General features: G+C 47.1%; 1 protein-coding gene and 1 long non-coding RNA gene across 3 annotated transcripts; both read left to right on the plus strand.

The window, feature by feature from the left end:
• The first annotated feature begins 41,778 nt into the window (after positions 1 to 41,778).
• On the plus strand, positions 41,779 to 104,316 carry LOC134504307 (rho GTPase-activating protein 20-like). 2 transcript variants are annotated; one of them, XM_063313453.1, is made up of 15 exons: positions 41,779 to 42,042; positions 77,856 to 77,938; positions 84,138 to 84,311; positions 84,747 to 84,896; positions 87,029 to 87,070; positions 87,570 to 87,654; positions 89,656 to 89,733; positions 90,826 to 90,892; positions 96,110 to 96,298; positions 97,583 to 97,758; positions 98,327 to 98,488; positions 99,822 to 99,931; positions 100,696 to 100,885; positions 101,528 to 101,642; positions 102,615 to 104,316. In XM_063313453.1, exons 2-15 carry the CDS (start codon positions 77,859 to 77,861, stop codon positions 104,294 to 104,296), a joined length of 3,300 nt encoding a protein of 1,099 aa, XP_063169523.1. In that variant the 5' UTR covers positions 41,779 to 42,042; positions 77,856 to 77,858; the 3' UTR covers positions 104,297 to 104,316. The 2 variants fall into 2 exon arrangements, with proteins under 2 accessions (XP_063169523.1, XP_063169524.1); XM_063313454.1 differs by having other exon boundaries at positions 84,141 to 84,311.
• A 1,560-nt stretch (positions 104,317 to 105,876) lies between these two features.
• LOC134504528 (uncharacterized) lies at positions 105,877 to 113,581 on the plus strand. The gene is made up of 2 exons (XR_010068652.1): positions 105,877 to 106,898; positions 113,454 to 113,581. It is a non-coding gene; the product is annotated as an uncharacterized LOC134504528 (long non-coding RNA).
• Positions 113,582 to 121,896: the final 8,315 nt, after the last annotated feature.

Below are 121,896 nucleotides of genomic sequence, written 5' to 3' on the forward strand. Positions count from 1 at the left end.
ACAGGACACGTGAAGCCGCCCCAGGATGGTGCCTTGAGGCTTCCTGGAGTCATGTGCATGGTCTCAAAGAGGTTTATCAGCCCTCCCCCCACCCACCCCCCGCCCCAAAGGTCCCGGATTATCTGTTGCAGGCAGAATCCAAGCCCTGGGCCTGGGGAAGCCTCTTCTTTTGGGACAGATGGCAGCTGTGCTGCTTATCAGCCACCCATCTTGCACCAACCCGGGCCCTCTTTCAACACTGCCGCCTCCCAGTGCAGAGTCATTGCCAGAAGGAAGCGACTGACCGCTGGGCGTTCAGCCCCGATTAGTGGACTCCCTTGCTCAAAACCGGCAGTTGAGGGTTTGCATCAGCCCTTATCCGCTGTGGCAAGGGACGTCTTCCGCAATAGCCAGCAGCATCTTTGAACAGCTGCAGAAAGGGAGGCACAGCACCACGGAGGAAGGCAGGGAAGGCCCACGGGCCCAGGGAGGCCACAAGCAGCCCACACTTGGAGGTCTGGCGTCCTCTGGACCTGCTAAGGCAGGGTTTCTCAACCTCAGCCACTTTAAGATGTGTGGACTTCAACTCCCAGAATTCCCCAGCCAGCATGGTCTAGACTCTAGGCCACGCTGGCTGGGGAATTCTGGGAGTTGAAGTCCACACATCTTAAAGTGGCTGAGGTTGAGAAACCCTGCGCTAAAGATTCCCACCTGGCTCAGCCAGGGCGATGGGGTTACAGAGCCATCTCTGAAGCTCTTTGGGTGTTTCTTATTCAGCAAGTTGTTTTGGAAACGATCTTTGCTTCGAGTGCCAAGTGTCCCTAAAGAGGGGTTCCATTACACCCTGCAGAGCAGAACCCCATCTTCCTTCCCCCCCCCTTCACCCACTTTCAAAGTATTAGGCTTAGCATGGGTGCAGAAGCCCAAAACCAGTGCAGCAGCAAGAAACGGAATCCAGTCTGAAGTCCAGATTAAATCCGCTCCCTCCTCCACTGGCTCAGATGAGCGAGTGGTCAGACGGCCCACCGCTGACGCCCGGCTCATCCTGTGCAAAGGAACCCTAAGATTGCAGTGCAGCGGCCCCAGGAAGGGCCACGCCTTGTCCCTTCTTACCAGCTGCCCTTGGGCTTGCTTCCAATATATAATGTAACTCGAGATGCCTGCTTGGGAAACCTGCAACCTGCAAGAGAGATGTTAGTTGCACCCCCATCCCCCAAGGCTCTTCCAATTTCATCTGCAATAAAGGTAAAGAGTTCAAGTCACGCTTAGCCCTTGCTGCTCGCATGGGCCACACGTATGAGACCTTCCAAGATGCAAGAAGCATCTCGAACGCTGAATTCCAGGCAGCTCCCACAGCCGTTTGGATTCTGTGCCGGAAGTTATGCTTGGCTGCTTTGGATCTGAGTAAATGCAAAGGAATCAACAAATCAGTCCGGGCAAGGGAGGTCTGATATTGTGGAGATCTCTGAGAGGGATATTAAGAGAATAAGTGGAATCTGCCTCCAGGCAAGCCACATCTGGGTTGTTTTCTTAGCAACAGTCCAGAACTGGCTTGGAGTTCCCTTTCTCAGGGATGGCTTTTGTCTCCCCAGTTTAGCCTCCAGTAAGGAGCAGGGGAGGGAGGGCGGCCATCACAGCATGGCTGAAGGCCTGTTGGGGCTCCAGCTGTGAGGCTGCGGCCACCATCTGGACTGTTCCCTCTCCCCTGCCTCCGATGACTCCGCTACAGCCCTGGGATTTCTTGGTAGTCTCCCGTCAACATGTCAACCAGGTCTAGCTTCCGGGCTCAAGCAAGGCTGGCCAGGGGCCACCTGCAGGAGTTCTCCAGGGTTTCAGATGCAGGATGACAGGCAGACGTTTGGGAGGTAAAGCTAAGCCACCCAGTCAAACAGCAGAGGGAGCAGCTGCATTAGGAACAGAGGCAACGACTTGCATCTTGGCACAATCGTTGCCTCCCGGCCTTTTTCATGCACGCAGAAAGGGGAACGCCCTGCCTGTCCGCTGGCTGTTTTGCGATGAAGGCTCGGGTCTCGTGGGAAAACCGAACCAAAGCGGAGCCCGCAGCTGATCCTGGGCTGGCAGTCAAAGCGGACCTGCCAGCCGGAGTTTGCAGTGACCCACACTTTGCTTCCTCTCCTGGAAGAGTTTGCGTCCAGCAGCAGGACAGCTACGGCCGCTCTACTTTTCCATAATTGGCAGTGAGGGCCGCGCAGCCTGGGAACATTCTTTGCTGCTGCGCGGTTCCCAGGGAAAAATGCTCCTGCGCCGAAATTAAAACAAGAGCTTTTCAGTTGTATCTTTAATAGTGCTGCAAAGCTGAAGCCAAAAGCACAATTCACAGACATTCACCTGTGAAGGTCTAATCCAAACTTAACAATGCTGGCAAGTTGGAGAGGAGATGTCCCAGAGCTGCTTTTCCAAAGCTGGGAGCGTTCCCATGTCACATTTCGGGCAGGTAATGGGAAAAGGATGCAAATTATAGGGTGTCGTTGTTTTTCCTAAGCCATGAGCCTCAGCCAAAGCATTTCTCTTGTTCTCTGGCAAATCTGCCAATTTGTGGCCAAGGGTATATTCCAATTCACAAAGTATATATTGCATATTGGGGGGCGGGGGGGGGGAAGGGAGAGAGTCACTCAGATTGCTGCATCAAGATTCTAGGCCACTGAAACCCCGACAGTATCTCTTTCTCCATTTTGTTTTTGTTCTGGATTGCTAACAGCCACAATCCTTTGGATAGTACGCATATAATAAACCAATTCTTACTGACTTCTGCTGTGCTTATTAGCTTTATATCTCACCTTTATTTTGTACAGCTGAAGGTGGCAAAAATGGTGTTACCTCCTTCTATTTGCCCCACAACAACAACCCTGTGAGGTGGGTTGGGAGAGAGAGGGACTGACCCAAGGTCACCCAGCCAGCATCCAGGTCTAAGGCAGGACTAGAACGCATGGTCTCTTGGTTTTTAGACCAGCACCGGAGCATGGTAAAACAATCAGCAAAATAACATGATTTCTAAAATGATTTCTAAGATTCGGGGGCATGGGGGCAGGGGAAGGACCAGAGTCTTAGGTTCTAGATCAGGGGGTCTGCAGGGAGGGAATTGAAAAGGTCAAGAGGGTGACCACAACCATGCTATCAAAGCCCCTCCCCTTTTTTACATTTGTCCAATTTGTCACAATCCTTTGTGAGTTACGATGCCCAGAATTGGATGCAATACCCCAAACGGAGCTTGGACACATAGAGTGGAACAATGACTTCTTGAGATGTGGACTCTCCCCTCCTGTTAACACACCCTATGATATCATGTGCCTGTTTAGAAAGCTCCTTCACCCGGCTGGCTCATATTTAACATGTGGTTTACAAGGACACCCAGATCTTTGTTCCATGTACTGCTGACAAGCCAGGTCTTCTCATTCCTTTCCTTTCCTTTTCCAACCCAATCCTCTCGTTCTCCTTTAAAGTATTAGCCTCTGTTCCCGGTTTATTATTTGTTAAGGGTCCCCTCAACTCCCTCATCCAACTCTTTGATAAAATGTTGAACACCACAGGGCTCAGAACAGAGCCATGTGACACTCCACTCAATACTTCCTCCAGGCTGAAGCAGAGCCATTAATAAGCACTCTTCTGGTGTGGTGATTTGGCCAATTGCAATCCACTGAACAGTAGGGTCATCTAGTCTGAAGCCAAGTTAGTGGCCTGCTAGAACCACTGAAATGGAGCAGAGCTTATAACACAGCTGAGAAGCTGGCACAGAAAAAGAATATTATCTAAAATAGCTTCAATGAGCATGCCAGAGAAACACCGGTTATTGCTCTTACACATTCAGCCCTCCCAGGCATAAAGAATCACACGCTTAGACAGATTAGGTTAAGATAAGTAAAAGAATTCTTACTGACTTTATTGTTGCTTCTGTAACATCTATCTTGGTGGAAAAGACGAAGTTCCTTTGTTCTTCTTTTCTTTCTAAATACTTAGTTTGCCCTAAACTCTCAGCCCTACAGCTGCCAAGAGTTGCATGGAAGAAAGGGGCAGAATCCTTCATCAAGGCCCGAGCACGTGGCCTTGATGAAGAGAGCAGCATCCATGCTGCCTGCTTGCTTCTCCCTGGGTGGAAGAAGGGGAAAGAGAGAAAGAGGAAGTGGGAGTGGCAACAAACCGCTTCCTCAGAGTTGCATTGTGGGACAACTGAATTTACATGCTAATTCACATGCAAATGTGGCATGCTGGAATTGCCAAGACTTCCAACATAGTCCATCTTGTACCATTTGATGAAGGAGAATATTGTGGGAGATGTCACTAAAATCTTTCCTCAGGTCCAGGCACACTGTGTCTACAGCATCCCTTTGACCAACTCTATCGAAGGAGATAAGGCTGGTTGGTATGTTTTGCCTTCACCAGTTCTTCTGAAGCTGGAGTGCTCAAAGATTATTGAGAATAGCTTGGTGATTTTCTCTGCTAGCTCCCTCAATACCCTTGGGCAGGGTTTCTCAACCTTGGCAACTCTAAGATGTGTGAACTTCAACTCCCAGAATTTCCCAGCCAGCTGCTGGCTGGGGAATTCTGGGAGTTGAACTCCACACATCTTAGAGTGGCTGAGGTTGAGAAACCCTGCCCTAGGATGTAGTCCATCTGCCTCTGTAGACTTGGATTTGTTTAAGCTGGCTAAATTCTCTCTGACTCTCTCCGTATCCATCTTAAGATCAGGTTCCCTCTTCCTCACAGTGGCATGATGATGACAATCAGGGCTCCATTTCCCTTCTGAGGGAAGGTGGATGCCAAAGGGGAGTTCAGAAGTTTTGCCATCTCACCATTGCCCATTTCTGATTCCCCATCTTCTCCTCACGATGGTCCTACACCCTCCTTAGCTTTCCTTTGGTTTCTAATATACCCAAAGAGCCCTTTTTTGTTAGCTTTGGTATCCCTCACGGGCTTCAGCTGACCCTAAGCTTTCTGACATAGTTCCTACAGTTTCTGCCGACTACTTTGTATTCTTCTGTGGTTATGTGCCCCTGCTTCCATTTCCTGAATATATCCTTCTTCCTTTTCAGCATTTTAGAGAGCTCTCCAATTTTTCCTTGGGGGGGATGGTTGTGATTGAGTCTTCATTACTGTAGAATTTGTAGAATTTCCAATCTTTCCTGGACATTGTTCTCCTTCAGAATTTTACTCCATGTATCCAACCTGCCTTTCCTCAGAGTTCATCGCAATTCTGCTGTAGTATGTACTGTAGGCTGACTCTTCTCAGAGCCTCCTTTGGTAGATCTCTCAGATTCAAGGATGACGGGATCACTTTCCCTCAAGGTGCCAATCACCATCACTTCATTCCTGTTGGTGAGGATTAGGTCCAGGATAGCAGACCCCCAGCTCTTTCTTCTACCTTTTGAAAAATGAATTTGACAGCAAGAGAGGACAAGAATTGGCCAGACCTCTGACTCTTGGCAGAGTTAGACTCCCAGCAGATGTCAAGATGATCTAAATCTCCCATTATCATTATTACAAACCTCTTTGAAACTTGGCCTTCTGACGCAGAGAGCCTCACTTGTATCTTCTGGCTACCCAGGCGGTCTGTAATAAACTCCCACAACAGTATTACTTTTGCTTCTTCTATTCTTGCCTAGACACTTTCAGCAGTAGCTCCATGATCCAATTCCTGAATTTTTGTGCCAGTATATATTTTTCTTTACATCCAGTGCAACACCCCAACTTTTCTGTTGGGTCAATTTTTCTGAGTAAGTTATAGCTTCTCAGTGCTATGTTCCAATCATGGGCAACACCCAGCCAGACTTCAAGGGATGACTATGATATTTTTCTCCCTGAGTGCCTTTAGTTGCTCAAGGGCAATGCAGCCACTGTTGAAGAGCCTGGGCTGAGAAAGAGACATTGCTGGGGAGGTTGAGGTGGGATATGTAAACAGCCCTAAGAACATAACAAGCTGAGAAAGTGAAAAGGTAGGACTTCCCTGGTGGCATTGGCTGCTGGGAAGGGAACTCCCACAAAACAGACCTCAGAGGTACAAGGCCCAAGCCCTTTCAACTACACTTTCAATTACATGCATTAAGTCAGGTGCAGTATGAGCTAGTCCAGTGTTTCTCAACCTTGGCAACTTTAAGATGTGTGGACTTCAACTCCCGGAATTTCCCAGCCAGCATGGGAATTGAGGAATTCTGAGCTGAAGTCCACATATCTGAAGTCCACACATCTTAAAAGTTGCCAAGGTTGAAAAACACTGAGCTAGTCCGTTTCAGGGCTTTGCATTTTCTAGGTCAACCAGTTGATCAGTGGCATCCATTTGACACTCCCCACCACACCACGGATGCCTCTGCAGTTGAGTGGATTTCTGTCTGTGTGCTACACCTCAGAGACAAAGAGCTGGAGGGGAGAGAGAAACCAGATTCTTTTTGACAACCCCCCCCCCGCCCCAAATAGTTGCCCAATGATTGAAGATACAGTCTTCCCCCATGGGTGTCTTTGCAAGTAGACTTTTACATTTTGTAAAAGGAACTCCAAAGTCTAATGCAAGACACGTGCTGAATCTCTCTGCATTAGAGGCATAAAATGAGGAGGTTCCTACTCTTCCGTTGCCACATGCATAACACACTGTAGCTCATGAACGTTGCAATAAATAAGATATCATAAGCTATACAGAAGAGTCATCAACATGGAGCATTTGAAGAAAACCTGCAAGGTTAAAAGCATGAAGGAGCCATTCTGATAGCCAGATAACATCATGTACTAAAAACACCACAAAAAAAGCTTTTTAATTAGCATGTGAATGCTAACAGGAGAGCCCAGCAGATCCCTGTGGGAAGGGAATTCCACATTGAAATATTGTCCTTCTGAGATACTGTCCTCCTCCTCTCAGATCCATGCATCCCTGGAATGCAAGCTCAGCTCAGGCCTTCTCCCAGCAACAGCCCCAGAACCCCTTGGGAAAGGCTGCTGGGAGGTTGCCCCCCACCCCCCCGCCAAGTGGCCGCCACTGGTTCGTCTCACCCTGCTTGACCCCACTCTGCAGGGACCCTGCCCCATTCTTGCCAGCTTCTCCGGGGCGGCACATTCTTGCTTTGTGCCCACTTCAGGGTTCGTGCTGCATTCAGGGTCTTGCTGTACCCTCACCCATCACAACATGGGACTTCTGGTGGTTAATGCTAAATTCTGCAGCACCCTAATGCCAAGCTGCCTTGGTGGCAATGAAAGGCTGCAAAAGGTGGTGCTCTCTTCAGGGGAGGACTTATCAACTTCAGGGTAAGAAGAAGAGTGAAAGAGAACCCAAATGCTCATTCAGACGGATGCTTCAGTGCGCTTTTCTCTAGTCCATGAAGTGACACAAAAAGAATGCCACATAAACAGCCGGTCTCTCTTCTGCTTTGCTGGCAAGGTGGGCAAGCGGTGCGAATTACGGGGAGCTTTACAGTTCTTCCTGCCACCTGGGCTAGAAGGGAAAACAGGGCAGAACCTGGGTCAATTTCACCCATTTTTTAAAAAAGGCAGCATAAACAAACTACCTAACCCTACTTTAGCCTAGTCTTCTGAGAGAATTGTATAGGTGGTGATAAATGCCCAAGTTTAACCTGTTGAGGGAATCTGTCTTTCTTTCTTTCTCTCTCTCTGTGGCAAATTTTATAAATAACTAGACAACCCGGTGACCCACTGGGTCGCCGTCTCAGAGATATTCCTTACCAGATTCCTCGATGCCTTCAACGGTGGCAGGGCTGCTAAAGTCCTGGAAAAGTTCTAAAACATTCAGGGAGACATTCAGACATGCATCTGCCTTGAAAGTAGCCAATGCTGAACTGTATAGCCCAGCCAAGCGTCAGGGGTTGACCACAGATGTTTTATGACATTTTGCATTATGTCATAAAATGTTTTAGGATGATTTTTATGTCATAACATGTTTTATAAAATTTGCCAAATTTCAATTTCATGGGAGTCACGGGTCCCGGCTTTTGGACGCATTTGGTAAGTTAGCCCACTTAAGGTACCTTGGTTCAAAAATTGTTGCCCTACAATGCACCATTTTGCCCAGTTAAAGGTTACAGACACGAGAGTTTTAGTAGTATATAGATGGATAGTGAAATCACCCAAAACTTAATCTGCCCTTTGCAAAACGAATGACAGTGGATGTAGGCAAAACAAGTCCTTTCTCTCTCCATGTAGCTGGATAATATCTGAAATGAAATATATGTATTTTGTCCTTGGAACTGAGGAATGTACTTCTCCCTTTTGTCAACGTTCATATGTCCTTTTGGTGATGATCCAAAACTGTAAGCAAGAGGGAAAAAACCCCACACACATTCTAGTGGATATATCTATCTCCCCCTGGGCCCAATGTTTTGATTTCCCTTGGATACCAAGCTTGGCTCTCTACAGAGCAATGTGGTTTTCTGGCATCTGGCATCTTTGTCCCTGACGAATGCATTCACCAAAGGCCGAGGAGTCCCTTAGAAATAGGAAAACAGAAACAGAACTGCATTTCAGAGAGAGATCTCCAGTAGGAATTACTTTTGCAGTGCGTTTTACTGCATTTGTGAATAGCCCAACTTGCAACCTAGGATGGCATCATTTACACTCCAGAGCTGTGCTATTTTTTAGGACTGAGAGGAATGTACTCATTATTGAAAATACCACATAAAATGTGGGTCAACCAAAATTGGTCTCTTGGAAGTTGTACTCACGATGGAAGTTTTAAAAGTAAATTAACTGAAAGTCACCCCAGGTTCAAGTTAATCCATGTATCGCAAGGATAATCGACACATATTTAGGGGCAATAGTACTTAACAATAGTAATAGTAATAGTGCTTGGTAGTTTCTTCTCCATCACATTTTCCCAGAATAGCAGTTCTGCTTTAGTAGCACATTCAAATCCTGCCTCTGATGGTAATTTGAAATAAGTCAGAAAGCAGAAACAGCATCAGGCTGATTCTACACAATTTTTTGCTCTTTCCTTTGGGCTGGTTCCACCTTGGCTCACTGCCAGCCAGCAAGCTAGCCATTTCCCTCTTTCTCCTTCTCCTCCTTGCAGATCATAATCCCTCAAATGGTCCAGTGGAACTTAGATCCGAGATGTCTTATGAATTATGCCACTGCTTTGCAGACCCCTGCTCTTTCTCCACACTGCTTTAAGATGGACAAGGGTGAGGGGCAAGAAATGGGAGCCTCTTGAATTCTTCTGAGTCCCATTTCTTATGAACATTTCTGTGAGGTTTTGCTCTGAAGATTTATACCGTGTTGAAATAGCTGAATTTATTTACAAATGGAGAAAAACGAAGAATATGCAAACTGAGGAAAAAGTGTCCCCAGTTGGAAAAATTAACCTGGTTTTCAGGAAAAAAAAACAAAAACAGAATTCTGGAAGGTTTGGACTTAGGTTGTGATCCAAGGAGACCCGGCCTCCTCAAACGCCAGATGGATGGGGGCTCAGTTACCAAGCAGCCCTGGCTGCTTCACCATGGAGACGGCCTGGGCTGCAGGCAAGAGAGACCTCCTTATGTCGCAGTGACGTCACAATCAGGACAAGCTCCAAGGGCTGGCAAAGAGCAAGGTGGTCCACAGTCAGCTGAAGCTCATCCATCTTAAGGTGGGGCTCCTGAGAAGTGAAGCAAATTAGTGGACAGCTAGGACCACTGAATTGGAGCAGAGCTTAACACAGCAGAGGAGCTGTGTTTTGGAGTTTGCACAGCATGTGCAGAGTGCTGGAAAGTGTTTGGCACGAGAGATCAGAAAGAAGACACCAGGCATTTCAGCAAAAAGGTTATATTCAAAGAAAAACAGAGAACATAAACAGTTTCTCATCCAGATCCCTGGATGGGGTTCAAAAGCTTTTTAAATACAAAAGAGCAAATTTACAAGTATACGCACATACGCAAGCATGCTGAGCAGAAAAGTTGAAAAGAAGCTGCAAACAGGAGAAGCAAGGGGCTAGCTCTGGCAGAGCTGGCTTATTTAAATGCAAATCAAGCAAGAAACTGGAGGACAGGTTTCAGTTTCCCATATAAGGTCATTGGACACTTAAACCTTGTTGACCAAATGAGGTCTGACCTTTTGACTCTGCCAAACACTTAAGAAAATGATTTGTTACCATGGATACCAGGTTACCTGGCATCTCGGTGACTTGCTCCTGGTAGCACAACAATGAAATACCAACACTGTGCACAGAAAAAGAATATTATCTTAAATGGCTTTAATGAGCACAGAGAAACACAGGTTATGGATCTTACACACTCAGCCCTCCCAAGCATAAAGAATCACACACTTAGACAAAGTAGGTTCAAAGTAAAGTAAAAAGAGTTTTACTGACCTTTATTCTTGGTTCAGTTACACCCATTTTTGGTGGATAAATGGTGTTCCTTGTTTCTTCTGTTCTTTCCTTATACTTAGTGATCTCAGCTCTATAGCTGCTAAGAGCTGCATGGAAGAAAGTGGCAGCCACATGGCTTTAGGCCCAAGGTGGAGACAGAAGCAACACATGCTTCTTCTCCAATGGTGAAGGAGGAAGAGAGGAAAGAGGAAGTGGGAGTGGGAGTGGCAACAAACAGCTTCCTCAGAAGCATGAAGAGTTTGCATCCTAGAGCAACCATCCATATGCTAATGAGGCATGCTGGATTTGCCAGGATCTCCAACATAGAAGCAGCACATCTGTTTGGGTCTTACGAAAGCAAAACAGGCAGGATTGGCAGGAGAGGTTCTTGCTATGGCCCTTTTCCATAGATGTCTTGTGAAGAGAATTTCCCACTTTGCGGGGTTTTATTTGGTAAAGATATCTGCTTGGTCAAATGAAACATAAGAAGCCGCACCTTAAAAACCACTGCTTTCTGAAAGAAAGTGAGGTTCATGAGTGGATGAAATGTATAAATCGAAAAAAGAAGCTTGACTGAGACATGTAACTCTACAACAGAAAGCGAACATTCTCAAGCAGTGAAATAATGCACTTTTGTGGTGCGCTGCTGTCAGCAGTGCTGCTGATTTTAATGATTTGATTTCTCTCCCAGCTTTCCTTCAGGAGCTGAAGGCAGGATACAGGGATATAAAGCGCTCCCTCCTCTTATTTTCTTCACTACAGGTAGTCCTTGACCTATGACCCTTCATTCAGTGACTGTTCAAATTTATGATGGTGCTGAACGAAGGGACTTACAACCCGTGCCCAAAGTTATGGCTGTTGCCGCACCACTGCAGCCACGGGATTGCGATCTGGGCCCTTGGCAATTGGTTTGCACTTACGACCAGTTGCCAGGCACCTTGCAATCATGTGATCGCCGTTTGCAATCTTCCCCACTGGCTTCCCTGGAAGGTCACAAGCTTTTGCCACCTGCCAAGAAGACTCCCTTTTGACTCTGGGGCTGCCTGGAAAAGCTCCATGCTGAAATCCAAGCAGGATTCTCAGCCCCAGGGTCGAGAGGCTTCAGAAGCCTCTCGGCTCTGGGGCTGAAAATCCAGGCAGTTCTGAGGCCCTCGCACCCCCAAACCGCACCTCGCACCCCCAAACCCTCGCTCCCTCACCCACCTGGCAGTTCCTGGGGCCACCAGCTTCCCTACTGGCTTGATTGTGGGAAGCCGGCAGGAAGTTGCCTTTCCTAATGACGGGGGCATTCACTTAACAACGGCAACTGGGACTGCCGGTGATGTTTCACCTAATGACCACATTGCTTAGCAATGGAAGTTCCGGTCCCAATTGTGGTCGTACGTCGAGGACTACCTGTACAATACCCCTGTGAGGTGCTTTGGACTGAGAGAGTGACTGGCCCAAAGTCACCCAGCGAGCTGCTGTGACTCAGGGTAGACCGGAGCCTGGGTTTACCCGGGACAGCCTAGCACTCAACCACTACACTATGCTGGCTCTCTATTTCTAGTGAACCAAGGTTTCCAAAGCAGCTTCAAGAACCACCTAGGGTCAGTTTCGAGTTGGGCAGTGTCTAGATTAGATAGATAGATAGATAGATAGATAGATAGATAGATAGATAGATAGATAGATAGGTAGGTAGGTAGGTAGGTAGGTAGGTAGGTAGGTAGATAGATAGATAGATAGATAGATAGATAGATAGATAGACAGACAGACAGACAGACAGACAGACAGACAGACAGACAGACAGACAGACAGACATCAGCAAAGGATCATTACCTTGTTGTGGTGCTGGAGCTTGAGCACCTCAGTGATGTCATGAGCTAAACCGTGAAGGGTCACCCAAGACGAGAAGGTCATGACAGAGAGGTCAGACTAAATGCGATCCCTGGGGAAGGTAATGGCAACCCACCCCAGTATTCTTGCCGTGAAAACTAAATGGATCAGTACAACCAGAGATATGTCGGTATACCATCGGAAGATGAGACCCCCAGTTCGGAAGATGGTCAAAATGCTACTGGGGAGGAACAGAGGATGAGTTCAACTAGCCCCAGATGTGATGACGCAGCTAGCTCAAAGCCGAAAGGACGGCTAGCAGCCGATGGTACTGGTGGTGAATGGCGAAGCCAATGTTCTAAGGATCAACACACCATTGGAACCTGGAATGTAAGTTCTATGAGCCAGGGCAAATTGGATGTGGTTATTGGTGAGATGTCAAGATTAAAGATAGACATTTTGGGCGTCAGTGGACTGAAATGGACTGGAATGGGCCACTTCACATCAGATGACCACCAGATCTACTACTGTGGACAAGAGGACCACAGAAGAAATGGAGTAGCCTTCATAATTAATAGTAAAGTGGCTAAAGCAGTGCTTGGATACAATTCAAAAAATGATAGAATGATCTCAATTTGAATTCAGGCCAAGCCATCTAACATCACAGTGATCCAAATATACGCCCCAACCACAAATGCTGAAGAAGCTGAAGTAGAGCAGTTCTATGAGGATCTGCAGCACCTACTGGACAACACACCTAAAAGAGATGTTATTTTCATCACAGGAGACTGGAATGCTAAGGTGGGCAGTCAAATGACACCTGGAATTACAGGTAAGTATGGCCTGGGAGAACAAAACGAAGCAGGACATAGGCTGATAGAATTTTGCCAAGACAGCTCAATGTGCATAACAAACACTCTCTTCCAACAACCTAAGAGACGGCTTTATACATGGACTTCACCAGATGGACAACACCGAAATCAGATTGACTACATCCTTTGCAGCCAAAGGTGGCGGACATCTGTACAGTCAGTAAAAACAAGGCCTGGAGCTGACTGTAGTTCAGATCACGAACTTCTTCTTGCACAATTTAGGATCAGACTAAAGAGATTAGGGAAGACCCACAGATCAGCTAGATATGAGCTCACTAATATTCCTAAGGAATATGCAGTGGAGGTGAAGAATAGATTTAAGGGACTGGACTTAGTAGATAGGGTCCCGGAAGAACTCTGGACAGAAGTTGGCAGCATTGTTCAGGAGGCGGCAACAAAATACATCCCAAAGAAAGAGAAAACCAAGAAGGCAAAATGGCTGTCTGCTGAGACACTAGAAGTAGCCCAAGAAAGAAGGAAAGCAAAAGGCAACAGTGATAGGGGGAGATATGCCCAATTAAATGCAAAATTCCAGAGGTTAGCCAGAAGAGATAAGGAATTATTTTTAAACAAGCAATGTGCAGAAGTGGAAGAAGACAATAGAATAGGAAGGACAAGAGACCTCTTCCAGAAAATTAGAAACATTGGAGGTAAATTCCAGGCAAAAATGGGTATGATCAAAAACAAAGATGGCAAGGACCTAACAGAAGAAGAAGAGATCAAGAAAAGGTGGCAAGAATATACAGAAGACCTGTATAGGAAGGATAACAATATCGGGAATAGCTTTGACGGTGTGGTCAGGGAGCTAGAGCCAGACATCCTGAAGAGTGAGGTTGAATGGGCCTTAAGAAGCATTGCTAATAACAAGGCAGCAGGAGACAACAGCATCCCAGCTGAACTGTTCAAAATCTTGCAAGATGATGCTGTCAAGGTAATGCATGCTATATGCCAGCAAATTCAGAAAACACAAGAATGGCCATCAGATTGGAAAAAATCAACTTATATCCCCATACCAAAAAAGGGAAACGCTAAAGAATGTTCAAACTATCGAACAGTGGCACTCATTTCACATGCCAGTAAGGTAATGCTCAAGATCCTGCAAGGTAGACTTCAGCAATTCATGGAGCGAGAATTGGCAGATGTACAAGCTGGGTTTAGAAAAGGCAGAGGAACTTGGGACCAAATTGCCAATATCCGCTGGATAATGGAAAAAGCCAGGGAGTTTCAGAAAAAACATCTATTTCTATTTTATTGACTATTCTAAAGCCTTTGACTAAGTTGGGCTTGAGGAATCCAAGGCTGGAGTTAAAATCGCTGGAAGAAACATTAACCATCTCAGATATGCAGATGATACCACTTTAATGGCTGAAAGCGAAGAGGAATTGAGGAGCCTTATGATGAAGGTGAAAGAAGAAAGTGCAAAAGCTGGCTTGCAGCTAAACCTCAAAAAAAACCAAGATTATGGCAACCAGCTTGATTGATAACTGGCAAATAGAGGGAGAAATGTAGAAGCAGTGAAAGACTTTGTATTTCTAGGTGCGAAGATTACTGCAGATGCTGACTGCAGTCAGGAAATCAGAAGACGCTTAATCCTTGGGAGAAGAGCAATGACAAATCTCGATAAAATAGTTAAGAGCAGAGACATCACACTGACAACAAAGGTCCGCATAGTTAAAGCAATGGTGTTCCCCGTAGTAACATATGGCTGCAAGAGCTGGACCATAAGGAAGGCTGAGAGAAGGAAGATCGATGCTTTGGAACTGTGGTGTTGGAGGAAAATTCTGAGAGTGCCTTGGACTGCAAGAAGATCAAACCAGTCCATCCTCCAGGAAATAAAGCCAGACTGCTCACTTGAGGGAATGATATTAAAGGCAAAATTGAAATACTTTGGCCACATAATGAGAAGACAGGACACCCTGGAGAAGATGATGATGCTAGGGAAAGTAGAAGGCAAAAGGAAGAGGGGCCGACCAAGGGCAAGATGGATGGATGACATTCTAGAGGTGATGGACTTGTCCCTGGGGGAGCTGGGGGTGTTGATAACCAACAGGAAGCTCTGGCGTGGGCTGGTCCGTGAAGTCACAAAGAGTCAGAAGCGACTGAACGAATAAACAACAACAAAACCCAAAAGCAGTGCAGATGTTCAAGGCTTTAATGTATGAAAATATGAGGGCATTGTTATCAATATCCCAGGGTTTCCAGCTTTAGCAGTTTTAAGATGTGTGGACTTCAGCTCCCAGAATTCCCCAGCCAGCAATTCTGGAAGTTGAAGCCCACACATCTTAAAATTGCTAAGGCTGAGAAACACTGCGATATTCAGTGAGACAAGAGACATCTAAGGGAGTGATCAGCAGGCACTGGGAGAAGAAAATGGAATTGCCGATGGCAGATGTTGTGAGAACATGTGTTCCCTTGGAGGAAAGAGTCAGATACCACCACCTCCAACACGCTGTCTTCTCAGACATCCTGAGGGATCAACTGAAAGCCATGGCTGGGCTCCAAGGGATTTTGTCGTGCTTTGCAAGATTATACTGTTGCTTGCACATTTCCAATCCTGTATGATTCTTCTGCTTTACAAACTGATTACTGCCTGGCCATTATGATTGTATTGGTTTCTACCATTTGATGCTGAATTTGGAGCACCTGATCAGCCAACTTCTCTGTGGAGGAAGCCACCATCAGAAAGCTGAATGGGAGAGAAGAAAGAATAAGGTTACCTGGGGGACCACCTCATCCCCCTAACATCAACCCATTCCACCCGGTCATGTGGACGGGATGCTACGAACTCCGCTGGTAAGGGAATTCCACCTGGCGTCCAGGAGGCGGGCCTTCTCGGCAGTGGCCCCCGCCCTCTGGAACGTTCTGCCCCTGGAGGTGAGGCAGGCGCCTTTGCTCCCGGCCTTCTGGAGGAATTTGAAGACCTGGTTCTGCTGCCTTGCCTGGGGTGGGAGGGGCACCAGTTCTTCTTGGGGGTGGCTGGCACCGTAGAGCTCTCCCCAACAAATAGATCTTCGCCCCTTCAATTTTGTATCTATTGTATTCTTATTTATTGGCTTGTTTATACTGTAATTTATATTTCTATGGTTTTAATTGTTGATTTTACTGTAAACCGCCCAGAGTCCCCCTTTTTGGGGGAGATGGGCAGTAATAGAAATTTGAAAAATAAATAAATAAATAAGGTGAGCTTTGCTCATAAAGTACACCCTTTCACTTGGGAGCCAGCCCTCCCAAGGGCTCTCCTGGCACTGAGGGTGAACTGTTTTCTCCAGAGAGACATTAATACCCTTATTATCCAAGCAGCGGCTTCTCCTTGGCTCTGTTCCTGTGCCCATCAACATGATAACAGACCGTTCCTTCTCTTTCCTGGAAAGAAATGGAAATGGACAGGGAATTTTTATAGCAATGGGTCATCGAGTCAGAGCAGCAGGGAGCAAAGAAGCTGCACACAATGTCGATGTGTGTGTGTGTTTGTGCGCACACACACATCCAGAGGGGTTTTCTTAGGAAAACAGTGCCTATGTGAGTCTGGAAGGCAGGAGCCACCAGGATAAGACCCGAGGAGAAAGAGAGTGCTGAATTTTGATCAGCTGCCTGCTTGGACAGTGCTTTGAAAGATCATCCCTTGGAAGGATGCACACCTCCCTAATGTGCATAGAACAAAGCTGTGTTGCTGCACTTTGCAACAGGTGGGTTTTCCTCCCCGCCACCCCAAGTACTTCCAGCTTTGAGACAGAAGGAAAGTACACCACTTCGAAGACTGCTGCCCCCTCAGCCTTCTTGGGGGTCTCCAAAACAAGGCCAGCAAGGTTGTGGCCTCAGATGGAGGACTGTGGTGGAGGAAGCGTGGAGGAAGGGCAGGCACAGTGACGGAGTGGGCAGGGGGACCTCTGCCTCCCTGAGTTTTCCTCCTTTCCAGAAACCTTCTGGACAGATCTTCTTTGGTTGCCAGGGAGGTTTATAAATGTTATTTATCTATAAATCCAGTTTCTCCGGCTGCTCGCTCATACATTCTCTGGGTGGTTGACAAAGGTTAAAACAACAGAATAACAATTTAAAAGAATATAAAAGTGGCCATGCTGGGGCATGGGGGCTGGGGAGAAGACACAACCTTCAATAACAATTTTGAGCCAATTCAGAAGAGGGCTCCTGTGACATCCTGGCCCAGGGCCTGAGGAGAGGGCCAGTTTTTCGAGGATGGAAAGGGTGGGCTCTTCTGCGCTGCTCAGCAGCCAAAGGAGAAATGGCCCTGGGGGTGCAGAGCCCCATGGCTGGATAAGAGGGGGTGTCCCACAGCTGGCCAGTTGGAGTCCTGCAGGTCACCGACCCCCCTCTATCTCTGCACGTGACACGGAACGTTGGCATGGAGGAGGCGCCTTCCCTTTTCTTCTGAGCTCCTGTCCCTCCTGCAGGATCACCCTGATCTGTCTTGCCTGAGCCTGCCTCAGCAGCAGACTGGCCCAGACAGGCAGCCCGATGTGAGGACATGCCCTCAGCACAGTTGTCTGGGCACCGGGTTAGGGAGGGTGGGTGGATGCACCCTCGCTGTGTCCTCCAGCACAGGGTTTCTCAACCGTGGCAACTTTAAGATGCTAGCCGGGGAATTCTGGAAAGTTGGTCCACGCATCTTAAAGTTGCCAAGGCTGAGAAACGTAGCTCTGGCATGTTAGTAGCAAAAGAGGCTCCTGTCACTGTGCTACACAGACAGATGTGTTTCTTCCAGCAAACGAGGGAAGTGGTTTGATGCTCCTCAGGGAAACAACTGGTGCCGTTCCTTTAGGGTCCCACTTCTCCAACACAATGGTGTCTCATCGCACAGGCCTCCCAAGGCTCGGAGCATGGTTCTACCGTATGGCAATGGCTACAACTGCCATTTGGACAGGACAGAAAAGGTTCTGAGGATCAGGACAAGCCTCACCCCCCAAACTGACCAGCGGGGGCCTTCCTACGGCAGGAGGAGGAGTAACACTTTGGTCTGGGCTGGAACTTGGCCAAGGCAGGAAAGGTCTTCCCATCTTCCGTTTGTTTCCTGGCTCAGTTCCTTCAGATGCTGCTCTGTTGATGCAAATGTTTCTCCTTTGACAGCTGCTTGTGGATCAGGTAGGCAGTAAGGAAGCAGGGAAGAACGCTGGGTCCAAAGCCATCTGGGAAGGGTAAGGGGGAGAAGAATTCTCCCGCGCGTTCCAGGTGCCCCTTCAGTTTGGCAAAAGCTGCTGGAATTGCATGTGCGGGAGAAGCAGATTTCAGTCACATTCTCATTCATGATGCCCTTAGTTATAAGGTAATGAGGGTGTGTGTGAATGTCTTGCCTTTCATTGCGCAATCCTCCTTCTAGTAGTTGCCCTCTTCTGGCATCCCATGTTCCATGGAATTCCAAGGGAAGACTAAGCCTCTCTTCTCTTCTTGGAACATTTGCACGAAATTAAAAAAAAACACGACTAATGCTAGATAGGAACAAACAGGTAAAAACAGAGGTCCTTCTCACGGGTGCAAATTTCCACCCAGTGTTTGTTTGTTGGTTGTTTGTTTAGATTTATAGGCCATGCCTCTCACCGCAGTGACTCTGGGCGGCAAACCATTGTAAACAGAAGCCACAATATAAAACCATTAAAACGTGCAATTCACCACAAACAATTGAAAAAATAATTGGCAGCCAAGAGTAAAAAGTAGGATATTAATCCCCCAGCCTCACTAATGTCCTAACTCCCGGGCCGGGGCAAACGGCCAGGTCTTCAGTGCTCTCCAGAAGACCAGCAGGGTTGGGGCCAATCTGATCTCAGGTGGTGAGGTGTTCCCGAGACCAGACACCATGAACGAAAAGGCATTCTCCTGGTGGGAGGAGATGGGCGGTGACACATGTGATAGATAGATAGATAGATAGATAGATAGATAGATAGATAGATAGATAGATAGATAGATAGATAGATAGATAGATAAATAAAATTCTTTAATTGACAAAACCCAAAGTTTGCCCCCCTACCCGATCTAATAAGGTAGGTAGAGACAACTGGAGATATGGACCTTCAAGTGTCATGTCCCCATGCCATGCAGGGCTTTAAAGGTAACGACCAGCACCTTGAATTGTACCTGGAAGCCTATTCCCATCCTGCTCCTGCTACAGGTCATCCACAAGTGTGATCAATGCCTTTTCAGTCCCATCCCAGGCCTGAAACCTGACTAAAAGGGGACCAGATAATTCGTTTCTTCCAGGGATGCCTGCAGCTGTAGCGCAACCACCTTCTCAACAACCTTCAATAAAAGAAGGTTAGAGATTAGATGAACGTTATCCAGAACTAGTCCAGAGGTTTAACAATGGCTTCTTGAGGAGGGGCAGACCACTCCCTGCTTGTCAGCAGACTACCTTCTCTCTCAAGGATGCATTTACCAGCACCAGAACCCATCCACATGTCATCTGTTGGGAGGAGTTAGTCTATCGGGAGAGACGGATCTAATACGCCGGTGGCTGAACTCACAGCTCCAAGCATCTTATGCATGTTCCAGTTATTTGGTGGCAAAAGCATCAGGGTGGGCTGGGAGGCTGTAAAAAGCCTTTTTGGTGGGCATCTTGCTCCTCCTTGTTATACTATTCTGTGCTATACCAGTGGTCTTTTAAGAAAAGAAGGGGAGACGTCCCCGCTCCCCAGAGTGGTCAATTGATTAAGAATGCAGCAGCAGGTAGAGTCCTGTTTGGCTCTGTTACATGAGCTGTAAGACTCGTGCATAAAAATGAAATGATCCCAAACATGATATCTTCCTCCCTCACATTCCACACATTCAACCTTGTTATAAACACAGATAATTTATTTCCACCCCAAGATCTGAATAAAGAGGGAGCCTGTTTAATATTCCCAGAGACCATCTGCTCATTTGTTTAGCTGAGCTTATTTTTTATTAGATGCTGCCTCCAAAAGCTTGCAGGGTGGAATTTGTTTCAGGCAGTTACAAGTCCATAAACACTTTCATAAATCCCTTATAATTAAGCTTGTTTTAATATCTGTTTAATGAACTTCTATAACAGGAGCTTGTAAATACTGAGGATTAATGCCCTCTTCTTGGAATATCTACAGCTTCATACGCAGACAGTGTTTCTTTATGCATGGGTTGCTCTGAGATTTCATCAGGTGGAGTCCATACAGTACCTCTACTGGAGAAGAGAAATGGCCAGGTGGAACCCTCCAATGTGGAGTGACATATTCTGGCACATGGTTTGTTCCGAGGTGGTCAAGGGGCCTTTGTGAATATCCTGCCTTTCATCATGCAAGCTTGTCTCCAGCAGCCTCCCAATTTCCCAGGCTTCCATTGAGTTCCAGAGGAGACCTTACTGGGGCCATTTTCATTATTATCCTTCCACGTTGGGTAGATAAATTTATGCCCCCAGTTACTCTGGATTGAAGGCCTGACCTTACTTGTGATTTATAATGAGTCACTTGTTGACATAGATTGTGGATGGATGATTCCAATGAAATATGGTCATGGTTTATTGAAACTGATGTGTAAAAATGTTACATGCATGTATAAGAAAACTCTCTCTCTGTGTGTGTTTTGTCTTTGCTGCTGTTTTACTTTATTGTTTCTCATTCTTTTTTTTTCTTTCACTATTTTCTTCTTTGTTCTATTAAATAAATAAAGGGGAAAAATTACAGAGGGAGGTGTCCCATGTGGCCTTTTTTCCACTTAGGAGGAATCTGGCCCTTGGGTCATTGTTGGAAAATGTCTCCTTCTACTTAATACATCTGTAAAAACCATCTTCCCCATTTCTATACCCACACATCTGATGAAAAAGTCCAGAAGCTCCTTTGCTCAGTTCTCTTCCCAGCATTACCTGAGAAGAAGGGTACTTGGTTGGACAGCCTTCCTCATGTTGGTCTCCAGCTGAACTGAGATTCCAGGCCACCTGGACCCAGGAGCAAAGGGATCAGGGCACGGATTCCCTGCATGCAGTTGGAGTATCTGGGGAGCCAGATCAGGCGCCTCACAGCAAATCTCTGCTGAGCTCCTTTGCTTTCGAACTGCACATGGAAAGGGAGCAGCCAAAACTAATTGGTGATGGGTGATGTTGCCTGGGCAAAAGGATGGCTTTCTTTGGGATTCAGCTTGTGTGCATTTGAAGATGAGGGACTGTTGTACACTTCCTATATGAGGTGAGACGGCTTAGTTTCCTTCAAGAACGTGGGAATTCATGGAAAGGGATGGACATTCATTTGGCATGTGCTTCGTCCCACAACTGGGCTCTGACAGCTGAAAGGACCGAAAAGGCAATTCGTAAGCCTGAGGCTACCAGACTCAGGAACAGCAGTCTACATCCTTCATCTTCCATCACAGTAGGTCCTTGTGGACACTGGGAGGTGGCTGCCCCTGCCTTCCCCATCTCATTTCCCGCAGATATTCTCTGCACCCGCTGGGCTCTGCCTCCCCCTTCCTTTTCTTTTTCAGATTCAGATTTCCTTCTATTGTTCATCTTAGACTTCAGGGATTGTAAACCCAACAGAGCAGCTCCAGGTGCCCCTAGAGCCGAGAGAAGCAATGGGACAGGTCCTTTCTGCCTGCCCTGCCCTCCCCAGTCAAGGGAAGCCAATTTCCTTCTATTCTCACACAAAGGCTGAAAATCTCAGAAGGGTTGTGGGAGTTTTTCATAGGCACGTGCATGTGGAAGAGCCCCCACATAACAGATCTGCAAACAAGAGTTTCTTCTATGTCCTAGGTGAGAGTGTCCTGCTTAGCAAGAAACTTGAACGGTTCTTAATCTCAGAGCTTCTTACTGAAGCCAAGTTAGTGGCCTCCCAGAACCACTGAAATGGAGCAGAGCTCGTAACACAGAGGAGAAGCTGCACAGAAAAAGAGTATTATCTTTAAAATAGCTTCAGTGAGCATGCCAGAGAAATACAGGTTATGGATCTTACACACTCAGCCCTCCCAAACATAAAGAATCACACGCTTAGACACATTAGGTTCAGATAAGTAAAAAGAATCTTACTGACTTTATTCTTTGCTGTTCTGTTACATCCACCTTGGTGGAATAGATGAAGTTCCTTTGTTCTTCTTTTCTTTCTAAATACTTAGTTTTGCCCTAAACCCTCAGCCCTATTCTGCTGCCAAGGGCTGTGTGGAAGAAAGGGGCAGAATCCTTCATCAAGGCCCGAGCACATGGCCCTGATGAATGGAGAGCAGAGCAGCATGCTTGCTTCTCCCTGGGTGGAAGAAGGAGGAAGAGAGAGGGAGGGAGTGGCAACAAACAGCTTCCTCAGAGTTGCATTGTGGGGCAACTCAATTTACATGCTAATTCACATGCTAATGAGGCATGCTGGATTTGCCAGGACTTCCAGCACTTATAAAATGTATTAATTATGGGTTTTTTCTTGTTTGTAGTGAGCTCCTTTTGAAAACCCTGCAGTTGAGCATGTAGTACAGAGATACAGTGATTATCTAAAGGAAAAACTATTGCAATGTAAAAGGAGGAAGTACAGTGAGCAAGCATCTGAAAGGTGGTAGTCAAGGAGCAGCAGCACTGGCCAAAAGGGCCTCATATTCAAGTCCACCCTCAACCAGGGATGCTTTGGGCCAGCCATTCTTTCAGCTGAACCAACAGGGTGGTTGTGGTGGGGATAAAATGAAAGGAGATGCTCACAGAAGCCTCCTTCAGTGTCTATAGAAAAGGCAGCATATAATCTATCAAACAAATACGTATTTGTGGAGGCCTTGATACAGGAAAGATTTTATTGTGCATTTAGTTCCACTGTCCAAGTCCAGATATTTTAGTCACCCACTGGTAATCTTCGAATCCGTGTGACGGGCTGAGCTCCCGTTGCTAGTCCCAGCTCCTGCCAACCTAGCAGTTCGAAAACATGCAAATGTGAGTCGATTAATAGGCACTGCTTCGGCGGGCGGGTAACGGCATTCCGTGTAGTCATGCCAGCCACATGACCACGGAGGAAGTGTCTACGGACAAATGCCGGCTCTTCGGCTTTGAGACAGAGATGAGCACCGCCCCCTAGAGTCGGACATGGCTGGACTTAATGTCAAGGGAAACCTTTACCTTTACCTAGGACAGTTTGAGCCTGGTCATTTGTGCCTCAGGTGAGAACTCTGAGTTGGTTTGTTCAATGATACATTGGTTTGTTTTCTTGGCTGTCCATGATATTCTCAGAAGTCTTCTCCAACACCAGAGTTCAAAAGCATTGATACTCTTCCTAGCCTGTTTCTTTAAAGTCCAACTTTCGCTTCTGTAGAGTGTCACAGAGAATACCATGACTTGCACAATTCTGATCTTTGTAGGTATAGAGGCATCACATCATGGGATGGACTGGAAATGACTCTGCATCACAAGGTTGAGGGAAGTAGAAAGACATTTGTCCAGAAAACCCAACATATTTGCACCTAACTAATTTGCACAATGTTGAGGCTTCAGAGACACCTGCAATAAATACTAATAAAAAATAAAAGAGCTGCCAGCAGTGACCCACCCATACTCCAAATATGTTATGATTCCACAAAAGCCCCCATGCCATTCTAAAAGTCTCAGGCCAATCTGAGGTTTCCAGACTATTACAAATAAGCATTTCAGCACGCGCGCGCACACACACACACACATACCTTTATGATGTGAGCATTCCTCAGAAACTGCGCTCTGCAAATGCCCCACTTATCTTCTCCCTCTCTCTGTCCTCCCCAATTCTAGAGCTCTAATTTTTTCAAAATCTGTTCAGCAGTGGTCCTAGCAATTCTCCTAGTTCTTTCTGTTCCAGCCTCCCCCATGTCAGGGGCAAAATGTGTGTCCCAGAGACTGCATGAAGCCCTCAGCATCCCTTTTATGCACCCCCCACCCCCGGATGGGGAGGCCAAGAATGAGAGCCTTTTCTTTGCATCTTTAGGATTTGGAAGCAGCTTCAGGGGCGAAACGGGCCTCTTAGGTCTTTCCGTTGCTTACTTCCCGGATGTGCTAGACCAAGGCGCCCATTATCTCAATTCGACAGGCAAAATGTTAGATGGGAGTTATAGTCCGGCTTGTCTGAGGATCTGTAGGTTAGAGAAGGTTGTTAGATTCCATGGCAGAAATAACTGCATTGTGGAGAGGAAGATGTCCACGTTCATCAAGCATCCTTCTGGAAGATGTTTGATAACCATCAACATGTCATCTAAGGAAGCTGCTGTTGTTTTGTATGAAACAGTTGCTCTCTCTGTCGTACAGCAAAGCAAGGAAAGGGCCTCTGAGCTGCTTTGGCTTCTCCGCCAGCCACCTCAAGCTTCTCCAGAGTCTGGGCTGAGAGAGGCCGAGATGTGTCAGCTAAACCTTGGGAGATCAGACCCTGCCCAGAGTTACATGAAGGCTTTAATTCTTTCCCAGATGGACGAAGCAGTCGAGCAGGAGTTAACATGGGAGTGTTTTGGAATTCCAGGGCTGCTAAGTAATTATTGGCAGTAGATCATAAAAATAACATTTTCCATCTGTGCAAAAATTCAAACATGAGTTCTACATATTAGTATTACCTGTTAAGGCTATTTGAATGGAGTATTTTTCTTTTCCTTTTACTAAAAAGATAAATATTTGAAAGTGGTTTCAAAAGCTCAACACTCAGCCCTGCCCTGCCCGGCCCTGCTCTTCCAGTTAGAGAGTAGTGGGCTCTTTTCACTGGACGTGTTCAAGCACATCTATCTGTCTGGAATACTTTAATTGGGATTCTTAAATGGCTAATTGCATTCCTAGCCAGCATGGCGCTGCCCTCCTTCAAGCATGGCTTCCATGTGGGAACAGGTGGCATCACAGGCATCATGACATCATTGTGCAAATAACACGGATAGCCATTTGCATCAGTCAGCTAATGCAAGTCACATCATTTACATCATCTGTGTGGTGCTGTCTTAAGGTTAAACCAATCCAGATTAGCTCCAGTCACCTGTCCTCCTTGGTGCCTTTCTCTGGATCTATCTCCAAGGGTGCTGCCCAGAACTGGACACAGTTCTTGAAGTAGAGGGTGCAGAACTTCTGTTTTGTCAAGGCCCAAATTCAGTTTTCTGCCTGCCGCAGCCATGCCATCCTGTAGAGTTATACCACGGATGACAATTCCAAGATTCTTTTCATACAGACTTTTGCCAAGCTAGAATGTCTCCATCCAATTTTTTCCTGTCTTTGTCAGACGCTGAAGGGAATATACAGGGGAAATGGTTCATTTAACCCATGGCTTTCTCTATCCTTTGGGAGAAGGAAGTCCATTTCCTTCAGGGTTCTAAGGGCGCCTTTAGAATTTATGCAAAGGTGAACGTGCTAACTTGGAAGGTTGGAAGGACGATCCATGCAATTGTTCAAAATGCTGGTGTTCTTCCAGCAGACCTACTGGGTCTTCATATTCTGCAAGGCACGTTGCTGATGTTCCTGATTCACCTGCTGAGATTCAGAGGAGGGCGTGATCTGTTGTGCCTTCTGTCTGCACTGGTCTCCTTGCCAGGTTTAGGTAAGTGTTCAGCTTGGAATGCTCCTCTCCACTTCTAGAAATGTATTTCTTTGCTTGGGCATTCCAGTGGCCACATTGTTGCTGATGTTAGGCGAAGAAATCCTCCTGCATTTTTGCATTTGGTGAAAGGATTTCTTTTGGGAATTACTTTCCAAAGGTATGATATTTGGGGAAAAATTATCTTGACCGAGGTGTGATGTCCCTGCCATTAGTTTGGGGTTTTTTAATAGTTGTTTTTTCTGTTCAGCCGTGTCCAATTCTCAGAGGCTGCCTGGACAAGTCCCTGCAGTTTTCTTGGCAAGGTTTTTCAGAAGTGGGTTGCCATTGCCTCCTTCCTAGGGCTGAGCGAAAGTGACTGGCCCAAGGCCACCAAACTGGCTTTGTGCCCAAGTCAGGACTAGAACTCACAGCCTCCCGGTTTCTAGCCCGAGGCTTTAACCACTGCACCAAACTGGCTCTCTTTTTTATAGTAATTTTATTAAAAATTACAAATAAACAGGTAAAAACTAATACAAACTAAAAAAATAAAAAAGAAGAAAAGAAGAAAAAGAAGAAATAGAAAGGAAAATGGAAAAGAAAGAAAAAATAATATAGTAAAGAAAAAGAAAAGAAATATATAAAGAAATGACTTCCCCCTTCATCACAACGTATAAACAATTTTAGTAACTTATCACCTTCTCTTAAAATACAGCAAATTATCCCTTCTTCCTATATCCCATCTCTTATCTATAAACAAATCCTTAAAGCCTTGTCATTTCAGTCCTGATCAGCAAAAGTTCATTAAGGGTTACCAGAAATAACAATACATCTATTTTAACCTTGATCAAATAAACCAACTTTATATTCCTTCCTTTTACTTTTAACAATCTTGATCTTTATTCTCTTCAAATAATGTCTTAAATTTTGATTTCCTTTCATTTTTTCTTTCTCACTTCTCACAAAATTCTTCAAAGCTTTAACAGGGCTCTTTTGTAAATCCAATATAGGAAAATTATCCAGGTCACTCTCTTGGTTTGTTGTTTGTATATTTTACTTATTTATTTATTTATCAAATTTGTCACCACCCATCTCCTCTGACCGGAGGGACTCTGGGCGGTTTACAACACAGAATAAATATACAATAAAACTCAGATAAAAACACAGTAAAATTCCAATAAAATCCTATTAAAAACCAAAACAATTTCTTAACTACCCCAGCTCATAAAATCCAGATGGCTATGATCTCTTCAACCATCATGTAGGAGGGGCACTTCAAGGCACCAGCCAACCCCAAGTATGTCAATTCTCCTCCCTGCCCCAAGCCTGGTGGCAGACCCAGGTCTTCAACTTCCTCCGGAAGGCTAAAGGCGATGGGGCTAATCCTACCTCCAGGGGCAAGATGTTCCAAAGGGCGGGCCGAGAAGGCCCGCCTCCTGGACCCCGCCAGATGGAATTCTCTTATTGACGGGGTCCGCAGCATGCTCTCTCTGCATGAGTGGGTGGGATGGGCTGATGATACAGGGAAGAGGCGGTCCCTCAGGTAACCCAGTCCCATGCCATGTAGGGCTTTAAAGGTGATAACCAACACCTTGAATTGGACCCGGAAGCAAACTGGTATCCAATGAAGCTCGCGTAGCAAAGGTGTTATGTGCGCCCTTCTAGGGGCACCAAAAATAGCTCGCGCCGCCACATTCTGGACCAGCTGAAGCTTCCGGATACTCTTCAAAGGTAGCCCCATGTAGAGTGCATTGCAGTAGTCTATATGGGAGATAACAAGGGCATGAGTGACCGTCCGAAGGGCTTCCCAGTCCAGGAAAGGGCACAACTGGTGCACAACACGAAGCTGTGCAAAGGCCCTTCCGGCCACGGCTGCCACCTGGTCTTCCAGCAGGAGCCGTGAGTCCATGAGGACCCCCAAGTTATGCACCGGGTCTATCTGGGGCAGTGCAACCCCATCCAGAACTAAAGATGACAAAGTCCTGGATACGGAGGAACCCTTAACCCACGGCCACTCTGTCTTAGCAGGGTCCAACCGAAGCCTGTTGTTCCCCATCCAGACCCCTACAGGCCCCAGGCACCAAGAGAGGGCAGTCACAGCATCACTTACCTCACCCGGGATGGAGATGTACAATTGAGTATCATCGGCATACTGATGATACCTCATCCCGTGGTGACGGATGATCTCGCCCAGCAGTTTCATGTAGATGTTAAATAGGAGAGGAGAGAGGACCGAGCCCTGCGGCACCCCACAAAGGAGAGGTCGAGGGTCGGATCTCTCCCCCACTATCACCACCGACTGGGACCGGCCCTGGAGGAAGGAGGTGGACCAGCGCAAAACTATGCCACCCACCCCCAACTCCCTGAGCTGACCCAAAAGGATACCATGGTCAATGGTATTGAAAGCCGCTGAGAGGTCAAGAAGAGCCAGGATGGATGCACTACACCCATCCCGCTCCCACCAGAGATCATCCATAACTGTGACCAATGCCATTTCTGTCCCATATCCTGGCCTGAAACCTGACTGAAAGGGGTCTAGATAATCCGTTTCCTCCAGAATCTTCTGGAGTTGTAATGCCACCACTTTCTCAACCACTTTCCCCAAAAAGGGGAGGTGGGAGACTGGACGAAAATTATCCAGTACAGTAGGGTCCAACGATGGTTTCTTGAGGAGGGGTTGTACCAGTGCTTCCTTAAAGGCAGCTGGAAACACCCCCTCCCTCAAGGATGTATTAACCATTGCCTGGACCCAACCACATGTCGCCTCCTGAGCTGCTTTCACCAGCCAGGAGGGACATGGATCTAATTGGCAAGTGGTGGCATTTACTGTCTGGAGGATCCTGTCCACTTCCTCGGGTCCAACAGGATCAAACTGTTCCCAGATAACATGGTAAGTACGATCCCTTGGTATCTCCACAGACCCTGCCTCACGCTTGGAGTCTAGCGTAGAGCAGATCCGAGCGATTTTGTCTTGCAGATGCTCCGAGAACTCCTCTGCATCGCCCTGCAGGTGGGTCACTGCACCTACCTTCCCCAAAAGGGATTGAGTGATTTTAAATAGGGCCATTGGGCGGCATTCTGCAGACGCAATAAGAGCGGAGAAGTATTGATGCTTCGCCGCTTTTATCGCCACCAGGTAGGCCTTAATAGCAGCTCTAGCCAGTGTTTGGTCGGATTCGGTCTTTGTCTTCCTCCAGTGGCACTCTAGTTGTCTCTTAGTCCTCTTCAAAACCCTCAGCTCCTCCGTAAACCACGGGGAGCATCAAGTGTGATGAGGCAAGAGAGATCACACAGGTGCGATCCTGTCCAAGGCCCCAGCCACCTCCCTATTCCAGGTGGTGGCCAGGGCCTCCGCTGGACCGTGCAGCAGATCCCCGGGTATAACCCCCAGCTCCCTCTGAAACCCTACTGGGTCCATCAGTCACTGGGGGCGGACCAATCGAATGTGTCCTGCCTCCCTGTGGAGAGGGGTAGCATAAGAGAATCTCAGGGCCACCAGGGTATGGTCTGACCATGACAAAGGGGACAGCTGTAACTCTCCCTTCAGATCACATTGCCACTGCTCCGACAAGAAAACTAAATCCGGGGTGAGGCCACTGTCTCGAGTTGGGTCGCAAATAATCTGAGTCAGGCCCATGGCTGCCATGGTAGACATGAATTCCCGAGCTGCCTCAGAGGCCTGCCCCAGGGAAGGCAGGTTGAAGTCCCCCAGAACCATGAGCCTGGGGAACTCCACTGCCAACCCTGAGATGGCCTCCAGCCTCCAGGTATGGCACCAGCCTCCTGCCCTGGAGTCTCGGCTGGTGCCATACCGTAAACCCGGCTGGGCACATTTCCGAAAGGGGCACCCCCCCTTCAGGGCCCAGCCAGGTCTCGGTAATACATGCCAGGTCTGCCCCCTCCTCAGTGATCAAGTCACTTATGAGGGGGGCTTTGTTGTTAACAGACCTGGAGTTAAGTAGCAACAGCCGAAGACCAGGGCCCCTTTTAATTATTAAGACATCAGCTGACTTCTTTTGTATATATGTTTTTCCATATCATTCTTGTAGCCTGTCATTTTTAAATCCATTTTCAGATCAGTCTCAATCTTGTCAGATATAACTTGTTCCTCTTTCATAACATCTTTTAAACCCAATAGAGACAGACACTCTTAAAATTAACTTCTGAGTCCATTGTTTAAAAATATCCTTCAATATGTCCAATGTTAAAATATTTTGCTTCATTCTGTATTAGTAAGTCAAATTGAAGTGTTCTTCTCCTTTAATTGTAATCTTTGGTTCCTTCTAGTTCCCCCCAGTGTCCAACCTTCAAAGTCTCATCCTATTATGTTTTTTTAAAAGAGAATTCAAAACAAAAGCATTTTCCCATGAGAAGGATTCTTACGACTAATTCCAAAATTTTATTTCAAATCCATCTGGACCCTTAGTCCATTTGTGGACTCTTAAAAATACATTCAATATGGTGAACATGACATATTTGCATAGGTAAGGTATTGAGAATAACAAAACTTGATGTGTTTGCAGAAGAAAGAGACCTGCATAAACAAATTTGCTCATCTGTACCGTAGACTTCCTGGGGGCTGCAGGAGCTGTGCTTTGGGATAGAAAGACTCCCAAGCAGGTAGCTGGGGGTGCGGGGTGGGTGGGGGCCATCCCCACTTGGGGCCTTTCACTCATCTTCAGGTGGCGAAAGTTGCAGGCACCAAGAGGAATTAGCTCCAGTCTTCCCCCTCTCCCCTTTTTGGTTGAAGAAGTGGTGTTGGCTAAGCAACAGGTTGCTCAGTTCCAAAAAGTTCAGGAAGCCTTCCCCATTTCCGGGGGGGTGGATGGGGGGGTGTCATCCCACTGCATACTTTTAGTGGAAAGACATTTCCTGAACCCACCTCAGCACTGCAGGCACGGGCTGTTTCCGCCTCTGGGCTTATACATGAAAAAGCCTGAGCATGGTGAAAGGAGAAGTGATTGTGGAGACCCACTGCTGTTTTGTAAGTCCTGCACACACTTTGACCTACTCTGGAGGAGAAGTAAAGCTCCTGCTTTCCGGGGATTAAGTTCTTTCCAAGGGCGAGGAAAGCTGCACTTCCTGCCCCGGGCTCTGGCATCACTTTGTCACATCTTTACACAGTGAGACTGGGAAGGATTCAGTAGGAGAACTGCAGAGCGTCTGAAGACTAGCTCTTCTCTAAAGCTTGGTGGCAGGACTTGCCAAAATGAAACTGGAACCAAAATGGGAGAAAGATGCATTTTCTGAATTTGCACACATTAAACAAGCTACTCACTATGCAAAAGTAACACCGACCCACAGGATGGACATCAGAAAATGTGATATTTACCTTTCAGGGGTGGGGGGAGACACTGCAGAACCTTCTGTCCCAAGCCATTCCAGAACAAAGGTATTTCAAAGGAAGGAGCGCACTTCAGGGCAGTTCTTCCAGGGCTGAAGGGCTGTCACCTGCAACTTGGCTAAGCACTTCCAGTGGTAGCTGTGGCGCATGGAGAGCACAACGTGGCCTGGATTTTTGTAGCCCAGGTCTGGTCACTCCAAGGTGATCTACATATATAGACATATATACCCTTCTAGCTATTCTCTTTGGGGGAATGCGATGTTATACAAAGAACACAGAGGGGATAAGAAAAAAATAAGAAGTATTAAGCCAGGAACTGAAAGGCCTGGTAAGAGAGTCCTGCTGGAGGGAAGCAGTATATAAACCCCAGTAAGTAAGAATGTAAATAAGAAAAGGAAGAGAAACACGGATAAACCAGTCGATACCCGTGAGACTCCTGTACACGCAGCCACGTTCGCCTTTTCTGTTTGCTTTTTGGCAAACATCCTTTCTTCATAACAGAACACATGCTATTCCTTTCCTACTGGCGCATGCATGTCTTAATATTTTTCCAACTGTTTTCCTATCTTAAGTAAACATGGTATTACATTCATCTACTTTCTCTAAGATTTTTCTCCATGTATAGTTTGAAGTAATTCAGTCCTTTTCCCCTGTTAACGCCTGCTAGTTTGGTCTTCAATACATTAACTTTCAGATCCGTGCAATTTATGTAAGAGTCCCTGCAAATCTTTTGGGTTCTCAGCCAACGTGGCATCAGCTGCATACAAAAGTACCGGCAACCTGCACATTCGCAGCCAACTCACTCCTGGTTTCCCCACAAGCCTTCTTTATGCGTTTACCCATAAACACACTGAACAGCTAATTTTACTCCCTGCCCAGTTTTGAATCATTTGCTAAGCATTTTACTTATTCCTGCACACAGTTTAACTCCATCATGTGCCGTTCTTATCTCAATCAGAAACTATAATTCAACTACATATTCTCATAAAATGTTCTGTAATTCAAGCTTATTCACTTTATCACACCCCTCCTCTAAATCAGTATAGGAAGTATAGGAGGAGGGTGGCATTAATCTATGGTGGCCAAAAAATCAGGAGGAGTCTACAAGCCCCTTTCCTGTTTAACAGATTTTATTAAAGGCAGATACTTTCATCAGATGCCTGCTGTAAATATTGTTCAGTTTGCACTCAAGTTTCAGCACAACCCAACATTAATAACCAACATGTTTAAGACTGCAGTCCCATACAAACTGTTACAGGAATAAGGTCCACTCAACTTGAAAGCATTAGAATATTACAGAGGAGCTGAAGACAGCTGCTGCTCACAAAACCTCCTTTTTTCTTTTTCTTCTCTCTTCTTCTCTTTTTTGTATTGTAAGATATTATTGTTTGTATGTAATTTTATGTTTATTTAAATAAATTAATAAAGATTCAGTCACAAAACCTCCTGTCTTTGTATAAAATCTGTTACAGGTAGTCCTCGCTTAAAGACCACAATTGGGCCTGGAATTTTGGTCACTAAGCAGAGCGGTCATTAAGCAAATCCTACCTGATTTTACAACCTTTTTTGCAGCAGGCGTTAAGCAAATCCCTGTGGGCATTAAGCAAATCACACAGTTCCCCACTGATTTTGCTTGCCAGAAGCCAGCTGGGAAGGTAGAAAATGGTGACCACATGACCACGGGACATGGTGATGGTCATAAATGTGAACTGGTTGCCAAGTGCCCAAATCATGATGATGTGACCATGGGGACACTGCAACGGTCATAAGTATGAGGACCGGTTGTAAGTCGTTTTTTCCGGCACCATTGTAAGTCTGAACCATCATTAAATGAATGGTTGTTAAGAGAGGACTACCTGTAGTTAGAAAAAGGGCTCCCAGACTCCTCCTGATTTTGCCAAGAAACGAACAAAGAAACATACAGTCAACTTTCTTTCTCACTTCCGTACCTTTCTCCGTAATCTTCTGAAGAGCAAAGCTTTGGCCTGCGCAGCTCTTCCCTGGCATGCAGCCGTACTGTTCGTTGCCTTCACCCTCCCAGATGCCTTCCCTGTCATGTTTGCTTTCACTCTTGGCACCTTTCCCTCTGCAAAGGGGCAGCAGGATGGTCAGCTCTCAGGCACAGATGCCAACTTTACACGCGTTAAACAAGCCACAGCATCTCCCATCAGCAAAGCAAATGGGCACCGTGGCATTTTTCTTGTCACACCACATGCACTTGCAACGTTATCCTATTTTCAATACTCCCGTAGCAATTTATGACTTCCTTTTCAGCAAGGCTTTCTTGGACACAAATATTACTCATTTCAATTCCACTCTTTGATGTATTACTATGGAAATACTTCTTCCAGCAATCCTTCACTTCAATTTCATCCCAAATCATTTCATCACTTTTATTTTTACTTCCCTTTAAAAGGGTCGTCGTTTAGCCCTCTTTGCTCAGTTCCAAAATATTTTTTTTTATGTCTATCAAAATCACTCTGCAGTTTCTCTGATCTTTTAGTCTTAACCATTCATTGATCTCTTTGATTACATTCTTTGTGGGTACCTTTTTTTTTGCTCTCAGTACACATTATACAATGCATTTTTTCATCATTTCGGCAGCATATAAATATTTATATTTATATTTCACAGTATCTTTCACTTCGATGTTCCATTAAGTATGCTCTTTCAGACCACCCATCAGCCTGACTTCACACATTTCTGTGGCACTTTGTGCGATAATTCTTTTCACTGTTTTCCAAGAAAATTCTGCATCATCATTCCTTACATCCACTTTCCGTTAATTCTGTTGTGAGAGTAATCTAACTCTTAACACTTTTTATACCAGACTTTTGCTTTCTCTTTCTACTTTCACATTCATTTCTTTTACTTCCCTCTTTTCCTTCTGTGTCCAATTTTTCCAAGACCTACTCTTTAATACCACTGAGAAATGTCTGGTGCGCATTAATCTTTACCTTTACATTTTTGCCAGGTAAAACCAGACTTTTTCTTAAGCAGATACTTACCAAGCATCTTATCACAGCACAATCATCACTTTTACTTTGGGGCATTTGGTTTCTGCTGGACGTCGCTGTAAACTGTCCCCCTCCATAACCATCAGGGCCAGAATATGGTCCGTGAGAGTTTATGCCGCAGTACCTCAGTCACCCTCATTCATCTTTTTCAAGGGGATTTTGTTGTTCAGATAGCTCTCGGTGCCATAGCTTCAGCTTGTCTCCCACCCAACCCATCGCAACCCTGGGTACCAAGTTTCAGATGTGAAAACTTTTTCACATCTGAAACTTCCAGAAGGAGAGACATTTCCCATGCAGTGGCATTCCTGGTTTCTCTTCAGATCGCATAAATCTTATTCATTTATAGAACACTTTACTGAAAGAAATTCAGACTGATTGACTAAGTATTATATATGTAAGTGAGCGATTAGGGTTCTAGCCAGACAGACTGAGGGGAAAAATCACAAAGGAAATTATTATGGTCTAGTACGGTGGGCTGAGAGGTTGGCTGGGGAATTCTGGGAGTTGAAGTCCACCCATCTTCAAGCTGCCAAGGTTGAGAAACACTGCTCTAGTGGCTAAGGCTCCAGGTTAGAAACCAGGAGGTCATGAGTTCTAGTCCAGCCTTAGGCAAGAGAGCCGGCTGGGTGATCTCGGGCCGGTCCCTCTCTCTCAGCCCAACCCACCTCACGGGGCTGTTGCTGTGGAGAAAATAGGAGGAGGAAGGAGTATTAGGGAAGTTTGCTGCCTTGAGTCATTTATGAAAATAATAAAGGCAGGATAAAAATACTCTTTAAAAACCACAAACAAACTGCAAATGAACATGGCAGGATAAGGGGTGCAGAGAATGAAAGAGAGATTCCTAGACTCAGCCTAAGTTCCCAGATTTCCCAGTTGCATCTGAGCAAAAGCTGAACTTTTTCCAGATGCTTTTGTAGCAAACAAAGAACAAAAAGAGAGAAACGTTGGGTGGTGACTCAATGGACAATAACCGGAAATGCCTTGTGCTGTGCATATGTTGTAGAGGCTGAGAGAAAGCGGTGGGGAGGGGGAGGATGTATGTGCAAATCTGTGCAGGGGAGGGGCCATGCAGAAGATGATGGGGAGTGTGAATGGAGAGGCAGCTTCAGGTGTGGTGGGTGCAAATCCCCCTGCACCAGGGAGCTCCAGAGAGGAGGGGGAGGAGGGGGAGGCACAAGACGCAAAGGTGTCTTGTCTGTGAATGAGATCAGTGCTCAGCTTTCCACAACCTCCTCTTACAAATTTTGAACTCATACTTTTTTTTCCTGCTATTTATAACTGAATTGGAGTTATCTGGAGGGGAGACAAAGGTTAATCAGAACTGCATTTCACCTCGGTTGGATGAATGCCCCGTCTCTTCCAATCTTCTCAGAGGACAGATGGGCTAGAAGCCTCCAGGTCACTAAAATTTCCAACGTATTTAGAAGGAGATGGAGTGTTTTCTTCTGCAATCAGCGTGTTTCTCCAAAGATGTGCCCTCCATTCACACATCTTTCCTTGGCAAAGCAAAAGGGAAACCACAACCGGTTTCCTAAATCCTCAAAGCCAGTCTCTGCCTTTTGTTTATAACCAATTCCATTTCTAGCTGGGGAGTTTTCTTTTACCTGTGCCTCTTGTAAGGACCACAGAGACATTCTGTGCTACTTGGGTTGAGACCTTATTGGTGGGCACCCAGGCTAGGAGGGCTCTGCCCCATGAAAATAACGCATCCTTCCTTAGAAATGCACTCCAGCCAATTCATTCCACTTCAGTGCCAGGATGAGAGTTGATTAATGTCTTTATTTATTTAAGGTGTTTTTAAATTTCCTCCAATAATACAGTGATTAAAAAGTAACCACAAAAGACAGATCGTATTAGGGAAAAATAACTTGCAGAAAGTTTGCACACTGCACAAAGCACAAAACTGCTTTTCATCCTGTGCACAAAACTGCATGTATTTGGGGGCTGCATATCTTTTGTTTCTTTACAAATTTGCAGATGGGTCTAAATTTATAGTCAGAAAATGAGGAGACGTGACTGAACCTGAAATGTGATGCATCCTTACCCTGGAAAGGGTGAACCATGCATCGTTAACTTGGTTCACACAAGACATTTAGCTACAGTTTGGTTAAACTGCAATGGCCAAGTTCATGCAACATGTGAAGGTAAAATCAACCAACCAAATCACATCTCAGCTTAATGAACAAAGCAACATGGTGAATTGCTTTCCCACTAGAGAAAGAATTCCACTTAGAGCCACCCAACTAACATATAGAGGCCTGCCTAATTGTTAAGAAAGACAAAGTCTCTTTCTAGCTGAGCAAAACTCCCGGTGATTTCATGGAACTAAGTTGTAGTCTTCTGGGAACACAAAAATGGTCCCCCAGTTCCTTAGCCTTTCCTCATAGTCTCCCATCCAACTACTAACCAGACCATGCCCTGCTTAGCTTTGGACCCAGACACAGTTGTTAGTGCTGCCTACTGCTGGGCAGTCATTGGTGTGGCAAAATAAATATATTGAGGTGACATGTGATTCATTGGAGCATCCTGACATGGCACATTTCCCATCACAGGAACCACAATATATCCCATACGAGAAGAGTTTCTTTTGTCACTCCTAAAACCTTTGTTTCCTTCTTTTCCTTGGTCAAATTTCTGCGAACAATCACCAAACCAGAAGGAAATGCTCCTTGCTCACAAAACAGCCTCTGTCGCCAAGTGAGTTTGCCAATTCCACTGGGCTGGGTCAGCCCTGCTATATATTAAAGCCTACATTCTTCCCCCAAAATTGATTTATGTTAGCATATCAAACTCGATAGCATTCCCAGGGGAGAGTCAGTATAACCCAGGAGTTATTGTCAGTCCTGCTATTTTCGGTTTGTTCCATTCCATGTATAATTTTCCTTTGAGAAAGGAAACTAGACTGTGCTGCTGGAGTCTGAGCTACAGGTTGTGTCTATAAATGGGGATGCTATTTCCCTGTTCTCTGTATCTGGCATCCTGTGGCTCGGTGTGATTCTGATATGTCCCTTTACTCCAAAGCATTGTTTGAAACCTGAGCTTGACCCTGGAGGAAGAAGTTTAGCCTGCATTTTTTTAAACCAAAACATAAGGTGAAATGTGAAATTATTTGAAATTTGTGACTCTCTGAATTTTGCAATGCAGTTTGCCAATTTAATGAAAAGCTACATTAAGGAAATGTCTGGACAAAAATTGTATGATCATGAATATAATATGCAACATTGTCTTATAATACAGATATTGCCTTCCAAGGTCTGTATGTTAGGCAAAACTGCAAATGAATATGTATATGTTCGAGAAGTATGCACCAAAATATGTACATATTTGCTGTTTGCTAGGACAACATACCAGGCAAGCAATTGGCAACTAGGCTGACCGGATATTCGTGCCACTTTCTTCCCTAAGGGCATCTGCAAGGGGCTGTCAAAAAAATCAAGATAGTGGCCACAACTGCACAATTGAAGATTATAGGGTGGGTCTTAGACCATGTAATCACAGGTGCCATCTTGACTTTTTTGAACACCCTCCCTTCCCCCCGTGGACCCCCTTCTCTGCTGACACCCCATGGGCCCTTGCCGGCTGCTCTGGCACTGCTACGCTTGCAGGACCATCAGCCGAATCCTTAGCTATTAGTGGACATGTGGTTGAGAAGGCAATTGCAGGCACAAAGGGGAAAGAGAGGGGGATAATTTGGAGAGGGAAGCAAGAAGCAAGAGAGTGGACCAGAGAATATTTATTCCTCACCTGTCAGCCAGGCAGGCCCCAGAAAGCATGAAGCAGTGAAGTATCGCACGTAAGGTGAGAGATGAGGACCTGGAGTTGGGGGTCCACAGGCAGGGCAAAGAGGGGTCCGAGTGAGGCAGTGTCATGATGGAAGCCCTGCCTGTCATGAGTACTGATGGTGAGCAGGAGGGGACCCCTATCCCAGGGCAAAAACGCATGCGTAATAGAGAGAATTTGAGCAGCCATTCAAAGAGACACAGAACAGACCCGCCTTGACTTTTGGGGTTTATCTGTCTGGGTTTTCCCACTCTTCTTCAGTTTGGCAGGATTTTCTGTCTACTATAGCAATAATAAAGCACTAGAGACTTCTTCCTTGTCTCGGTGTGGTTCTTGCTTAGTCAGGACACTGCACTTTTCTATGAGCATGGCCACATCGCATGCATGCCAAAAGGGGGAGAGTGGCAGGATATCATTGCTGCTGTCATTCCATCCAGATTCAAGGGAAATGTGAGTCAAGCTCTGGACATCTAGACCAGGGTTTCTCCACCTTGGCAATTTTAAGACGTGTGGACTTCAACTCCCGGAATTCCCCAGACAGTTGGAAACCCTGGTCTAGATGTTCAAGGAATACTTTCAGCTCTCAGAATGGTCCCATGGCCGGCCCTTTAGCATCCAAAGGGTATCCTATGGGCTGGAAGTGAGCTTTGCCTCACACAAGGGCTGTTCCTTGGTGGTCTGGCTACTGCATGGGTGAAGTTGGTTGAGAAATGTGTGGATGTTATATTTTTTCCTTCTTGATGGGGGCTGGGGAAAAGAGTGGAGAACCCCCTTTCTCTAGAAGTCCTTGGAGGACCAGTTAGCAGTTGCCTCCTAGAGGCTGCCATTTTTGTAGGTCTTTATCTACCATATTTTTAATCTGCTTAGTAAGAAGGGATCACAACCCTGTATGGAGAGAAAGGGAGGAGGAAGGGAGGAAGGGAGGGGAGAGAGAGGAAGGAGGAAAAAGAGGAAGGGGAAGGGGAGGGAGGAAATGGGAAGGGAAGGGAAGAAGGAAGGAGGAAGGGAGGAAGGGAGGGGAGAGAGACAGGAAGGAAGAAAAGGAGGAAGGGAAAGGAAGGGAGGGGAGAGAGAGGAAGGAGGAAAAGGAGGAAAGGGAAAGGAGGAAGGGAGGAAGGGAGGGGAGAGAGAGGAAGGAGGAAAAGGAGGAAGGGGAAAGGAGGAAGGGAGGAAGGGAGGGGAGAGAGAGGAAGGAGGAAAAGGAGGAAGGGGAAAGGAGGAAGGGAGGAAGGGAGGGGAGAGAGAAGAAGGAGGAAAAGGAGGAAGGGGAATGGGTGAGGAAGGGGGGGAGGGAGGAAATGGGAAGGGAAGGGAAAGGAAGGAGGAAGGGAGGAAGGGAGGAAGGGAGGGGAGAGAGAGGAAGGAGGAAAAAGAGGAAGGGGAAGGGGAGGGAGGAAATGGGAAGGGAAGGGAAGGGAAGAAGGAAGGAGGAAGGGAGGAAGGGAGGGGAGAGAGACAGGAAGGAAGAAAAGGAGGAAGGGAAAGGAAGGGAGGGGAGAGAGAGGAAGGAGGAAAAGGAGGAAAGGGAAAGGAGGAAGGGAGGAAGGGAGGGGAGAGAGAGGAAGGAGGAAAAGGAGGAAGGGGAAAGGAGGAAGGGAGGAAGGGAGGGGAGAGAGAGGAAGGAGGAAAAGGAGGAAGGGGAAAGGAGGAAGGGAGGAAGGGAGGGGAGAGAGAAGAAGGAGGAAAAGGAGGAAGGGGAATGGGGGAGGAAGGGGGGGAGGGAGGAAATGGGAAGGGAAGGGAAAGGAAGGAGGAAGGGAGGAAGGAAGGAAGGAGGATGGAGGAAGGAAGAAGGAGGAAGGAGGAAGAAGGAAGGGAGGATTATCAAAACAAATGTGAAAATAAAGAATGAGTAATGAAAGATGAGGACAATATTAACAAACAGGATTGCAGAGCAGGTCTTGCAATTGTAGTAACACAAAATAAAAGAACTACGATTGTAGAATACAGCCACCCAATCTTCCTGCATGTCTTTCATTCCTGTAGCAGAGGAGTGTTGTTTGGCCCGGCAACCATCCGTTCCAGTTTGGCTGGGGCCCCCTTTGGCCCTCATGGCGCAAGCAGCCACTTTGCTTCTCCTGCTTCGGTTGGACGCTCCTTGGTTTGCAGAACGAGACCATCTCCTTGGCTTTATTGGTGGAGCGACGCTGGTCCCCTCTCCCACTTTATCTTCACATCTTGAGTTTATCTGGCGAGAACCGGAGTGGGAGCCGCTTGGCTGCCTTTGTGGGGGAAGTGCCGTCTCCTATGGAGGACCAGGCTCTTTCCTCGCTATCCGACTGTGGCAGGGAAGGGCAGGGGCTGGGGGGAGCCAGCCCAGGCCATTTGGCAAGCCTCTTCAGCCCTGGGGACTGGGAAGGCCTTTTCTGCCTCCCCTCATTTCACTGGGAAACTTGTCCACTAAGAAGTTGAAGCAAAAGATTCAGAGTTGGGGCTCTAGAGGTCCCCTCATTCTGGGCAACCCAGTAGCCCAAATAAATTAAGTGCAGCCCCCATCCGTGCTTTAAACCTTGATCCAGTGGATGGCCCACACTGTTTTGCCTGTGGGAAAGAGGATTCGCGTTGATGCAAACGAACTTTCAAAACTGTCACAACACCTAGCTGACCTTGAAGAAACTAGGCAGGGCCATACCTGGTTAGCAGGTGGGTGGAAGACCACCTCCAGCTGAATGAGTTTGCCACCGATTGGTTTATCCCCAGCAGTCATTTATCTTTTGTTATGTGCTTTGGCTATTGCATTTTGTTGTTGCATTGGTGTCTGGATTGGCACCGTGCACTCAATTTTTTAAATCCCCATTGCAAACTTCCTCCCCTGCAAGAGACAGAATTTTTGTTATGCCTGCTCGGATGCCACTGCCTCAGCAGTATGCCAGGAGGAGGAGGAGGAGAAAAAAGTGGCCTATAGCCAAAAAAGACTGCATACGCTCAGCCTGTCCTGAACACGCTGAAGGGTGGTGTGAAGCCAAGTGCAGTGACATCTCTGTTCCACACTTTAGAAGTGGCCAAACTTCCACGGAGTGCTGATGCTCAAGGGACACCCCCATCGGTGGCTTTGCTCAGCCCTGGTCAACGTGGCTGTTGTATCCCGTCTGAGTCCTTCGCTGAACACTTGACATTTGCCCCAGTCCGACCTCCTCGTGGTATTTCCCCTCAATCCCTGAAATGGCTTTGGGGACAGCTTTTTCACCCGTCACAGTCTCTATCCAGCTGAGTCCAACCTGCTTCCAATACATTTTCAGCTTCAGGTGAGGGACCGGAGGGTGAGGGAAGGGTGCGCCTTCATTATCTGAGCAGGGACAGCCTTATACCGACACTGAGAAACTGACTAAGATTGCCCCCATGATATCATGGCTAGGATGTTGGACAAGAGCTGGAGGAGGTCAGGTCCACCTTCAGCTGCCACAGAACTTCCCTCGGTGACTTTGGGTCAGTGACTGCCTGTTAGCCTGGCCTACCTCATAGGATTATTGTGAAGAAAAATGGGAGGAAGACAACCAGGGACACCATGTCCAACTTTTGGGAGAAGTAACGCATCATTACAAATATCCTGCTGATAAAATTGGGTTGTGACTCTAATCTCTGCATCTCAATCAAAGTACTGGTAGTCAAGTGAAGACCTTTTCCTCTTTTTTTTTTTACAAAAACGACAGCAAATGCACAGGAACTAAAGAACTGTGGTTCAAACCTCTTTCTTGGAAACAGCAATTGTGCTGTTAAAAACCCACCAATGTCCACTGCTGCCACTAAAACCTCCAACTGTAGTTCAGTTTGTTCCCTAATTCTGTGGCTTTTCTAGTTGCTCCAGCTTCTCACGCAGTTGCAAGACCTGGGCCTGGTTGGTGCTCAAGGTCTGAACATATACATGGCCTCCGTGGTACCTTTCCTACAGGAAGGCCCCGTCCCTCTCCAGCTCCTGAGGCTGGACACAATTTCCTGGCTCCATGCTCCTCTTCTCTTCTCTTCTCTTCTCTTCTCTTCTCCATGCAAACATTTTGCTGCAGCTTCCCCATTTCCAGGATTCAGACACTCACTCACTTCGTACCAGGAAGCTGTTTTCATTCTTAGCAGTCAGTGGGGCTTCCAGAATAAAGTCCCGGACAGCTTGCTAGGAGTAAAACTCCTTATTTAGGCAACGTGGGGAGGAGCTGCTCAGCTGGTACACCCACCCCTCCTTCCTCTCCTGGCTAACAGGGAGGAAAAATAGGCAGGCTATGAGCAGTTCCTCCAGTCAGTCCATTCTCAGGCTCGGGGCCTGGAGTCCAGCTGACAGTCTGCCCACATTCCTGTCCAAGGAGCCGCAGGGTCATCCAGACAGCTGGGGCCGGAGAAGCTTTCTCCAGGGCCCGTCTCCTCTTTCCTTGGGGTAGGGGAACGTGCCCGGAGGCTGTGGATAACATGCTTGCACGAGAAGCCCCAAGCACCAGCCCACAGGATGGCTTCCCTGCAGAGAGCTAACCTGCCCCAGGGGCAGCGCAAGGAGGGTTCGAGAGGCTGGCTTCTCCCCTAGGAGTGGAGCAAGGTAAGGACCCGGCCAAGGTGGGAAGGGAAGTTGGCCACGCTGCTCTCCCTCCTGGAGGCAGAGGCTGGTCCTCCTGTCTGTCTGGAGCGGCAAACCCGTCCCGTCTGGAGTGCCGTGTTGCATTCCTTCCTCTGTGCTTCATTTTTTTTCCAGCTAGTTTTGCTTCTGTTTATTACTGGTGTGCTTGTTCTCAGCCAATTCCTCCTGAGGATCTGTTAATTTTCTAGAGCTGCCCGTACTTCCAATTTTCTGAGTTTGCAGCCACTTCCTACAACCTACTTGGGGTCCCTGTTTTCCCACCCCCTCCTCCTGCTTGAATGTTCCCTGCTAGCCGGGTAGAGAATGCACAGCAGGCTCGTCTCTGGAGAGGCTCCATCTGCACACAGAAGATATGTGCAAATACAGCAGTTCTCAGTCCTGTGCTGCATCTTTTGCCTAGGAGGCTCGAGCAAATAACTGGCTGGTCTTCATACCGTATAAGCATCTGCTGGATGTGAGCATTAGCACAGTCTTCCCTGGTTGCTCTAGGGCAGTGTTTCTCAACCTTAGCCATTTGAAGATGGGTGGACTTCAACTCCCAGAATTCCCCAGCCAGCAGAATCCTGGGAGTTGAAGTCCACCCATCTTCAAGTGGCCAAGGTTGAGAAACACTGCTCTAGGCAGCACTAGCTGGGGGACATGGGGACCGGTTGGACATTAAGGGAAAACATTAGAGGATGTCATCTGACATATTGCCATTGGGCTGCCAACTACGGTGAATAAAAAGATATGTCAGAAGCTATCGGGCCAAAGAGCAATGTCAGGGAAGGCCCAGGAGGCTGATCAAGGCAGGAGGAGCAGTCACATTTCTCTAGCGTGGGCCTTCTGGCCGTGCTGGCCGGGCATTTCTAAGAACTGCAGGCGGGGCAGTCTCTGGCCTTAGGGAACTCCGAGCTGTTCAGTGTGAAATGGTCCAATGATCCATTCAGCTCTGCCTGTTGCTCCTGGAGGTCGTGTGCAGGTACAGGCAGGGACATAGATAAAGCTCTAGGAAAAACGAGTCAGTGTTATCTGGTTGGTTTTCAGCCAGCGGCAAAACCCTTCGTAAGCTGAAAGGGCGGCTCTCTTCTAGCAGTGGTGCTGCAGACTCCTCCCACCCCTCTGGCCGTCTTGTTCACGGGCCCGGCAGGGAGATGCTTCAGGGGAAAACTCATTCATCTTCTGCGCTCCCCTTTTCTCAGGAGACAACCTGTTGGTGGCTGCTGTTTATTTCTCCCCTAGCACGGCCTAGGAAAGGTGCTGTGGTCTGCCCCCAGGGCAGTTCTGACCAGTGGCCACGGCAGGAGTCAGCATGACTGTAGGAGTGCTGGGGGAAATGGGGGTCCCCAGTCGGTGGCTCCTAGGAGGGGAGACTCACCACCTCTATTGCCAGCAGTGGCAAAACCCACCGCCGACAGCAGGACGCTGTGCCACATTGCGCTGCCACCTTCTGTAAGCATTTTGTGCTTCCTTCATTCTGGCCCCTCACTTGAGGTCCTGCTTCCACACCCGTGTGAAAATGCTTAGATGTCAGGTTGAAAGCATGCAGCCACAGCTTCAGATGAGCAACCCGCTAGTGATGCAAGCAGAGGACCAATGCTGTCACTTGGGGGTGTGATGCTCTCTGGGGTGGTCGACTTGTGTCTGGACTCTCCCACCTGCAGCGGAAGGGGTGGGAACTCACTGGGTGATTTAAATGTTCTCTGGTTACGAGGGAAGAGGTGTCCAGAGAAGGACTGAGCTGTTCTTTCTCCCTAAGAGGCTGCTTTGCTACTGGCAGGAAAGTGAACTGGACAGGAAGGGGCCCACAGATGAAATATTGGGTTTATCCCTCCACTTGACTTGTTAACTGCCATGGCTTTTCACGGCTTCCTTGCATGTTTTTTAGAATATTTTGAACTCACCATTCTGAGTACTCAGTACCTGGCTGATGGCTTATTCCTGATAAATTGAAGGAATATTTCCTTTGTCTGAAAGATGAATCCCAACCCCAATCGTGCCCAAGCTGAAAGTACATCCTTCGCAGTCTCCTGGATCTGATGCCCTGGGCATTTAGGCTACCATCTAGGTCACCTTTGTGCAGCTCTGCAGACCTTATGGGAAGAAGGTCTGACTTACCAGGAATAAGCAAGCAATATTTCAAACAGTTCATGACATCCATGCTCAGGGAAAGCTGCACCAAGTTCAGTTCTGCCTGTTTGATAGTTGTTCACCCCATACCCATGTTTTGAAGAGAAGCTTGGCCTTCAGGCCTTTATAGCAGATCACCATCCTATCCTGTGAAACCCTTCACCTGCTGTTCTTGGAGATCCAGCTGCAGGGGAAGACAAAAACTGTCCAAGATTTTTTTTCACCAGAAAAGTTTGCAACCATGCCAACTCCTGACTCAGTCTCAATTATAGTTTAATCAACCAGCCATTGCTTTTCTCAATAGGCCAATCCAGTCACTATGTCATCTCTGCTTAAAAGATGCCGCAGATGCTGAGCGGCCTTGGGTCCAATCAGCAGTAGAACTTGCATCCTCCCACGTGCCCAGGCTGTCTTGATGAAGTGCTGGGTTCCACGGTTTTCTTCCCAGAAAGTTCATCATTTCCAGATATCACTCTGCCTTCTTGTTTCCAACATATCTATCGCATCCTAATATTGTAGATGTTCCATTATTCTTGACGCCTAACATAAGGCTGTCAGATTTTCAGCCTGCATCTTCTCATTCCTGTGTTTTTTTAGATAAAACCTTTTAAATGCAAAAGTTAGCAGATGATGTGCAACCTTTGATGCCAAGTCATTTCCCCTGCTTGTTTGGGAATTTAAAAATCATTGTGGGTTGGTGTCCTTTTATCCAAGGATTTGAGCAGGTTGGCCAATGGCAAAATGGGACAGGAATACATTTGTTGAAATTGCTTATTAAGAAAACCATGGTATGGTAAAATGATAAAATGCTCCACTTTTTTCCTATAGTTTTGGTGCTTTCTAAACTACTACAGGTGAAGGAAGGAAGGCAGGCAGGCAGGCAGGCAGGCAGGCGTCAACTAGGAGGGGGCAAGTGGGGTATGTGCCCTGGGCGCCACGCTGGGGGGCCACCAGAATGACAAAATAGTATTTGTATACTGAATGTTTCCTGGCACTTACAATAATTCCCACAATAAAATTTGCTAACACCTCCCTCACCAACCCAGGGGGGGGGGCAGATACGAAATCCATGTTTGCCCCGGGTGACACAGACCCTAGCTGCGGGCCTGGAAGGAGGGAGGGAGGGAATGGCAGCAGAAGAACAGGATGAGATTTGGCCTTTCTCATTGGTGTGCAATTCTGGTTAGATTACTCTCAAGGAAACCTGCCCACCCCCAAAGCCAAGTGCTATTCATACCTCATTTAAGATCTCCAGCATACAGTGAATCCACCAACCACAGCAGATTCCCTGAAAAAGACATGGCAACCCCAAAGGTGCCTTCAATTTTCCATTAACTTCCTCACTTCCTGTTCTAGATTGCAGTTTCTTCAACTCACAGTCCTCAAACCAACCTCCCCCACCACTGCCCCATCCTCAGACCTCTTTCTCATCAGCACAGCTGGTGGAGGCATGAATCACCTTCTCATGGGTCTGAGGGTTCTCCCCATGCAAAGCATTCCAAAGAAATCTCAGGGTCCAGAGACCCTCTTTTCCCAGTTGTTCCCACCAAGAGACACTGACCAAGCAGGAAGAGGGTCACCCTGCCGCCCACATTCTTTGCCAGATAAAAGTCAGCATCCATAGCTGAGAGCTTCATAAGAGTGCACTTGAGCTGAGGGAGAGTGAGTGTCTCTGCAGGCACCAGTAACATCCTTGGGCAGAGACAAGCCAGGGAATTCAAAATCCTGGAAGCGGAGGAATATTGCATGGGCTCTTACAGCAAAATTGGCCTAACTCAAGGGTCTCCAACCTCATGGGCCAGGGGCATATTTGGAATTTTGACAACATATTTTTGAGGGCACTTTCCCAAAAAAGATTGTCATGGTGAGGATGGTCAGCTGTAATATATCCATTTATCAGAAGTCAAAATGGTGAAGTTGTGTAACAGTATCTCTTTTACTGCCACCAGAATGTTCTTCTGACCACCAACAAATTATGGCTATTTTTTTTTCTGGGTCAGTATATACATTTTCAAGCAGAGTTCTGGATTTCAGCCTCTCCTCTTTTCTAAGAATGCCCTTGGGGTTTCTGCAGGGCTCAGAAGCATTTGGGGGCATAAAGATGATGCTTGCGGTTGGCACTTTGCACTTCACCGCAGACAAGCTTCCTCATGATTTCTAATTAATAGACTTCCCACCTCCAATAAAATGAGATGGGCTATGAAGGCTGGCAGGAGCCAGGGGCATACTGATGCCCACAGACACGATGTTGGGGAACTGGGTCTTACCTGAATTTAGGAAAAGGTGGTTCAGCAGGAATCAGCAAGGCAGGCATGGCATTGCATGGGCAAAGAAAGTCTCCCCTGGTCAAAGGCTACCTGCTGAGTCCATCAAAGGCAAAGATGCCCTCCAGTTGAGCTCAGCTCTTGGTGACTTAATTGGCACAACCCTGTAGTTGGCTCAGCAACAGACCAGGAGTGCTTTGCCATTTCTTCTTCTAGAACGCTGTTTCAACTTCCCAGATATATCCACCAACCCTGGATGCCCAAAGTCTCCATTCAACTTGCAACCAGACCAGCTGTGCTTATCTTCTGAGCCTGACGGGTCAGCCAGGCCCTGCACCTACTCAGGCAATAAATCCACTGGAGGAGCCAGACTGAAACTGCCAGGCCAGCAGAACTCTGCCTAACTAGGAGGCAAGAGAGCCCATTCCCCGTTTGGCTGCCCCTCTCCATATCGAGAAGAGATTTCTCAGAGATCTTTTTCTTCTTCTTCTCTGACCTGTCCTGGAAAGGTCTTCACAGCTCAATTAGGCTCTTTTTCTACTGCTCTGTTTGTAAGGCTTCCTCGAGACTCTGGCATCACACTTGTGCAATGAACAATGCATAATATTGTGTAGGCAACAAAGCACATTTGTGCATTACTTTGGTGCCACTGAGGCATTGTGGTGGTGCAACCTATGCCATTTCTGAGAGGGAAAATGTGACAGTGTGTGTGTAAGTGTGTGTTGTGCCAAGAGTCAGACAGGCTGAGACTAAGGGCTTGTCGTTCTTACCAACAGATCCAGAAAACTTTGTTTCCCGTGTGGCAGTTGTGGATTCCAGCCAAGCCTGAGAAGGGGCTGGAGACAGCTCTTGGCGAAGTGATACCGACCCCCTTGGCAATCACTGGGACCAAACTGTGAGGTCCTGGGAAAGGTGCTAGGATGAGATCAAGGAGGTGCAGGTTCGCGTCCACCCTCAGCGACAGAAGCTCGCAGGGGCTCAGGGCCAGTCCTTTCCTCTCAGCCCAACCTACCTCACAAGGTCGTTGTTGTAAGAATAACATTGTCTTTAGTTTTCAAAAGGAAAGATGGGATTGAAAAGAAAAGAACACATAAAGAAACCCACCATAGGAATTGCACTACATTTTGAAAATTCCCTTCCAGGAAGGCTTAATTAACCCTTTCCCCCTTTCCGGCAGTTCAAGGGGGAGCCCTGATTAATCTTGCCATTTGGGGCCTGTGCCGCAATCGGCTGGGCGTGGGGTGGTCCCTTTGCTGGGGCTCCAGGTGGCAGTCACGGGGGGGGGGCTCCTGCAGAGAGGCCCCGTCTGACTCTGGGGGCCAAGGGTCCTGGGAGAGGAACAAGGGCAGTCGGGCTGGGAGGGCTTTGAACAATCAAAAAGTGCTGAAGGCATTTTAGAGGTGAATGAAATTTTATGAAGCAAAGTGCAGAGAGGACTGGAATAAACATTTTTTTAATTTAAAAGAATGTTCTATAAAAATTAAAGCCTGGCATTTTTTTACATGGAATGGCAACAACCACTACAAAAGCTGGTCAGAAATGTGTATTTTAATCATAGGCTGCATTTGCATATCATGCTTAACTTGGTTACTGAATGTAGCCCTTTTCTGAGTTCATGCGATACACTAAACCGTAACCCAACCAAACAAGCTGGATTCACACCACAAGCTGAGCTGCAGAAGCCAAGGTGGAGTTGAAAGAGCTTCAGACCTGGGGCAAATGAACCTGGAGACTCTGGGATGGGCGGACTGAGCATCTTGTGTGAGCCTGGCCAGCGGTGCTGAAATCTGCTCCCTACTTTCCTGACAAAAAAGGCACCTGTTTTTCTACTGTGTTCCCATACTGCTTGGGAATTTCTTTTAGATTTCTCTTGATGGTGTGTTTGAGCCACACTCGACTGTGGGATGGGAGGAGGGGGTGCTCCGGCTGGTCCTCCAAGTCCCTCCGCATCATCTCTGCAACTTTTCCAGAAAACCGGGGGGGGGGGGGGGAGAGAGATTCCTGCAATCAGGTTGAAGCCTGGGAAGCCAAGGGGCTGCAGCCAGCTGGGTAGAGTGAAAACAGGGCACCCCTGCCCAAATCATGCCCCCTGCAATTCCGGTGGACATACCGGCCTTCATCTCTTTCCATGAGACTTCCACTGAAATGTTCTTCCCCTCTGGAGAAAAACAGAGAGAAGCAAATGTGTGATCCTTTAGCATCACACAGAATGATTCTTTAAAGCTGGGACAAATTTCATCTCAGCCCAGTGCAAATTAATCCAACTGAAACTTGGTCCAAACGGAAAATCTAAACAGCTCTTCTAAGGGTCAAGGTGCATGAATGCTAAGTGGCTTCTTAAATTTCATAACTGGGATTCTTCTCCACCACTGCAACACATTAAAAGGCCATTCTAAGTGAAACCCGAGATGGTCCTTTCATTTTCTGATTTATAAGTTGTTCAGCGTGAAGGCTCACTGTTGAATTCGCAGTGTTTGTAACTTCCCAGTGAAACTTGCAGCAGAATCTCATGAGGCTCGGCTCTGTGATTCTACAGAAATGACACTTGTTCATCTTCCTTTCACCACTCAACAAATAGAATTTGCAGCCATCGCAAATCCGTTTAGCAACCTGCTTGATCAGAAGCACCAGCAGCAGAAACAGAGACACGGCACAGCCATCGCTGGCGGCTTCCAGCATGTTAAAAACCACCGTCTGTCTCCAGCTTTAAGAGAATGAATGCAACATATTTTAAATAAGGCTTCTTCCTGCAAACTGTATGCTAACAAACTTAGACATTCTCTACATGAGGCCTTCTGCGGGGAAGCAATGCCATCATCTGCCAGTGGCTTGGCTGAGTGGGGTGGGATGGTATACTTATGTAAAAACTGTGTGTCTTTATGGGAAAGAGCAGGCAGAGCTGAGAAGAGATACATTCTGGCTTCCTGGCAAGAGACCTCGGAGTTTTTACACCTAAGGGCACATTGCCTGAAGTGCAGCGTCTTGGTGCAACCACATATTTGATGGCGTTTTAAAGGTTAATAAAAGAACTCCAAGCAGCTAACAGCAATCTTGCAGAGCAGAAGCGTGAACCAAAAAAGAGAACTTGCACATTAAGCTTAATTACGTTCAGAAATAAATTCAGTCTTCACACAGTAGTTAGATGAAGAAAAAAGAGAGAGAGCTTACTTTTATTCAGTAGATCTGGATACAAGTAGATTCATAGTAGAAAGTACTTAATCATCACTAGTTCTTTGTAGACATTCTTATGGGAATAGAAATGTCTGCGTGCAAGCGAGATGAAAGGGCGAGAGCTGCGTACTGCAGCACCTCCTGCTTGCAGGTGTGCTCAAGAGGTAATGGAGATCGTTAATCCCCAAATCCAGGAAGAAGAAGGAAGTGGAAATCAGGTGACCCATGTGACACCCCACAAGCACAACAGAGATGCATTTGCTAGAAACACCCCCTTATGCTTTTGAGACAATGCTGAGTTGACCCCTGAATTCCAACAGCATTTACCCCAGGGACATATCATGGCAGATCTGGGCAAATTCCTACAAGTTTGGGGACAGGAAGGGAAGCCTCGCAGGATGCTTCTTCCATTAGCATTCCCACGGCATGTGTGACCAGGGAGTTCTGAAGTATCTCTGGGCAATCATGCAGACCAAGAGGGGATTCCTAATGCGTTATGACCAGAATCAGCAGTCTCGAAGGCAGGCAAAGGAGCAGACGTGACTTCTTAAGCAGAAACAGGGCATCAAGGAGAAATCCAGATCCCAATCCCCAATCCAATCAGAGACCTACAAGCACAAGAGACTCACAATTAATTTGGGGCTGCAAGAAGCCTTGGAGTCTCTCTGAAGTTCTCTTCCTCTGGGACACAGACTTGTTTTCTTCCTTTCTTCTCAGGGTCGTGCTGGATTTTTTTTTTTTAACTTTCTCTTGCTGATGGTGCTGCTCACACTTTCTTGGAGGTAGTGGAGACAATGGGGAGGGGGGGGAGACAGAGAGGGCAGACTGGGCAAGAAACCAGCGATGCTGGTGCAGGAGGCTGGATCAGTTAATGGGGGTGGGTGGGTGGCTAACTCAGAGGGAGACCAGGTAAAAACGGGGCCGGCACAGGAGCGTCCTCAGGGAGAGTCTAAAAAGTCAAGATGGTCCTGCAACCACATCATCAAAGCTCTGCCCCATTTTTACATGCGTTGCAATGGCCTGATGGCATGGTTGCAGGTGACATCTTGACTTTTTTGACTCCCTCTGTGGATGCTCCTGTGCCAGCCCCATTTTTACCTGGTCTAGTATCTGAGTTTGCCACCCGTGGATGCCCCCAGGCTGGTAATCTCTGACTCTCTGCCTTGTTCTCTAGCCGTGGCTTTACCATCTTGTGCGAAGGAGGCCACTGCATTCAGGTCAACTCTGATCTGTTTCTTTGGCCACAGATGAACCCAGCTATTGTGCTTGGCAAACCTGTGGCTTTGGTGTGTTGGCTAAACGCAGCCTCTCTCCCTTCCATCATCCGTGCAGCCAAGCCTCCCCTCACCACAGCAATATCTGTCTGATGCTCCAAACTGCCCATTTGGGAGCCTTGTAATGGGAAGGAGACCCACCAACGAACAGCATCCAACGTGCATCCCCTTTTTTTCTCACTCTCTTCAAGAGCAGTAATTGTAGTTTGACCTCCTTACGCAAAGAAGACCTTCCAGTCCAGCTAAGGCATGAGCCCTTTGCAAACCTTTGTAGGAAATAAATAGTTCAAAAGTGCTGACAAATGTCTGGGAAACTTTCTGAGCTCAAAATAATCTGATCTTCCAAAAACAGGCAGGGTGGGGTTAAGTTTGCATCCAGCATCAAGAGACCAAGAAAACAGGATGTTTTTTCCCTTATGATATAACTTATTTGTTCTGTTCCCCACTGAAATGTCGGGGGGGGGGGTGTTCTGCTTTAGCGGCTGCCAGAAAATTCTCAGAAAAAGGAGGGAGCGAAGAGATCAAGAAACACAAGAAAAACATGGAGGAGGCAGGACAAGCGAGGAAGGAGGAACCTTTGACTTCTTTTGACTGAGGGTACGTGTGGCTCTTCTGGCCTCTTGGATATAGTGGACTTCAACTCCCATAATCCCCAGCTAGCATGGCCAGGCCAGGTTTTCTGGCAGATTATGGGCATTCAAATCATCAGACTGGAGAAGACTATTTTTGACAATAATTACAGGGGACTTCAGATGCATTTGAAATTATGAGGTTTTTTATCCGTACGAGAGAGCAATAATCCTGGAATGGGAGAATGGAAACCCCACTAAATAACCAGGAGAAACAAATAGACCATTAACTGAGCCCAGCCGGAAGTGTCGCTGACAGTCCCAGGACAGAAGCGATGACAACGTGTTGTTTGCAGTTCTGTCTTGATGCCCGTCTGTCAAAGGTGCTGCGGCTGGAGAGAAATCATCAGCCGGGAAGGTCTCATTGAACGCCTACAGCTGGTCCTCCATGAAGACAAAGCTCACCCATCAGTTGTGCCTCGGGAACCCAAGAAACAAGCGGCAGCTTTCCATGATCTGCTTCTGGCAGGACATCACAGATGGCTTTGCAGAGCTGCTTTCTATGTGAGTGCGACTCTATGTGCGTTTGACTACTTGGAAACATTCAACCCACTTTTGAGTGTAAGGTAGACTCGGTCTGGGATGTTCTGGTTGTTACATAAGCAGCTAGAGCAGTGTTTCTCAGCCTTGGCCACTTAAAGATGTATGGCTGGGGAATTCTGGGAGTTGAAGTCCACACATCTTCAAGTGGCCAAGGTTGAGAAACACTGCTCTAGACAATGACTCTAAAAATGGCAAGAAAGGAAGAAAAACAATCTGCATCAGAGCTAAGCAGCATTTTCCAGGAGGTTTTCCACTACCTACTATCCCTTGGTTGGGAGGGATCACTATACAGGAAGAGGCCACCCTACCCTGTGGTGGAACTGTCACTAGGACTGGCCAGTCAATGGACGCTCTTCCCTCCAGGCTTCTTTTGGCTTTCATGAAGCTTCTGTTGAGCCAGAAAGCAAATTCACTGGGGCTGCAAATAGGTGCCTTTATTTTATGTTGACTCTCTGCTCTGCTCTCTGATTCAGTTGCAGGTAGGTTTGCTTATGTCCAGTGACATACCTAACATTAGGCTCTTCAAGCAGGTTGCTGTATGTGTTTGTAAAATCACATGGAAACTCAGCATTGAATTAAAAACTTCCTACTTCTCCTACTTTGAACCAAGGAAGGAGGGGAAAATGTCTTCTTCAGCCATGCTACTAAGCCATCGTTTGAAACGGAATCAGCTTCATCTACACAGCATGATAAACCAGGCACTGTGGTTTTCAAACCACAGCGAAGGTGTTCAGACTTTGGGCAGGCTGGCACACCTCTTGTTCTCTGCTCAGTCAACCTCACGGGGTTGTCTTGCGGTGGAATATTGGTGGCAAGTGCTGTCGACCCCCCTTGGGCTCCAGAAGGAAAGACAAGTAGCAGCAATAGTAGTCGTAGCTACGAAGACACAACATGAAAATTGAAAGAGGGCAGGAGAGACAGTTTATAGCCTCTTCCCTGTTTGGCTGCTCCTTCTTGGCTGAAGGTGTTGGAACCTGGAAGGACATGAGAGTCTCCGTTTTGGCTAGCAGGTGATGCAACTGAAGTGGCCTTTTGTGGCAATAGGACTGCAAGTGGTCCGATAGCCTGTTTCCCCGCTCCACCACCACTTCTTTGAAGGCTACGTAGCAAATTGGCAGCGGGCAGATGTACGATGCTTATAAAGCATAAAGGAATTAATGTTCTGCTCTAATGGAAACCAGATGCAGAATCCTGCCTGGCCAAAAGTGCTTTTCTCCTGCCAAACTGCAGATGAAATGATTCAATCAGCATGAAAACGTTGCCAAAACTGTAACACTGACCACACTGCCTCTTGGGATGAGATGCATGAGTTCCAGGAGATCACTGGAGATGGGGGGCGTGTGGGGGGAGACAGGGAAGCACTATCAGGAAACGAACAGGGTCTCCAGCAGGGCCTTGGGATAGGTTTGGCAAAGCCGAAGGGAACGGAGGGCACTATTAAGCTCCTGCCCATTTCTGTCTTTTTGTGCAAGAAGGAATTTTAGCAGGTGCAGCAGGGCCACATGATGGGTGGGGAGAGGGAGAGGGAGCGGGTGCACAGTGGGTGTCTTCTACAACTGTCTGATCCTCCATAGCACCTCGTGGACCTTGTAAGATAAACTAAACAACTAAACTAAACTAACCCATCGTCTTGTTCAATTAGGGCTGCACAACTGGAAGTCCAAGGGCACCCCCAACCCCCCCCCTTCCAAATGTTTCCACTGGGTTCTAAATTCTTAATATGTCAAAAGGCAATTTTATTTTTATTATATTTGATGCATTGCCACAGTCTTATCTGTGTTTTGGGCAATGCCCCTAGCCATTCATTCAAAAAGTTGTCCATCCCTGATATACATGAATCAATAGATTTACTTCCTTTAAGCGTGGTGGGGTTCATACAGCATCCTAAACCATGGCTGCATTTGATGACATGCTAAGCCATAAGCTGCCTTGGCAAGCCCCGTTGGCTGGCTTCACATATCTTGTCAAGCGATTTAGTGTTTTTCACTGAATCTTAGTGTGTAGTGTGAAGCCAGCTGATGGAAAACGGTTCCTTCTCCCCCTTCCCAGAAGGTGAATTATTGTGGCGTGGGGGGTAAGCAGTAGATACCCCATTTTGCATTCACAAGTTCAACCCTTGTTATCTCTGGGTTAGGCTGGAAAAGAGCCCCTTGCCCAGAGTAAGGAAGGCAGAATTCCTCTGGGTCACGACTGGTTTTTGCTTCCTGGTTCACTTCTCCTGCCACAGAGGTGCCCTTCCTAAGGCTCAAGAGATGGACAGGACCCCTGAAATCCTTTGGGGCTCTTCCAAAGGTTGCCACCAAAATGTCATTTACTATGATGATGATGAGCCTTCAAGACAGTGTTGACTCCTGGTGGCTGCCTGGACAGGTCCTTGCAGTGTTTTTGGCAAAATTTCAGAAGTGGTTTGCCACTGCCTCCTTCCTAGGGCTGAGAGAGAATGACTGGCCCAAGGTCCCCCAGCCGGCTTCGTGGCCAAGGTGGGAGTAGAACTCACAGTTTCCCAGTTCCTAGCTTGCTGCCTTAACCCCTACACCAAACTGGCTTACTTAGATGACGGGAGGGTAAATTAGGAGATACCAGGATACTGAGATTACTCCTGTTAACTCCCTTAACTGAACTGAATTTTAGTTTGAATTTAAATTTAAACTGAATAAATGAGAACAGAGTCTTCTTCCTGGCCACAGTGACTTTCCCAGGAGAGAGGCCCACCATGGGATTTGCTGCTACAGGTGCCAAGACCCTGGAAGCAACTGTGCAGCTATGTGGGGCTGAGCCCTGCAGGCTTCCTGGCAAGTGCCATAGAAAGGGGACTGTGGCAGGCAGGCCCAACATCAGCTCCTGGGCCACACAGACATGCTGGAACCCATTGAAGCTGGCCCCATCCACACCCTTTATTGCTTCCTTGTTATATTCAGGGACCAGACAGGCAGGCGTTGAGCCAAGAAATGCTTGCTTTATTAGGATGATTTCTCTTTATAAAAATAGTATATTATCCTGTCTACTGTAGAATAGTGCTGAATCCCTAGAAAACAGTTATTCCTAGAAAACACAAACTCCATTTTATTCTTCTAGTCATGAAGGTGCCATAGCTGAAACTAATTTAAAAGGCAAAAGTGCACTTGCTCACGATAGTTTTAACCTGAGTCGGAAAACAAGGTTTTGCTCATTTGTTCTCCAAGTCATCAGAAAACAGCAGAAATAGCTGTAAAGCACGGAATGTTGGGTGACAGTGCTTGAAGAATAATGTGGTTTTTGTGTACTTTGCATTTAAGTAAGTACAACTGAACACTGTAGGTGTTTTTGCTGCACAAATCTTTAGAAACTGTTTGGGATAATGCTTCACTTCTGCTAACTTGAGATGCTGAGAAGAACATCCTCACGGCACTAGCTGTTTATTTATCATTGGACCCCTCTTCTCCCTTCCTGCAAGAGTTCAAGCCAATAGACAGTTCACTTGCTCCTTCAACCCTCTCCCAGGGCAGCATCCTGGTTAGGGAAACTGGTCTGAGCAACCAGGACTAAGCCAAATCACCCAGTGAACTTCCATGGCTGAACGTGGACTTGAAGCTGGATTTCCTTGGTTCTAATACAACCCCCTTCATCGGCTCTTTGGATTCTGTCCACATCCCAAGCAGATGTGCTCAAGTGCTATTCCTAAGAACCTTGAGGTTCCTCAGCAGCTCTTCAGAGCTTCTGGATGAAATCATCAGTAAAGCTGGCTTCCCTAGTAGAACCTTCCTCTTGTAATGGTTGCCTACTCCAATATACTCAGTCTCACAAGCCCGAGCTTTAAGATAGCTGATTTATTAAGGAATAGTATGCAGATACAGACAAAGCTGAGAATAAACCAAAAGCGTGCGAAATACAAATCAAATACTGTTGCTTCAGCCCAACTCCGCCCCGTGCCTCCTCGTAGCAACCACCCCACCCCAGATGCCATCCATCGTCATACACCGGCCTGGGAAAGTAACCTTGAATAGACTCACCAACCCAAACATGCATTCCAGAGATTACAGCCACGCAGGGCTGGAAATTTCCAACAGGGAAACACGGATTAGAAGAGTGGCATGTGAAACATTACAATGTCTACAGGACATTGAAATGGAGAACATGACATACTGCCCCCTTAAAAAGAATTACGGAGCGGGTTTGGCGGGATAGACAGCATGAAATCTAGCGACGAGGTTCGGGGAACGCACATCGGGAGCGGCAACCCACTCCGGGTGTGAGAAATGCTTCCATCGGATGAGATATTGTAAAGTAGAGCGTTTGCGACGAGAATCAAGAATGTCCTTAACTTCAAAGTGTTGCTGAGCGTCAATCATAATGGGTGGAGGGGGTGCTTGTTGAGGATGCCAGCGATCCGACAGAACGAGCGGCTTGAGTAAGCTGCAATGAAAAACAGGGTGCAAACGTTTAAGGTTGTGTGGCAAATCCAATTTAAAGGTTACAGGATTGATTTGGGCAACAATAGGAAATGGACCGATGAACTTAGGGCCAAGCTTTTTGGAGTGTTGCGGGGATTTGATAAATTTCATGGAAAGATAGACCTTGTCCCCGACTTTAAATGAGGGTGGGGTGGAACGCCTCACGTCGGCATGTTTTTTGTAAGAAGCTTGCGAGTGGTGTAATGGCTGTTGAATCTTCGGCCAAGAGTCAGCTAAGGTTTGAGCCCAATCGGTGAGAGAGGAAGGGAGCAATTGCGGATTGGGGAGTTCCGGAATCGGGATGAAATCACAGCCGAATACAGTTTTGAAAGGGACTTGGCCAGTACTTTGGTGGACGGTGTTGTTATAAGCTACTTCAGCAAAGGGAAGGAGGTCGACCCAATTGTCTTGTTGATAATTGACAAAGGCCCGGAGGTATTGTTCCAAGGTGGAGTTGACCGCTTCAGTAGATCCATCCGTTTCCGGATGCCATGCCGTAGAAAGGGCTTGTTTGGTGCCAATTAGTTTTAAAAAAGCCCGCCAAAACTGTGACGTAAATTGTGAACCCCTGTCACTCACCAAACGGGAGGGGCTCCCATGTAGGCGGTACACATGTACGAGAAACAGACGGGCCAGCTGCTGCGCAGTGGGAATGGATGCACAGGGGATGAAGTGGGCTTGTTTGGAAAAAAAATCTTTGACAACCCAAATTACTGTTTTACGTTGACTGGGGGGTAAGTCCACTATAAAATCCATGGAGATCTCCTGCCAAGGGCAGGTTGGGTTGGCCACCGGTTGTAGTAAGCTGTGGGGCTTTCCAACGTTGCGCTTAGTTGCTGCGCAAACAGGGCAGGCAGCGACATAGTCTTTGATGTCTCTGAGGAGCGCTGGCCACCAAAATTGACGTCGGGTGAGATGGAGGGTTTTAAGGTAGCCAAAGTGTCCCGCTAGCTTATCATCGTGGCAGCGCAGGAGGATCGTCTTTCGCAAAGCCGACGGGACATAAAGGCGATCATTCTTCCATGCAAAACCCTCATGAAAAGTAACAGAGTCTAAGTTGGTCTGCAACCATGTATCAGATTTCAGGTGAAGAAGAAACTGTTGTTGCAAGTCTGAGGAAATTGGTAACTGCTTCGGAGCGGGAGAGGGAGGAGTGGCTGGCTGCTGAGTTAGACGGGCGCGTGTCTGACTGCGCGTCACGGCTGCCAATCCTAATTGCTTTTCAGTCCATACTGTGCCTTGGACAGTTGGAGCAGGACCCGAATATTGGGGCCGGCGGGACAGGGCGTCGGCCAAAAAGTTTTTTCTCCCCGGAATGAACTTGAGGGAGAAATCAAAACGGCTGAAAAATTCGGCCCAGCGAAGTTGCTTAGGGCTGAGTTTGCGACTGGTGGTTAAGGCTTCGAGATTCTTGCGGTCAGTCCAAACTTCGAAAGGGTGCGAAGCCCCCTCCAATAAGTGTCGCCAAGTGTCCAAGGCTGCTTTTACAGCAAAAGCCTCTTTCTCCCAGACATGCCATCGCCTCTCTGTCTCAGTAAACTTGCGAGACAAATATGCACAGGGTTTCAAAGTGCCTGACTGGTCACCTTGGAGCAAGAGGGCTCCGATAGAGAAGTCGGAGGCATCGACCTGTACCACGAATGGTTTAGTTGGGTCGGGATGTTTGAGAACGGGTTCAGTTGTGAACAATTGTTTCAGCGTGTCAAAAGCCTGCTGGCAGGCTGGAGTCCATTTAAGGAGCGCGCCTGGATTTTTTGATCGTCGAGTATCCCCCTGAGCTTTGGTTTTTAATAAGTCAGTGAGGGGGAGGGCGATTTCCGCAAAATTTTGGGCAAATGCCCGATAGAAATTGGCGAAGCCAAGGAAACTTTGTAATTGGCGTCACGTGCGTGGGGGTTCCCAGGCGACAATGGCTTCCACTTTTGCTGGGTCCATTTCAATCCCCCCTGCCGAAATTCGATAGCCGAGATAATCAATTTGGGACTGATGAAAAGCACATTTGGATAATTTAGCATACAACTCAGCTTTTTGGAGTTTAGCAAGCACTTGACGCACCAGGTAAACATGTTCTGCCATAGTTTCAGTATAAATCAATACATCATCCAAATATACCAACACCCCCTTAAACAGGTGGTCATGCAAGACCTCATTGATGAGCTGCATAAATACCCCAGGTGCCCCTGCCAACCCAAAAGGTAACACTTTGTATTGGAAAGCCCCCAGAGGACAGTTGAAAGCTGTTTTCCACTCGTCCCCTTCCCTTATGCGAATGCGAAAATAGGCCTCCCTCAGATCCAGTTTTGAGAAAATCTTGCCTCTGGCCAGATGTGCTAACATGTCCTTGAGGAGGGGCAAAGGATATTTATTTAATATTGACACTGCATTTAGCCCCCAGAAATCTGTACATAGCCACAAAGAACCATCCTTTTTAGGTCTAAATAGGACAGGTGCCCCCACCGGAGAGTTGGCTGACTCAATAAAACCCCTGGCCAGATTCTTGTCAATGAACTCTCGCAATGTGGCCAACTCTTTCGGGGACATGGCATAGATTTTTGGGTTAGGCAACTTTACATTGGGTAACAATTCAATAACACAATCAGTCTTTTGGTGAGGGGGCAGGCGATCTGCCTCCTTTTCGCCAAACACATCTGCGAAGTCCTGATATTGGGCCGGCAGTCCCTCTAGTGGCTCCAGCGTTTGAACTGTGGTGGTGGCTGCCCGCCCCCCTTCATTGTCCGCCAACAAATCCTTTTCTGGCACCTTATAAAATCCATCAGCGAACGTCACAGTTCTATGCAGCCAGTTGATAGCCGGATTTTGCTTGACAAACCAGGGCATCCCCAGGATGACCAATGGGCCCCCCACCGGTGCTATTACAAAGGGTAATTTCTCCCAATGAGTTCCCATTTGCAACGCCACCAGTCCGGTGGAGTGGGTTACTGGTTTTCCCCCCGCCATAGTCCCGTCCAGTTGGGTAAAAATCATTGGTCGCTGCAACGGGAACCTGGGAAGCTCTAATGCGGCTACCAGATCAGGGATCGTGAGCAGCCCAAATCCAGCATTGCCCACACTTCCACAGTTCGGGTACTGGAGCCCAATTTTACCTTGACCGTCAGGGTAGGAAAATTCCCACTCACCGAATCGTGGTCGCGCCCCTCTCCTTCCACCTGCCCTAGGGCGCCGTTCAGAGCAGGTGGCTGGCTTTTCCCGCCGGTTGTTCGAAGTCCAGCTGTTCCTCCTCTCCCCCTAATTGGTGATCGTCAGGGTCATCCTCCGCGCGGGCAGCTCTCACCTTCCTTGGTACTGAAGGGGACCTGCCGGACGCCTTCCCAGGTTGCTCCTCGGATCTCTTTCTTGGGCACGCCGCTGCACGATGCCCTTCCTTCCCACATCGCAAGCACTGTCCTTTCGCAAAATGGTGTTCTTTCTCCTCCTCCCAACTTTTCGACTTAGGGCGGCTTGGGAATCCTGGGGTGCGGACACTTTTGCTGAACTTTCCCTGTTTCAATTCTTTATTATGGGCGAACGTCTCTAGGGCGTCTTCAGCACTACCGGCCAGCTGAATCCACCCGTACAATCCCAACGCCCATTGGAGGACCTCCGTCTCCAGTCCCTGTTTGAGCATTTCTACTAGGGTCGACTGGGACCAGTCCTCCACCTTTCCAGCCAGGGCTTTAAACTCCAAGGCGTAGTCCGCGATGGAGAGGGATCCCTGGGAGAGCTTCCTCAACGCCCGCTTCGCCCGTTCCTGGGCCAAGGGGTCTTCGAAGTGTTGTTTTAGTGCCCACAGGAACTCCTCAAACTCCTCTAGTTCTGTGGCTTCGGCTTGGCATAATTGCACATACCAATCTGCTGCCCTCCCCTTTAGCTTATTGGCGATGGCATTGATTTTGCCCGACTCGGAGTGAAAGCTTCGCCCCCAGTCAGCTATATAATTTCTAGCGTTGGTAAGGAAGAAGGACAGCTTGGTAGGGTCACCGTCGAACTTCACCACGAAAGGGGGGGGGGCTCTTGCTGCCTCTCTCGGCTCAGCTGGCTCCGCAAAGGCCAACGAACGCCTGCCCGCCACCTGTGACCCTTCCCTGGTCACTCCCGACTCTCTACCCCTCGCTTGCCGGAACACCCCAGTCCTACTTCTCCCCCTCAGTGGGGATGGGGACCTCGCTCCCGGGTTGGGCCGTCGAGGTGGAACCTCCTCCGGACTCTCCTGCCTGGATTCCGACCCCCTGGGGTGGTCCTTTAACAGGGCAACAATAATGTCCATTTTTTCCTCCAGTGCCTTCATACGCACAGGGGTGACCGGGGCTTCCAATGGACCCATAGTCACTACCACCGTAGGCGACAGCGGGATCTCTGGTTCCCAGGATGCTTGGGGTGATTCGACCTCGGAGTCTCCCTCCTCCCCGGTTCGGTAGTCATCCCCTGTAGCGCCGCTCACTTCAGACGGTAAACCCCGGTCCTCCGTCAGGGCACCCCGCTTATCCCGTCGGGCTGCCCTCTGAGCTCGGGAGCTCAGGACCACAAGCGCTCTTGTGGTGTCTGGTTCTCCTTCACCCTCCTCGCACACTTGCAGTCCGGGTTCTGACATCGCTAGCGTCCCTTTTCACCAAATACTTGGATGGGGCTAGCGGAAAGGTTAAAGAAGGATGATTCTCAGCTTTATGTAATGGTTGCCTACTCCAATATACTCAGTCTCACAAGCCCGAGCTTTAAGATAACTGATTTATTAAGGAATAGTATGCAGATACAGACAAAGCTGAGAATAAACCAAAAGCGCGCGAAATACAAATCAAATACTCTTGCTTCAGGCCAACTCCGCCCCGTGCCTCCTCGTAGCAACCACCCCATCCCAGATGCCATCCATCGTCATACACCGGCCTGGGAAAGTAACCTTGAATAGAGTCACCAACCCAAACATGCATTCCAGAGATTACAGCCACGCAGGGCTGGAAATTTCCAACAGGGAAACACGGATTAGAAGAGTGACATGTGAAACGTTACGATGTCTGCAGGACATTGAAATGGAGAACATGACACCCCTTCTCCAACAGTTGTGTGCTTACAGTATTGTAGGCCATTATGGTCCTTTCTGGATATATTGGACTACCACTCCCATCATCCCCAGCCAACATAGCCAACATGGCCAAAGAGCACCCACACAGGAAACCTACCTTCTGACTCTGGAAGCTTCCTAGAGTAGCAACCTGTCTTTGGGTTATGTTTTCACAAAGCTTTGAGTACATGAGTCATGCTACACACACCACAGTCCCTGAACTTATTTGACTGACAGCATTAAAAGGAAATCCTTCACTAATCTATGGAATCCATTGCACTAGATCTTAGCAATGGATTTAAAGGAAAAAAGGAAAGACCCATTTACAGAAGAGGTGTGGCCAGCAACAGTCAGTAGCCAGGATGTCTATGCCTGAAGATTTGTGCTCAGAGGAAGAAAGAAGTGTTGTTTTAAAGGCGCCAAGGGATGTGCTAAGCTCTTCAAAACTTCAGATTGGCTGCTACATGGAAAACGTTCATTTTGCAAATCTCAGTCTGAGGAAATACTTGCTTTTGTTTGTTTTAAACAATTTCCTTGAATTGGATTTTGGCAAAATCACTTCACAACTGACCTTGGTCTGAAGATGAAGTTTTATACACAAATATCCAGCTCCTTCCCTTCCTAAACTTATGTAGTCTCAGGGGCATCCCAGGAAGGGCCAAAAGAGTCAAGATGGTCACTGTAACTGAAGCCCAACCCTTATAACCACCTTGACTTTTCTGATTCCCCTGTGGACATCCCTGCACGGTCTCTTCTTGCCCCTGCTCGCTGCACACCTGGCCTTACAACAGTCCCTTGTTCCGCTCAGTGGCCTTTTATAGGTTACTAAATGGAAGTGTTGCTCCTCCTCTGAGAGCAGAACAGCCCATGCTCTGGGAACGAAGCAACCTCCATGAACGTGGACCAAGCGCACATCGCACCCTTCAGAAAACTTCACTAGGAACGTTCCTCTCAATATTTTGATGTGAAATATTTTCCAGACTTGAATTAGACACAGAAAAGCCTGTGAAGCACTCTGATCCTTGGATTTCCTTCATCTTGGAGGACAGACATGGAGCAACTCATAGCTCGGTTTTCAGCATGCTGAGGGCAAGGACACGATCCCAGCAAAGGTCGAAGAAGAGCTCTCTGCCTGGGACCTTAGAGACGCCTGCCCGCACTGTAGACACTGCTGGGCTCCTGGAACAGCCCCTAGCTGTATGACAACACTGCAAGGCGGTCATCGCTACTGGTGCAGTAGCTGAGATTGCAAATTGGTGGAGGAGGCATATGGGCGATGTAGTCAAGTCTATGCGGAGCTCTGTCAAACAGACCACCTTTGCCATGGCTCTTCTTGCTACCGCTGGCCAGGTGGCCGCATGGGGCTGAGTTACTCCATGGGGCTGCCATTCTTTGCTGCTGCCTCTCCGGGAATTGCCCCATCCCTGCCATTATGTTAAAAAGGCCGCAGAGCGCTCGACCATGAAGAGTCTCTTGTACACCGCCCAGACTTTGACTTTGACTTTGACTTACATGACTGGAAAAAAAAAATAAGGCCAAATTCCCCCTCACATCCCACTCAATCCTGGAAGCTATACAGAGATGAAACGGTTCACCAGTCTTCAAGGATGTTTTCCTGACTTCCCAGTCTAGCCTCTAGGCAAGGTTCCACTCTGCTTAGCTTTTGTCGAGATCAACCGTAACTGCTTAGGTGCTACTTAGAGTAAAATCTCTTCCGGGCTAAGTTTGGCCATACTGATTTCATCCGTCTAGTTCCTTGGCAGTAACAGAGGAGCGGTTTGCCATTGCTTTCTTCCAGTGTGTTTTGACTTCCCAGTCCACCACTGGGATTCCTGGTTGTCTCCCATCAAAATGCTAACTACTTCAGACACTGTTCCTCTTAAGTCAGACAAGGTTGGCTAGATGTGCCACCTGAGCTGGACATACTGCACTGGAGTGGGACCCTAAACTAATCCTGAGGCACATCTCTGTTTCCCTCTTTCAAAAAGGAGGTTGCTTCACTCGGAGGAGACATTATATCTTATCCTGACTTTCCCAAACAACATGGTTGGTTTCTACACAGTCTGTAATTCCCAGCAAGATCAAACAATAGAGTTACAGGAACTGTCAAATAAAGTCACATGATATATAAACACAACCTTGTATTGAGCATTCAAAGGAGCTGAGGGTCAGGAGAATTCTACTAGTGGAGGGATTCCGGCAGCAGACCCAACGACAACTTAACTAATTTCACTTTGGCTTAGTGCATTTTGCATACCCAGCTATGTCATTCGGGTCTCTGTTACTGCTCTCAACCAGAACACCGGGTCAGTCATCTGAACAACAGTCCAGTTACCTATTGCTTAGCATGCTGTGCACACACAGTCAGTGTGTCACCAAACAGTGTTTCTGGAACAACCAAAGCCCTGAGAATCTGCTCTGTGCTTCATTGGAATCTGGCTTTCCCCCCTACTTCAGTGCTACAGAAACTGCAGGGTGACTTAGCTCAGTGGCTTGTAACTGTTTTACTAAAATGAACATTGCCAGTAGTTTATATTGTTGAATGGATTCAGATGCAGGAAAGGGAGCAGAGAGATTGCCTGGCACTGTGTATCTTGGAATTATATATTTCTATTGTCCCAGTCATTAGTGCTGACATAAACCAGCTTAAGTTAATGAAAAGCTATGAATGAATGAATGAATGAATGAATGAATGAATGGATGGATGGATGGATGGATGGTGTATGTAAAAATGCTTTCTTGTAGTCAATGTTTCTTAGAAGTGTTAGATGTGAACATGCCAACTAATTAAAGTGGGAAAACAATTTGCTTCAACAGCACAACTCTGAATTTGCATAGCTTCCTCAATTTAAGTGCTGCTTTGTGGTGTAGAAGGAAGAAAGGGAGGGAGGGAAAACGTCTGCCTCAATACTTTGACTCTGACCCAGTTACCAAAAACAGTGAAACAAATCAAGCTAGAAGAAATGCCTGTGGAATCAGCCAGCTTTTCCAGAGAGGTCTGCTTTTCCGATAGCCTAGAGCCAACTAAGTTTGTGCATCGACCCTGCAGTTGGCAGCCATGTTTCTCACTCTGTCAGGGGCTTCTGAAACCACTTGTGAAAAACATTTCCAACCCATAATCCATTGATCCAAGGTCATACTCTACTCTAAAATGGCTCATCACTGGAGGTTCTCTTGAAGCCCAGATGTTGCCTGGTTCCATAGCAATGGTGCCTTGAGAATGGCTATTGGAGTAGGCAGGCAGGTTGCAGAAAGCATACCGGCAGAAGCAAGGATCCTTTTGTACATTATGCACTTTTTTTTTGTACTGGCAACTGCCTGGAAAAGTCACTGCAGTTTTCTTGGCAACATTTTCAGAAGTGTCTTGCCCTGGCCTTCTCCTTCCTGGGGCTGAGAGGACTGGCCCAATGTGCCCCAGCTGGCCTCATGCCTAAGGCAGGACTAGAACTCAGGGTCTCCTGGCATTAACTGTCTAGCACCTTTAACCACTAGACCAAATTGGCTCTGTACATTTTTTTTTAATCTGTTCAATCGTGTCCAATTCTTGCAAACCGCCTGAACAAGTTCCTGCAGTTCTCTTGACAAGATTTTCAGAAGTGGTTTGCCACTGCCTCCTTCCCAGAGCTGAGGGAGAGTGACTGGCCTGAGGTCACCCAGCTGGCTTCGTGCCCAAGGCAGGACAAGAATTCACTGTCTCCTGGTTTCTAGCCTGGTGCCTTAACCATGACACCAAACTGGTTCTCTGTACATTAATAGTGGCACAGTAATTAATGTTATCACTTTATTTCTCTTATTAATATATCCACAGGGGTAAGAAGTAAATCTGTCTGCAACTTTCTTCAGATGACCTTTTTTCAATGCCTGTGAGAGCAGAGCGAATACCATTCATGGATTTTAGCTGACCTATCTTTTTCTGTGGAAAGTGAATGCAAATTCGCTTTTCTTGAATGCAAATTTGCCTTTCTTTGAGATATTTTATTTTTTAAAAGCTTGATAATTGCCAATGATTACTTCACTGACACTCTCAAAATTATTTAGTAAATGGCTCAAATTCTTCTTGGCAATCCCTGCTTTTTAGGTTTTGCTAGGCCTTCTTAGTTTTCTTCTTGTGTCCAAGTCATGAACGACTGGGGTGGAAAGAGAGGCCAGATCTAAGCCAGCTAAGATCTGCAGTGCGGATGAACCCCTCCCAACCTGTTGTTCTGGGATAGAGAACGAGTGAATATATTTCCTTTAAAATTGCAGAGGTCTATAAATAATTAATTTAAGCCATGCTGCCACAGTAATGTGCTGCTTGAAACTTTGCTGCCCAGGTTCAGTGAGGTGGATGGTGGAAAGAAAGGAGAAGGGGAAATAAGTGGTGGGGGGGGATGAGGAGGGCACCTGCTACCCCTTGCTTACTCTTTGGACAAAGCTCTGTAAGCAGACCAAGTCCACCATCTGGGACAGGGGAGTGATGGCAGTGGCATGAAAATCAGAGAATCCCGTCATGACTCAGAATGGGGTTAGGGCTGGAAAATGCCACTTGGATCAGAAGACCGCCCACGTAATTTAATTTTATTTATTTTGAAATTAAGTGACTTTGAAGTCCTTTCTGGAACAAAAGGTGAAATAGAAATCCAGACCCATAAATCAACATGAAACAACAACAACTTAGATTTGCATGCTGTGCCACCCAGTCTTTGCAGACAAAGCATCTGATTGCATATCTGCTGGTTCTGGGAAACGTTTGCCAGACATTTTTGTTTTGTACTTTTGGGATGGCTTGGAAATCTGTTACTGTCTCTTTTGCGCCACTTCTGCTAAACAAAAATGCTGGGATCTTAAACGATCTGGAATCAGTATCTTATTCTGGATAGGGGCGGCACCAGGGTTGTGGAATCAAGCTTGTTTTGCACCAGAAGCCCAAGGGCTGCCATTTGGAGCCAGATGTAAAATGCTGGTGAACGTGGCCTCTCCACTGCAAGGATAACATCTCCCTCCTAGAGCAAAGTTAGCTGGAAAGGCCTTTCCCATAAATTCAGTTTTGCTACCCTTCCCAGCAAGGCATATTCTCAGCTCCTCAGTTGTAAGAGAGAAGGAAGATCAAGCAGCTGCTGTCAGAGGGACTCGGTTTTGACAGCATCCTGTGGCTGGCTGAGCACCCTTCTTCTCTTCTTTGGCCCTGGAACCCGGTCTTTGTTTCTCTTCAGCAGTCATGAAATCCATCTCTTATGGTCCTTATCTGAGGATTCTCCTTGCAGAAATCCTAGGAATGATGTTGGTATCCGAAGCAAAGGAGTAAGGCAGGTGCTACCTATCATCTTAGCTCCCAGAAATAGGTCTTGTGGCCTTTTGAAGCCCCAGACATTGACTATGGTGTGGGCATTCATGGAATACACCTCATTCATTTAGATGCAGGGTGAGGGTCCGTATATCTTTTTAATGGGGGCGGGGGGGGGGGGGGCGGGGAGAGAGTCAACAGGAAAAGAAATACAAGCTCAGCACTTACTGCATTTGGTGAACTACAAGCCACAAAACCTTATCCTATAATTAAGAATTAAGATCCTTTTTGTGTGTTTGTTTTCACTGCAGTGGACTAACATGGCCAACCCTTGGAAACAGGAAAACAAAACAAATTAAATCAAGCAACGAATAGCTGAGTTGTTGGCAGACAAGTTCCTGGTCCTCTTTTTTGAGAACGTTTAAAATAAACTGAAAACCTGCCTTTCCTTGGAAGGAAAAAAGAAAGCTTGTTCCAACAAAGAACGTCCTTCAGATGTCATTTAGTGCTTTCAGATCCTGTATATTTTCAGAAATATTTGGGTTGAGATGGAATTGTGGTATCATCAGAAAAACAAAAAAGTTTTAAAATGCCCAGTGAATACAAATCACAAATATTTATCAGCCCTATAGTATAGCTCTGATAAATATCTGTGCACTCATCTTTTTTTTTTTCATTTGAAACTGGATTTCTACCACCAGATGCTACCGCCTCCATTGTCTTCTGATACCCATAAGTCCTTTTGATGTATCTAATGGTCCGAGGGGAAGCCAAGGGCTAAATGCTCCTTGGAAAATATAATAATGAACATGCCTGCTTTTCAAAGGGTCCCTTGGACCAGAGAAGAAGCCTGAAGAGAACCCTGGAGAGGTCTAGTTTTGTGGTGATGGGACTTCTAATAGTCAGCACTGAGCTTCCTCATGCATGAAATCAGCCTGGAGGTAGGCAGATGTGGGAAAGAAAAAATAATTAGGGGTGTAATTTTCCAATACATTTCTCTGCTTCCAAAACAAGGAAGACAGAGGAAACAAATGGATCATGAAATATTTCCTAACATTTTCTTTTTAAATGATCCACAGGTTGGTTAAGAAAAGTGTTTTTATATTGCTACCCAGTCTTGCCTCCCCAAGGTAATTTCTAAAAGCTAATGAGTGTGGACTTTTATGCAAAACTTTTTTTTATAACACTGGATTGTTTCAATCAATTCACTGACTTCTAAAGCACAAGTATCGTGAGAAGAAGCTACCTCTTAAAAGCTGTGCAAAAAAGAAAAATAAAAGACCAACAGGAAACCTGCTGAGTAATAATTTCATCCCCTCTTGGTTTTTTGTTTTTGTTTTGTTTTGTTTTTTGAGGTTCATTCATTGTTTTGGATTTGACCTTAAGTTATTTTAGCTCCCTGAGCTGGCAGCCTCGGGTGTTTGCAGTCAGGACCTGTTCTGAGAAGTAATTTTCTGAGAGTACAGACCCTCTTGATGGAGATCCAATGGATCTCTCTAGAGCAGTGTTTCTCAACCTTGGCAACTTTAAGAGGTATGGACTTCAACTCTCAGAATTCCTCAGCCAGCCATGCTGGCTGGGGAATTCTGGGAGTTGTGGTCCAGACCTCTTAAAGTTGCCAAGGTTGAGAAACACTGCTCTAGACTATGCCTAGATGCCATGTTCTCATGTGCTTCCAATAATTCCTTTGGGATTCACTGATGTTGTGTTGTCCAAAGTGTCACAGAAAACTGAAGTGAACCCTCAAGGCAACCATTGGTGGCTGTATGGGGGCTTTTAAAAAGCTTCGGCCCTACCTGCAGTGGGGAAGAGGTGCCAGTTGAGCTCCACATCAACATACAAAGCATCGAAAATGAAGCAAACTCTAAGGATCCATGGAGAGCCTTTAAATTGACAAAACCTGTCTTGAGAGTGCTCAGTTTCCAGAAAAAGAGTTATTCTTGGGGCACTTGAGAATTTCTTCCAGTGTCTTTGGCTGGTTATTTTGAGATTCGCTTAGTCTTGGGGATGGTGGTGGTAGAGGGTGCAGCCGGTCACATGTTTTTCTATCATTCTGAAGTCTCTCTGGTTTCTTCCACTTCCCAATCTGATAAAGTCCAGCAGGAAGAATTCCATTATAATATATTTCCTTGGGATTCAGAGGAAATGTGGAAGCTAGAGAGACTTTCTCTCTCTCTCACCTCCCCCCCCCCCGAGACTCCTTACCTCATCACTAAATAAGTGCAAGAACACTCCATTCCACCTCCAAAAATTTCACCAACATTCTCTTCTCCTTTGATGGAAATTTCAAAAGCAAATTATTTCATCTAATTGAGTGGACTGGGAGAAAAAAATGCAGAGGATTTTTCAGCAGAGCACAATCTGCAGCTGAGTGGGCCAGATACCAAATCTCTTCTTCAAGCACAAAATAGATCCTCCTCCTAGGAAATCTTGCAAAGGATCCACCAAATGAGTCAAAGATGTGGAAGACCACTTTGGAAAAAAAAAAAAAGTCTTGATCTGCATGCAAGGTCTAATCCTGGCTAGGTGCTCTTAAAAATGTTGAAGAACACCTAGCCAGGATTAAACCTTGTGGCACCCCATTCCTACATAATTGTATGACAATATCCAAAGTACTGATCTGTCTCTTCATCTGAAATTAACCGTGGATTGGGCTTCCACAGAAATCACCTTTTGAGTGTCTTTTGAATGAATATGACCCCTGCCTGCAGGGAAGATGTGGAAAAGCAATAGTATCTCAAGCAGTATAGGTCTCCATTTCTGGTAGCAAAAAGAACAGATAATCTTGTGGCATCTTAAAGTCTAACAAATGTATTATCACATCGGCTTCTGCATCCAAAGCATGCCAAGGGGCTGCCACAACATTTCTCACAGAACTGCACCTTCTGAATGTCCACCTCACTGCCGGTATTCCTTGTGCAGAGCTGATGGCATGACTGACAAACACTACGAATGCCATCTCACCATGCCAGTCCAGGCATCCTCTGGCTTTTGGGATTTTCCTTTGCTTTGTATTCACAATCTCCACAACCCAGAGTCTCTACCTTGGGTGCCTAATGTGCTGCTTGACACAGTGATGAACGTTTTGCTTTGTGGATCCCTTAGTTTCCCCAGTCTTGCTCCTTTGTGTTACTAATGAGTACCCCTGCAGCCCTCTTGAGGGGAAGAAATGTCCGTGACTGGAAGAGGTTTCAGTACATGCATAGCATGAACTAATCTCAGTTAGAATCATAGAATCATAATTCTCTGCGAGCTCATGGACAAAGTAACAAAAAGCAGGTTTGCACTTGACGTCTGTTTTATCCCATCATGTCAGAAAGAAACCGTTCCTGATGCAGAGAGGGGCAGGTGCGTTGGGCTGTTTTGTGCTCTGTCTTCAGTTAATGGTCTGGATAATAACACTGGAGCCCCTGCCAAGCTCGTGGCCAAACAGGAATCCTGGCCCCCTTCACTGGGCCACGCTGATAGTGTCAGGCCATACATGGGTTTGAAACGAAGCTCTTGGGCTCTCAGGTTTCGCCATGCCAAGAAACACAACGCTGGAACTGGCAGCTTGCAGATGACTAACGCACAAACACGGTGCAGAGTGTTGCAAGTTCTCAAGCACTTTCTGAGTGTGTTTGAGTAAACGTGGATCTGTCACCAAGGCAACAGGACATGGCAAGAGGGAGGGTGACCTGCAAATTCCGCCCCCCAGCACCCGTGAGAAGATCTGGGTATGTGAACAGAGAGAACATCCGCAGAACAGCAATTCCAGTCCTGATTCGGTGGTGGGAATTATGAAACGAGAGGAACAGACTGATGGAGGCACCTTACCCAGCCTGTAGGTTCCCTTCCTGGTCATTGGCCAAAAAACCAGGACATCATTAACAAACAAGCATGTTCCAGATGGGCAGCAAATATTTCTAAGCAATGTTCTGCACTAGAATTTGGGCAGCACTTTAGGCTTCATTTATCATGCTCCTGATGGTATAGTATTTACTAGGGCAGATCCTCCCCTGCCAACAAGGAGCCCAAACAGATGGCCTTTACGAACATATCCCAAATAGGCAAAGACTGGGCAGGGGCCTGTTCCTGTCTAGCTGCACCCACGAAATGTCACTTACAGCTCAGCCCTCCCACTAAGGTAGTGCTGAAAATAAAGTAGGCTGATAACTGAAGTCTTGGCACATTGTAAGAATGTTTGATCTGCATGTTTGAGCTTATGGGCCTTTAGTGCTTACTCTAATCAGCTCTGTTCTCTTTTAAAGCTTCCAGAGAAAAATTCTGAGGACTCGAAATTAAGCAGGAATTGCTCCTGCAATGGACATCAAGTTCTAAAGCTTTCAGATACTGTTTGGATTGGGTGAGAAAGTCACATTTGATTGAGTTCATTTGGAAATATTTGGAAGAATCTGAACTGAAGTGGGTTGCTTCCAAAATAGACCACTTCAAACATTACCTGTCTTGGATGCTTTGCTGGTGATGGAGGGACCCGGACGGTCAGGTGCCTCTTAGAACTGATGGATTCCTCCCTAACACCTTCTTTCCTGAAGGCGAGGAAAGGGAAGAGAGGGATGTTAACTGCCCGTATTAGGTTCTAATGGCAATGATTAGAACGATTTCAGCAGGGCTTGGGACTCTTGGATATCCGTGAGAATACCACGAACAGCCAAGAAAACAAGCCAGTGGATAAAACAAACAAATCAACTGAGTTTTCACTTGAGGCACAAAGGACCAGACTCAAATTATCCCACTTCGGACACATTATCCAAAGGCCCAGCTCTCTGGAAAAGGCTCTGATACTGGGAAAGGTAGAAGGAAAGAGAAGAAGAGGAGGACCAGCAGCAAAGGTGATGGGCTCAGTTACAGTGGCAAATAGGTACACCATGGTTAAAATTGAAGGACCAGGTTAGGGACTGATCATCACAGAGAAAGTCTAACTATGTGGTCACTAAAAGGCAACACCAACTTGATAGCAGATAATCAATCAATCAATCAGGACTCCTGGTTAGTATTAGGCATTATGGTGTAGTAATTAAGATCTTGAAATGGCACTGGGGAGACTTGGGTTTGCCTCCAGCCTCAAATGCAGAAACTCCCTGCGGATTTGGGGCCAGTCACTCTCTCAGCCTAATTTGCCTCACGGGGTTGTTGTTGTGGGGAGAAGTTGGAGGAGGGAAAGTTGTCTAGGCTGCCTTGAGCTCCTGGGGGAAAGGAGGGGCACACAAATCAGTGACAGGAACTGTAGAAAATTTCGATTGAGTCAGTGGGACCAAGGGCAGATAAGATTGGATGTTTGTTTAGAAAATGCTGGACTTTCAAATCTTCTGCCATCTCTTGTTCCACATCCATCAGCCTTTTGTGCCTTTTGCTCATTTGAACCATTTTTAATGTCATCCTTAAAAACAACTAAATTTTACAATCTTAGACTTATCTGCATTCAAACACATGCTGGACCTCTTTGCCAGATACTTGGCAGGCTTCATCTTGCTATCCTGGGTATTATGATTGCATATCTTACCTAATTTGTTAAAAACACACACACAGTATTTGGTAAGATTGCTTTCTGATCTGTATGGATCATCGCTGGGAGAGAGGAGACTTTAGTTGTCTGAATGCAGATGTGGCCCACGAGTCAAACTGGGCCGCTTCTGAATTAGTGTGCACTAGATGAAGCTGTCTCCCAAACCATCACATTAGGATCTGAACCTAAATGTAGAAGCCCTTCCTTCTCATCTCCCCTTGTGATCTGCAACACTTCTTGGTAATAAATGGGGGGCTCTCCTGAAAGATTTGGAATGTATTCCTTGAAGACAGACCACTTGAAATTTACTAGCTGCAGCTAGAGTTGATGTAGAGAGGAAACAAAAGGCTATACGTATTTTCTCTAAACTGGCTTCACCTCTGGGAGGCATCTGCCACAGTGGAACCAGTTGTCCAGACTGTGGACTTGTTCTCTGTTGCCCCAGAGGACAGGATTAGAGCCAATGAGTTGAAACTTCTGGGAAATAGGTTTGAATTACTGTAGATATTAGAAGAAACTCCCTGAAGGTGGAAGCTGCCTCATGACTGGTCTGCTCTAGAGATTAAGGAAAATGACCTTGGTGGAGACCAAAGCAAGGTTACCAAAGCAATGAGGGGGAGAGCATATCTGAAGTCCACAGCATGCAGATTGCCTTTGGAAACGGTACAGACACCTCCCTAATTCACAGGAGTATAAGAGGGGGAGGAGCTACAGCACAATAAAAGTAGTTTTAGCCTTAGTATGGAGTTGATTTCTTGGCCTGGTCTACCTAGTGGGACTGACATCTGCTATCCTACCCATCTGCTGAAAGTCTTTAAACAGAGGTTGGGTAGCTATCTGTTCAAAATGTTTTTAGCAGATCCTATACAGAGCAGGCAGTTGGACTAGATGGTATCTGAGGTTGAAAGCAATTTAAGGCATAAATCATATAACCATTATTATTTAATGGCCTGGCAAGAGTTGCATGTTACCTGTTGTTCTAAAATTGAGCAAAAGGGAACCAAATGCAGCTCCTAGGGAGCTTATTTCATGCCTTGAGAGCAAGTTGAGAAAAGGCCCTCCCTGGCATGCCAGTCAGACAGGCCTCAGACAGAAGGGCATCTCCTGCAGGCCTGAATGACTACCCAGACTCATAATAAATCTTCCCAGGAGCCTTGTTTTGCCTAGCAAATGATTTCATACAATAGCTGTTCTCACTCAGCATTAGTCTTCTTGGAAAGGGTAAAGTCAGTTTCCAGCTAGTGAGCAGAGTAAACTAAGTAAGCAAGCCAGAGCAGGGCAGCAAAGTATGTGAAGCTTCACTGGAGATTCCCCTTTGCCTTTCCACAGAGGTTCAGTGCAGATGTCTTTTATGGTGGGTAGGAACAGGCCTATTGCCTCTGTCACCAACTTCATCCTTCACCACACCCAGCCTTCCAGGTTTTAGAGGCCAATGACTTGGATCCAGACCAAGTCATGCTGACTGGAATCACTACAGTGAAGCTTCAGTTTGTGGTGGCTTGTCCCACTGATCCCAGCATGACTAACCCGGGGTCCAACCCTACAGTCTATGGATTTAGAAAAATTAGGATTCATGTCAGCCTACACATACTGGGGTTCATATGTACTAGCTTCTGTACAGATGGGACCTCAGACACATACACAACCACAAATGTCTACAGTGGGGGTTGCTTAGTGAAGGGGCACAGCGGGTCAGATCCTGACCTCTCCATCCAAGCATGAGGAATACATAGGCCAGGCTCAAGTCTCATCCCAACTAAAGGAAATAAAACATATCCTCCCTTCCATGAATAAACACATCAGAATTGCCTGACTTAATTTCCCTTTGGCAATACTTTAACGTACTTGCTCTTCTCTTCCTGATCTTCAGTTATTCCTCTCCCCCAATGTTTTTTTTTAAGTGGTAAGAGGTCAGAGGAGCTGTTAAGAGAAGTAACTTAGTCCCATTGGCAAGAGTGTCTGCACAGGAAATCAAAACCTCATTGGGTAGGCAGAAATTGTGTCTCCAGTGCATACCCCAGATAATTCCTGGCATGAAAGCAGTGTGCATCTACTTGGGTTTGTAAGTGGCAGAACTCAGGCAAAGACACTGTAAACACACACTGCAGGGCAGGCAAACATCTGCTAAAACTATCAGGAGAACTGATAAGTTTGACATTATTGTACCAAACTGTGCTAAGAGGTCAGCTCAAGGGTGATAGTGAAAGCTATTCCAGATCTAACATTTTATGCACAAGTGTATCCTGCCCAATCAAAGCCACATTCAAAATGTAAGCATGGACCAGACCTACCTATTTATTATTGGAAGAGTTTTTCATAATGGCTGCTTCCCCAGGGGTACCAGTCCTTGCTCTTCTGCTCTGTGTGAATGCCAATTGACCATCAACCTTAAGAGCTAACTAGCATTTTTTTTGCTATATTCCATGACATGATTTTCTTCTTCAGTGAGTGATGCACCAATCTGCTTTTCATGATTGTTTTAGGGCACCCTTTCTTGTCTCTCTCTGGGTCTCTGTGCTTGCAGTTTTTAAAACAGCACAGCTGCAAACACTGAAATATAATCTGCTATTTAAAAAGAGGTGTTTGCAACACAAAGAGCAACAGGATTTTAGCTGAGGTTACCTTTAAGCAGGCATAGTCACCATCTGTGCTATGTATTCCTTTGATTTCTTCCAATAATTCCCATTGTAGGGCAGTTGCAGATGTTTATTTCAATCTGCTCACAGAGAAGACTGAATCCCATGGGGTTTTTAAAATAATTTTTATTGAAGAAATTTTTAACAAAGTAAAAACCATAAGAGAAAATAAAGATAATAAAGAAAAGTAAATAGTGAAAAAAGAAAGATTGTAAAGAAGCAGCTTCCAATCTTAACAGTGGTTATAGATACATTTATATTTTACCCTCTCCCTCTAAGATTACATCATAGTTTCCTTCTTTCCATAAGCTACCCTTTCTACTCTTCAAACCCATAAACCACAAGTTCATTTTTTTCTTTTTTCAGCAAAAAGTCCATAAGGGGTTTTCAGTCACTGATAAATGTACAGTAGTTGTTGAGCTTTCTCTAATCAAACTAGTTAATTTTGCCATCTCTTCTAGTTTTGTCATCTTCACAAACCATTCCTCCATTGTGGGTATTTCAGCGTCTTTCCATTTTTGCACATATAATAGTCTTGCAGTAGTAATCATATATAAGAATAATCTTCCATGGCTCTTTTCCAATTGACTGTCCATTAATCCCAGCAAGAAAGGTTCTGGTTCCAGTTGAATGTTGATCTTTAAAATTCTTTGTATCATTACATAAATTTCTGGCTTTTTAATGAGTCCACCAGGCATGATAAAATGACCTTTCATGTTGTCCACATTTCCAACATAAATTTGAAGTATCTTTATACATTCTAGACAATATCTTCTGGAACCATATACCAATGGTACATCATTTTATAAAAATTCTCTTTTAAGTTATAATGTAAATTCCTATCCTTTTAACCACATACAGTATTTCCCACTGTTCCATCAATATGTTATATCCAAAGTTCTTAGCCCATTTTATCATACAATCTTTCACGTGTTCTTCTTCTGTTTCAAATTTCAATAAAAGTTTATACATTTTAGCAATTACATCTTCATCATTTGTACATAGTTCAACTTCAACTTCTGTCTTCTGCTGCTCAGTTCCAAATGTCCTATTATCTACCTTAAACCTTTCTCTTAACTGTGCATGTGAGAACCACTGAAAACTAAATCCCGCTGCAGGCAGTTGCTCTCTTGATTTCACCTTTCACCTTTCACCTTTCATCCATGATCCTGTTCTAACACCTCTTGATAAATTCATCATCTCTCTTTACCTGTTGTTTCTTTCCTGTAAAAAGCTTCTTGTGCTGAGACCCATAAAGGCATTTTTGGGCACAGTGTGGATTTATATCTATTCCATAGGATTTTTTTTCAACATGTTGGATGTGTTTTATTCCCATAGTACAATTTGAAAATAAAGAGAGAAAAATAAGGTTGTTTTCTTTTAAGTGCCTTCAGTGCAGAAGCAAAGGATTATAGTCTAACAAAATTTGTATCTTTCTGTCTGGATATGTAAACATTGCCATTTTCAGTGTGGTCCACTAATTAAGTAACTGAATGAGGTAGTTGAGGAACCAGCTTTCCAGAAAGCAATTAAGAAGAGCTGAGAACTTGTAAATTAGGGGAAAGCATCGGTGATGCCAGCTGAGAAATGACTCTGCAAATAGAAATGTCAAGAAAGAAAGAAAAAAGGAAAGTGTGGTCAGTTGCCCTCCACGCTTCACAACATGCCTCCCCGTCCATGCCTGCAACACCTTTGCACAGCTGTCCTGCTCTTTCCCCTTCCGCTTATGACCCCCATTGAAATGGGTGCAGAAGAGACATGGCAATTGCACATGAGAATGGATATTTTTACAGTGAGCTGAATGAAGGGCCTTGGCCCGAGGAATGGGCTTGATTGATGGTGGGGAGTCATGAGCCACTCAGCCTTCTACGTGCAGCCTCTCACACAGAGGGTTGCATGGGATGACTTGTCCATGAGCCAAAGATTCTCTTCATTCCACTGGATCTTCCTCACACCCAAGTTCTTGCTATCACCAGACAAAATAATCACAGGTCCTGAGTGTTGCAGCCTAAGTTTACGTTGTATCTCTCCTTGGCACCTCCTAGAGCCATACTGGATTTTTCAGGATTCGGGCCTAGCTCTTCATGGAAACATGGTTCCCAGCTCCCTGTCCCATTTTCCCAAAGGCAGCCTTCTTGCTCCATCTGGGTCCTTTCCAAATGCTTTTGCACATGAGCATCCATGTTTCCAGATTCCCCATGGATGGATTTTCTGCTGAAATTTCTGCAAAAATTTTCTTTGGGTTTTCTGCCGAAACTTCTTTCTGCCTCTGTTTTTGTAAGATGCCGGTTAAACCAGGATGCCCTCTTTCTGGGCTGGGCATCAGTACATTAGCTGTGCCAGCTAGAGACGGGGGGCCTGAAGTTCAGCCAGAGGGCACCAGTTCAGGGAAGATAGATGCCAATTTGTGGCTCGCTGCTGAAATTGTGCTTTGCTGTTCTGAATGAGACATACTTGGATCTCCTTTACGGGCTTGCTCCCGGGGAGCAGGGAGTTCTGGTTCCCACCAAGCCAGATCTGCCACCTAACCCGTTTCCTCTCCTCCTGCTTTCCTCGCATGCTACCTACTGTCTCTTCTCCTGTTTATCTGTAGCCCTTCCGCCACCCTCCCATTGTGGGAATACAAGGGATGGTTCTCTGGCCTGAATGCCTTCCCCAACAGGAACAAACTCCCTGCACGTAGGCAAGTAGCACGGCAAGGAGCGGCTGGATCTGGGCCTTCTCTGTAGCAATGTAGCATTCCCGGCACTGAGCTTTTGAACTGGGCCACGTCCTCTTCACTCAGTCTTGGAACAGCTCCCTGCCACATCCTTTTCCTGTGAGCGTAGCCCATCCTGTGCCACGAAATGAGGAGGGGCCAACGGATGCTCACCCCTGCTGTCCTTTTCTCTCACAGAAAATGAAACCCATCGTTCAAAGGAGGCGCTCAACTTCGGCTGCCATCAGCAAAGCATTTGGTAAATCCAAGTATCATTCCAGGTAAGCAGCATGGATGAGAAGCCTTTCCTGGAACGTGGCATTATTGCCCCACAACATCGGGGGGGGGAGGGGAACAAGGGAAAAGGTGGATAGGGGTCTGTCATATGTAGGGCTGGGGTTCCGCTCTTTCTCTGGCAATTGGGGGGGGGAAGTTTGGAGGGGAGTGTTTTATTTGTGAACCATTCATGAATGTCCTAACTGAAATTGCAGAGAACCCTGCTGCCACTTTTGGGGAATAGAAGTCAGGGGAAACCCTAAGGAACCCTTGGGGTCAGCACATGCACTCCTGAGGTCCCAATGCTAGGCCTAGAGAGGGCGGGCATCATAGATAGCCCATCATTAGTAACCCATTTGGGTCCCATGGTGGCTGTGTGACGTCAAGTGATGGCTGTTCTCCCGCGGTCTCCCGTTTTTCTGTTTTCTCTTTCATTTGTGTTTGAGTGTTTTATGGTTCTTGTGGTTCTCATGTTTTGTACACTGCCCAGAGTCACAGTTCATGAGATGGGCAGCTGTATGAACAAATAAACAAATAATTTTCCTCTCCAAACTGGTGGTGTTGACAATTCAACATCCGTATTTTCAGAACTGAAAGGGGGAAATCACTGAGGAGAGGTAATTCCTTCCTGCTATAGCTCTAAGCCCATTATGGGTCCATCTGTGTGCGTCCATACCCAGTTGGGTCATGTTACCTGCACGATCACTCAATGTTCTTTCAAGATCCACACAGTATCTACAACATGTAGCTGAACTTGACAGGTATCAAGAAACACTCAGCAAGTTCAGATTGAGTTAATATTTGGATGGGACGCCACCAGGAAACCCTGCACTGCAGTCTAGGCTGGGAAGTAAAAAAAAAAAAAGCCCACTCCAGAGAAAAGCCATAGCAAACCACTTCTGTGAGGTTGCCAAGAAAAAGACACGGTGTTGTCCCTGTAGACAGCAAGGACTGAGCTTGACTTTCCTAACATCAGCTTGCCCTGAACTGGGACCTTGCAGATATGCTGGGAGATGGAAGCTCCCAGAATCCTCAGCCCACGTGCCTGAAGGACCTCAGCTCCCAGAACGCTGGGGATATGGAGAGCTGTACGCTCGGCACATTGAAACATCTCCCAGATGGAAAAAGCTCTACAGACAAAGTTAGATGAGAAAGTGGAAGGAAGAAGTAACCCATACCCCCTTCCCCTTCTTTCCAGTCTCTTGCCTGGGATCTGAGGAGCCCACTGGCATTAGCCCACAAAAGCACCCGTCTTTGAGCAAAATGTGTCCATTTGAAAAGGGCTAGCAGACTCCTCCTTAATATTCTTGTGGAATGCAAGACTCTTAATGGAAAATCTATGTACCTCATGACGCTCTGATGAAGTGAGCTGCAGCTCACAAAAATTTGTGCCTCACGATAAAATTTGTTAGTTGGAAAATCCTTCTGATTTTGGGCCACCATAGGCTAAGACCACTCTCCTCCTTCCCTGAATAACACTGAGGGTGACCTGTATTTTATGGATATCTCTTGGTACTTGGAACATTCATCCTCATGTATCACACATTTTACATCAAGGAGAATCAGATCACCTCATTAAAACTATGACGACTATTTGCCCCCGTGAGATCAGTTTAGAAGACGGCCTGTTACCAGCAGGAGAGGACTAAAAAAGGTCATTGCTAGCTTCAATCTCCCAGAATAGTGGCAGTATTTTAGAAAAGGCTATCTTTTAAAGTGGAGCTACTGAACAAAGTACAGGTCAGATTTTTCTATTACTTCCAGTTCTCATTAAAAAAAAAAAATACTGTAGCTGGATTTCAGGGCCTGAGAAGAATTAATTGGATTGATTTAGGCAGGCAGATTGAACTGTAGGTTAAGTGCCTTGTTCCCTTTGCACTGGTGGGTGGGGATGGAAGCAAGCATGCGTCTGGATCCATGGAGGGCCATTGAATGGGCCGCAGTGACCTTTCCTCCACCAACCGCTCAGATTCCTAGTAAAATCCAGGTCATCTTCCAAGTCGTGTTGAAAATAGAATACGTTTTGACAAAAGGAGCCAATGGGAAGATACAGTGCATAGAATACACACACACAGAGAGGAAATAGAAGTGAGCTACCCTTCCTCTTGCAGAGTCAGGTCTACGCCGACTTAGAAAAAAAGAGACACGGGCATTTCCTCCCTGGGTCAAAATGTGCATTGATCCTATTCAAACGACTCCTAGAAGTATGAATCACTTCCTCTTCCTCTCCCGTTGTTTCTGTTGACATCTAGAGCGGCCCCCAAAATTGCAATCCGCAACATATTCATTACTGTACAATTCTACGAAGGTCACTAGAACAGCTCAGAAGGAAGAGGCATACCCCACTGTTTTGGGTGTGCTTCTTCCTCTGAAATTCTTTAGATACTTTCAGGATGGGTGAGATTTGGTGGAACGTCAATGTCTGACTATTGTTCTAATATGAACGTGCCTCAGTCAATTCCATTTTGACATGTGCATTAAAAAGTGGTGGAAACAAGACTGGCCCAATGCTTCATGTGTGAAAATATCCTCCTTTATTTATTTATTTATTTTTCAAAATGTGACAGGAAATAGATGATGGGACCATCCCTGTTTAACTTGTTCCCTCACCAGTAACAGGAGAACAAAGATCAATGCAAAAAATCAGGGAGGAAAGAATATCGTATGTCATCCAACTGTTGATCTCTGTGTTGGCTAGATCTTAGCCTAAATAACAAATAAAGATGTGTAGGCATGGGAAATTATCCCTAAAACTTGGATTCCTTTAGGTCTTAGCTAAGTCTTTGACCCTAAAACAACTCTCAGTAAAATCTTTTTCCAGGCAGCTTAAGTTTGTTGCAGCAGAATGCTGTTTCTGGAGTCCATATAGGATATATGGAATATGAAATAAAATTATAATTTTGCTGAATGAAAATATAACCACCCCATTCTGTGGGTTAGACATTCAGCAAGAGTCCTTGGTCTGGACAGCACCTTAATGGATGGGGATGTCCACAGTTCCCTGGCTGTGCCTGCTTGAAGAGGAGCCAGAAGTTTCGTCAATAAGCCATAATTTGGCTTTGCGAGTTAAATGAACGGCTCTCTTCTTTATAAAATCCCTGGGTTTGCCAATTGCGGTATGGGTGTGTTAGCTGGAATTTCCCCCAGGTTGCCAAAACCTGTTGGGTGAGGGGAGGAATTCTGTTAGTAAAGCCAGAGCAAATGTTCGTGCATTGATCTCAGTTGTCTATACACACACCCCAACTGCCAGCCTGAAAGCACGCTGGGCCCCTCTGATCCTACACTGCAATGTGTTCCCAGTTCAGCTCCTGTTGTTCCCATGGGCAGGCTGTTCAATAGTGAGTGTCAAGAGAGCTCCCTTTCCCACTGAGGGGAACACTTGCCTCACTCTGCTTCCCAATAATTGAGCTTAAGGCAACTGTTATTTTCTCCACCCACACCCCACTCCCCCAGCCCCAAGCTCAGCTTGAAACAGATACCCAGGGAACCTCTTAGCATTTCAAGGTCTGTAGCAGCGAAGACAATCCTGTCTTGCTTTCAAACTGCATGTGAAGGACTGGGGAGGGCAAACAGTGAAGGAGGGTCGTGTCCACAACTACTACATGGGGCTCATACTTTACGTCCCTGCAATCTCGCAGTCCCATCAAGACAGCAACCAGCTTGCGCTGTCAGAATATGCAGTGTCTTTCAGAAGTGAAACCAGCACTGAGTTGTTATGGGGAACCAATCCAAAGTTAAGATGCCCCAGTAGCGTAAAAGTCATCGTAGGATTGCGCCTTAATGTTGATTATGCCGCTGTAATTACTGTAGTGTCTAGCAGGGCTGGCCCTAGTCAGGGAATGCGGGACAGCATTAAAAACCAGCACATTCAGCAAAGAGAAAAGCTGAAATCCTGCAACTATGTGCCTGGTGGTATGTTCATGCTTACCTTGTAGACAGTGATATTTCTTTGCTGGTTTAATATTGGATTTGTACTGATCCATGGAGGCTTCCTCGGCTTCTCTGAATGTGGCACAAAGACAACTCCAGTCACTGCTGTCTTTTGAATTTTCCTGTAGAATACTACACGCCCAACTCATTTTCTCTTCCAACGAGGAATAACCATCACATCATTCGGAGATTTCCCTTCCAGCCCACAAAAAGATGATGGATAAACAAAGATCATGCACTTATAGTGGCTGTTTCCCAAAATGCCCTCATAAATAATCTTTCTTGACAGTATTTTACTGAAATAAATATTGCTTTAAGCCCAAGATAAAAACTTTGATGATTTACACTTAGAACCAAACAATCTTTTAGGAGCATTTTTCATTTAGGGCTACGCTTAGCATCCCTGGTTTGGGGGGGATGATTTGCACAGGTTCCAGGGGTCTTAAAGAAATTCTTGAATTACCAACTGTAAAAAAAAAAAGTATTTTGTTTCCACAACTTGCCCCCGATTTCTCAAGCAGGAGAAATAAATCCTTGGCTTTATTTGGATGCTTCTCAATGGCTCAGGGAGGGAAAAGGTGACTCATGGAGTCTCATGATTGGTTGGTTGGTTTAGTTGGCTTCTCTTCAGCCCTGTGAGGTAGGCCAGGCCAAGAAACAGCAGGGATTCCAGCAATGCTCTTTCTTGCTGTGGGGTTTTGTGGCAGAATCCTGAAAGCCCATCCAAGTTTCTCTCTGCCCCATCTGATGTTAAACGAAATCAAGGTGGGGTTACTTGGAGTTTCTTTCTCACACTTTCCTCTTTCTGAGTCATCTTTCCTCAAAGTCCCTCTTGCTCATTCCTTCCCTATCCCCAGGTCAGTTCTATATTCCTTCAGTCCTTCCAGTAGTTCCCCCCCACAAAAAAAGCCCAGGGGAAATCAGTGACTCTAGCCGCTCGTCCCAGCCCTCACCTTCAACTCGCATGGTTCCCCAACCAAGCTGTGCTGTCTGGGGAACTGTCAAGGTTGATACTCAGTGTAACCGAGGGCCCATATTGGAGAAAGCTGAATTGCAACATTGAATATATTTGGCCTCCAAACTTCAACACCAAAGCAAAGAACCATGATTGTGGTGGTGGTGGTGATGGTGGTGGTGGTGGTGGTGGTGATGGTGAACTTCCCTTCCAACATTGCATTTTGGCTTCATTTCCTCTGTTCTGGCGATGTCCATTTGGCTTCATGTGGTTAAACAGAGACAGATGTTAGCTTTGGAACTTCGTGGGGATTTCAAAGAGAGGAAAGGGAGAGACAAGAAAGGGTCAGGAAGAACCAAGCGGATTCAGGCTGCTTTATTCAAACCAATTATGTATTATGCTACAACTTCCGTAATTCCCCACCAGCAAGATTCTTGGAAGGCTCCAGATTGGGCCAATCTAAAGATCCCCTGGGAACAGTTGTGATTTCTGGAAAGGATTGGGGGACAGAGGGGGGAAAAGAAGAAAGGAAAATTATGGGCGTCCCACCTGCAATGATTATGCCACCAATATCTGGTAGCAAAATGTCAACTAGTGGTGCATTTTTCTAGAAACTGAGGGCAAAAGAAGCAACAGCTGTATTAAATGTCCCATAATATGAACACAGTGTATTTTGGGTTTTTTAAAAAAAATCTCCCCAAATTGTTACAAGCACTGAGCTCTTTGTGCTGGAAAAAAGATGTGATTGCCGGTGTCATAAGGATTACGCACTGTGCCTGTATTCCAGAAGGAGGGAGCGGGTTTTGCTTTTAACCTGTACACCGCCCCCCCCCCATGTCACTGTGAGTTGGACAGCCTTATGAATCTAAATTATAAGTAGAAATAAATAAATAAAGCATAGTGGACAACATGGCATACATATCCAGAAGAAGCCATGAGGTTGTCATGCATATCTTGACACACATGATGCCACTTGCCACTTTATAGCCCCCCATAACTCCCCATGCAACAAGAGGAGAAAGGGGCAAATGAATTTAGGGGAGCTGAAAGTGAAGGGCAGGTGTGTAGAAAGAATGGAAACGTCTACTGGGTTCAGTGAGGCTTAATGAGGCAGTTGTAGTCAGGGGAAAGATCTTAATATTTACCTGAAAAGAATGGTATTCCCCAAAGAGAAAAGTAAGCTTACTATAAATATAATACACTTCTGGCCTTTGCACAGAGCACAATGAATAAAATGTGCTTTCTTGGAAGGCAACACTAGTTAGCTAAGTGCAAAAGTAATAACATAATCACAATTCCTTTCCTGCTCTCTTTTACAGCAGGGAAGTTATTTTGCCATCCTCCCACCAAGATAATGGATTACCAGCTGGAGCTTTTAGTAACCCAGATTCCGTCTTCATCTTGGATGAGCGTGTACAGCTTACTCTGGGCTTACAAACCCAAGAGAGGCATTTGTTCCTCTTCAGCAACATGCTAATCGTGGCCAAGTCCAAGTAAGTGGGAGCGCACGTTTGATCCATGAGCCAATTCTCTTTGCTATTAGCAAATGTTGGGTTCACACCACCTTGGAAGACCAAAGCAAACGCATCACATTATGCCTTGGTGTGAACCCTGCCTTCTAATTTGCAGCCATAGCTTAAGGCAACTGTGTTGCAGGAATCTAGCCAATTATGGTTTATTCCAGAAAGAAAATGATGGCACAGAGCTCTGAACCCAACCTCTGAGTGTGAGCTGCTGAATGAACGTGTCCCTTTCTGTGAGTGAGTGTGTCAGTGACTCAGTCAAAGCATGCTTGGCTGTGATGCAGAAGGAGACAGATCAGGGGTGCTAGCCATAATTTCTGAGTGGTACAGCACCTTCTCCCTGCGAAGAAGGGAATATGCTTAAGCGAATACGCTTAACAGAAACCTCTCCGGCTTGGCATGCAGGTCCTCTTCTAGCTTGAAACTGAAGAAAAAGATCCACTTGAGTGAAGTATGGACAGGATCCTGCCTTAGTGAAGTGTCAGAGAAGAAAATGAGCCCAGGGACATCTTTTGTGATTGGCTGGCCAACTATAAATTATGTCGTCACTTTCAGGTAATGAAACAAACGGATTGTGCCTTTCCTGATTATGACAAAGGCAGAGTTGCAACAGAGGCAGGGGCGGGGGGGGAAGATGGGGAGGAAAGGGGGCATTCCATCCGCACCGCCCTCACCCAGACAACTCCGATCACAATACGAGGTGCTTTGCCATGTAGGTAAAGAGAAGCAAGTTCAAAGGTAACTGAGAAGAATAGCTATGGGCTAAAATTCATGGCACCTCCTTCTGGCAGCCACCCTCAACAGTGGTACCCTCCAGATGGGTTAGACCGTGACGCTGCTCGCCCCCATCCTCTCCACAAGGAAGAGAGGTCCAGCAGCCCTGCAGAGCACCAAGGTGGGGATAACAGGGGCTGCTCTTCTGCGATTGTTCATGCTGCATCGACAGGCACAGAGACCACGTCAACAACCCAACGGCATTGGAGGGTCTTAACAAATCTTTCCTTAAAATGCCTCATGCAGTTCCCCTGGAGAGGACTATACAGAGCTCAGATCCAAGAACAACTTAGAGATTTTTCACTCCCCTGTTCTGCCCACGAAATCTGGCTAACAAGTTCATGGATTATTTATCACATATATTTCTCACTGTCTCACAAAACAAATCACAATCAATCAATCAATCAATCAGGAATCATGGCAGTAAAACAACTGATTAAAAGCCCCATATTAAGATTACAAAATTGAAATTATAAAATTATGATGCAGTGGCATTAGGCTAAAACAACCTTATCACAGGTTAGCTTCCTTTGAAATCCCTCAAATCTTTCATTGGACTAGAATGCTCCAAATTCAACTTTAAGTGTCATTTTACTCTACATTTTTATTGAAGACTCGGGTAGATACTATGTCTTCAGCCAGTGGCCTTTTCAATGAGTTAATTGTGTTCATCCAATACAAACTGATGACATAAATGCAGAAGGAATTCGTACTCTGCAAAGATTCCTTCTTGCACCATCTGGACTGTGTGAGTGTCTCCCCTGTGAGCAGATTTCAGGAAAGCAACACGCTGCAGCCATCGGGGGCCTTTCCCTCCAGAGTCTGCAAACCAGGCTTGCAGCTTCCTGCTCCCATCCTGTGCCCCAGGGGTTGCACTGACTTGGCGGCGGAGGATCGTCACAGGCGAGGGTCTCAGGCCAGCGTTTTGCAGCTGCTGAGCTGTGGGACCCCTAGGGTCCAGATGTGGAGCCGCCAACCATTTGCTTTTGCAGCAACATCTGGTTATGCTGAGCTTGAAATGGGTACCATTTCCCTCACGTCACTGAAGTTGACTGCCAGGGAAATGGCTTCTAGGAATTGTGAATCAGAGGAAAAGCGGGGGGGGGGGGGAAAGATTTTGAGTAAAGGTTAAAGCCTGGATTTGAATCTGCATCAGAGCAGAGCTTTTCCATCCTAACTGGAGCCACCCTTGGCCAGGCCAGGAAAGTGAGCTCAGCCAGACCATGTGTCCGGGGTTGTGTGTGCAAAGGAGATAGAGCCACAGTCCCTAAAATAGAACAGGCCTGAATAGGCTGTGGCCAAAGGAATAGTGGTGGGTAATTAAGCATGAAAGCCTGGAGTTCACCAAAATTTTCCTAGCTGAGGTCTGTATTTGATTGTGAGGGGCACATTGGGGGCCACATGCTCAATGCATGTTAAATACGTACAGTATGTATATGCTATATATCCCCTACAATTACAGTATGTCTGCACTGTGTGTCCACACCTGTGCACAGACACAAACCATGCTCTCACTGTTAGAACTGATTGCTCCACAACTCCTCTTTACAATCAACTGACTCCCCCTTGCAAAATCCTTCCTTCCACCATTTGTGCTCATCCTGTCGGTATATCGGCTTGAATTTCATTGCCAACGGCTGGTTAACTGAAATGAGCACAGAATTCTCCAGCTGCTGAGGTCTGGGAGTCTGCCGGTGGACACTCTGCACCCGGTACAGAAGTGTTCAAGGCCAGAAGTTAGATGTCAGGAAGGAAGGAGGACGTCTTAAGTGGCTCCTCCTTGGCAGAAATAGAGTTGGGAGCCATATCAAACCCAAGACTTTGGGTATCTGCTGATTGTTCTCTTTGATATAGTGAGGTTGAAAAATGCTATGTGATATTGCCCTACCTCAATGTTTTTTGCTTATTTGCAGCTCTTCTGAAGTGAAGGAAAGATGGCTATCCATGCTACTCTGGTATGAGATGCATTCTTCTTCCTTTTCTGCTGTGTATTGTTATATCCCAATCTAGGGCAGGAATCAGAGTTTAGAGGTAGGAGCAGGAGATTCCATTCCTTTATTTGTGCCATTTGGTGCTCCCTATTTCAGCAGCCTAGAGATAAAGTGATACCAAGACTGTGAAAGTGGGGAACGCTAGCTTCATCTTCTGACATGCTTGCTCCTTCCACCCCACCCAGATAGTGGCTTTCACTATTTTAGTCCATTCTGGGCATCCATTAAGTAGGACATCACTATTGTGCTAATCCTCATCCTTCTCATTAATCATCCTCATCACACCTAACGGAATCCCAGGAGAATATCTGTGGGAGTTCCCGAGTTCCCCAGGCAGAAGACAGTAATGCCAGAATGGTAGAATTCCTAGGAAGATCTTTAAATAGCTTTCTCCACTCACCTTAACACAATTATACTCTGTAGCACAACACTTCTGAACTCACAATCAATATTTAAATTACAGGCACATCTATGAAATTAAGCAGACTGAGTATCCCAAAAGTTTGCCTATGCAGATTTTGGTGATGGACCGAGAGAACAGCTCTTCTGTGAGTAATAATGAAATTATTATTATTATTATTATTAAAAAGAGAAAGAAAAACTTCAATAAAAACTGAGGAAAGGGGAGAAATCCAAGCCCCCTAAATAACATCAATAAGTGAAGAATTTCTTTAAGCCAAAATTCAGTTGTCTTTCCATCATTAAAGGATGTAAAATGTATTTGGAAAATTGGGGAGTGGAAATTCAAGCTCAGTCCATGCAAAAATGACACTTTAGGATCACAGGTAAATGTATAGAGTTTTTTTGTTGGTTTGTTTAAGCACTTGGGCAGAAGAAAGATGTTAATACTCTAAACCAGGTTTTTGTTAATGATGTCTTCAAAATCATTCTATTACTGCAAGAAGAATTTGGATTGTTCTAACATCACGTTATCCTTAGGAGAAACCTATGCACAGGAAAGGAAACCACAATCCAGTCACAGTATGGTGGAACAGGCTGGCTCCAGGATGGTAAAGGAACGAGACAAGGATATATACTTTCCCCTTACTTATATGATGAATATATATTGAGGGAAGATGGATTGGAAGAAGATGGACGTGGTTTTAAAATTGGACAAAGAAACATCAACAACCTGCACTATGCTGATGACACTACCTTGATAGCCAAAAATGCAAAGGATCTTCTAGTAATACAAGTCAAGGAGCACAATGAAAAAATGGGACTAAGATTAAATATAAAGAAGACCAAACTCATAGCAGCATGTACAGCAATCAGCCGTAGAATTGACAATGAAGATATTAAAGTCATGGATCATTTTTGCCTTTTAGGAGCAACTATCAGCAGGGGATGCGGTGGCGCTGCGGGTTAAACCGCTGAGCTGCCGATTGGAAGGTCGGCAGTTTGAAACCGCGCGGCGGGGTGAGCTCCCGTTGCTCGTCCCAGCTCCTGCTCACCTAGCAGTTCGAAAACATGCAAATGTGAGTAGATCAATAGGTACCGCTTCAGCAGGAAGGTAACGGCGTTCCGAGTCGTCATGACCCACATGACCCGGAAGTGTCTATGACAACGCCGGCTCCAAGGCTTAGAAACGGAGATGAGCACCGCCCCCTAGAGTCGGATTCGACTGGACTTTACGTCATCAGCAGTCAAGAAACCAGCAATCAAGAAATATGCCACAGATTAACACTTGGTATAGCAGCCATGAAAGCCTTGGAAAAGGTATTCAGAGGCTGTGATGTGTCTGTACCTATAAAGATCAGAATTGTGCAAGCAATATTATTCCCTGTGATACTCTATCAAGCAAAAGTTGGACTTTGAAGAAGCAGGATAGGAAGAGTTACTGATGCTTTTGAATGTCGGTGTTGGAGATGACTCCTGAGAATTCTGTGGACAGCCAAGAAAACAAACAAATGGATCATCAAACAAATCAACCCAGATTTCACACTCGAGGCACAAATGATGAGGCTTAAATTATCGTCACACAATACATTATACAAAGACTCAGCTCTCTGGAGAAGTCCGTAATCCTGGGAAATGTGGAAGGAAAGAGAGAAGAGAACAATCAACAGCAAGGTAGATAGAGTCAATTACAATGACAATGGGTGCACCATTGGAAGATGTGAAGAGCCACATTGGGGATGGATCATCCTGGAGTACGTCTGTCTATGTAGTTGCAAGAGCCAGCACTGACTTGATGGCACAAAATCATTTACTCAATTAGTCAATCAATCAACATTTCAGAATGGCAATATATTCAATTAATATCTGATTTCTCAATATGAATCTAATATGTTAGCAATTTTGTTTCTGAAGCTTCCAAATTGCATACTGTTGGAAGAGTCCAAAGCTTCTGTTTATTGCTATAGAAAGTCAAGGGGTATCATTAAGATGGATATTAGTAATTTGCAAGACCTTTCAAATTCAGAGCTAGAATATCCTATTGTGACAAATTAATGATCTTATATGTTAAAGAATGTTACTGTAAATATGTTTCTTATATTAATTCATTAAAATATTCTTTTATTAAGATGTATATTTGTTTTATTTAGAATACCACATCAAGCATCGCCAACATGGAAACTGCCGACAACCTTATCAAAAAGGCCACAGAACAGTTGGGAGTTCCTGTAAGTATAAGTGTGATATCCTGTCAAAAATGGTCCAGTGACTGGTGGGGGGAGGAATGGCTCACATTCTTCCCTAGAGGGAGACCGCAGATCCAACTGTCTAACTGGATATGTCCATTCAAGCTCATACTTAGCCTAAGGGGCAAGTCGACTGAACTAGGGAAGGTATTGAGGTATCTTCATCAAAATCCTCTTTGCAAAATCCCTAGGCATTAGATACTTCACAAAGAAAGAAATGGGTTTCCCACATATATCATAACATCGTATGTCATATTATGCACAAGTAGTGTCCTGTGTTGCCATCTTTGGGAAGGTGTTAAGTGGCCTGGCCTGGCCTGGCCTAGCCAATGGCAGGTTTAAATGTTCTCCTTGAGTACCCCTGGGAAGTTCTTTTCCTGAGAGTTCCACTGTAAGGAACTATCAAGAGGGTCTAGTCACGCCAACAGGTGAAATATTTACATGGCGGAATGAAGCACTGGTGTGCAGTTGTGCTCTCATAGGAATCTAGGCTGCGTGACTCATAGATCAGTGCAGTTGGGGAGATGGTCCTCACTGGGAAGATCCGTAAGAGCAGATCAGCCTCCCTAAAAGCCTGTGGGTTCTGTTCCAAATTGTCCTATTCACAGCTATGAGAGGACGGAGATGCAAATTGTATTTATTTTGTCATTGTTTATGGGCATTGGTACTGGGCTATAACATAGAGAGAGAGAGAAAGCACGCGTGTGTATAAAGTTAAAGAGGCGTTCAGCGACCCAATTGTGCTCACACTTTGATCCATTTGCATAAAGGATGTGAACTGAAGTGCAACACATCTGGTAAGTTCCAGATTGGGGGAAGCAGCTTCGGAGTTTTTGTCTGGACCAGTAAGTTGCTGGCTGCTTTTGTTGCCCTCTCCTGAACTTTTCCCTTCTTTCCAAGGTCAGCACTATGTTGTTTTCCACAAGATTTATAGTCCTGGCTTTCCCAATTCCCTCTCTCCTTCCATGCCTGGCCTGTTTATGCTTCTTGCTATTGTTTTGTATTCTCTGTCCAGCTGCTCTCGTCTCTTTCCACAACATGATCTTCACTATCTTTCTATCATTCCATTCACAGGGTAGACCAAGTGACTATCACCTCTGGGTGATTTCAGGAAGGGACAATCCTGCGTACCCTCTTATTGGTAAGAACTCTTCCTTTCCTGAATGGAGATGGAAGTGTGGAGAAAAATTGCAACTTCAGCTGGTATTGGTGGGTCACATTAGCTGAGCTGGGGTGGATTTACCTAAATCCACAGGGCTTTCAAAAGACCTTATCTGTATTCTTCCAGCCAAGACGTCTTCTTGTTACTGCATCTTAAGACCACACACACACACACACAACCACTATTGCTTATAAACAAGGGCCAAGGGCCATATATTTATGGCCCTTCAGATGCTTTTGAACCACCTCCTTTCAGTCCCAACCAGCTGGCCAGAGAGATTATGGTAGCAGTAGTATAACAATACCTGAGTGCCATCAGTTCTCTACGTATCTAGTGCAACCTTGAGCCTTATCTCTTGATTGACAGCTAAGTGGGAACAAGCCCAAAAGCTTTTCCTGTTGAAATGGAGGACGGGCCAAGAAGGAAATGACCTGTTCCATAGGATTCTTTCTCAGAATTCCTGAAGATTGTTTCACAGCTGCCAAAGGGCTATAATTAAGACAATGACCTCTGGAGCTGAGATAGGTGAGAGGACCTCTATTGCCAAAAAAAGCAGTGTAGTCTCTAGGGACCAAGCTGGGCCTTTCCCTTCAAAGCAGTCAGCAGGATGCAGCCAACCAATGCAATCTAAGCCAAATTCATTTTCATTTTGCTAGCACATAGCCAGTATTTCCCAGTGTGTCTCTTCTTGAGATTAAAGTGGAATGGGTTGCTGAAGGGGTAACAGATCTCAGACTCGGACTACTTCAGATTGAAGTTTCTGTGACCAAGTCCTTTCCCATACCAACCACATGGAATTGGATGAGTTCTCTCCAGCCATATTCAGGCATTTAAAGAAGTGATAGTAGGTGCTGAGCAGCTCCTCATTCTAAACGTCCTGCTGATCCCCATGAGTCCAGCACAGCTGTCTGCAGTGGGAGCCCTTGCAAGAGAGCTGTGGACCCAAAAGGGAGGTGCATGACCTAGAAGTCAAATAGTGCAGGGTTTGGGATGTTCATGGGCACAGGCAAACTTGGGAGAGTCATTCTGCTCTTTGTGAGTCTCACGTTACCTGTTGTACAGTTAGAACTAAGCCCCACGGGTGTCCTCAAAGGGGTGGGGGTTAAAAAAAAATTAAAACAACTTTCAAGATGGTGGCCATGACTGCTCATGACTTTTTTACATGCATCACCCCTGCTAAGCCCTATTTTTCAATTGGGTGAAAGAAGCCCATCACCACCCACTGGTGCAGTCCAGGAAGCCAAGGGGCATCAGCCAAGGGATGGCTGTCCTAAAGCAAACACAACCATTATATGCTTGCTTAGTCAGGGACATGAAGGATAAATATTGTCTTCTTGAATCAGCAACTCTTGTTTAAAAGAGGGAGGAATATTCCATTTCTTTTTTGTTTGTTTAAATGTTGCTACATCCCTCCCATTCTGTGGCTGTAAGTGGCCTACAAACATTCATATACAATAAAATCTAAGCCAGCAAGTTGATAAAACCCAGTAATAACAACATTTAACACTAAAAACTCAAAAAGGCCCAGAGTGAGAGAAATAATCTAGGCTCTCCCTCCTAACCTGAAACAAGAAAGGGATCACTTCCAGTGCCATGGCAAATTATTCCATCATCTAGGCTGTCATGGGGGGGAAATGATAAAAATATCTGTGGTGGGACCATGGGTGTCTGCTGGGGAGAGGGGAAGAGTGATGTGACACGTGTCATGACATTATTGCATGGGTGATGCAAATCACATAATTTGCCTCACTTGCACAATTACCTAACAATGCCTGTGATGTCATCATGGCTTCTACTGCAAAAGATGCCTATTTAATGTGTAAGAGTATGGTCAGACTATGTAGGAGCTGGTGATTCTGTAGGGAACAGGTCCAAATTGTGGAAGACTCTCTACACCTAGCAAAGGGGCCACACTGCTACTTCAAGGGGATGCTTCACCTGAAGCCCCTGAGAAGGAACGTTGGCTTGCCCTTCCCCTACTCTCCTATTCCCACCTTTTTAAAAAAAATAATAATTTCAGTCCTGTGCAAAAGACAGAGAAAAAACCAGCCCATGTTTTGGTCTTGAGCTGGACTACAAAAGGCAGCCAGCCACTAGATGGCAGCAGAGAGGTCACATGACTCTTCACTGACATCTAGAGGTCACCTAGAATTTTGCAGTCCATATTTAGTAGCCTACTTTTTGCATGGACGAAAGAACTGCCCGAACTTCATGGCCCTGATTTGGCCTGATTTTGAGATACCCACACCCACAATTGTGGAGGGAGCTCACTGAGGTTGCCCATCATTGCTATCGGTAGTTGAACATTTCCCATGTGAAGTATTCCTGGTTTTAAGAATGTGGCATTATGGTCCAAGATTGCTTTGTATATGAATCTTGGTCCTGTTTGTTTGCTTATTCTGTTACAGAATTTTGGCTTACATTTAAAGGAATTGGGGGGTGGGGGGTGGGAAGATGAGAGACTCAGTTAAAAAGCTCATCCTACCCCCTTGGCTAAAACAAATGGGGTTGGGATTCAGAATCACCTCTGCATGATTTTGGAAACAACCAAAGGAAAATAAAATCAACACAGTAAGGTATTCTGCTCTAATGCCAAAAAGAAAAAGAAAAAAAAAGATTCCTGTCCTTTTTTATCATATGATCTATGAAGTACATTGAAATGGACAAGCCAGATTAGATAGACATTTTCTAACATGTTTCTATTTGTTTTATTGTATATGACATGATGAACATATCATAAGGAAGAGTTGTTTTGGTCCTTCATTGTGGTTCAAGAAATCTTGGCTGTTGGGAAGTTTTGTTAAAATGGTTTTTTTCTCCAAATTTTTCAGCAGAACCAAAACCTTCCCCTGAGTATCTCTTTGGCTGTGCTAGATGTACTGAAATTGTTTTTAATTTAACTTTTGGGGTGCCTGAGTTCACAGCTTCCTTCCTCATCGTTGCTTCTTCTTCCTAATCAAAATCTTCTTTTTCATCAATGACTGTGTTATATCTGCATGTAGATTAATGCTGACCACACTTAGATTCAAATTCAAATTCAGTTTGAAAATTCATTCCAGACCCTACCTCTTATTTTAACACACACGTTTCTTAAGTGTCCTATCCCTGCTGCATTCAGTTTGCTTTTGTTTCTCCAGATATAACCCAATTCTTGTTTCCATATAACAAAGTGGCAGAATCATGCTTTTTATACAGCTATTTTCATTTCTTTCAACAAACATTCCTTCCTCACAACAGACTACCCATTTCCTTTCTAACAGCATTTGCAGTTTTTGAAATTTATCTGACCGTTTATCCCATCTTTAGTAAATGTTATAACATGGTAGACAAAATCATCTATATGTTCTAATATTTCACAATTTGTGTATGATTTTAATCATTCACACCAGTTTCCCTATCAAATACAAATATTTGTTCTTTAATGCATTAATTTTCAGACCCATACTCCTTGTTGTATTATTATTATTATTATTATTATTATTACCTTCAAGTCAGTGTTGACTCTTGGCGACTGCCTGGGCAATCCCTGCAGTTTTATTGGCAAGGTTTTTTGTAAGTGGGTTTGCCCTTGCCTCCTTCTTAGGGCTGAAAGAAAGTGACTGGCCCAAGGTCACCCAGCTGGCTTTGTGCTCAAGGCAGGACTAGAACCCACTGTCACCCAGTTTCTAGCCTGGTGCCTTAACCACTACCCCAAACTGGCTCTCTGTTGCATCATACAATCTAATTATGAATTCTGAGCCAACATTATAATCTTCATATAAAAGTATACACACATTCATATCCCCAGCTGACACAAGCTTCACTGCATGTCTTTTATCTTATTTCCTAATTTTATGTGATGTCTGCAAGATAAAACATTAGATGACATCATGCTCTTTAATATTTACTCCTCTTACATTTCAATTTCCAAATCTCATGGTTGTCACCAGATGGGGCCATCAATTTTTGACTTCAGCCACCCACCACAGCTTTCCTCAATCAAGGCTTTCACGTAATACATTTTTAGCAAGGTAGAGAAAGTATAGACTGGAAGCTAGACAGGGCCGCAACTAGGGGGGGGTAAGCGGGCATGTGCCCTGGGCACCATGCGAGGGGCACCAAAATGAGCACTGGGGGGGCCAAAATGGGCATGGAATCCATGTTTGCCCTGGGTGACACAGGCCCGAGTTGCGGGCCTGAAGCTAGATCAGAAATTTCTTTGCAACCCTACAGATTGTTGCTTTCATCCCACCAACAGCAAGAGGTATATGCAGTGTATGGACAGACACTCAGATGTACTAAAAGAATCTTAAAAAAAACAAAAACTTGACAAGGTGGGAATTTGATGGGCACCAAGGAATGAGTTGGCAGGCACATTTCTGCATGCTCCTCCACATTAGGGTCCAGAGGCTTGCAGCATGAAAAAAGAAAAGTGGTTTGGGATTAACCCTGAAGTGCTGAAGAGAGAGTCACCCCTGATGTTCTGGTCTTTGGCTGGCTAGCAGCATCATTTTTAATAAGAAAAGAGCAATTGCTACCACCTATACCACCCTTTCCCTCAACAGTTATGTATGTGAATATTTCTCCTTTCTTAAAAGTCAGGACATTTTGGGAAGCTTCTCAGAAGTGGATTGGTGTTGGGTTTTTTTGCAAGGGCGATGATGAGACTTCATCTTTTGTGACGCAAACAATTGTTTGTTCTGCAGCCACTCTGGGCTTCCTTATCAGGGAAATGCTGCTGTCAAGAAAGGATTTTTTTTCCCTTTAGCTTCAGGCTGATCTCATTCCCCCCGCTCAACAGCTGTACCACAACTGGCTTGTGTCACTTGACATTCTACAGCTATTCACACTCAACACGAGTCAGGTAGCCCCCCGTGCAATTAAGGGTGGGATAAGTCAGACCAGTTTGCGGCAGTTTAAAGTGAATTGGGTCAGGCCAATGATAAAATCGGATCTCATAGGACCAAAAGATCACCCTGATTTGCTTTGGCCAGTAACTGCAATGGGCCTTCCTGGGCTGATGGTTTGGACCTCCTTCCTCTGTGTCTCAGACATGGGGGACATTGTCTAGGCTCGGCCTCCTTCAGTCATATGCACTGGAATCTCAGTGGGTCAATTCTTCTGCTGCTTTTCATTTCCCAAACCTAAACATCACCAGGCATCTTTTTCAAAAGTATATATTCAGCAGATGACGCAAATGGTCTGTTGTTGCAACAGGACATGAGCATCCCTTCAGCATTATCCTTGGTTGCCTCCGAGGCTCCGTGGACCAGTTCCCAGGCACCAACAATGACGCGCTGCTTCCTGATGAATATGGACCTTCGCTGCTGGACCAGCTTCCCAGGGACAGGCAATGCCAGTTCATCCTGAAGCCCAAGCCCCAGGCTCCAGTGCAGTTGCGGAGAGGTAAGATGCCATCCTGACTTGCTGGGAGGAGCTAGAGAAAGGTCAGGTGGAGGCCTACTGTTAAAGCATGGCCCAGGGCTATGTAGAAATTCAGAGCCACATTTCACAGAGTGGAACACCCATGCTGCACATGCTCCCACAGTCACTTTGTCATTTTCCCATCACATGTGTGAGAGCCTCTTTGCTTTGTCAGCAGTCCCACTGGAAGCAGGATGACAACCTGGGAAAGCTTTCCAAAGCAGCCACAGGGACCCGTGCAGAGCTAGGCTGCCTCAACACTTTGCAGAGGGCTACTTTGGTATTGTCACTAACATCCTGTTTTGTCACTTTTCAGCCTCTTTGGCCATGCAGGCTGAAGGTAATGGGACTGTGGTCCAACCAGGCTGAGGAAGATTATCACAATACCTCCCCTGCTCTATTAGAGAAACATTTCTCATACAGAAATGATATTTCCCCATCAGTCAAAATCCAGGAAAAAAAATTAGGATTCTGATTCCTGAGTGCGAGCCTGAGGCTGTCAGAAGGGCAGAGCAGTCCTCTTGGTCCCATCAAAGTGCTCCAGTACTGGAGCCCCCAATATTTCCCCTCTTCTTGTGCCAAAGCGGCAGGCCTGATTTCTTTCTCTGGGCTGAGGGGAGGGAGGGCCCAAAAAACTCCGGCTCCAGGTACAACAAAATGCTCATCAAGGAACAGGCTGTGGGGAAAACTGAGGGTTCCTTGGCTCAGTGACACTTTTAGCATCAAGTGAGGAGCCCTCTTGCTGCACTGCTGGAATGAATTTAGCTTTTAGAAAATGTGTTGGGGTTTGATCAAGAGTTCTTTATTATTCTTATCCTGATTAAAAAGGGCTGGTTGGGAGGGAGGATGGGACGAGATCAAAGGCAGCAGAATACTGCAGTGGTTAAGGTGCCAGTCTGGGACTATTGAACGATCTGAGTTCATGCCCCTGCCAGATAGGGAGCTTCCTGGACAGTTTCGAGCCAGTTGCTGTTTCTCAGTTCAAGCTATCACACAGGGTTGTTATTGTGGGTAGAAAGTGAGAGGAGATCTCCACGTGTGCTGCCTTGAGCTCGCAGAGAAAAAAATGGGATAATAAATAGGATAAAAATACAGTAACGCATCAAATGAAATTCATCAGGCAAGGAGTCTGTCATTCAGCTCTTCATGAGCCCCATTTAGTTGCATGAATTCTTCCTTCTTTCTAACCTTCCTTCTTGATCAGGAGCCATCCTGAGACGTGAGAGCCATTTGACCGCCGGCCTCAATGTCCATTTGTGCTCTCAGCCCCTTTGCAGAAACGTTGCAAGAGGAAGAAGTCTTTGATCGACTGGGCTCTTCGGAGAAGCACCAGCACCCCGACTGGCAGTCCTGCCTCTCAGTCCCCAGCCAGCCCGCGAAAACTCTTCGGCTTGTCCTTAGCATCCGTTTGTCCTGACGGAAGCCTTCCCAAGCCCATCATGGTAAGAGGTGCTTCTTGGCTCGCCTACGGGACTAGGGAGTTGGATGTGGTGTGTTTGTATAAAAATTCAGACCCCACCAATTTCTCCTGCCTCTTTAATGACGTATAATTTTAGCCACCTGCCATTGTGGATGAGCAGGGGAAATTGCCGGAGTTCTCGCCCTGGGAAGAGGCCCAGCGCCCTCTGCTGTAGTCCTAGTCGGGGTTGGGCTTCACCCCGAGATTTACTCGAAGGGGGCAAAGCCCCAACAGAATACATGGAAGCTCTTTTCACTTGCCAGAGCAGGCAGAGTGGCTCCGATCCAGATCACAGAGCAATGGGAGGGGTTGCCAAGGGCCTCATCCACTCTACTCCCCCCGCCCCGGGTAATCTGGAAGAAGCAAATAATATCACATGAAATTTGGCTCTTGGCTACTCTTTCTTTTTAATTAGCTGGATTTCTTTGATAAAACCTTAGAATTTTGTGACAGTGGTTTATTGTGACAGCTTAATTTGTTGTGTGAAATGCAAATGAATGTTTGTAATAATTTTTAACTGATGGCATGATCTTTGCCTTCCCCGCCCGCAGGACATTTTGTATCTGCTGTACCATGAAGGTCCTTCCACAAGAGGCATCTTCAGGCGCTCGGCCAATGCCAAGAATTGCAAGGAGCTGAAAGAGAAGCTCAACTCGGGCAATGATGTCCAGGTGGACGGCGAATCTGTCTTCGTGGCAGCAGCAATCATTACGGTAAATTGGGCCACGCCTTAAGGAGTTGGACACATCTGAGGAATTAGGAGCATTTCCTTATATGAGTCAGTTAAGAGTGATTTGAGAATTCAGGGTCCATGGAGAACTGCTTCCCATGATTCTCTTAGCCAATGGCCACTGCAGTTTTGAATTTGTTGCAGTTAACTTCCATCCAGTTGGCCAATATGTATAATTTAAAAAGCTGGATTTTTATTAAAGTAGATGTTTTAAGGCAAATGTGGATGCTCATGCCTGGGGAAATAGGGGAAGAAGTTCAAAGAACATTAGAAATATTTCTATATGACTAGGAAGGTAGATTAGCCCAGGAATGCTGAGGTGAAGATAGCAGATTGAGAGGCATCCCAAAAACAACGAAGATGCACCTCTTCTGCATGTGGGTGCAACATCTGAGGAGTTGCAGGGGACAGAACAAATCTCTAGGTGAAATAGCTCAAAGCCTCTTAGATGTTTTTTTAAAAAGGATTCTGAGCTCTAATGGGCACAGTTTCTCCTCTAGCAACTAGACGGAGAGTAACGTTTTGCACGGGGCGTCCAGTGCATCTGCTTGCCTGCCTCCTGCAGCTGTAGCCCTCTGAGCTTGGCTGAGGCGTTAGAGCAAATAGCTTAAAAAAGGAAAGCCACGTACTGACATCGACGTGCCAAATGTCAGCTGTTCTCAGGCCAGCTCCTGGAAACCAGGTCCTGAGATGAATGAGGCAGAAAGCTGGGAGGGTAAAAGGACACAAGAGGCCTTGGAGAGGTTGAGTGAGCCCAATGGTGCTCCTGAAGGGAAGAGGCAGCCCTCCAAGGGCAAGAATTTCAGGGCAGCTTGGATGCGCCAAGTCCAATGCAGCCCAAGGGCCCTGTCCTCCAGCCTTCCAGGAACCCGCGCCATTTTGAGAGACACAGCCCACCTGGCACAAGGGCTGAGGAATAATCATTTGCATGGGCTCAGCTAAGGCTTCTCTTCTCTCAGCAGAGAAGGGTGAAGCAGGAGAAGACTGGGCAGACCAACTAGGGGCATGACCGTACCATTCTTCAGAAAATCCGTTTCTGCTCCCCTGTGGGAGGGAGTGATGCCATGTGCTGCCCTATGGGGGATTGGCAGAGGAGGGCAACCCATCATTTACATGTGACCCTCCAGACCATTTTTGCTGCCCTCAGATTGTGACCTCAGAATCCTGTGGCAAAACTGCTGATTCCTGGAGGCTCAATCTGTCATTTTCTGAACTGTCCCTTTAAAAACAAACAAGTGCTTTCAAAGAAAACTCAAAACTAACTTGGCGATTGCACGACTGACTAAATTACTCTGCGTATGTATATTTAAATTTAGGACTTTCTGCGAAATATACCTGACAGTGTTCTATCCTCAGACATGCACAATCTATGGATGGAAGCCATGGATAAGGAAACCCGGGCCCACAAGATCGAAGCGGTCCAAAGGTGGGTGGCAATCCTGACCTGCAGGCCTGCGGATGCACTACTTTCTCTGATCATCTTGGGCTTCACCCGTGACCTTGGCCCAAATCAGCTACTATGGGGGATGGTGCCTGTGTGAACCTGGGTTGTTGCCTCTGTCCCATGCTCAGAGCATCATGTGCATAGAGGTACTCAGAACACGCGTGGGTACGGTGCACTCTGAGCTCAGGGATGTCACCTTGGCCACCTGTGATCCTGCAAATGCTGTTGAACAATGACTTCAGCATTCCTCGCCACCTGATGCTGGCTGGGGCTGCTAAGAGCTGGAGTTGATTTCACACCCCTGTGAAGCCACGAACCGTGGCAACAACACCTCCCCAGGGTTTGGGCCTCGGTTCAGGCTTCCCTTTTTCCATAGCTCAAGGGATGGTTTGGTCCATTACCACATGCAGGCCTGGCCGGCTTGCTCTGCATCCGGTGCCCAAAAGACGAGAAGGGCCAGCTCTGTCCCCGCACCGAAACTCTCTGCCTGACCGCTCAGCAGCGGCTTTTTCTCTCCACAAGCAGAAGTATCCGGGCAGCCTTGCCCAAGTTCTCCTGTCGGCATCCAATTCCTGGAATTCCCACCCAGCTGTCCAGTTTCTGCTAAAGACTTCCAGGCAGGGGAGATCCCTACCCAACTCCCCCCACCCAAGCAGTGTGCTTGAGGAGTGTCTGTGTCTGGGTGTGTGCACACTGTGCACACATCATTTGTAAAGGGTTCGTCTTGGTCTCTTTTCTCTGGACAGGTTAGTGAAGCAGCTCCCAGAAGCCAACCTCCTTTTGCTCAAACACCTCTTTGGGGTCTTGCACAATATTGAGCAGAATGCCTTGGAGAATCAGATGAACGCCTTCAACCTGGCTCTCTGCATCGCCCCCAACATGTTGTGGCTTCCCAGTCCCACCGGACCGGAGGAGGAAAGCAAGTCAACGAAGAAGGTAGTCTCTCTGGGGGTGATCTCATCTGCTCCCAGATCTGCTTTTCATGCTCTCAAAAGAGTCACTTGATCTCAAATGACATCCCAAATCCCTTTCTCCTAATATTTCTCTCCCTACCCACAGCCCACTGTGCAAGCCTTGCAGGGGTTTGGGGCTTCAGACAGAAAAAGGGGGGTCAAAGATGTTGAAGGGCTGCTCCACATTTAAACAACCTCTGCTTGTTTCAGAGAAGCCGGTTGACAGTGTGCTTTGGCTCTTTGCCACACAGTCCAAGAGGGGCAAGTTGCACGATGAAAATCCATCTTCCCCAGTCTGTAGTCCAGGCAGACTGGCTATGAACATGCCACCATTCTGACCATCGTGGCCATCAGATGTGGTGGCTGGAAGTAAAGGGAGTTGGAGTTCAATGCTTCTGGACCTCACCAGTTCGGGGGAGGCTGGTGTCACTCTAACGTTATGACGTCTTGGTTCCCATGTCACATTCAGCCTGCGTGAACAGGGATTGTTAGATAGACAAAAATTGACCATACATCCTGGCTTAGCCTGTTATGCAAACCAGGCCATTGTCTTCTTCGGTGGCTGCAGATTACACATCCAAAGCTGTCTCTTCCATTCTGATCCTGGAACTGTTCCTTTTCGTAGGTGGCCATGTTGGTGCAATTCCTGATTGAAAACTCCGCTGAAATTTTTGGAGGGGACATTGCTTCCCTGTTCCAAAGGCCAGAGAAGAAGTCCCAAAGTGTGGATGACTTATTAGGTAAGACTGTTGCTGGGGTATTAATTTATTTTATCTTTTCCAGGCACGCAAAGAAGTGGGTCACATTTAACAAGATTAACAAGAGCAGAGCCAACCGCAGGGGGAATGAAAGACTCAAGAAGGCGACCACAACTGCATGATGGAAGCCACACCCTCTTTTGGGGTGACTTGCGTGTTCCGTACATGTAGAAAGGGGGTGGGGCTTCAGCCATGAGGTCGCAGCTACCATCTTGACTTTTGCCACACACGCACACACACATGTGTACACAGGGACAACACTGAACAAGCGTCTGTCAACTATCTCACATTCCCAGAACCCGGTTCTTCCTCATTTCATACCCTCATCAAAGCTTTTTATTTGAATAGAAACTGCAGATGGACTACCCTAAAAAATAGTATTCAAAATTAAAATCAGGCATATCCATAAGCAGCAGTCTAAATCCATCAAGAAATGAATCAGAAAATCATTCTTGCTAAGCATCAACCAACCAGCAGTAAAGCATATATTCCTTACACCTGCCTTAATCTGAGAAAAAAGTTTCATTAAATCAGATTAGCATACAACTAAACTCGTAAGACTTCCCCATCTCATCATCACTCTGCAGGGACTAGGAGAGGAAAAGGACTGAAAAGGAAAAAACTGCATTATGGCAGGGTTGCATCGTCCCGATGTGTAAATTCATACCTGCTTCTCAACAGGGTGCAGTCACGCCATGGGAAAACATTCGCCTGCCATCCTACCTGTGTAAACTGTTTTTAAAATCAACTTTTTGACCTATAACTCTTAGAAATGTATTTCTCCAACTTATTTCAGTAGAATTTTAAGTTCTGCTAACCCACCACACAATATCAGAGAGATGATTGGGGCGAGGGGGGGGAGGGGGGACCCTTTGGCAGGCGTATGAACTCAGGAACAAAGGCTCCATGGATACACTACCTTCAGTTCCTTAACATTGTTCCTCTACTCTACAGTTCGGCACAATGAGTCCTCAGATGAGATGGAATATGCAACTCCTTACCAGGAAAGAGCCAAACAACATTATGGGCTTGAAGGAGACGATGGCCTGTTCAGCCCATCTGAAGGGCTGATTCTCAGCGAGGAACCAGAAGACTGGGATCTGTTCAGTGAGATCACTGCTTGCTACCAGAATAAATCCAGGAAGAATGCAAGTACTGACAGTTATGACCTCCTGGAAGAAGAAGGCTCCTTCTGCTCCCTTGGCTCCATCAGTTCTTTCAGCCCTGCAAGGAACCGATGCTCCTCGGAGCCTAGTGTTTGCCTGAGCTCTCAATTTCCTGCCCAGGACCATGAGCCAGTGGCCCGGCAATCCAGTTGCGATGCCACCATCATGCATACCCACGGCGATTACATCCACAGGCTCAAGCAGTTGCAGCTGGAGAGTCAGAAGCTTATTGATGAAGGTTTGAGCCCTGGTCTTAGCAGAGCACCCCACAGCTTCTGGAGAGGACCTCTGTGCAGCAACATGGCAAAGAAGATCAGCATGCAGAAAACAAGCTTGTCCAACCGGTCTAGCTTCTCCAGCCTGTCCTCTACCACCACTTCTCCCTCAGCTTCCTCATTAAGCTCCTTAGACAGTGCATTCTCCTACTGCTCTGAATCCTCTGCCTTAAGCCCCATGGATGTCTCCACCCTGCCCTTCATGTTTGGTACTTCTGCCAGGCTCCATGCTTTGTCCCCCAAAGTGCCTAAGAAGTCCTTGAAAGAATGGCACAAGCCCTTTACTTCTCCTTTGCCCCTAGGCTCTTGCCATATGGACATTTGCACTGATAGGCAAGTGGAGGACAAAGAGAAAAGCTGCAGCAGAGGCAAGGGGCAGGTTTTCATGCCCTTTAGGATGACTGGAAATCTGCTAAATGAGGACAACTTGGACAAAGACCAGCTGGAGTCACAATGCACTGAGACGCCCTCTCTGGTTCTTGGCAGACACGGTTCTGAAGAACCTGACCACCAGCATCATATTCCTGAGGGTTCTGCTCCCATGGACCAGTACGTCCAGAGGGAGAAATCTGTGAAGCACATAGAGGTCAAGTGTGCTGAAGCTAGACTTCACAGTCAAGGAAGTTTGAAGCGCACCAAGATAACGGTGTACATGGCCCCCAAAGAGAGAAGCCCACGAGGTTCGCCAGTGGTGCCAGAGGAAGCCATTGTAACTGCCAGCAACAAGGGCACCGACCCTGATGGAAAACGCAGTAGCAGGGAAGGCCCTTCCAAGAGGCTACAGACTGTAAGAGTTCATATCCCCCAGACAGTGTTTTATGGACAAAACACTCCTTTGGTGCTCCATTCCATTTCGAGGAGGTGCCACCAGGAAGCTGTGGGACAGCCATCGCAGCAGAAGGCTCTGCAAAGGGGTCCTCTGTCAGAAGCCCCAGGGGAGCCGGCCCATCTGGAAGGGGACCCCAGTGAGGACAGCCACGGTGCTTTCCACTTCTTCCTCCCGGCTTCCATTCGCCACACGGTCCGGGAATACTTCAGCCAGGACCACCCCACAGACTGTGTCCCAGCAGGGGCAGAAATGGTGGAGAAGGAACTGATCCGGAGCAGGGTGGAGTGGCTTCGAAGCCAGCCTTGCCCCGGCATCACAGCCGAGGAACGCAACGCCTTGGTGTTTGCAGAGGAGACATTTGTTTGAGGGCACCACGCCTGGCAGGAGGCAGGGGCAGTGGAAGTGTGGAGACCTCCTGTGATGGGAAGAACCGTCCTGGGGAGACTTGCACCCACTGCCTCGGTTAGCACACGTGCCCGCGGCCCTTGACTAGCAGGAACCTTTTTCTAAACTAGTTTTTTTCCTGCCCAGTACAAAGAACAGGAACGTTGCTTGTCTGAGGCCGTGTTTGTCTAGCACGATTTCCAATGTATTGCTTTTAGCTGAAGGGATTGTACACTTTCCAGCTTTACATCATGGAAAGATGGGAAGGGAGGAAGGAAGGAATTTTTGTTTTGCTTGGTTCAAAAGTCACACCAAACTCAATAATTAGTAACTTCACCCTTTTAAGGTTTTTATAGTTTTGTGTTGCTTTTTTTGAAAGCACATTGAAAAATGCCACAGAATTGTTGGTAATAGTTTGTTTCTTCGATGCATCACATGGAAATCCAAACTTTTTAGCTGCAACTCGATTCTATTTCTTCTTCCCAGTTTATGCTTTCCTCCTCTGCCTGTGCTTGAAATTTCAGCCTTGTCCCTCTCTCTCTGTGTGTGTGTGTGTGTGTGTGTGCATGGGTGTGGGTGACCTATGTCTGGTTTTCTAGCATTGGTAAAACCTGCCATGAGCCCGAGATGGAGAAAGGCTGACTCAAGATGCAATAGAAGTGTTGATAACCCCAAACACACCGGGGTAAGGAACATGTCAGGAAACACTTGTTTCATTTGCAGTGGAGATCTAAGAGATAATGTCAAAGAATGGCATTTTCACTGCCTTGCATGATGACCGGGCCACCAAATTTCCCCAACCCCTTCAAGAATCATGTGAAATTGCGCCATCCTCTATTGTTGCTCCTAGCTTTCGTTATAGGGCGCATTCACTCCTCCTGCGGCCCTTGTGATGGAAGAAGGAAAGCGGTTGACACAGTGGGATTTTTGAGATTTCTGGGTTGTTCTATTTCAATGATGAGGAAGAAGATGCAAGTCTTTATTACGCTGTTAAAACTGAGAATGTTTTAGTTTTGCATGATGGCTAGAAGGATGGGGTCAAAAAAGTCAAGGTATCAGCCACAGCTATGCAATCAAAGCCCCGCTGCAAGTAAAAACGAGGTGGGCTTTCATCACACAGTTGTGGCCACCATCTTGACTTTTTTGACCCACTGTTGTGGACACAATGGAGTGAAGTGACTGAGTAAGTGACAAGGTAAGAGGTCTGTTGGGCAACTAGAACTGATGTGGTCAATTGGCTGTTTACTACTTAGCGAAGATCAGCTGAACCGTCCCAGGATATCCCAGATTAGCAAAAGTTCATGAGGTCTGCAGTCCTTTCAAACAGCATTAATGCTTATGCTTCAATTGCCCTTATTCTACGTTATTTCCTAGGAAATTTGGCTCCTTATTAAACAGGTAGTACATTTCTCACGATACTCATTGGATAAGTGCGTCAGATGCCCCTCATCTGAGCCCTGTGCTTGTCTCCGTCCATCAAGATGCCTTGGCATACTCAGCTACTGTATTCAGCAGAGATGCCTTGGCCATGCGTGTTGGTCATTGCTCGAAGGGGAGGAAAAGAAGGGGTGCGACGCTTCTGATTTCCTGCAGTGCCAGATACGTCACACTGGTATATGCCTCAGAGTTCTCCTTCCACCCATTGCTATTCCCAGGTTATTGCCAGCTTAATTTGCAAGCAGCCCTCCCCGGTCAGGTGCCCTCCAGAGGCATCGGGACCACAACTCTGGAACTCCAAAGGCAGGAATTCTGGGAGGGGTGTCTGGAGGGCCCCGTTTACAGAAAGGTGACCATGATCTGAGGAAAGGAACAGATGTCTCTGGCTGGTGCAAAAGCAGCACAGGGCAAAAGGAAAAAGCTGTCAAGTTAGTAGACTAAGCAAGAGAGTGAAAGCAGAGGATGCAGAAACAGAGAAAGGAGGGAAGGTTTTGGAGTAAGATTTGCACAGGAATTATTAAAGGCTGAAATTTTTAAAAAAAATATGTATGTATGTATCTATCTATCTATCAAGCAGGAACAAACCATTTCTGTCCTGTGCCAAGAGAAATCCAAGGCAGCGTCAATGCAGGCAGCAGGACTTGAGCTTGGTACAAACACGCACACACACACACAAATAGTGATGGGATATGTAGCAAAGGTAGCTGGACCATGGCAAAATCCTCATTTTGTCTTTTTAATTTTAAAGGCACTTTTATTTGCCCCTAATAGGAAAGTTGTGGACTAATCTTAAGTATCTTCCATCGCAAACCAGCCAGGGGTGTCCAGAAAGAGTCAAGATGGCAGCTGCAATCGCACAGTCAAAGCCTCACCTCCTTTTTATGTGTGTCACATATGCAACACATGTAAAACAAGGTCAGGGCTTTGATCATGGAGGCTCAGCTGCCACCTTGACTTGTTTGACCTCTTGTGAATATCCCTGAGGTTAGCAATTTAGGCTATATGAAGAACTTCTCTTTTCTTAAAAGCTGGTTAAAACCTGTTCCATTTCTTCTATTTGTTTTAAACTGGAAGAAAAACAAATTATCCCTACCAGTCTCGTTTTATTCATCTGATTCCTTTCTAAGTTGGTTGGATGGTGTCATGAGTGCCGTTGAGCTAAAGTCATCAGCGCAATGGCACTCATGACAATGACAAGGAAATAGGTGAAGGGGGACAAGTTAAGTAGCCATCAACCCACAACGACTAACGGCTAATAGACAATAGATAAACGGATCACGGAGCCACCCAAGCCATCAGCGGCAATTGCAACGGGGATCGCCCAGCTGAAAGCAATCAGCAGAAGATTGAAAACCGGAGGATGGGCGATCCTGGAAACCCTCAACCAATGGCAGGGCAACACATGGGACAAAGGGGGGTGACGTGATCGAGAGCGAGGGGGCGCTGACCGGCGCGGGGTATTTAAACCCCGCACCGGCGCGCTCCTGTCACTCTCAGCTTTTTTCTAACAACGTTGTACCTATCCTGAAATAAACCAGAGCCTGCTTCGCAACCCAGTGTCTGAACGTTATTCAGAGGTAGGCAGCGCATGACATAAAGCTGAGAGTCATAAACTCAGCCTCGCCGAGCCCCACCGGACGACAACGAGCCGCGGGAGGAGTAGACGGCGAGAAGACCAGCAAGATGAGGCCGGAACGGCGCGGGCAAGGAGGGCGAGCCGCGCGGCAAGAGGCAGAGGAGGACCGACCGAGGCCAGAGGCACCGCGGACTCCCGGAGCCATGGACGCCCACCCAACCCGACCCGAGCCTCAGCTCCAACCCCAAGGGGAGATGGCGACGGAGGCAACCCGACCGCGGGAGGGAGCAGCACGACTTCCGAAACCAGCGGAGGACCCCGCGCCCCACATCGCACCCCAGCAACGGGCGTGGAGCGACAGCCCCACGGCGCTCGACACGGAGGAGGACGACGGAGACACCCATCAGACGGCGGAGGAAGCGGACCCGCGGCAGAGGGACGATGAACCCCGCCGGCAACCCACCCCCGAGGACGCGCCAACGGAACCGGCCCCAGCGGCGGCGCGGGCTGTGGACGAGGAGGCACGAGCTGAACTCGCGGCCATGCGGGCTCAGCTGACGGAACTCCGGACCATGCTCCAGGCGCTTATGCCCCCCGCGCCACCCAACGACGTCCCCGCACAAGCCCACACCCCGAGCGAAGCATCGAACCCACACGGGCCAGCGGAGGGCCAGCAGACGGCACAGGCGGCCGACACCACACCCCGAGAAGCGAGAGGCGGGGCCGCACAAAACGCCCGGGCCCCAAAGGACTTCCCCATCTTCTTCGATGGGACCCCCACAAAACTCTCGTTTTTTGTGACCAACGCTAGGGAGTTCATGGGGAGGCACGGACACTCCTATGACTCCGAGGCCGACAAGATCGCCGCCGTGGCGATCAAACTCCAAGACAGGGCGGCGGACTGGTACGTCCAACTGTACGAGTCCAGCTCCCCCGCCCTCGCCACCTTCCCTGCTTTCATCAACGAGATGAAAAACTATTTCGAAGACCCCCTAGCTAAAGTACGGGCGAAAAGCGCACTCCAGAGACTTAAACAGGGCACACGCACGGTCCCTGACTACGCCCTGGAGTTCAAAGCCCTCGCGGGAAAGGTCTGCGACTGGTCTGAGACCACCCTGCTAGAAATCTTCAAAAAGGGGCTCAACCGCGACGTTCTCCAATGGGCCCTCTACCGCGACGACCCAGAAACGTTACACGGGTGGATCCACCTCGCGGGGAAAGCCGAACACGCGCACCGCACCTTCCTTATGACAACCACGGAAGACACAAACTACGTCGGGAAAAAGGTACCCGCACCACACGGGGGGATGGCCGGCCCCATATACCCAAAAATGAAGTTCAACCGGGAGCCCTGCGGGAGGTGCGGCAAATTAGGGCACAAGACGGCGGACTGCTTCGCCAACCGACTGCCGACCAGCGCGCCCAAGCCCGCCCCGAAAATTAGCCCCAAACCACCCAACCCGGGGCCGCCCCCTCACCGCCGAATGACCGTGGCCACAGCGACACCGGAAGATGGCTGGGACGCTTACTGGGGAGAAGAGGACAATACCGACCCCGACCAGCCGGCGGGAAATGCTCCCCGCTTGCCCTGAAACGCGTGGCGAGGCAGGCGGCGGGACAGCAACGCGAACCACCTCAACGAAACGACAAAAGCTCCGTAATATTGGCAGCAATTCAACTCTCTGCCGGCAACGGAGCCACCACGGCCGCGGCACTAGTGGACTCGGGGTGCTCAAAAAACCTTATCCACCCCGACCTAGTCGCCAAACTCGAACTCCGCTGCTTCCCCCTCCCCACGCCGCTAGCATTCCACCAGCTGGACGGCTCCACAGCGGGGGGGAAACCAGCCACGCTACAAACCGAGCCGGTCACCCTGCAAATGGGCACTCACACCGAGCGCACGTCGTTCGTAGTCACGCCCATCGGACGGCCCATTGCAGTCCTGGGGATGCCATGGCTCGCGAAAAACAACCCGCGGATCAACTGGGCGACCCGCACCTTCACATTCGGCGACGGCGAGTATCGAGCACCAGTACCAGCTGGCAAAAGCAACCCCACGGTAGGACGAGCGGAGGCGACCACACAAGACAACGCCGCTACCACTGCAGACCTACCGGAACAATACGCCGACTTCTCCGAGGTCTTCGGAGAAGCAGAGGCAGACCAACTACCCCCCCACCGCAAGACGGATTGCCGAATCGACCTACTGCCCGACGTCCCCCTACCTAGACCAAAGATCTATTCGATGACCCCGAAGGAGATGGCAACCCTCCGGGAGTTCATCGATAAAAACCTAGACAGGGGATTTATAGAGCCAGCATGCTCACCGGTCGGAGCCCCCGTCTTATTCCGGGAGAAGAAAGACGGGACCCTACGGCTCTGTACCGACTACCGGGGCCTAAACGCGGCTTCCCTGTCCAACAAATACCCCTTACCCCTGGTGAAGGACATGCTCGCCCACCTGTCCACGGGCAAAGTCTTTTCCAAATTGGACCTGCGCGAGGCGTACTATCGCATCCGAATCAGGGAGGGGGACGAATGGAAGACGGCGTTCAACTGCCCCCTAGGCGCTTTCCAGTACAAGGTACTGCCCTTCGGACTCGCGGGGGCCCCTGGGGTGTTCATGCAGCTCATCAATGAGGTACTGCATGAACATCTGTTTAAAGGGGTCCTGGTCTACATCGACGACGTCCTTATTTACACAAAAACATACGAGGAACACGTAACCTTAGTCAGGCAAGTCCTCGACAAGCTCAGAAGGGCGCAGCTCTATGCAAAGCCCACAAAGTGCGAGTTTCACAAAGACCGCCTAGACTATTTGGGGTATCGAATCTCCGGGGACGGCATCGAAATGGACCCCGCAAAAGTCGAAGCGGTACTAAACTGGGAGCGGCCCCGCAACAGACGGCAACTACAGAGCTTCCTGGGATTCGCGAATTTCTACAGGTCCTTCGCCCGGGGGTTCGCTGAGATAGCCCTCCCCTTAACGGACCTCCTCAAAACCAAAGGGGTGGGGGACACCAGACGCGCCAAGAACCCAGGCACAGTGCTGAATTGGACTCCCGCGTGCCAGACCGCATTCGACAAGCTGAAAGCGCTGTTCACGACGGAGCCAATCCTCGCGCACCCGGACCCAGAACGGCCGTTCGTGGTCCAAGCCGACGCCTCAGACTTCTCCCTGGGAGCCATCCTCCTACAAAAAGACTCCACGGGGCTCCTGAAACCATGCGCCTACCTGTCAAGGAAGTTCTCCGAGACAGAGAGGCGATGGCACGTCTGGGAGAAAGAAGCCTTTGCGGTGAAATCGGCACTAGAAACATGGCGTCACCTACTCGAGGGAGCCACCCAACCATTCGAGGTCTGGACGGACCACCGGAACCTCGAGGCCCTACGAACGCCTAGACGCCTTAGCCCAAAACAGGTCCGATGGGCACAATTCTTCAGCCGCTTTGATTTCCAGTTGAAGTTCATGCCGGGCAAGAAGAACTTCCTGGCCGACGCCCTCTCCCGGCTGCCCCAAGACGAAGAGCCCGCCCCAGACACCATTGGGACGGTCCTATCCGCCTCGCAACTGGGGATGGCCGTGACCACCCGAAGCGGCGCACGGAGGCAGCTCGACGCTACGGCGCAGCCGACGGCGGGACAACCGGCGACGGAAAGAAGGCAACCGCAACTACCAGGGGGAATGCGCACGGACCTCGCCGCCGCCCTCAAAACCGACCCCTGGTTCCTGGCAAACCCCGACAAGGTAACGATGGCGCAAGACCTAGCATGGGGGGAAGGCAGAATCTACGTCCCGGACTCGCAACGCCAGGCGATCTTGCATAGGTCACACGACGCCAAGCAAGCGGGACACTTTGGGTTCCTCAAGACCCTACACCTAACACGGCGGCAATTCTGGTGGCCCGCGCTCAGGCGAGACGTAAAAACCTACGTGGCGTCCTGCCCAACGTGCGCTAGGGCCAAACGGGCACCAGGCAAACCCGCGGGGCTATTGCAACGGGTGGCAGAACCCTCCCGCCCATGGGAGGAAATCTCTATGGATTTTATAGTGGACCTCCCACCCAGCCAGAAGAAAACGGCCATTTGGGTGGTGAAGGACTACTTCTCAAAGCAGGCCCACTTCATCCCCTGCACGTCAGTCCCATCCTCACAACAACTAGCCAAACTCTTCCTCATCCACGTGTACAGGCTACACGGATGTCCCGCACGTGTGGTGACCGACAGGGGCACACAGTTCACCTCCAAATTCTGGCGGGCCTTCTTGAAGCTGACGGGGACCCAACAGGCCCTGTCTACGGCTTGGCATCCGCAGACGGACGGAGCCACTGAGGTTCTTAATGCCACCTTAGAGCAATTTATACGATCCTATACGAACTACCACCAGGACGACTGGGCTGAACTGCTCCCGTTCGCCGAAGTCGCATACAACAACGCCGTCCACACGAGCACGGGAAAAACCCCGTTCGAAGTAGTCTCGGGGCGCGACTTCGTCCCCATACCGGAGCTACCTCAACCCCCGGAACCCCAGGTGGACGCCAGCGACTGGGGACGGAAGATCGCGGAAGCATGGCCAGTAATCACGGCGGCGCTGAAGGAGGCACAGGCTGCTTACAAAGAGCAGGCCGACAAGCACCGGCGACAACAACCGACGTTCCAGGCGGGGGATATGGCCTATCTCTCCACCAAGTTCCTAAAGTCAACCCAACCCTCGAAAAAACTGGGGCCTAAGTACATCGGGCCGTTCCGAGTCACGCAAATAGTGAACCCGGTAGCAATACGGCTGGACCTGCCACACAACCTCCGGAGACTCCACCCGGTGTTCCATACCAGCCTCCTAAAACCGGCGACCTCCTCCCGATGGCACCCAAGCATGCCACAGCCCGCACCGCTAATGATCGACGGGCAACACCACTTCGAGATCAGGGACATCCTCGACTCCCGTAAGCAACGAGGAACTCTACACTATCTGGTCAGGTGGAAACATTTCCCCCACCCGGAATGGGTGGCGGCGCACAACGTTAACGCGCCTGACCTGACCAGAGCATTTCACCGGGCATACCCCGACAAACCGCAATCAAGGTCAGCAAAACCAACCCCCCCCCCCGCAGGCCTCCCCCCGCCTCCCGTGCCCCAAGGGAAAGGGCCCCCCCCAAGCCCGCGACTTGGGTGGACCTTCCTCCCCCCGGGACTCACTCCCCCCGCCCCGGGCCCACGGGGTGGGGACAAACGATCGCCAGCACCCTCCCCCCGCCCCCTGGCCGCGGGGGAGTGGCAAGCAAGTCAACAGGGCAACCTGGGGGCAACGCCCAGGAGACACAACAAAGGCGACGCACTCCAAATAAGCAAAAAAGGGCCCTACCTGGAGCTGAGCAGCACCCGACCAGCCACGCCTCTCGCCTCGCCGAACTGAGCCAAACAAACAGGGTGTGGTTGGAGCATGCGCACGCCAGGTCAGAACCCGAGCATGCGCACCATGGACACACCCTGGGAAGGCACGTGGTAGAGGGAAGAGCAAAGGGAGGGGCGACAACTACTCCGGCGGGAACTTTTGAAAAAAAAAAAAAAAAAAAAAAAAAAAAAAATGTGGCGTTTTGACAGCTCTAAGGGGAAAACCCAGAAACCCGGGGGAGAACACTATTCGGAAAGGGGGCAGTATGTCATGAGTGCCGTTGAGCTAAAGTCATCAGCGCAATGGCACTCATGACAATGACAAGGAAATAGGTGAAGGGGGACAAGTTAAGTAGCCATCAACCCACAACGACTAACGGCTAATAGACAATAGATAAACGGATCACGGAGCCACCCAAGCCATCAGCGGCAATTGCAACGGGGATCGCCCAGCTGAAAGCAATCAGCAGAAGATTGAAAACCGGAGGATGGGCGATCCTGGAAACCCTCAACCAATGGCAGGGCAACACATGGGACAAAGGGGGGTGACGTGATCGAGAGCGAGGGGGCGCTGACCGGCGCGGGGTATTTAAACCCCGCACCGGCGCGCTCCTGTCACTCTCAGCTTTTTTCTAACAACGTTGTACCTATCCTGAAATAAACCAGAGCCTGCTTCGCAACCCAGTGTCTGAACGTTATTCAGAGGTAGGCAGCGCATGACAGATGGGAAAACAGGTCACAAACCATCCACAGCCATGTCTCTTGCACATAAACTCCTTAAAGAGGCCATCTTTCTTTCATGACATTTCTAAGCTAATGTTGTAAATATTTAAATAAAAGAAATGTGGTTTTATTTGTCAAAATCCTGGGTCATTTTTCTCAATTCATGTCCTTCAGAACAGAAGCCTTAATCAGCAAGGGTTAGAAGAAGCATAAAATTCAGAAACTCATCTCAAAGCTTTGAAGAGCTAAATAATACTATTCAAAAACTTAGTTTTCCATGGCAGAAAACATTTTCATGGAATCTCTATCAGCACAGAAATTTAGGTAACAGCCTGGATAAGGAATCTGGCATCCATAGACACCAACATTCTCAGTCTGTAGACACCTTCCTTGGTGTCCAGCAGGCTCTCCCACCCCCCATCCCCACCCCCTTTATTTTATTTTGGATTCCTAGGTGAAGTCCAAATGTGCCCAGGGGTCTAAAAAGAGCTATGCCACTTTTTTGACCTGGTGGGCACATTTGGCAGGTGGTGAGCAAAGGGCTTTCACCCACAGCTAAAGGCAGTCGTTGTCCTACTCCTAACTCTTCCCTGCATGGCCTGACATCTAAGATGATTGGCTGAGAGGGTTACGATAAAATGTTTTTAATGCAAATTTTAAGGCACCCCTTATGCCCACTGACCAGTATCTCCCAGAGCCTTCAAGGGTGAAGACCTTGGGTCCTGCCCACTCTGCAAAAGAGTCCTGGGGAGGCATATGAGGTCTCTGGGCTGGGGAGTGTCGGCTGTGACTCGAGGTCAGCTCTGAGAGCCAAAGTTCTCATACCATTACAGTTGGCCTAGAGGCTTGTCAGTGGATACAAATCAGTGCCTGCAAATTTTATGCAAATATCTTCCCATTCCTGCCACCCGTCCCAGTTTATCTGAAACAGCTGTGATAGAATCCTGGGCTAGGATTCTATCTAGGCTGGTGGTGGGAGCATCGCTGTCCTGCCTCAGGACTGAGGCCATCTAGAGGAGGCACCACAGCTGGTCAGGAGATCCAGGAGAAGAAAGGACCAGACTGAAATGACTTGCATGGGCCCCTGATGTGGACGGAGAACTGGGAAGGTCACTGCAGACTGGGAAGGTCACTGCAGACAAAATCCAGGGCTTTTTTCTTAAGCTGGGTACAGCTCCAGATCAGGGCTTCTCTGACACAGAAGAGAATTTTTATTTTCAAAATAAAAATTTATTTTATTTGCAGGAAGCTGAAACAGAAATCTAAGCAAAAATGTTGGGAAACTTTGTCGGTTCTTTGCATTCGGTGGAGGGAGGGGATTTAGAAAGGGTTTTGGGGAAACTGAGGCCAGTGACTGTTAAATGTGGAGGGTGATGAGGAAAAGAGGCATCTGAGGAGGGTCAAGCAGAGGCGAAAGAGCTAAGACCCTCCAGGACGCTGATCAGATCTCTGCCCCATCCGTGAGATGGGTTTTTCTTTTTTTTTCATTTTTTGTCACAATGAATGACAGTTTCACTCAACGGGGAGCCAGATAATTCTTAGTCCTTATTTGGATGTGTTTCTTGCTTTGAGCTTTGGAAAGAGGAAGATTGACTTGGCACAAAATCTTGTTCCACCGGATTGGATTCCTTTAGGGCTTGAGGGAGGAAGAGGGGACACGAGAAATGAGGAAAGGTCGGCAGATCGTGCTTTGTGCCACCAACTAAGTAAACAGAGGACCTGCTTCTCACCCTGACTCTCTGGCACGGCTCTGTGCGTATTGGCCAAGCAGTGCCTGGTCCTTGATTTGCTGCACCCATTTTGCCCCTGTGGCACAGGGGAAAAGGAGCAGTGGCCCAGCAAGTTGCCACTGAGCACAGTATGAAGCAGAGTCCTACCTGACTTTTGCCTCAGCAAAACTAAGCTTCTCTCTTGGAGCCTGACTACACCCATTAGCTTCAGCTGGACCAGAAGGGCCCAGCCACCCCAAGCTTGCCTCCTGTCTTTGTGGGGCTGGCTTGTCCCATTTTCACACCATCATTTAGGTAGCCTTATTCTGCTGTTTTCAGAACCCAGATAGGATCAAGACAGTCAAGGCAAAGCATGATGATGCCAACAGCTGTTTCTTTTGCCCTAGCAAGGGGCAGATTTCCTCAATGAAGCCAATTCAGTGGCCTGCTAGAACCACTGAAATGGAGCAGAGCTTATAACACAGCTGTGAAGCTGGCACAGAAAAAGATAATTATCTTAGATAGCTTCAGTGAACATGCCAGAGAAACATAGATTATTGATCTTACACATCCAGCCCTCCCAAGCATAAAGAATCACATGCTTAGACATATTAGGTTAAGAAGTAAAAAGAATCTTACTGACTTTATTCTTTGTTGTTCTGTTACATCCATCTTGGTGGAAAAGATGAAGTTCCTTTGTTCTTCTTTTCTTTCTACATACTTAGTTTGCCCTAAACTCTCAGCCCTACAGCTGCCAAGAGTTGCATGGAAGAAATGGGCAGAATCCTTCATCAAGGCCCAAGCACATGGCCCTGATGAAGAGAGAGCAGAGCAGCATGCTTGCTTCTCCCTGGGTGGAAGAAAGAGAAAGAGGGAAACAGGAAGTGGGAGTGGCAACAAACAGTTTCCTCGGAGTTGCATTGTGGGACAACTCAATTTACATGATAATTCACATGCTAATGAGGCATGCTGGATTTGCCAGGACTTCCAGCACTCAGAACAAGTCTCAGGCAATGCTGCAGCCAGAAATGCTAGAACTAGCAAAGGCCAGAAACTGTAGCACCCTAACAGGCACTGTATGGTCAATGACCTCAGAATGCTCAGGCAGAAATGTCATTAGCCAGCCTGAGGTCAAGCATGGCTATCTACTAGGGACACAGCCTATGGAGTCTTGCTATTTCATGAGGAGATAGATTTGATGTACTGGATTAGTGCAAAACTTTATTTGGACAATGATTTTGGAATTCTTATTTTTATATAGGAATCTGAGGTTATGAATATACATAATGCAAAGACAGCCATCAGCATCCAGTTTAAATTGAGCATTTTGAAGTTTTGTTGATTTCAGTGGCATGTCAAGATATACATACTTAGTTATAATGCTTTATTTAAGCTGGTGCACCTCCTCAGTCCCTTAACTATAAACAGTATTTATTACAGTAAGTAAAATAACATGGAGAGAACAAACACAAATTTATTGAGTAGATTAGGGAGAGGAGGCAAGGAAGAGGGCAGAGCGATCTTCTGAAGTCTGTATGCTCAGCTCTGAAAGTCAAAAAGGTGCTCTCCTGCATAGTTGCTCATTGCAAGGAGGGTGTCCTGAGAGATGGTGATCACCAACTGTGGCTGATTGAGTGATGTTTCTTGCTGAGTAAGGAGAGGCTGTAAGAAGAATATAAGGCAGATAGTTGCTCACTGAATGAGGTAGCAAGCAGGAGTTTGGCTAACACATTTTCCTTCTGAGTCAAGAGCTTGTACTTGGCTAACCTGAAAACTTGAGAAGTGAATGTCCCACTGCAGCCCACGCTGGGGTTTTAACTTACTGGAGATCCCCTTCTGGGGCTTTCTTTCTGTGGCGGGGGGGGGGGGGGGGCTCAGCTTCATCCTCTTCCTTCTTTTCTCCTGTTCTTTTTTATTTCTTTTTTATTGCTATAGGCACAAACAAGGAATGGAAAAAGGAAATACAAAAACCCATACAAATCTTAAATGCTGAAGATATGGAAACCCTACGTCTAAGGCTGTCATGTAGGAACCCTATTATGTTATCAACAATTAAATAAGCTTGCTTCTTTTTAAAAGTCAAAGTCACTTTTATATAAATATTGAATATTTATTAATATTTAAATTCTCAATAATTATTTATACTTACAATATTAATGTAGGAAGAACAACCATCATCAATTAAATGAGTTCACTTAGCAGCATAAATGCAAATTAAGCAAATAAATTAATGTGTGCAGTCCATGTTTCTCAGCATTTCTGCAAATGGGATAGGATGCTTGTTCAGCTCAAGGAGAGCAGAGTCTTCAGACCAGGATAGCATCATCCTTGGACATCCATGTGCCTCGACACTCCCATTAGAGCCCACCTGGCTTTTTATTTATTTATTAAACAGATTTATAGAGCCACCCAACTCACTCACGGTGACTCCAGGCGGCTTACAGAATTAAAAACCATAAAAAACACAATAGTCAGCTCCCGCTCCCACCGGCAGCAGCAAACCCCTTCATACCAGCCACTTGACGGGCTCTGAAACAGTGTGAGGAGTGCCTAAGCTAAATAGAAGACTCAGACTATAAGCAAAGTTAAGTTCTGGCTTTTATTCAGAATAGAGTGCACACCAGTAGAAAGCTGAGAGTGAGAGAAGCGTGCCAAAAGTTGAATTAAATAGCCTCACGCCAAATAGCGCTCCACCCCCACATTCCCCGGGTGTGCCCCACGAGTTCCACGGGGTGACCGGCCATCCATGCTTGCTAGGTGAGAGATCGTCCAGCCCCAATCGCCTCGGGCATTGCTCCGTCTTTCTTTCTGCGGCGTAATGGCTCGTTACTGGGCGATTAGGCTTCAGAATTCCTTGAAAGCGTCCGGACACGCCCTTCCGATCTTCGCCCTGGTCTTCTCCTTGCTAATGGTGTTAATTGCCAATTACCGGGCGATGAGGGCTTGTAGATCTCCTAGACCCATTACTGTCTTTGTCCTGTTTTATCACCCATCCCTCTCCAGTCATTAGCAAGCCTCCGTGCTTTGTCATGCGAGCCGTTGCGATGTCGCCAGCATCGCACCGGCGATCATGACAAACAGCCCGGGGTCCCCAGGCCCATTGACAGAACCATGTCTTCAGGGCCTTCCGGAACAGGACCAAGGAGGGGGCCGATCCTATATCTGGGGGGATGATGTTCCACAGGGAGGGAGCCGCCACGGAGAAGGCCCTTTTCCTTGGTCCCACTAGATGTACCTCCCTAACTGAAGGGCCCACCACATGCCCTGCCTCCCTGCTCTGGTGGGCCCGATGGGTGTGACTGGGGAAAGGCAGTCCTGCAAATAACCTGGCCCCAAGCCACGTAGGGCTTTAAAGGTGACAGCCAGCACCTTGAACTGGACCCGGAAGCAAATCGGCAACCAATGCAGCTCCCGCAAAAGAGGTGACACATGGGCAAGTCTAGGCTTGGGCAAAACTGTGCAGGCTGCTGCATTTTGAACCAACTGAAGCTTCCGAATACTTTTCAAGGGCAGCCCCACATAGAGCACATTACAATAGTCCAAACGGGAGGTCACTAGGGCGTGGGTGACTGTGAGAAGGGCCTGTTGGTCCAGGAATGGGCGTAGCTGGTGCCCAACACACAGTTGTGCAAAGGCTCTCCTGGCCACAACTGTCACCTGCTCTTCAAGCAGGAGTTGTGAGTCCAGAAGAACCCCCAGGTTATGCACAGGGTCTGTCTGGAGCGGTGCAACCCCATCCAAGACCAAAGATGGTAACTCTCTGGAAACCAAACAGACCCGAACCCACAGCCATTCCATCTTGCCAGGGTTCAACTTCAACCTGTTGCTTCCCATCCAGACCTCAACAGCCTCCAGGCACCAGAAGAGGGAAGTCGCGGCATTGCTTAACTTACCGTGGACAGAGAGGTACAACTGAGTATCATCAGCATACTGATGATATCTCACCCCATGGTGGCGGATGATCTCACCCAGCAGCTTCATGTAGATGTCGAACAGAAGCAGGGAGAGCACCGACCCCTGTGGCACCCCACAAAGCAGGGGCAAGGGCGGGACCTCTCCCCCCCGATCAACACCGACTAGAAACAGCCCCGGAGGAAGGAGGTAAACCAGGACAGCACAGTGTCCACCGCCCCCATCCCCCGAAGCCACTCCAGAAGGATACCATGGTCGATGGTATCGAAAGCCGCCAAGAGGTCAAGTAGAGCCAGGATGGTCGCACACCCTCCATCCTGCTCCTGCCAGAGATCATCGAAAAACGCAACCAATGCTGTTTCCATCCCATATCCAGGCCTGAATCCTGACTGAAAGGGATCCAGATAATCCATTTCATCCAAGATCCTCTGGAGCTGCAGCGCAACCATCATCTCAACAACCTTTCCCAAAAAGGGGAGGTGGGAGACTGGGCGAAAACTGTCCATCAGGGTGGGGTCCAGTGATGGCTTCTTAAGGAGGGGGTGAACCACAGCCTCTTTAAAAGGCTGGGGAACAACCCACTCCTCCAGAGATGCATTAGTCACTGCCAGTACCCACCCACACGTCACCTCCCAGGAGGCTTTTACTAGCCAGGAGGGACACAAATCCAACACGCAGGTGGCTGAGCTCACAGTCCCTGGAATCCTGTCCACTTCCTCAGGAGCAGCAGGGTCAATGTGTTCCCAGATAACTGGGCAAGAACCTACCCCAGGCATCTGCACCAGACCATTATCCCTGCTGGCATCTAACTGGATCTTTTTAATAAGATAGTTTTAATTACAAAAAATAAAAGGGAAGCTGACATACTGCAAAGGAAAGTACCAAACTGTGGCATGCTATTTATTTGCATCAATTCCTTTGGGCTCCTAAAAGATCCTGCTTATTCATGGGGGAGTGGGCAGTTTTATCTCCTGGTGTAGAGAGTCAGGAAGATGACCTTTCAGAAATATGTAAGAACCCTTTCCTAGGTAAAATGAGCTGACATGTTTATAAGTCCTGAGAAATGAGATAATGTTCGGAAGCAGATCAGCTAGACACCTCCCTGATTCACTGGAGTATAAGAAGGGGGAGGAGGTCCAGCACAGTCAGGCTTGCAAGATTCTGTTACAGCCAGTCTCAATACAAGTAGTTTCTGCTTTCCTGTGGAATTGATTTCCCGGTCTGCTCTACCTGGTGGGGCTGGCAACTAGTAAATGGCCCTGACTACCACAGCAGCCGCAAGCAAATCTCCCATGACTACCATTTTGTGAGTGCACCACCAAATACCTTTCAAATTCAGATGTGTTCCCATCCAAGTCCCACAGAGTTTCAGACCACTGTATATCTGAAGGAAATACTTCCAGTGTTGTAATATCATTTGATTTGTGAAGGAGTTGTTAGGATTTTCAGGATTCAGAAAAACATAGGTGGTTTGCATGTCACTGACATGGATAGGTTTGAACCAGAACTCAAGCTGTCACCACACATACCGTGGTGATATGAATGAGATGGACAGTGAAGAAATTTGATGAATGAATGAATGAATGAATGAATGAAAGAAAGAAAGAAAGAAAGAAAGAAAGAAAGAAAGAAAGAAAGAAAGAAAGAAAGAAAGAAAGAAAAATGGCCACAATGAATGATATCCCTTGTCTTGGTGAAGAATTGCTCTGCTAGGAACAGGGAAGGAACCTGGGGACCCTGTTCAGGCACAGCAGCAGGAGTCTCTGCCGGAGCGGGGTGGGCGCGGCAAAGTCTGCAAGATGGAAGGCACACTATCGCGATCACCACCTTGTGGACTTTTGCCCCTCCTGTGGAAGCCCCCGACTTGAATATCCGAAGGCCCCTCTTGATGTCCTCCGGTCTTCCTTTGGTCTGTGTTGCGCCTAGCCCTCAAAACCACCTGAAAAGAGCAAAGAGTGATTTTCAGTCTAGACCTGGACTGAGAACACCCTCATGCAAGTCCCCTCTCAGCTGCAAAAGCTCCCTCGGGTGACTTGGCAGTGTTGTTGTGTAGGCCTTTTGTGAGTCTTCAAAAATTGAAGGAAAAGGAGGTATTGAAACAACTCTTTTTGCTTTAAAACAACAGATTCCTTCAAAAGCAGCCCGTTGCCTCCAAGGACAAATAGCGAGAAGAAGGGGCCCCATTTCAAGTAATGGAGGTAAGAAGCCACCCAGGCCCTTTCTCCTGGCAGAGCCTCAGGCCTGGGTCCAGCAGGGTGGACAGCCATCCAGGACAGGCGGGGAGGGGGCGGCTCTCAAGTCCCAAGCTGGAATTGCAAAGCTCAGTGTAACCACAGGACAGGCACAAAAAGCTCAACAGCTGTTGAGGTTTTCCTTCTCTTTCAGAAACTAGGATGCATAATGATTATCCTGACAGAGATATCCCCAAGTTATGGTCAAAAAAGTCAAGATGGCAGCCACAGTGATGTGATTGAAGCTCCATCCATTTTTTTATGTGCATCATATGCAGCACATGTTCAAAAGGGATGATGCTTCAACCACACAATTGTGGCCACCATTTTGACTTTTTTGACATATACATGGATGCCCCTGCCCTCTTCTAACTACCCAAAACTTGGGAGATATTTTCCAAAGGGCGTCTCCTGCAGATTTGAAGAGTAAGATGATTAAGTAAGTAAGAGGCAGTCCATGGAGCCTTTAAGCTTTCAAGCCCTTGACTTATGTCCAGGAAAAAACTGGCAGCAAATGGAGATCTCTCAGATGAGTGAGATGATTGTGGCCCCTTGTGCTGGTTAGCTCCATTTTCAGCTGCTCCATTTTGGACTAAGTGCAAC

This window comes from Candoia aspera, chromosome 12 (genome assembly GCF_035149785.1).
Source record: "Candoia aspera isolate rCanAsp1 chromosome 12, rCanAsp1.hap2, whole genome shotgun sequence".
NCBI lineage: Eukaryota > Metazoa > Chordata > Lepidosauria > Squamata > Boidae > Candoia > Candoia aspera.

Coding starts and splice junctions, on each gene's coding strand:
- LOC134504307 (XM_063313453.1), top strand. CDS start 77,859: ATGAAACCCATCGTTCAAAGGAGGCGCTCAACTTCGGCTGCCATCAGC. Junction 99,932..100,695: donor AAGATCGAAGCGGTCCAAAG/GTGGGTGGCAAT, acceptor TTCTCTGGACAG/GTTAGTGAAGCAGCTCCCAG. Junction 100,886..101,527: donor AAAGCAAGTCAACGAAGAAG/GTAGTCTCTCTG, acceptor TCCTTTTCGTAG/GTGGCCATGTTGGTGCAATT.